The sequence below is a fragment of the Cetorhinus maximus genome, chromosome 19, assembly GCF_964194155.1.
Source record: "Cetorhinus maximus chromosome 19, sCetMax3.hap1.1, whole genome shotgun sequence".
NCBI classification, from domain to species: domain Eukaryota; kingdom Metazoa; phylum Chordata; class Chondrichthyes; order Lamniformes; family Cetorhinidae; genus Cetorhinus; species Cetorhinus maximus.
Window position 1 is genome coordinate 53,768,792 of NC_135897.1, and position 144,179 is coordinate 53,912,970.

A 144,179-nucleotide genomic window follows, 5' to 3' on the forward strand; every position below is an offset into this window, starting at 1 on the left:
TGAGAGTGAATCTCATACGAAAACTGGCAGGTACCACCTGGAACAACAAAGTCAACACGCTCTGCACTGCTTCACTCACCCTGGTCTACCCAACAGCGAAAAATTGCTGCTCAACCTAGCTCAGGAGCAGCCATACAAACATGGTAGATATACACCTCCGGAAAGTTATGAGGCACTCATCTGAAACTCCCTAGTCCCCACTGGAACACACTCCACACCCTACAAACTGATAAAAGCCCCATCTCTTGATGGCATACCTCCTAGTCCTAGCTGACTGCAAACATCACCAACCACAACCTGGTTACTGACTTGAGTGGTGAAGTCCCAGGTTTCCACCTTCCACAGAAAATTTGAACAACCCTCAAAGGCTTGAGCATAGGCCAGGGAAGATGCGGCCACTTGCTTCACAAGTGAAACATGAGAAACAGCTAAAATTGTGACTGTGGCTATCCAAGTCAGACCATCACCCATATACTAAACTTTTGCACTGGGGGGTCCATTCCTGGTGCCATCACAACCATGCACACTGTTGTCAACTGAAGCCATTGAATGGATTGTTAACCTCGATATTAAACTATAACTGCTTCCCCAGCCACATGAATAAAAAAAACATGAAAAAGTAAAATTAGTACACTGTATTTACTTTGAGGTGCTTTTGAGAGCTACAGGCAGTATATTTAGGTTTTAGAGATTTCTATAAATACTTTATACCAACAATAACAAACAGAATAACTTCTTTGTGGGAAAGACATTTTGTTACATCAAAGGATTATATATATCCTTTTGTAAGCAATAGCTATCCCCTACAAGTTTTACTGTATTGATTGTAATTTGAATATTGCTGAGAAAGGAGACATGTTGCCGAAGCTTTTCATCTTGCACTCATCAAGATCATCACGATGTTACTGAATTGTGTGGTAGGCAGAACATCTTTTTGGACTGATGGCAACAACCTATTAGTTGAAAATACTACTGCGTAGCCACTGCATAGTAGCAGTGTCAAACGGCTTGCTTAGCACAGTTGAGCAATGTCATGTATGAGTTCCAGTGCCGGTGCAATGCTAGGTACATTGGCCGTACATCCTAAAGGCGTAGCTAATCGAATCAAACAGCATGCCTCAGCCAATTGGAATTGACTTGCCAACCAATGAACACCCTTTTCTCCTGTTGTATAAATTGTCATGATTGTTTGATGTTTGGCATTCTTGCATTTGTCCTGATGAGTGCAAGATGATAAGCTCCAGCAACATATCTTTTTTTAACCATATTCAAGTTCTGTACTGACAAGTGACTCATTGTACCCTCTTTTAAGGTTTGTTTCTCACAAATGCCATCCACACCCTTATCAAACCTGGAAGTGTTGTTAATCAATGAAACAAAAACAAGAAACAGCAGTCTCACTGGATGACTTACATTCAGAGAATGAAATTGGGTGTGGTCCCACTTTTTCGGTAATAGGGCAAAACATTTAGCTGCAAGAAAAATTCTATTTTCATTCTGAACGATAAACTTGTAATCATGTAACAAAAACATAGCAATGTGGAAAATGGTGTGTGAATTAAAATTGTAATATGGTATTCTTGTTAGTTGGTCATTTTTTCCCTCAATGAAACTGGACTAGAATTTAATTTTATCAAAACTAAATCGATAGGTGATCTTAATTTACATCTCTTTGGTTTGCATGTGGTGCCCAGTAGATCAATTATGACAGGCCTCTTCATTGCAATACTTAATGCTTTCATGGCCAGTTGAGTCAATTGGATTAAATATGTACTCCCTAGCATTATTTAAACTGACTTTGGGTCAACGAATAGCAATCATCCATAGCCAGAGTAAAGGGAGACCCACATCTTCTCCTAAGCAAAAGATGGTTGGCAGTTGAACAGCCATTAGATTTTTTTCTTCAAATGGTTTGACTGACTTCTGTCAATTTCATCATACTTACAGATACATTTAGAAATTGGCCTGCATTGAATCTGTTGAAAATTGTTACTATCAGATTGGTGGAGGAGATATTTGGTGTTTTACAATAAATCCATTGACCTGTGATGCTATGAACTTGTTAAGATCAGACAATTATTAGTTAGTCACTGAAATGTAATAGCTTCAGCAATTGTAGGGTAATAGTAGGCTATATTTTTCTTTCTATGCTGCAGTATTTTCAGGTGGTACTAGGGCAGTGTAAAAACTAGGTGGGTCCAATTAAACAGATCCCTACCCATTTACCATCTGTTCATTTGTCCCATATTACTCCTGCAGGATCCCAAAGCATGTGTCCAAACATGGGCAGCCAGATTTAAATGAGGGGACACCATGTGATATCACATGTCTGCACTTCTGTTACTACCTGCAAATATGCAGGATGTAACTTACACCTGTATAAAACAGGTGTCCAATGTTGCTTTTTGCTACAGAAAAGATTAAAAACTAAATTTAAGGGACTACAAAAGATAAATGTTTTTTACATTACTTATTTTTGAATTAACTTGAATCTTTTTCCACTTCTGACTACTGCTACAATTTCTACCTTTTTGCCTTCTACTGCAGTTCTTCCATTTTTTCCCAACTCCATTGTAGAGTGGGCAGAAAGGGATTTGCTTGGAAATACTACTGCATACTTTGGAAGAAGATGAGGAAAATGAGAGTGGGAGTGACTGCCCTTGACATCTAGGCAGCATTTGACCGAATGTGGCATCAGGGACCCCTAGCAAAACTGGAGTCAATGGGAATCAGGGGGAAAACTCTCTGCTGGTTGAAGTCATACTTGGCACAAAGGAAGATGGTTGTGGTTGTTGGAGGATAATTGTCTCAGTTCCAGGGCATCACTGCAGCAGTTCCTCGGGGTAGTGTCCTTGGCCCAACCATCTTCAGCTGCTTCATCAATGGCCTTCCTTCCATCATAAAGTTAGAAGTGGAGATGTTCGCTGATGATTGCACAATGTTCAGTACCATTCACAACTTCTCAGATACTAAAGCAGTCCATGTCCAAAAGCAGCAAGACCTGGACAATATCCAGACTTGGGTTGACAAATGACAAGTAACATTTACGCCATACACGTGCCAGCAAATGACCATCTCCAACAAGAGAGAATTCAACCATTGCCCCTTGACATTCAATGGAATTGCTATTGCTGAATCCCCCACTATCAACATCCTGGGAGTTACCACTGACCAGAAACTGAACTGGACTAGTCATATAATTACTGTGGCTACAAGAGCAGGTCAGAGGCTAGGAATTCCATGACAAGTCACCTCCTGACTCCCCAAAACCTATGCACCATCTACAAGGTGCAAGTCAGTAGTGTGATGGAATACTCTCCACTTGCCTGGATGAGTGCAGCTCTAACAACACTCAAGAAGTTTGACACCCTCCCGGACACAGCAGCCCGTTTGATTGGCACCCCATCCACAAACATTCTCTCCCCCCATCACCGACTCACAGTGGCACCAGTGTGTACCATCTACAAGTTGCACTGCAGGAACTAACCCTTAGACAGCACCTTCCAAACCCACGACCGCTACCATCTAGAAGGACAAGGGCAGCAGATAGATGGGAACACCACCACCTGTAAGTTCCCCTCCAAGCCACTCACCATTCTGACTTGAAAATATATCGCCATTCCTTCACTGTCGCTAGGTCAAAATTCTGGAACTCACTCCCTAACAGCACTGTGGGTGTATGTATGCCACATGGACTGCAGTGGTTCAAGAAAGCAGCTCACCACCACCTTTTCAATGCAATTAGGGATGGACAATAAATGCTGTCCTAGCCTGCGATGCCCACATCCCATGAATGAATTTAAAAAATGGAGGCAATTCAAGCTCATCAGGTGCTACAAGATATATATGATACTCTCAATTTTGAATCTAGAGATGAAGGTGTTGCTGCCAGCAGTTAACAGAGTATTAGTGTCTATGAAGGCTGAACCTTATAAGGGAAGCAACTATGAATCATACTACATCATGGAACCTGATTTGCAGCTTAGGCTTCACGCTTTGAGTGAGTGTGAAGGTCAGCACCATCCTGATTTTTTATGCTATAAGGTTATTAAAGACCACCTTAAGGGGCTTGAGTAACATTGGTCAATTGGCCATGCACACCTAAGCTAGATAAGCCTGTTCACCATCTATGTTCTGTGACTGAATCCTGTGTGCTACCTCTGTTTCACCATCTAATGTCCTCAGGTGTCTCTGACTTGCTGCTTTGCATGGTGAGGTGAATGACAAGTAGTGACATGGGGTCTGGCAGATCTTTCTCATATTTTTTTCCTCTTCCTATGTGAGATCTAGAGGAGAAAAAGGTTGGAATGGGTTGCTAAGAAGTAGATTTTATGTGCAAAAGGAGAGACATCAAGGTTTCATGGTGTAGTTTAATGGAATGTCATGATGAACCTGCAGCTGGCACTTGTCCTCCTACTTTCACATCTTCAACTCATTCTCCTAGGGCAGAATTTTTCAGTTGGTGGGCGGGCTTGGCAGGAGCGGGCGGGGGCGGTGCCGATTGCCACCCACGATCGGCTCTGCGCCGCCATTTTATGCAGGCAGGCCAATTAAGGCCCACCCAGCGTAAGATGCGACTGGTAGCACAGCGCTACCTGTGTGGGCGGGGGGAGGATAGAGAATCGGGGCCAGCGATTTTTCGTGCATGCACGCGAAAGAGCACTTCAATCTCCCTGAGGCAAGGAGCTGCCCCAGGGAGATTGAAGGACTTCTGAAATTATGAAATAAAAGATTTATAAATTTATTTAAACATGACCCTTCATGCAACTATGTCACATGAGATGGGACATGTTTTTATTTATATGAAAATTTTTTAATTTATTGAATGGAAGCTATAGGAAACCTCATCCCACTCGTGGATGATGTTTCCTAAAAAACGTGAAGGCCGCTCGGTCTTTTTGCCTGCCTGCCAATCTTAAGATTGGATGGGCAGTGATTACAATAACCTTAATTAGATCCTTAATGGCCTTAACAGGCTGTTTACTATTGGCGGGCACGCAGCCAACTCCGGCGCATGTGCGCCGAATGAAACATCGCAACTCAGCGTGATGACATCGGGATGCACGCCCGACGTCATCGCGCGTCATTTTACGCGTCGGCGTGTCAGGCCCGCCCCCGCACACCGACTGAAAAATTCTGCCCCACGTGTTTTTCATTGCCTCACAACCAATTAATTATTCTTTCAAGTATTGATTTGTTGTTATGTTGGCAAATGGAGCAGCAAAATTGCACATTGTAAAGTTACACAAACAAAATGAAATAAAGAGCCAGTTGATTGTCTTGATGAGCTTGATTGAGGGTTAAATGTTAGCCAGGACATCCTTCAGCGCATAGTCATGGATCTTGAAAGGTGCCAGTCTGCAACACTCGGCCGTGGACAACTCTTTGCACTGGAGGACCAACAAGTTTCTGGCAGACCAAAGAGCGTCTTTCACCAAGTTAATGATCCTCCAGCTGCAGTTGATGTTTGCCTCGGTGAACATCCCTGGGAACAGCCCGTAGAGCACAGAGTCCTGTGTCACGGAGCTGCTTGGGATGACCCTCAACAAAATCCACTGCATATCTCTCCAGAGCTTATTTGCAAAGGCACATTCCAGAAAGAGGTAGACAATGGTCTCTTCCTCATCACAGCCAACTTGAGGGAAACGTGCAGAAGGGGTGAGACGCCGGGCGTGTAGAAAGGACCTGACAGGGAGGGCCTTTCTCATCATCCACCAAGCTACATCTTGGTGCTTGTTTGAAAGTTCTGGCGATGAGGCATTCTGTCAAATGACTTTGAAAGTCTGCTCAGGGAACCATCTGACAGGTGTGTGCGTCTGACTGTCAGGTAAAGATGGATCTAAAGCTGACCCTTTGCTAGTTTCTATTTGAACTCCCTGGAAGTATACTGGAGATGCTTTCCATTTAGGTATGGTATCTGCAATTCAATTTTTGGTTTAAAGAGCCAAAATGTTGAATTTTTAAACATTAATCCAACCAGTTATTAAAACTGCAATAAATATTGCAATTGTCTTCTGCCCTGTAAGGTCACACATTGCTTCTGATCCAAAATTGTAGGTTTTGCAATCTACTTTTTATTTACATACAGATTTACATATCCTAGATTTTTAAATTAAGTTCCTCATGGAGCTTTGCCTTTTTGAAGTGTTTTATCAGGTCAAATAATGACAACTGATTGCATGTTTTTTGTGAATCAGAGGTCTAGAATAGAAAAGTTTAATCAGTATATTTTCATCCAAAAAAAATCTGATTTACAGGTGCACTTAAAAACCACACACTTCTTACAGTTGTGATGGCAACAAGAACAAATTAAAGGTAACCAAGTGGAGAAACTATTTTTCTCTGTAAAGAGTAGAGAAAGTGAGCTGTGTAGAAACATAATATGATAAACTAAAAATATTGTGTTAGTTTATACACTAATAAATTTCTAAGGAAACCAAGTATGGAAATGTAACTTACAGAAGGGAATTGATTAAATATTTGAAGGGAAAATGTACAGGCCTATAGGGAAACAGGAGCAAAGTAGAACTAATTGGATAGTTTTGCCAAAAAGCTAACACAGGCCCAATGGGCTGAATGGCCTCTTTCTATGTGTTTCATACAATTAAATTCAGGGCTGGGGGTAAATGGATTACATTTTGTACGGCATATTGGAACATTTTACATTGGGATGTTTTGGTGGCATTTCTAAAGCCTTTGATAACAAGTGAAATGTGCTTCTCCCTGAGGGAAGAAGTGATTGTATTGAGTTTCATAGGTAAAGGAAAACACCATGAAATGGAAATCTATTATGCTTTTAACTATTGATTATACAATCATTGCTAAGGTTTCTGCCCGTGTTTTGAGTCAGTGATAGATTGTTATACACAGCTCAAGCATGTATTATATCAGGGCATTTTATTGAGGACAATTTGTTACATATTAAAACACCTTCACTTTTAATTTCCAAGATGTGTTCTCCAAATCTACTGTCCCAACTTGAATGGAAATCAATAAAATACCTGGCAATGTGGTATAAATGGTTAAAATTGGATTTATGCATTTTCTCCAAGGTTTCTATCAGTCTTTAATCAAAGTTTCAAACTTAAGTGTACATTAAAGTTGTAGGGATTAAACTCTGGGAAAACTGCAATATCAGTGTTGGGGAAAGGGAGGGATAAAACTAACTTAATTTGTCTTGCATCATTTCCCTTTGATTGTATTAAAGTGGCAGAGATTTTGTTTGGGGTTGGGTGAACACTGTTAAGCACTGATGTTGCAGAGAAATATTAGGGGCTGGATTTCCCTTCTGAATAATAGTGCCACTGATGACAACATACGGTAAGGCTTCCATTTCCATCCTGATTTCTGCCATGGGCCTGATCCATTTCCTTAGGTCAGGTCATTAAACATGCAGAGTGGGCTGTTGGCTGTAACTCAACTCTGAGAGGGAGCACACCACTGCACTGTAGGAAAATCCACTGGATCTGCAGTGGAACAATCACTGCAGCATCCAAAAGGATTGGAGGAATATTTAAATGGGGCAGTGTTGTGAAGATCAAACCCAAATATTAGCCTAGTGGGCCAGAATGAACATGTATTGCTACAGCTGGTAGTAGGATGGCTGAAGAGAGAAAGATCTCAAGGAACAGATTCTGTCACCGGGAGGCCAAAACATCATATTTTAAATGGACAGTTGTCAAGAAGCAGGTAGCCGAAATCCCTGCAATGGGGAAGGAGAACGAATATTTCTACAGGCAAATTTAGGGGCAGGACACTGAGGTCAGTCACCTCATTTTAGACAGTTTACCAGAGGGATGTCCAGCTCTAGCTCGCTCCCTAACAACAAAAACAGATTATCAGGGCCATCATACTGCTTTGCCTACTCTATCTTGCAAGAATATTTCTTCCAGAATATTTGACTGTGCCGCTGTTAGGATGATCCAGTTTCTAAGAAAAGGAAAATCGAAAGGATTAGATGACTGAACACGTACAGGAAAATAGAGCCGGGGTACTTTGAGAAAGAAGTCCTGGATTAGGATGAATGTTAAATGTTAAGTTAATATATGGTGCAAGAAGACTTAGTGTATCGTATTCCACCTGATGGGAAACTTACATGATCAGATTGGCTGTCTATTTTATGCACAGCCTGATTTTAGTTTTCGTGACAGATGATCTATTATGTCAGTTTCTGGCCACAGGGGGTTAGGTTAAAATTATCCTGAGTCTAATTTTTGTTTTTACCATGGACAAGTTCTGCTGAGGTTGACATTAACCACGAAGGTTTGAGCCGTATTGCATGCATGGAAGTTTCCAGCTGAACTTTGCATGAACAGTAAGGAAGAAACATTAATATTTCTTTTGGTAAAACAATTTCTGTGTTGAGGTATCTAAGACAGTGTGGCTAAATGTTAAAATGGATGCATTTAACTGAGTTACAGGTGGATGCTAGCTCATTAATATCTTCTGTGCAGTTTTTTCTTGACAGTATATTCTAGAATGGGGTAGAGAAAGGATGATACTATTGATATATAGAATTACATAGAAAGTAAAATATGGAAACAGGTCTTTCATCTAACAATTCTTATTCTGGAGTTTATCTTCCAAAAAAGTACAGGAATCCTAATCTCCTATCACTTCACCCCATTTCTTTAACCATCTTTACAATATATTCTTAAAGGTTGAAATGACCTCTGTTTTAATCACTAAAGTGTGTGTGTACACTAAACTTTCAAAGTCCGAAGACAGTGTCCATAAAATTGGGCTCCATAGCACAGTTGCTGTTGGCATTACAGGAGCCCAGAGCCCTGAAAATGGCAGCTGATCCTTATCTGGTTATTTATGACACAGCCTGCACTGCACTGTGTTTGGAATGGCACTTGTGTGGATGTGCTTTGCATGTGCTGACAGTGTGCAGAGTGGGAAGATCTTGATCTTACTCAGCATCTAATGCTGGTTTGGAATTTGCCCCGCCATTTTGAACCTTGCAGGTCCTGTTAATGCCTTCTCTTAAGCATGCATAAGGGACCCACCTCACCATCCTCCCCACCTCCCACCACTAGCACTATTTATAGGCATCAACTTTTGACTTTCTTTTGCAGCTGCAGAGTTAGTGGAAATACTGCCCACTGTGCGTTAGAGGAGTTATGAAATATTTTTGGTGTCAAAAGGGAGTGGTGCTGGACTTCTTCAAGGAGTTCAGTGGAGTTTGGTTGAGTTTGAAGGCCTATCAGCAGAAAGTCTGCTATCACCCACTGGGGACTATAGTTGCAGCTCTTTTTGCACACCCAGAAGTGTAAAACAGTTCAGACCAGTATTCTTATTTCCCAGTTTTTACTGGTGTTCCATTTTAATGTATACAAGACCAGTTTGGACCAGTATTCTTATTTCCCAGTTTGTACTGTTTTTTCGTTCTGTGTGGGCTGCAGCATGGTGGAGTTGGAGCAGAGGCAGGAAGCTGTTCACAGACAGAGCAGGAGGAGGGCTCACAATAGAAGTCCGTATCCACCTTGGGATTCAGAGAACCCTCCCTCTACCTTCACTTCAGCCAGGAGCAGTGTCTGAGGTGGCAACCATTCAAAGAGGCAGTGGTTACTTAACTGTGCGACCTCCTCCAACCGGATCTGCAGCCACAGAGCAGGCCGAGGATGGTGATGTCAGTGGCTGTCAAGATCATTGTCACCCTCAATTTCTATACCACAGGATCCTTCCCAATTAGAACTGGGATCGTTGCCAAAATTATACAGCTTGTCGTGCACCACTGCATGACAGGAAGATAACAGAGGCCCTGTATGTGAGGAGAGGGGACCTCATTGTCTTCTCCCTAACCGGAGAGAAGTAGGAGGAGTGGGCAGATGAGTTTTCCAGGGTATTGGGATTCCCAATGGTGCAGGGAGCCACTGACTGCATTCACATTGCCCTGTGGGAACCACACATCAAAGGGGAGATGTACCAGCTGCGAGAGATGCGGCTCCTTGAATGTGCGATTGGTGTGTCACCATTGTTACGAAAGTGGGCTACAGCTTCACCAAATACCTACAGGCATATTGAACTTTTTAAGGAAGACCTGTCTTTTTTGTTAAAGAAATACAAGTAAAGACACTGATCAATAGATGGCTGATACTGTAAAGTGACCACTTACTGGAAAATTCCTATGTTGATTATACTGACAGACCTGTTCCAAGAACATGGAATTTCTCACCTGAAGAGGTATGAAGGCCCACTTCAAACAGGGACACTTGAACGAAAGTTATGGAAAATGTAAAAGGTTCAGCTTAATCTCCGGTGTTGTGGAGACAATGGTCTATTTTATACATCTCATCAGGAATTCAAAAACCCATTTCCTGTTGATTTATATCTCAGAATGTATAAAAAAAAGTTCTGAAATGAAAGCAAAACGAACTGTGGATGCAAGCCATGCCTATTTCCCACTCCCAGGAATACATAGAGAAAATGGGTTAAAAATTGGCTAAAGACAGTGAGAGCTGAGGAAGAAAGAAGCAAGAAGGATCTCTCTCTCTCTTGCTGGAGGCAAGCATGTTTTAGCAGAGACAGCCAGCAAGCAGGAAGAAACTAGACAGCCTCTTCAGTTAACCCTGCAGAGACAACTCTGGAATCAAGCCAACAAGCATCTCCAACAGACTGCGAATCTGCCAAAGTCAGCTGTACCGAAATCATCTAACCTAACAGCCACAACGTAGCACCATCTACACCATGGACAAGCCAAGGACTGATTTGTATATTCTTTTTAACTTTTATATGGACTCTTAACTTTCTCATTTCTGACCTGTATGTGTGTGGTGGTGGTATGTGTGTGTGCTTGTGTGTGTGTGTGTGTGTGTGTGGTGTCTTATTTTTCCTCAGGTTTTAGTAACTAAAACTTGCTTTTTCTTTGACTCAAGAAAGCCTAGTTAAATTGGTTACTTATGAAAGGTAAATATATTTGGATTGGGAAAAGGTATCCACGGGAAAATAATTTTAAACAAACCTTCGTTGTGACCAACTGAGGGGGTTGAATAAAAAGGGGAACCAGCTCATTCCTCCTCACCTGGTTGTAACACCATGTACAGAGTATCATGTCAGTGAATAGCCCTGCTATACTAGCAGCTGTCGTGATATTGCTTTGTAGTGCATATTGATTAACATGTATATGAAAATACCTCCTCCATATGCTGAATATGTAAATGATTTGGTATGATCATCACAGAAAACGATGTAGGTTAACATATGCTGCAATAATTGGAGCACTGTTGATCAGCAGGTAACACATGTATGAAGAGTTCTCCTGGAATCCTGCTATTCTTCAGCAAAGCACCTTTCGTTTAGATCATCAATCATTGTCACAGTATATGTGTTAAGAGCTAATAGCACAATATGATGGCAGCAATTTGCATTTAGTTGCAGGTATCACAAAGTGGTGACATTGTCGGGCAATGGGAGAAGCTATAAAGTCTGGGATAATATTGGCTAATGGCTGGAAGAAGCAGCAGCAGCGAAGTTTGGGAGCTAGTCCGAAAATCACCCCTGAGAATCGGTACTCCGAGTGAGTGAGTAATTGAAAGGGGAGGTGTATTGGAATGATAGTCGACCAGAAAGGCAGTGTTCTGGTGGGATTGGGCTGGAAAAGTCATTCTGAATTGGGCTTGCGAGACTGCAGAGCCGTTGAGTGAGTTAAGTGAATTTTTCCTGCCAAAAAGGTGCTGTAGACCTGCTTTTTTTTCCCCATCGAGGGAAAGTCATTTAAGGGGAATGTCTTGGGAAAGACTTGAGAAGCAAGAATTTTTGATGTTATGACAATAAAATATCTAGCTATGAATTGGAAGGCTCTTGTTTCGGACAGGAGAGGAATGAATTTAAACAGCACTAATTTCTCCCTCACCACCTGTCTGTAAACAGAAAGTTGTTTTGATTTGTTCCCCTCTTTATAAGTGGTTTTTGTGCGACCCAAGCCTCACAGCAAACTTGAGATACGATGAACTCCAAGGGTTAGTTTATTTGCACACATTCAAAACACGGGAAGGTGGGTTCACAACATTACCATCACACTTAAACAGTAAAGAGAGGGATAGAGAAAATAAATTTTTGCAATACAGAGCCCATTGGGAAAATAACTATTGGTTCACGTGAGTTCTAGAGCCCAGAGTCAAAGTCCAATGAGATACTCCTTCATGGAGTTTGGTAGGTTGAAATTCAATGTTGTAGCATTCACTTTACTGGTGTTTTTGACTTCACAAGATGAGATAGGCATGCAGAGATAAATCTGTTTTGTAGGTGATGGCACAGAACTTCCAACAGAAGCAGTGTAGACGGGGCTAGGTGTTCAACCCAGGCAGAGCACCTTTCTATGTAGTTACTAGTCAGATGTTAAAGAGCAGGCTGAGCTATACAGTTCAGCAAGGTAATATTACTTGTTCCACAGGCCAGAGGCCTAGATCACATGACCCCCACCTCTCCATCAGGCCTTCAAAAAAGGATCTGTATCATTATCTGGAATTCAGATGGATCTCAAAGACTGCTAAGCGTCCCAGCCATTATGAGTTGAAGGGAATGTTTGTGGGGCCTTTAGTTTTAGCAGACCCTCTGTCTCCTGCTGGCAAGCTTGGGTTATCAAATGTAAATGACCTTTGTATAGCTGTCTTTGAACTTAGGCTGTGCAGTCCCCAGATGATCGTTAGTGGCTCCTCAGAGATAACGTGGTGTGAGTTTTCCCAAAACTGCCAAATGGCTTCTTTTATTCAGACAGCATAGGTTGAGCCATTTTAAGGATCTTGTTCAGCTAATGTCCAGTTTTAAAATTTGGAAATAGCAATATATATAGTAAAAATGTATAGCGTGAGGTCTTAGTCCATCACACTCTGGACCTCTTCAACAAATTCAAATTGTTTGGACAGCATTTGGAGTTGTTCTTCTTAGGTCTTGCAATCGTAGAGCCCAGCAAGCAGGCAATAAGGATAAAGATAGTGTTATGGACAGGATGGGGTTTAATTTCAAACAGTCCTGATTTCTCCTTTCACCACTTATCTGTAAACAGAAAAGTGCTTTTGATTTTTGATTTAATTCTTTATAAGTGCTGGCATATTTTTCCCACTGCACAGTTTTGGAGTGATCCAATCCTCTATTAATAACTGCAAAGCAAACTATAGATAGAGTAAAATCAGAGAGTTATTTTATTTTATACACACTCAAAACATGGGGAGGGGTGTCGCTGCATAACCCCAGTACAATAAAAGAAAGATAAGGGAAAGAAAGATGTACAGGGCCGAGACTAAAGCCAAAATAAGAATTAATGTTTCACGTGAATCCCAGAGTTCAGAATCAAAAGTCCAATGGTGTATTCCTTCAGAGAGGATAGCCGGCTGAAACTGATGCGGGTGATCTGCTCTTCCAGTAGCGCTGACTTTCACAATGGGAGATGGACGTAGAGATGAATCAGTCTTGCAGTAGGCACTGGTACAGAAGTTCAGACATTCCAGTAGAAAACAATGTAGATGAGGGTCGGGCAGTTTAAACCTGGACAGAGCTCTGTTTCTGTTGCTGCTTTGTTGACGGAAAATGGTAGACTGCTTGGATTCAGCTCCACAAGGCAATATTACAGTTTCCAGCAGCTTAGAGGGGGAGGTTGGGCAGGGGTGGGGGGGGGGGGGGTGTAGGTCATGTGGCATAACTTCCACTTCTTCCCCTTGGTTTGGACAAGGATACATATTCCTGGTCTGGAGTCTTGAGATGATTAATGTTTATCTGTTAATAAGTTTAACAGTTTCGGGGTCCCTTTGTCCTCGCAGGCAGATCGTCTCCATTGGTCTTAGAAATGTAAAGGGTCTTTGTGCATTTAAAAAACAAGATAATAATTTTACAAAGTAGCCATGATGATATAGACATATATATTTTCCTTCATGTCTTCTGGGCATGACATTATCACGGTGATGGGAAACGATGATTGCGTGAGATCTACCTATAAAATCACCAGCTAACCAAACACCTATTGAACTGTTTAAAGAGGACCTTTTCTTTAAATATAAGAAAAGACACTGACCAAAGATGGATATCAGCAGTCATCTGATGTCTGGGTATTATAAGTGACCACTTTTCTGGAAAGTTGCTATATGGATTGCACTGAAGCAGAGGCAGATTAATGGAGCTGATAATTGTATTGACCCCAATAGAGGCGTTCCAAAATCATCTTGATGCAAAAAAGGAGCTAGAGATCGAGAGTCTACTTAAGGATGGCAGAAAATACATAGCTATGGTTGTGGACAGGCAATGTCTGTAAGTAAGTGCTTGGAGCAGCGACAACCATAGATGAGATAACCAAATTACTCTGACAGGACAAGGCATGCAGCAAGTGCGGTGTAATGCATCAGCCACGTAACTGTCCAGTATCCAGAGATACCTGCAAAACGTGTGGTTTAAAGGGACACTGGGCAAGATTGTTTAGAAAGTCTGATAGCAAGGAAGCAGCCACTGCAAGACACCGTTCAGCAAATTTCATTGTTACCAGATCAGGTTCAGTCAGCAGAACACCTGAACGTTTCAGAGACATTTGAACAATTAATATGAGAGTCAATACATGTGTAAATACTGTTCACAATTATCCTATTCCATTATGTACATGGCTTTTAACTTGTGTAAGTTTTTTCTATTTAAGGAAAGAAGGATGTTATGATATTGCTTAAAATACTGCTGAATATGTAAATAGTGTGGTATACATCATCACAGAAAGTTTCTTTTTATTCATTCATGTGATATAGTAGTTGGAACAATGTCGATCAGCAGGTAACATGTGTATGAAGTGCTCTCCTGGAATCCTGGAATTCAATAAATAATCTTTTGTTTAAATTACTAATCAATGTCATAGTGTTTAGTACGTTTGTGTTAGACACAACAACGCAGCCATGATTCTTTTATTCTGTGCCACTCTGCTGTTCCTGCCATATTTGAGCCAACCTGATGAACCAGAGCCTTGCTGTTTGATAACCTGGGGTACTCACTCTATGTCTGGCTTATGATTCTCTTCTGCCCCCCAACCACACATGGACAGGTGGCTAAGTTGTCACCTGGAACATCAAGGAGCAAACCATCGGCATTATAAAACAATGGTTCCATGTCCTGAATAGCTCAGGAGTGCTCTCCAGTACTTGCTGGAGTGTGTCTTCAAATTTGTGGTGGTCTACTGCATCCCCCACAACCTGTCTCTAATGAGGGTGCAGACCTTGCCACCAGACCACCAGCATGTACCTTGGGAAGGGTAGGAAGAAGGGGTGGGACGTGGTAAGAGTGGCAGGGGGAGGTGGGGGGGGGGGGGGGGGGGGTGGGTGGGGAGAGAAGGAGGAGGAGGAGGAAGAGGAGGAGAAGGCAGAGGGAGGAGAGAAGAAGGGAGGAGGCAGCCATGACACCATTGCTTTTGACAGCGCTGTTTCAGAGCAGCTAATCAGACTCTGGTTCCCCTAAAATTATTCCGACATCACTGCTCTTCCACAAATCCCCCGCTCTCTAATTCTCTGCTATGGGCCATCACAGGAAAGTTTTGACCAAAAACTGAAATTAAAGACACCCAAATATAACTTCCTATGGCAATTTTATTCAACAGCATTTCCAATAATACATTGAATACTGAACTGTTCAGCCTTGTGCTTTTCCCTTAGTGCCTGTTCTTACCTTTGCCTGTCCTAGTGCCCTTATGCGATGCTACCCCAGTAGCTGAAGCATGGCAGGTGGAAAGTTTCTTACTTTCAATGGAGGTGACTGCAGATGGCCTTGCAGGATGGCCTTGTGCAGGTCCGGGTCTTAGCGACCCAGCTTCGGACTGTACCACCTTGGCATTGGTGGCAGTAATCTGGGCCGGTTAGCTGACCAGGGCTCAACAACCACACTGATGAAGTGGCAGTGCTGCCAGCACGAATGCTGTCATCATGAGAGAGATCAGCACATTCACATTCCATAGAACCACTGCCATTCCTCTGGGGTGGATCACCTCAGGAATCCTAGTAATCTGCTGGAGCACATTGCTGGACTGCTGTGAGAACCTGCAAGTCCCTTTGAGCACTGAGATTTACAGCAATGATGGCAGCAGCCTGAACTTACATGGCAACAATCATGGATCTCATGATCTCTGTCAATGTTCCCACTTCAGCAGTTGAGGCATTGGATGCTTTCTGCCTCTGCTACAAGGGAAACTAAGTTGACCACAACCAGATGGAACAGTACAGCTGCTTCTGCAAGTACTGCAATGGCATTGCCAACTGCTTCCATGGTGTAAAGGATGGACTTCAAACTCTGACGAAGCCCTGTGCCAAGTTGGAACTGGATACCTCCATCCTCCTTGACAATGACAACAGACTCTGTGACAGGTCTGCCAATGTACCATGCATCTCTGTATGGATGCCCAGCAGCCTTATCCTGTATACTGCCTCATTGATGTTCTCATCTGAGTCCTTTGAAGCAGAATCCATCTACCACATTGCTCTCTAGCCTAGCTGCAGCTGACTGGTGCCCAGTGACTCACCACATACTGATCTTGTCTCCATATTACTCTTTAAAGTACACACAGTGCCAGTATCTGAGCTGGTGGCGAGTGTCAGATCAAGTGACGCCGCTTCTTCATCAGACATTTGCTCTTGTTGGCACCTTTCACAGTGAGGCTGCACTGGCTGGCCAGGTGGAAGTTCTTGTGTGTTTATAAGCAGAGGGTTGGGGTGAGGGAAGAGGGTTTGGGAGGAAAGCAAGAGGTCTATGGTCACACCATCTGCAGCTTGTACTTCATGTCAGAGAGCGGCATGAGGGTGAAGTAGAACTGAGAAGCTCAAAAAAGGCAGGAACATACCATCATCATGGATGTTCTCAGTGATGCCTGATGCAGTGACCTCTCTGATTATTGGTCCAATAATTCACAGCACTCCATGCAGGCTCAGGAGGTGCAGGTGTTCCTGTCTCTTATCGGTTCTCTGCTGCTACCTTCTGTTGTATATGACCAAGTCCTGCAAGTGATAGGGAAGAGCGTCAGTGTGTGTGTTGCAAGGTGTTTGAATGATGTATCTGTTATAGCTGAATAGCTGGAAGTATGTGGAAGCTGCAAGATGTGGGTGTGGGACTTGCAACATTGGTTAGCATATGAGGGTGAGGTGAAGCATCTGAATGTTGGGTGTATGTTCTGATTAGCAGAGATTATTGATAGGTGAGTGATGGGGATGTGGTGCATTGAATAGTGTGAGAGGTTGTTGGTGCAGTTGGTAGGCCGAGCCCCTTGAAGATCCATTCATGGTGACCTTGATCACCTATGTGAGGTCAATGAACTTTTTGTGGCACTGCAACCAGCTCCTTGGGGCCTGACTCCTTGCATTAACCTGCACGGCTACCTGCTTCCATTCCCTTCACACAGTATGTCTGGAGGGCCTCCTGTGGAAACATGACCTCTCTCCTCCTGGACTAAGGCCTGCAGCACTGCATCAGAGAACCTGGGAGTCCTCTCTCTCCGGCTTGTTGCTCCATTGGAAATCTTAGCCCTCCTATGAAACACTTTCTTTTATGCAGCTCCATCAGCTGCTGCAGCCTGAATGTACATCCTCTTTAAGAGGTGCATGCTGCCTTTAAGATACGCAGGCTATCTGTATGTTGTGTTAGCCACGCATGTGTCTGGAGTCCCTGCTGAGCACACAGTCATTTAGCAGCCTGTATGACACTTGGCTGTATGCCACAATCATGATGAGCAGCATGCTCATGTTTGCATGCTGCCTGCATCACCTCGACTGGGTGCAGGGTAATTGCACATCGCGATCTCAGTGCCCGAAAACCAGCCCATCAAATTCTCAGTCCTGTTTTTTTTTGCAGCACAAAATGGCACCTAATGAAATGGCCTGGAGCAAAACTAGGGATGGGCATCCCAGGAATTATGAAGCATGAAGATGCCATATAGATATCACTGTATACAAGAACATCAAAGAGTTAAGGAAGGTGAAATCAGAGATCTCCTTATAGCTGAAATAAAAACAGAAAATGCTGGAAAGAGAAGAAGCACCCTTCTCTGAAGAAGAGTCATATGGACTTGAAACATTAACTCTGTTTCTCTCTCCACAGATGCTGACAGACCTGCTGAGTTTTTCCAGAATTTTCTGTTTTTATTTCAGATTTCCAGCATCCGCAGTATTTTGCTTTTATCTCCTTAAAGCTCACAGCTAGTGCCATCTAATTACTTGTTCTACTCCTCAATAACATAAAGGCATACATTCAACTATAAAACCTCACACATACTATATTGCAATTCAAGCACCATTTAAATGTGTTTCTTGGAGTAACGTTTTGACATATGTCTCATTTCTATTTTAACAGTCTGGAGCAATGTTCTTGAGCAAACCAGTAACACAGCATCTACATCACTTTTATCAGATTTGGCAAGCACTGGTATGGCAACACACACCCAGGGGATGTAGTCATCTTCAGCACTGCATGAGTTCCGATGCATGGGTAAGAAGCAAGCGGTGATGGTGGCAGATGAAGAACAGGTACCCGCTATCCACAAGTCCAATGTAGTTCCCTCTTAGCTACAGTACTCAGGGATTGTGACTTCACCGTGCTCGTTTACAAAAGGAGATTGCTAATTCAGCAAGAACATCAACAAGTTAGTTGAGCCCATGCAAATAACCCTACTATGCTCTGGCTAGTAGCCATATCTGTGCAGTCATTAATAAATGATTGTCAGTACTGCATCTTGCCACATGGAACATGTGGCAATTCTCAAGGCTTCTGTCATGAAACTCTCGGTGAAATAGGTCCTAAGTCCATTGTTGTATTTCTCATGATTGGTCTGCCTGCTGCTACAGGTGTTTTGGATTCCAATATGCAAGAAGTTCCCCCATACAGTTTCAACATGCTGAAGGATCAGATTGAGGGAGCTCAGAGTAGCGATTCAAGTTTTCATTGCTGCCCCAGAGTTCTGTTCCCATGCAAATCCTGGACATATTGAAAGATTTATAGCAACTGTGCATGTTTGAATAGTTAAGAATGTGGGATACTATCTCGCCCACCCAGCATCCCGTATGCAAGTAACAGTAGATGTGCCAGAAAATTTTTACATAATGGGTCGAATTGTCTGCTCCCATTTGCATCATAGCAGGCAAGGGCGGAAAATATTGGGAGATTGCCAAAATCATGTTGTTGTAAAACCAGGTTGCGATTGTCCACTCCACCTGTTAATGGTGGGCCGCGATTCCCGCCATTGCACATCAGGAACCTAATTTCAATCCTTTAGCATCTCATTGTGAGTCCTGCACACTGGAATCATCCCCCCACACTGGGTCATCCGGGCACAATCTGATGTGTTTCACAACTGTACGTAAGTACATGCACCTGGCAAGCTGCACTTAGCTTGGGACTTCGGTTCATTTGCCTACCTTGCTTCAGGCAGCACTCACAGTCGTCAGTGCTAGGCTTCTCAGGCAGCACCATATCCCTTTTTGGGGGCTCATGGGCAGGCCTCTACCTACCAGGCCAGTGGTAAGGCTTTTCAACAGCTGCAGGGCTAGGGCTTGCTTGGGGAAGGGGGAGAAGTGGCCTCAGTAAACGGAAGAAGCTGCAGGGCAAGGGCTGTACTGGAAGGGGGGTATCCTAGGGTGTGTATGGGGCATACATTGATCTGTGCAAGTAGCCTCAAGATGGTGAGGGTTGAGGAGGCAGTCTCCAGAGGAGATGAAGCCAGATGGAGATGTGAGGGTGTGTGTGAGAGAGTGAGTGGTGATGCCCCTTGAGCTGGCAGTGAGTGAGACACAGTGAATGTGTGATGGCCTTGTGAATATGTGAGTTTAGAGTGATGAGATGGTTGCCTTACCCTGGCGGCATGGATGAGATCATTCATCCTCTTTCTGCACTGGATGGCCAACTTCTTCTGTGCAGTGTTAGCACTGACCACCACTGCCACTGCCTCCCAAGCTGGAGTGGTGAGATTGCTGGACACCTATGGCCAGAGCGGAGGTGAAGGACATCATGGCGGGCCTCCAAAAGTCATTCCAGTAATTGGTCACTGAACTCTTCTTGGCTTTCAGGGCCATGTCTTCACTGGAGCAGTCCTGGGCTGCAAGCATTGAGAACTGTATGGGTGGATGCAGTTTAGATATGGCACCCAGAGTGAGGTAATGGCATAGCGGATGATTCAGAGGTGCCAGTGAGACAGCGTGTTTCCTGTGGCTGCATAATTAATGAGGCGGAAAGCGGATGATATGGTGCAAATACCCACCATTGCAGATAAAACGTTGTTTTTCACTTCCGCTACCGCACTTGGCACAATCCTGGGACGATTCTGCCCTATGCTCCTTAGTCCTAGACTCCCTAACCAACAGAAATTGATTCTCTCTCTTTACCTTACCTTATTTGTTCCCCTTAATTCATTGAAAACTTTGATTAAATTATCCCTTAACCTTCTAAATTCCAGGGTCCCTAGTTTGTGTAATCCCTATTCAAAAATTAATCCTTGGAGTCTACACTGTATCTCCCTCTGGGCTGAAAATCCTTCCTAAGCTGTGGTGCCCAGAAATGCTCACAATATTTCAGGTGTGGTCTAACTAGGGCTTTGCATAGGGGTATAATATGACTTCTACCCCCTTGTATTCTAGTCCTCTATGTTCCATTAGCCTTTTAAATTATTTTCTGTACCTATCCTTGACATTTTCATGATCTATGTATCTGGATGCCAAGTCTCTTTGGGCTGCCACTACTTCAAGCTTTTCACCATTTGGGAAATACTCAGTTCTGTCCATTTTAGGTACAAAGTGGATGGCCTCACATTTGCTTACATTGAAATCCATTTGCCACAGCTTTGCCCATTTACAGAATCTCTTCAAATCTCTTTATAATTTTATGCTTCCAGCCGCATTGTTTACAATGCCATCTATCTTAGTGTAACCAGAAAGTTTGGATATGTGGCTTTCTATCTCATCATCTTAGTCACCGATAAATATGATGAATGAGGTCCGAATACACATCTTTGCAGGACACCAATAGTAGTCACATCCTGTCAATTAAAGTACCTGACTATTATTCCTACTCTGTCTCATGCCACTCAGCCAATTTGCTAACCAGGTCAATATTTGCCTTCAATGCCATGATCTTCGCCCTTAGCTAACAGTCTCTTATGAGGAACTTTAGCAAATGCCTTAAATATAGACCTTGAAGTCTATATAAATATCCATATGCATTCTCTTGTCCACTACTTTAGTCACCTCCTCAAAAAATTCAATTTATGTATTCTTCTTGACTCTCTTCCTGTACCTAGAGACACGTGAGGCAGACAAAGCAAATGCTTACGTCTGTTTCCATAGCTAGGTTTTCCTGCAACAGGTCACTAGCCTGCCGCTGGGGGCTATAACTCCACATCAAGAATGGTTGAACAGGAGACTCCCCTGCCCTTACTGCCTGCTATAGGCATATTGGAAAGATTGATAATCAACCTGTTAGGCCATGTTATAAACACACCTTCCATGGCCATCAAGTCCTAGAGTGGACTTGAACCCAGAGCTGCTGGCTCAGAGGCAGGGGCACCACCCACTGCACCAAAAGACCTCCCCAATTTATGTATTCATGTACTAATAATTTACTTGAAGAAATCTTGTACCATTATATCCAAGCCTATGCCTATGAAACTGTTGTCAGTCTTACTGTTTTGGTTGTATCTCATGGAACTGTACCATTGATGAGGGATGTTGGAGAAGTATAGTGTGGTTGACTATGTTGAAAGCTGCAAACAAGTCAAGGAGGACATGCAGTGTCAAAGCACTACAACTACAGTCACATGTAATGTTATTTATTATTTTGGTTAGGGTTGTTTCAAATCTATGGGAGGTGTGGAAGACAAAGCAGGAGGACTCAAAAATGATGCGTTTCATTTTCAGCTAGCATACAAAATAAATATAAAAATGTAAATTTTATGGCAGGGTAACACTTTATGAAGGCACAATTAATGCAAATTCAAAACAACCCACTGTATTTTGCACACAGAGCACTCCTCCAGCATCTAGCTCGCGCTGCTAATTAGATGTCACCTAAACAAAGGAAACAAGTTTATAACAAGATATTTTGCAGTTACTTGATAAAGTATTCATTAACTGTGGAGTTTGCTTCCAGCTTTTTCCACTAAATGTTAAAACGCTGAGCTTTTCTTTAAGTCAAGTGCATAATGACATCAATGCCCTTTCCTATTACAGAAACCTTTCACAAACATATTACTCAGGCTCTTAGCGCTGTGGATCCCCATTTACATTGTGGAAAGCTTCCACAGTCGGATGGCAATAGAAACATTGTGTATGCTCAGTCTTATACATGCACAGTTTCAAAATCACAATTGTGCAGTAACAAGAGTCTGTACATGCCATTACTGCCCTATTAACTTGGCTTAAGTGATCAGCTTACCTGTGGCATGAAAAAGTGGTCAACAATAAAGGTAACCATTTACATTTTCTGCCAAAACTATATTCTGAGCTGATTCTTCACATCACATTTATTTATGGGGCTGCTGTTGAAACCAGAGCCACTGCTTATGGTAATCCTACTCCTCCAGTCTCCACAGAAGCAAAATTTACAAATGTCATTGCTTCATGATCAGCCACTAGCAGTCCCTTTAAGGCTACTCAACTGAATAGACAAAGTATACACAGCACACTCTTCATCCATCTGTATCTGAAAATTGCATTTGGAATCTAGTAGTCGCATGAGCCTCCAGTTTTCCTATTTAGGTAGCTGGAAACAGATGGGCAGCAGTTGAAACTATCCTCCAATATTTAGCATAAAAATGAAAGGGTCTTTAACATAGGGCAGGGGTAGTTGCAGAGGTTACGAGAAATGAGGCCATGAAAAGGTATAAAGACAAAGGCTAAGACTTTGAAGTATAGACTTAGTGCTAAATAGAATGTAGTTTGGAAGTGTATTAATTGTAGTTTATGTGGACTAGAGCTTAATAGGCCAATGAGGAGGGTGTTGGAAAAGTTAAATATGGAGGTGAAAGAATTATAAGTGAGGCTTTTAATGACGTTGGGGCTGAGACAAGCAGATGGGCATGTGATGAAAGTAAGCAGTGTAGATGATGGACTTTGTAGGATTTGGGACAGAGCACTCATCAAAGTTGTGTATCATCCCTTCAGTTCAAGCTGGCATTCAAGAATGAGGCTGAGACTGGGACTAAAAAATGGAACAGAAAGGGCTCAAACAGAGAAGGATAGGATAGGTGTGAATGGAGTTCAGTATTAGTGACAAGTTCTAGAACTCAAGAGAAGGGAGGTTGATTATTGGAAGCATTTGCTATTATTAAATTACAAATCATTGTAGTTATTTTATGAATATAATTCATTAATGGACTTTTATCTGCTAATCCAGTTGTTGTGCTGCTAAAAAGATGTACAATTAACATATTTGCTTGAATCGATTGTGCATAATACATATTATTATAAAGTTTACAAAATCCTAAGGACCTTAATGGATTATTTCTGTACTTTATCACCTGAAGAAAACCTGTCATTGTAGGCAAGCTGATAACCTCTACTTAATACTGTTAAGAATCATATGTTGGCCAACCTGCTTTCTTCTACAGTTCATAACAACACATTTTGAATTAACACTTATGGTAGAGTATAAGGAACAGACTTTGTTCATGGACAGCACAAATGATTGACCTAACTCTAGGCACAGGGTAGCTTTCAGTTTCTCTACCTCCGAATAACTGGACTGGATTTTCATCCTCAAGTGGGAGTTGTAAAAATTCCTGGCTTGGCTGGCCCGCCTTGGGAGAAAGTGCCAGGAAAGATGGGACTTTCATTCTGTGGGGATAGGTGTGGGCTACAGTCGGGTCAGCCGACCCAGGCAAAAGTTCAGAAGCAGCCACTGTGGCTGCTAGCTACTGAGGCGAGTTGTTTAAAAGGCCCACCTCAGTGTTGTGGAACATTGATCCAGTTACAATGAAAAAAGTAAGGCCCTCTAGCCCTCACCCCTCACACCTCCTCATCCCCCATGCACTCCCCATGCCCCATCCATGCAACTTCATGCCCCCAATCATCCTCTATAGCCCCTCATGCCCCCTATGCCAAGCCACGGTACTTCCATGCCTACTCACGCACTGTACACTATGGGCAGAACCTTCGGCTTGGCAAGCGGGGGCAGGGCCCATTCGCCGAGGCATAAAATTCACCACGGTGACGTCGGGCATGCATCCTGACGTCACCACGCATCATTTAGATTTTCAGTTTGGGGGGCGCGCAGCCGACTCAAAGGCCTATTAAGGCCATTTAGAAAGCCAATAAAGCAATTAGCTGAGCTGCCCATCCAACCTTAAGGTTGGTGGGCAGGCGAAGAGCCCAGGCGGCCTTCGCATTTTTCGTGGAATCTCATCCAAAGGCGGGAAGAGGTTTCATGAACGTTTTTAAAGTGTTTGGAAAATTTTTAATAAAATGAATGGACATGTCCCAGCTCATGTGACAGTTTCACATGGGGGCACATGTCCTTAAGTTTTTTTTTAACCTTTCTTCAATGTTTTATAAGTGAAAGTAATCTCCCTGAGGCACAGATTTCTGTGCTCTTACACGCGCGTGCGCACGAAAGAGCACACTCCCTGACTCAGACAACCCCTCCCGCCCGCACAGGGAGAGCTCAGCACTTCCAGGCATGCGTCATACTGGGCGGGCTTTAATTGGCCCTCTCATGTAAAATGGCGGTGCCCAGCCAATAGGGGGCGCCGGTGGGCTGTGCGCGCGCCCGCGCCTGCCCCCGCACAACCCCCCTGATGGGAAGAAAATTCTCCTCTATGGAATCAGTGAATCATTTAGTGATGAAAGGATGTGGAAAACAAGCTTTAAAAAAGCTTTTTCACTTTTTAAAAAAAACCTTTTTACTACAGCCCGATAGAAGGGTCAATCATCCAGACCCTTTAAAATATCAATAGGAGAAACTATAAGCACTTGAAACCTCTTTATCTTGTGTAAATAAACATGTGCAACTGACAGAAGAGATCAGAGAGCCAGAGCTGTCAATCAAGCAATATTTTCCTGGGCACAGCTGTTTCAGCATTCTAATGGGTTTCTGGGCTCTCAGCCAAGCCTCATTATGTGCACTTTGCTAAGAACCCAGAATCCATTAGAATCCAGAATCCATTATTGAAACACCTGAGTCCCAGGAAAAACATTGCTTGACTGACAGCTCTGACTCTATATCTCTTCTGTCAATTTCACAATGTTGGAAACAGGGCTTGACAGAAGGGTTTTCTCCTGTTTTCAACATTGTTGAGACTAAGGAGCCAGGTGGAGAGGAGCCAGGTGTGTTGGAGGGATGTAGTGGGGAGTGGAGCTACCAATGTTGGGCTGAGTGGAGCTGGGGGTGTGAAGAGAGCTGAGTGCCGGGGTGTGTGGGCGGAAGCAGCCGGGAGGTGCTGAGGGGTATTGAGGGGTGGGCGCCGGGGCAGCGGAGTTGAGGGGTGCTTGGAGTGTGATGGGAAGTGCTATTTGGATTTCTTAAGCATAATTTACTGTCTGTCACATTTTAAAATAGCTGTAAATGTTGTCAATCTTGAATACTTTCCTGTAAGGCTGGATAACATGGGTGAACATATTGGAGTCATTGCCATCATTGAACAAAGATGAGCAGAATGAGTCCTGAGAAGGCTCAACATCTGCAAGGAGCAGCCCTAAAGAAATGAATGTAAAAACTGGTGTAAGTGCTGGGCAATCAGCCCAAGTTCCCAGTTCCTGCATGACAGATCACGGTAGTACCATCAACATGGGTTCTGATGGAATCCATTCAGGCGCACCACAACTTCTAGATTTGAGTAGAAGTGAGTTCCCTGAAAGTTGTGGTGCTGTTGCAACCCTCAATAATGGTGGACTTCTCAGCATTTGCTGCTTTTTAAAAAATTCTTTGATGGGATGTGGGTGTCACTGGCAAGGCCAGCATTTGTTGTCCATCCTAATTGCCATTGAACTGAATGACTTGCTAGGCCATTTCAGAGGGCAGTTAAGAGCTAACCAAATAGCCGTAGGTCTGGAGTCACATGTAGGCCAGACCAGGTAAGGACGGCAGATTTCCTTCTCTGAACAACATTAGTCACTTGGTAGTACAGAACTCGAGTATTGCTGAAAAAAGAGACATGCTGTCAAAGCTTTTTGTCTTGCACTCATCAGTGTCCTGATGCTGTCCTAATGAGTGCAAGATGAAAAGCTTTGACAGCATGTCTCCTTTTTTCAGCAATACTAAAGAGCATTAATGAACCAGATGGGTTTTTACAACAATCACTGTTAGTTTCATGGCACCATTATTGAGACTAGCTTTTAATTCCAGGTTTTTTAATGATTAATTGAATTTAAATTCCACCAGCTGCTGTGGTGGGATTTGAACCTGTGCCCCCACAGCCGAGGACCAATTACCTGGGCCAATATACCTACGTTTAACAGAGATGGTTCCTGCAGGGGCGGTGTGGTGAGGAGATCATCTATCTTTTATGTTTCTATCGATAATGGATTTTAATTAACTCCTGCACTTGAAGGAAAATCTTTTTAACAAATGGCTGTCTGGTGCTGCCAGCAGAATGTAGTTCACGAGAACCGGAAAATTTACTGAGATTACTTGTGAATATGATCAGGAAGTGTGTTCTAAAAACGAAGAAGAGTTTGATATAACTTTACTTCCTGGAAATCCATTGATGTCTGATCCACAATTTTCTTCTTAAAACAGTACTAAATGAGTTTTATTGTTTTCACAGGTCCCCTCCAGTTAAACAGCAGAAAGGGAGATGTGATGGATTGTACAAGGTACTGCTTAGCTTTCATTTAGAATATTGTGGTCAGTTTTCAATGTTTCACCTTAAGTAGGAGGTACTCACCTTGGAGAAAAGTCCAGCAACAAGTCACTAGGATGATATTTGGGATGAAGGCTCTGAGCCATATAGAGAGATTGGGTAAATGCGGGTTAAATTCCCTGGAAGTTAGAAGGTAATAGGCAATCTGAAAAAGGTGTTTAATGTAATTAAAAGAATTGGTAGTGTAAACAGAGAATGACTTGTCCCTATGTTAGGAGCAGCCAGAACAAGGTGGCATAATCTTTAGAAATCAACCTAAGCCAGAAAGCATGATTGCAGAAATAGCATCTTCATACAAAGAGTTATGAGAATGGAGAATGCATTGCCAGAAGGTCATGGATGCAAAATCAATTGAGGTGTTTAAAATGGCGACATAGGTCTGAATTTTTCGGTCATCGGGCGCACGTGATCGGCGTGCCCGGGAGCAGTTGGGAAACGGATCCCCGACTGTGATTGGCCCCCGACCGCGATTTCATGCTGGCTGGCCAATTAACGGCCAGCCAGCGTGAAAGACGCGCTGAAAAGCTCAGCGCTGGGATGGGGAGTGGGAAGAGGGCAGGCAACAACATCACCGCGAGTGTGCGTGAGCGCTGCAAGAGAGCTCATTGAAGGCAGACAGCTGCCTCTGGGTGCTGCAGATCTGCAAGTAATGAATTAAAGCTGTAAAATGCTTCAAAAAAATGCCCATGCATCACAATCAAGCACCTTAAAACATACCTCATAAAAATGCTGTCCACAGATATTTATTTTTTATTTTATTTCCTAATGGAGATTTCATCCCATCCTTGGATGAGGTTTGATGAAAAATGTAAAGGCCGCTTGCCCGATTCGCCCGTCCGCCAACCGTACGGTTGGACGAGCCATGAAAATTCGCAGACAATTGCACTGTTGGGCTTAATTGCCCACTTAATCGTTGGTGGGCGCGCTTCCGACTTTTGCACACGCCCACCAAGTGAAATATTGCACGAGTGCATGTTGACTTCGGGACACTCACCCGACGTCATCTTGCATAATTTTACACCCGATCGGATCACGCGCATGCCCACTCGTGGACATTAAATTCTGCCCTTATAATATTTCAGATATGAATAAAAGGTGGAGTATCTGAATAAAATAGAGTACTATAAATAGAGCTAATTCAGCTAACAAAATAGAAAAGCAGACTTGATGGGCCTAATGGCCAATTCCTCTTTCTACATTCCTACCCGCAATACCTAAGTTCAAAGATTAAATTCACTTAGGGCAAGATTTTCCATTCGTCAGGCGGGCATGGCGGGCGGGTTTGGGAGCAGCCGGGGAACAGTCCACTGCCCACGCTTGGCCTCTGACTGCAATTTCATGTTGGCTGGCCAATTAAGGGCCAGCAAGCGTGAAAGGTGTGCTGAGGAGCTCAGTGCTGCTGCGGTGGGGACGGGAGGAGGGTGAGCGCTGAGGTCTGCGCATGTGCAGGGGAGCATGCGCTGAAAGCTCCCTGAGGGCACAGAGCTGCCTCAGGGAGCTGAAAAATAGTGCATACAAAAATAAAGATTTTAAGGATGATAGAAACATGTCCCCACATGTGACTCAGTCACATGAAAGGGACATGTAAAAAATGCAAAGGCCGCCTGGCCAATTCACCCGCCCGCCAACTGAATGGTTGAATGGGCAATGAAAAATAGAAATAAATTAATTGATCAAGGGCCTTAACAGGCCTCTTAATTGTTGACATGCGCGCTGCCAACTCTCGTGCGTGCCCGCCAATTGAAATATTGCAAGAGTGCATGATGATGTCAGGACGCTTGCCTGATGTCATGGCGCACGATTTTACGCCCAATTGGGTCTGGCGCATGCCCGCCACAGGACATTAAATCCTGCCCTTAGATTCAGAATTGAACGTCCCAGCAGGTAAGCTTGTAAATCCCATTTTGAGTCATGAAGGATGGGTACAAACTTTTCACATTACACATCTCCTAATGAATTTACTAAGGATAGGTTCGATGGCTAATTCTGACCAAGAAATAAACAATTCTCCACTTCCACTTCAGAACAATACTTTGATGCAAGTTGTGTGAAGAGAATAAAGAAAAACACGATGGAACAATTGCCAAGAAGAGCTGTACTCGTGATCATTTTGGACCTTCCTTTTTCTAGCTCCCACTTATCATGGACATCTCAAATCCAATTTACACCTTTAAGGAGAAACCCTTGAGTGTGATTATTTTCATTTATTATTTTTACCTATTTAAAAAAAAACTAACACATTCAATCTTGATACACCAAATTATCATTAGGAGATTTGTTATTGAATTTTGAATTTTTTTCACCATGGGTGAATTTTATGTGATTAAAGCAAAAATCTCATATTTAGTTGCAGCCACAATTATAATACTTCTTTCATAAAGATGAACCCAAAACAACCCAAGTAATGAGAAGATAGAGCTTGGCCTCCATGCCTAACATAAAGAGGTGGAACCAAACCCAACATTTTATTCATCCTTAAACTTCATGGAGAAAATATTTTGAGAGTAAAGGCAATTTAGTTAGCTTTGCTTCATTAACCAATGGCTGAATGATTAGGCCAAAGATTTAAGTTCGCCAGAGTTTAACTTAATACAATAAGTTAACCGAGAAATCATTCAAATGTTCTGTTCTAACAAATAGAAGCACACCTGTACAAAAGTGATTTGTAATGTTTTGGTGGTAAAATGGAGAATATGGCAACTAAAGAAAAGACATGAAGGAGGAATTATTCGAAGAGAAGAAATAGAATTTCTGCCACACCTCCAGCAAGAGGCACGGCAGCAGAATGAGAGCTGCACTGAGAAAATTCTTGATCTTTGGGATTCACCAAGGATACCGTAGCATTTTGGTACATTACTGCAGTAGTTATCCAGAGAAGATCAGCTTAAATGCCCACACTAAGATAAAAGCAAAATACTGCAGGTGCTGAAAATCTGAAACAAAAACAGAAAATGCTGGAAAAACTCAGCAGGTCCAGCAGCAAAAAGTAATGAGAAGACAGAGCTTGAAGAAGGGCAATTCAGGCTCGAAACGTGAACTCTGTTTCTCTCTCCACAGATGCTGCTAGACCTGCTGAGCTTTTCCAGCATTTTCTGTTTTTGTTTCAAATACCCACACTGCTGTTTGAGAATTTGAAATCCATTTAAATCATGTGGAAATGTGAGAGGAAAGCTGTTACCAGTAACAGGGGGAGTTTTGTATTTTCGTAAATTGTATTATTGTAATTGAAATTATTGTATTTTCATAAAAAAACAACTGGCTCATGAATGTTTTTAAGGAGGTGAACCTGCTGTCCTTACCTGGCGAGGCCCAAATGCAACTCCTGCCCCATACCATACGAACATACATACATATGAATTAGGAGCAGGAGTAGGCCATTTGGCCCCTCAGGCCTGCTCTGCCATTCAATAAGATCATGGTTGATTTGAATGTAACCTCAACTTCACATTCCTGCCTACCCCCAATAACCTTTCACCCTCTTGTTAATCAAGAATCTATCTAGCTCTGCCCTAAAAATATTCAAAGACCCTGCTTCCACTGCTTTATGAGGAAGAGAGTTCCAAAGACCCACAACCCTCTGAGAGAAAAGATTTCTCCTCATCTCTGTCTTAAATGAGTGACCCCTTAGTTCTAGATTCTCCCACAAGAGGAAACAACCTCTCCACATCCACCCTGTCAAGACCCCTTAGGATCTTAAAGGTTTCAATTAAGTCACTTCTTACTTTCCTAAATTCCAGTGGATACAAGCCTAACCTGTCCAGCCTTTTCTCATAAGACAACCGGCCCATTCCAGGTATTAGTCTAGTAAACCTTCTCTGAACTGCTTCTAACGCATTTACATCTTTCTTTAAATAAGGAGACCAGTACTGTACACAATACTCCAGATGTATTCTCACCAATGCCCTGTACAACTGAAGCATAACCTGCCTACTTTTGTAATCAATTCCTCACACAATAAATGATAACATTCTATTAGCTTTCCTAATTACCTGCTGTACCTGTATACTAACCCTTTGTGATTCATGCACTAGGACACCCAAATCCCTCTGAATCCCAGAGCTCTGCAATCTCTCACCCTTTAGATAATAAGCTTCTTTTTTATTCTTCCTGGCAAAATGAATGATTTCATATTTGCCCACATTATACTCCATTTGCCAGATCTTTGCCCACTCACTTAACCTATCTGTCACTTTGTAGTCTCCTTATGTTCTCTTCACAATTTACTTTCCTACCTATCTTTGTGTCATCAGCAAATTTAGCAATCATTCCTTTGGTCTCTTCATCCAAGTCATTTAGATAAATTGTAAAACGATGTAGTTAACTCTTAACTGCCCTCTGATTTAGCTTAGAAAGCCACAGTTATATCAAACCAGGCAATGATTAAAGAATGTCCACCATCACTTTCTCAATGCCAACTATGGTTGGGCAGTAAATACCAACTTTGCAGTGATATCCACATCCTGAGAATGAACACAAAAAATATGGATGCAAGATGAAAAGTATAACTTCGCTGAATTCTCAACAGTTTGGTTTTTAATGTTTTTAATACCGTCTGGAATACATAGGAGAGAACATTCAAAACAAGGAAGATTGAGTCAGGCTCCCATTATATACCCTGGCTGATTGTGCTCTCCATAGATGTGAACAGTTATAAAAGATGGCTGAACCATAGATGCCCATTTTATACTTCTGCCAAAGTTGAAAGTTCAGTCAATGGTATTGCAATACAAAACGTTGAAACCTTAATGTTGAACATGGTTCAGAAGATCACCCTAAATAATTTTTAAAGCTTACAGAAAACAGATGTTGATGTAGTTTCCCAGAAAACTGCTGTGAAAGACATTGCTCAAACATTTTAATATGCTCGTACAGATTTCTGCTTTCACTGTTTAGAGGCAACCAGGCAGTTGTAAAAATAACCATTAACAATTGTTATTGTTAATTCAGACTGTGTGCACTGTGTTAATTTTCTTTTTTCAATTGGCACTAAACAGATTTTTATGTCAAATGTTTGCTTTGATCCTCATTAATATTCTTTGTTTAAGAACTAATGGACTGAATACACACCTAACTCCATCATGGCAATGAATTATCAGGACTCCTCTGAAAAATTGTTTTTATCTCTTACAACTGGACTGCTTATGACAGACATGACTCTGGTCCATCCAACCGATTCCATTTAATGTGTTAACTCATTTTAGCATAAATTATCTACAATTCAGAAATTCAAACCTGTGCCCAGCTATTTTGTAAATAAATATAGTTAACAAAGACACTCATTGGCCAGGACTTTCTGTGCCCACTGGCATATTCGAGCGTATTCGGTGGTGTGAGTGAACAATATGGCGTGATTGGTTTCACGACGGCGCAGCCTGCTGATGGTGGGCCATAGACATCGGGAACCTCATTGTAATACATCAGAATATCATTATTAGGCCTGCCCGCCGGAATCGTTACCCCCACCCCCTGCTGCATGTCAGCGGGAAAACATGCTGGTGTAGAACAAGTCTTGACGTGACATGCAGAAGTTAGGACTTACCCACCAGGGCTTTGCTCACATCGCAGACGTCCGAGGAGCAGAAGATGCTGGAGCCCGACACCAACGGCACACTGGAGGAACATCCATGGCATGCTGGGTAGATTGTCATGGACATGGCTCTACTTTGAAGCAGCTTACAGAAGTTGGAAAGTCACCATTGATGCTCACAACGGATGATGGTCGAGGGGGTGGGAGAGGAAGAACTAGGATTGGCTGGGAGAGGACAAGGTGGCGGGGGTGAGGTTGGAAGGAGGGGAGGAAGGTGTCAGGATGGGGTGAGGTTGGGGGTTGGAGTGCAGGTGTCAGGATGGGGTGAGATTGGGAAGGGGGAATGAAGGTGTCAGGATGGGGTGAAGTTGGGAGTGGGGAGTGAAGATGTCAGGATGGGGTGAGGTTGGGAGGGGGGAATGAAGGTATTGGGGAGACGTTGGGATGGGGAAGGGAGAATGGGGGAGGAGGGGGTAATGGGGGAGAAGATGGCATCTGGGGAGGTAGGTGTAAAGGGGGGGGTGGAAAGTGCAATAGAAGGAGTGTGGAGAGGGGAGGGTGTCCAGGGGGAGGAAAGGGTGCAGAGAGGGGTTGGAGTAAGGGTGGAGGAAGAAGTAAACCCTCCCTCCCAATCCTTCCTCCAGCCTTATCTCTTCTTCCAGCCTCACTTCTTCCTCCAGCCTTACTCCTACCCCCTTCCTGACTCCTTCCTCCAAGGCTGGAGGAAGAAGTGAGGCTGGAAGAAGAGATAAGGCTGGAGGAAGGATTGGGAGGGAGGAGGGAATAAGGGTGGTGGAACAGGTAAGGGTGGAGGAAGGAGTCAGGAAGGCGGAGGGACTAATTGGGGGGGGTGAATCTGGGAAGGGTGGGAGGACTGGGGCGGGGGGGGTGGGAAATGTTTCCGGGGGAAAGGGATGCGAAGCGGAGAAGGGGTGCGGAGAGGGGGATGTGCAGGTGAACGTGCATGGGAGGGGGTCAGATAGGTCCATGTTATCTTCTGGGGAGCGAACTGAGGGTAGGTGTGGTTTGGAGGAAGGGTGAGAATGACCGAGGGCAGAGTGAGGCGGCAGGATGGGAGGGTGAGCGTTTGACGGTAATGATAGAAGGGATGGCGAGGGTGGTTGGTAGGGACCCAGAGGCTGACACGGACCCTGGAAGTGGGAAGGAGGAGGTTGGGGAGGGGTAGGATTTTCACTTGGACATCCCCGAAGGAAAAGGGTTGGGGTTGGTAAGTAACGGTGGGGAGTGTAAGGTGATGCTACGGGGAGGTCAGCTGTGATGGGGGAAAGGGAATGGATGACTGGGGGAGGGTAAATGATGGGGGAGCAAAAGTAAAACCGAATTAGCACCATGCTGTTCAAATCAAAAGTGAAACGAGAGTCGCGCTGGGCGCGATCAGGTGCTGTATGGGTGGGCGGAGATGCAGGTCAGCTCAGTTGGTCAACTGAAAGCGAAACCCAGCAGGCAGCATTCAAAATGCTCAGGACATTGAGATGAGTGTGAAATGTGAAGGATTTGCATGCATGGGAGAATGCTTGCACATGGCTCTGAAAGGCCCTGCTACACACAAACATTTCCCTCCAGAATCATTTGTGCGTTGGCTGCTCCATCTCCGGTGACAGGTCTTCTGGGCTGCTTATTTCCACCTCTTCACTGGAGGAGGTGTCCTCTTGGCTGCAGATGAGGACGTGGATGGAGCTGAAGGACTGGCTGGCTGAGGGTGTTGGTCCCTTGGCAGAGCTCCCTGTGAACCATAGTAGAGATAAGTAGTGCATGGCAGCAGAGTCAAAAACAGCAGAGAGAGCACTCACTGTTGTGTTGAGGGAGGGATGATGTGGTGCAGAATCCTCAGGTGGACGTTCACCACTGACCTCACCATTGCCGCAGGTATGGTTCGCATCCTCACCAGTCAGCATGATGGCACACTCCTCAAAGTGAGTGGGGTGCTTAATGTGGGCCACTCTCTGCTGATGTGAACCAGCTTCTCCTGCATGGGAACAGGTGGAGAGAGAGTGAGCAGGACACATGGCACTGCATACATTGTTTGTGTGGTGAGTGGTGCCATGGACAGGAAGAGGATGTGAGCTCGAGAAGATATGAGTCTGATGGAGGTGTGAGAGTGTGTGTGAGTTGGTGGTGTTGTCCCTTGCAGTGTGAGATCCCTGTGGATGTGTGATGGGTTTGTGAGTGTGTGAGCTGAGAGTGATGAGAAGAGTGAGTTACCCTGGTGGAACGGATGAGACCATTCATCCTGTAGTGGCATTGGGTGGCTGTCCTCTTTTTCAGGGCATTGGCACTGACCACTGCTGCCACCACCTCCCAAGCCTGGTTGGTAATGTCGCTACCCATCCTGCGGCCAGAGCGAGGTAGAGGACATCGTGGCGGGCCTCCATGGCATCCAAACGGCACTCCAATGATGGGTCGCTAAGCCTGGGGGCTGCGGTCTTCTTGCCTTTCATGGACTTCTTCCCTGAAGTAGTTGTGGCCCAGAAGAACTGAGATGTGCGCGCACGGCTGCACTTTAAATATGATGCCCAGCGTGGAAGTGGCGAGGTGATGTCGGGCGGGCGAATGAGAGCCCACCTGGCCGCCATGGAAACAGTGTGTTTCCTGGGAATGCATAAGTAATGTTGCGGGTTCGGGACGTTACGATGTGTAAACCCGCCATCACAGCCGGCAAGTTTTACCCATCCGCTACCGCACTTAGTGCAAATCGGGAACGATTCCGTCCATTGTTCTGGGAAATAATGGAAACTTGGAGTTTAACATCACCACCTAAGTGATGTATTGTGTACAATTTTGCAGTACGCAATGTAATTTTCAAATGTCGAATGCTTTGTTTCTTATGATAAACTGAAACCCTAAGATAATGCAAATTTTTTTTATGAATTTCAAGAAGCTTTAATGTTATGAAAACCAATTGCCACCAAATTATTTGGAAAAATAATACCAATAGTATGGGGTCCTCCATATGTGTCTAAGCTCAATAGTTCTATAAGCTTTGAGTGCCATCCTGTGGAAATAATGTGCAACATTTTTAATGTTTCTTCAACACAGTTATCAAAGATATGAGTCAGTTCATCTCTGAAAATACTGACATTTAATTACATGAACAAACTTATTGAAATTGTGCCTATTTACTGTACTAATAGATGAAATGCTTATTTGACAAAGTCCAGATCTCAGGATTAATTAATAGCAGCATGAAGATGTTGGTATATGAGCATTGATTCTAGGTAGCAGTGAAGGATTTAAAAGTGTCAAATAAATACGTGCCAGTTTGTAACAGGTAGTCCATAGCAGGAGAAGCTTGTTTACACAGTTCCAAGGGTTCTTTATTCACAAACTGCAAGCCAGAGTATCAAATCTGAATGGGTGTCACCTGAATGTGCCAGTCCACTGTGGTGAAATTTGTTCATTCTGGAGCATTGGAGGATTTGACTTCAGGAGGTATTGCATTTCATTCTCTACTACAAGTGAATCTGCTGATCACGCAACGTTGGCAACATTCATGGAAAACTTTACAGTTTCACTAAAGTTGCTGTGTTGGCTGTAGTAGGGTAAGTGAAAGGTTGTGGATGTTTAGAAAAGAATAACAAAAAATGCAAAATCAAAAAAGAAAAAAGTGGAATTATTTTTGTAATTAGCCTGTTTACCAGAAATATTACAGTTATTTATTCAAGAATCCCATAATTCTTGGTATTTCAAACTGAGCGATAAGTGTATTAAATGTGAACTTCAGCCAACTATGGAACAAGGCATAAAACACTTGCCGCTATTATCAAACCATAAGACAAATTTTAAGGAAATAGGTTGTGAGATACCAGGTCAGATTGGATGGAAAATTAACGGCGTGTTAACAGCGCATGCTGTATTAATGTGCCAACTGGCAGCAGATTCAGGAGATACGTTATAATATCCAGAACTTGCTGGATCTACCATTTGCTTAGTACAAGAGGCATCTTATCCTTAGGCCTCCGTGTTATTTTTAAGAATTACTCGATTTGCACATTTATTGTCCAATAAACTCAAAATAGAACATTAAGTCTTCTAATTAATAGTGTAACATTGTGTGAGTTGATGATTGTTGACACAATGGCAATCAACCTCTCTGATTCAGAAATGGAACAATTTAAACCATGGGGCCTCATTTCTTCAGGTGGTAAATTGTTATTAGAGATATAAAAAATGTAAAACTTATATTTCAAAATTATTTTTCTTGTTTTTCCTTTCTGTTTTCTGTCTCTTCATCCAACCTTTATTTGCCTCATTTTATTTATCTTTAAGTAACTGATTTGACTCTAATTCATTCTCCTACTTGTCGTTCCTTCTATTACATTCTCAATCCTTAAATATCATCGGCTAAGGAGATACACTGTTGGTCCTGCCAGACTTTGGTTGCCCTCATCACGCCATGATCAGCTTACACTGTCAGCGAATTACGTAGCAAATATTTTTTAAGCTGAAGGGTGCAGAATGAAATCTAACTATCAGGTCACAGCATGAGATGTCCCACTTCAGCAAGATCCAGCCTATTGACAAAGTTATAGATGTGGAAGAGTTCCAAGTGCTTGTTGTCATAAGTATTGCTTAAAACATGTTGGACTAAATTTTACCAGGGAGGCTGAAATCCTGCCATCAGTGCCAAAAGCCGGAAGTGACCCTGCTTCTGCCAACGGTGGGATAATTAAGTGGGGGCTGCCAGGGCTGTTAACACTATTAAGGATGGTGGCCCATCCCCCCAAGAGCTGCCAGCCCTATCAAAGGGCCATCAGCTCAGCAGCCTCAGTAGCTCCACCACTAGTGTTGGCCATTGCTAAGGCTGCAGTTGGGTCTGGGGATGCAGGGACCAGTCAGGCAGGCCCCAGCGATCAACCAGGAGGGTTGCTGATGGAAGGTGGCGCCGTTACTGTGGGGGCGGCCAATGGGCCTTGGAGTGTCAAAAAAGGAGCTCCCCCCACACCCCAGAGCCTGCTGGGATGCCACCATTGGACAACCTTCCCATGTGGTGGTGGGCCTCACCAGAAGTGGGCAAAATGCCCGATGAGGTGGGAACAGGCCCTTAATTGGCCACTTAACTGATTCAATTGGGCTCCTGACAGGCAGCACATCTGCCAAATTTCCCCCTGCTGGCAAAATGGCATGGCGGCAGGAAGACATTGGATTTCTGCGCCCCCCCCCCACTCCCCCCCAAAAGCATTCCTGTACTATTTTGTCAGCTTTCCAGTCTGTTTGACAATCGTAAGTTAATCAGAAATAGAGGCTTCTATCAAAAGGAACTCGATAAACACGATGTAATAATGCAATAATTGTCATGGATTAATAAAGAAAAAGAAATTCCATTCAAAAGAAACACAGCAACTATAAAACAGAATAAACCAGTTATATTTAGTTGCAATACCGAGTAGCCCCCAGGAGAAGGAAACAGGACAAAATATGTTCTCTAACTAAATTTAGCAAAAAGCAGTTCATGAGTGAAGCAGAATTATCACAGTATAGTCATGGACTGCAGTTGTGGCCCTGAGCAATGAGTCTGATCTCAAAGTTAAAGTAAATATTATGCTGTGTTTGAGTACTAGATGTTAAAATTTGTTTGTATCTTTACAATTTAAAAAAATATTCCGGCTAGGCATATCAATAATCATATATACTAACATAGGGATTTGCTCCATATCCCTCACTAGATAGTGGATGTTCAATTTGTTATACACTATGTTTATGTGTCAGTTTACTCAATAAATTGTAGATCTGCATGTCTCAGCCAGTCCTGTGGCTGTAGTTTAATAGCTCTTGTGAAAGATATGGGAGGAGGGATGTCTCCTCCCCATTCCATTCCTGTGAGAAAAAGAAACTGCAAGGCACTTTTCGAACGTAGAATAGGTAGAATGGGCTATTTTTCGCCTACAGCACTCTTTCAATGCCTGCACAAACCATCATCAATTTAATACTTGGTAGTGCAGTAAAGTATAGCAGGGTGAATTCCTGTGAGAAAAGTGGACGCAGAGCTAATAGTTCTAGATTCTGAGTAAAGGATCTGAGGAGAGATTTGGAAGGGCGGACCAATAATCTTTGCATTCCCAAAATAGCACTTTGTCATTCTACATGTTATTCTGTAGGATAAAAATGTGAGCTGGTGGAGGAGGTTGGCCTTTGTTAACAGATTAAAAAGATGTCTTGATTGCTACATATTTAAAATAGCTAAGGTGGAAGCCTACCTCTTTGCTAGCCTAAAGACTCAATAGTAATTTGTTCTTTAAACTAATTTTTTTTATTAGTTAGTTAATTGCTGTATCTGTTTTAGCCACCCAAGAGTCATAATACATTTGAAATTGGGCTACAGGCTTTAAAGAATGAGCTGTTGATGTCCTTAGGATCAATGCACCCCAAAATTGGGTGCATAATAAACACAACAGTTTCTACCTCAACAGGTTTCACAGGATCTGGCCTTGGTACAATAACAGTTACAATTGTTAGCCTCTTAAGATCTAATATCAACATAAAGCAGGAGGTAGAGACAAGCAATTAAAAAGTTTCATGTATGCTTACCATAGAAGAGAGCAGAAAATAATCAATCATCCTTAATAAACAGCTACTGCTGAAATTTAAAGGAATGTATTGCTTAAAGGCAAAATAATGGCATATGGGGTCAAAGATTGTTATAAGCTGGACAAAGACGGTAAATATTTGTAATTTTAAATATTTGTAAAACCATAGCAGCATGAATTCCTGTGAGAAAAGTAGGCACAGTGCTACTTGTTCTAGAATCAGGTAAAGGATCTGAGGAGATTTGGAAGGGTGGGCGAAGTGGACCAATAGTTCTTGCATTCCCAAAATAGCACTTCTGCTGCATGTTATTCTGTCGAACAAGAATGTAAGTTGCACAACTCTGCGTTCATAAAGGTTGCAAAGGGCAAAAAGTAGGTGTTGCTATTCAGTCGGAAAACAGGTGAAATTGTTGGCTATGTTGATCTATGTATCAATCAGCTGTTTGATACATGTACAGGCAACTCATTGGCTGATACTGCAGATGATTGGAGATAACAAAACTGAGGAAAACAGTGACAATTCCCACTGGCATTGCTTCCACAACAGCCCAGTTGGATACAGCTGGACTCAGCATGAATCTGTAACTGGATCCTTTCAAAGCCACGATCTCTGGAACTCTTCCTTCATGGTAATTGCTAGAAACATGTGCCAGGCATAATTATACAGGTACAATAATGGGCAGGGCAGACTGGCTATAGTGTGAGCTGATCTTCCTGGCGTGCCTTTTTTCATCCTGTACCACTTCAGGCTGCTTTAAAACCAACTTCCATCGTTAATTTTAACTTTACCTGGCAAACAGTGTGGGACTGTGCAGTTTGGGAAGTTTACCTCCAGATCACATATCATCCTGACATGCATATATTAAATTATTCCTTCATCATCAATATCCTGGAATTCTTTACCTAACACCATTGCAGGAGCACCATCATTGCAAGGTGTGAAGTGGTTGAAGGACAAATCATACCACCACCTTCTCAGGACAACTAAGGGTCAACATTACAAGCAGCCATCCAGCCACAATCTGAGAGCAAAAACAAGTTTTGATTTTGTTGTATTGCATCCCACAGAAACTGTTACGAGAAGAAAAAACAAATGAGGAAACATGTCTATTAAAAATGGCAAGAAAAATTATTACCAAAAACCGATACGCGCCACTAAAAAAGACGAGAATAAAAAATAAATAATTTCAAACTTTTTAAAAGCTGCATTGGCCCTTTAACCAACCCAATCCTGTCTTAAATGGATGAAAAATTGCCTAAGGCTTTATTTGAGTTCATTGTAATACTTAAATTAACTTAAGGCTGTTTTATTTTTACCTGACCACCTTAGGCAGGTCTGAAAGACCTGCTAAAAATTGCACTTGACAGCACAGTTGGACATGTCGGCTATTTGGTCCCTGGATCTTTCTTTAATTTCTGCTTCTTCAATCCATATTGTCCATCTCTTTTCAAATCATGTGCTGGCTTTTATCTGCGTTCACATATTTTAGTGCACACAGAACTTGACAGGATCTAAATTTTATTACAGGCTCTAAAAATTCAAAGTGCAGTTGTATATTTACCATTAGCAGTTGGCTACCAGACAACAGGGATGCCGTGATAAATGTCAACTATTAACATGCACTTCTTGCTGAAAGTACTTTATTAATCTTACCCAGGATTATTTCCCTAGCCAGCCTTATTAGAATCATAGGGCTAGATTTTAAGTTTGCTATGCACTGGGAGCGGAGTTGTGGGATGTCCGTAGGATGCAGGAGACTTAGAAGTAAGTGATGTGTGTTTGTCAGTGGCTTTATAACCAAGGTACTGCATTAACAGATGATTTCTAGGTTTCTTGACCAATTAGTGTCAATGTTCCCTCTAAATTATTTTGTTGTGTGTGATCTGTTCATTTGAATGCACAGTATCTTTAAATATTTTGACATGGCCATGCACACTCCATATCTTAAAGGGGACAATCTGTGAGTGGCTTGTCTAGTATCTTAGGGGATGCTGCGTAGCTGCACACACGAGTAACTTACAGGGAACACTGGGGGGGGCGAGAAGATGGTCCAAAACCTGAGATCAACTTCACTATTTAAAGAGGCACTTTAAACATATAGTTTGAAGTAGTTGGAGGTAGGAAAGAGAGAGAAACAAGTCTTTCCATGGAAGGTAGATGGTCAAAGGCTGTGGTCCGCTTCAGTGACACTTTCCAGGATGTACTGCCTAGGGGCTGTGAGGAACTAGAGGGGATATACTGTTCCCTAGCAATGGAAGGAAGAAGCCAATTGGGGAAAATGAGGAGGCGTGATTGGAAATGACACAAAAGGTCAGCAACAGGAGTCTGGTGTCCTGCTCTTATATATAAGCAAGAAGTGATTCAATGATCTAAGCAGGGCAGGAAAGATAAGAGCAATGGCACATTCACCATTATCCCAATGTATGTATCATCTCAAACCCCTCACTCTGCCTTCTCAAACCTACTTCTGCACATCATTCTTCACAACAACCTACCTTGCAGGTGTACAGATCCTTCTCTGTCTATGTACTTCCTTGCATTTCCATCTGTCCATTCACCAGTGACACTCCCCCTCAACTTTACGCAATATAGTGCCTTTCTCTCTCATGGTCACTGTCAACCAATTTTTCCCATCCTTCTGTTCAATACATGCTATTCCTCTCATTCATAGGTCTCTTCTTTCTCTCTTTGCAGAAGGCAGAACAGATCACAAGGGAGTGACAGGCTTGGCACTGGCTCTCACACTGCTAACAAGTCCAGAGGAACAGGCATTGGAAATCAGTGGAGTTCCAGCATACCTGGCCATCAAAAATATGGAGGTCAGGGTCTCCTATTTAGTGGCAGAATTAAATATCGCACAGCCATGTAGCATAAAATGCTTACTTTTGTTGACATGATGACAATAGCAAGTGAAATATGATCATCTGCATAATGATGACTGCAAACATTCTTATCTTGACAACTCTAATTCATGTCTTTAATCTCCCAGAAGGACTTCATGTGTCCATCACCATTGCCGTTCAATCTGAGGTGGCATTGCCTCAGGATTCATAAAGGTCATACGCCAGCACAGATACTCACATTCTGTTGGGAACAGCAAGGAAAAAAGTTGGCTTTTCACCTGGTGACTCATACATGACAGGCTGAATTTTACTCTAAGATGGTAGCCCATCCTACCAGCTGAAAAATTGGAGGCACGCCCATCTTGGCTGGCCCAGGGAGCCACAATGCAATCTTGCTTGGCTCAGACAATTAATTGCCTGAAGCTGTGGCTTCTGTCCCCATAAGGAGGATGTCCCACCCTGAAGAGCTGCTGGCCCATCAGATGACCAGCAGCTCTCCTATCCCAATAGTGCCACCTGAAGCAATGGCCACTGTTGGGACTACAGTCAGGAGTGTCACTGGAGGCTGGGCTTGCTGGCCTCACTGGAGTCAATTAGGCAGGTCTCAGTGTGTGGGGTGTGTGGGTGGAGGGGCAATGATTAGAAAACAAGGATGAGGGAGTGCAGGGCCAGTCCTTTCTGCAGGGAGCCTGCTATTGTTCCACCATTGGAGTCCCCATTGGAGGGTGCAGGATGCTCCAAGCTTTGTTCAGCTGGATATAGAGCATCCCCTTGGGGGCCATTCCCTGTCCTATGCATTTGTGGGACACCGACTATGAGATCCTGCAAATGTCTCCTTATAAAGTCCCGCAAGGATCCAGAGGCAAAAATGTTAAGAAGATGGGTCACTTTGATAGCCACTGGTAAAGAGTGGCACCAGGCCCAGTTGTCAGTAGTCCTGTTCCAGCTAGGCCAGCATTTACTGCCCATCCCTAATTGCCCTTGAGAAAGTGGTGGTGAGCTGCCTTCTTGAACCGCTGCAGTCCCAGGGGTATAGCAACACCCACAGTGCTGTTTGGGAGGGAGTTCCAGAATTTTGACCCAGCAACAGTGAAGGAACGATGACGTTTTTCCAAGTCAGGATGGTGAGTGGCTTGGAGGGGAACTTCCAGGTGGTGGTGTTCCCATGACTCTGCTGTCCTTGTCCTTCTAGATGATAACAGTCGTGGGTTTGGAAGGTGCTATCTAAGAAGGCTTGGTGAGTTCCTACAGTGCATCTTGTAGATGGCACACACTGCTGCCACTCTGTGTTCGTGATGGAGGGAGTGAATGTTTGATGGGGTGTCAATCAAGTGGGCTGCTTTATCTTAGATGGTGTCAAGCTTCTTGAGTGTTCTTGGAACTGCACTCATCCAGGCAAGCGGAGAGTATTCCATCACATTCCTGACTTGTGCCTTGTAGATGGTGGACAGGATTTGTGGAGTCAGGAAGTGAGTTACTCGCCACAGAATTCCTGGCCTCTGACCTGCTCTTGCAGCCACAGTATTTATATAGCTAGTCCAGATCAGTTTCTGGTCAATGGTAACCCCCAGGATGTTGATAGTGGGGGATTCAGTGTTGGTAATGCCATTGAATGTCAAGGGAGATGGTTCAATTCCCTGTTGTTGGAGATAGTGTTATGACGTGGCAGATGATGTGTGCCAGGTGGATCGTATCCACAAGGGAAACCTGATCATAAGGTCACAACGATTTTGTAATTTGTATTTTATTTCGAGATGCGTGCCCTGAATTCAGTAGTAATAAGTCCACCAAGACTTTAGAGATTATGTGCAAAACTAAATTAAATATTTATTACCAAAATAAAAGATTTCAAGCACATACATAAGTCTACAAATTACTACTATAATAACTCCTAAAACCCCTAATTAACCAGGTTTCCAGCTACACCCCCATTAAGGCACAGTAAAAAACAAATAGGTTTTAAACAGATCCAGGTAATTCATCACAATACCCTCGACTGTAGAATTCAAAGTGGCTTTTCCCAGCTTCGGTTTCTATAGACAGCAGCTTAATGCACAAATTCTTTTCACACTTCTGGTTGATCTGGCAATGCCTTCTCTCTCTGACACGTAGCCTCTCCTCCTTTATACATGTTTCGCCCTTTTAATGCAAATTCCATTGTTCCCAATGTCTTTGGAACTTTACCTTTCTCATAATATAAATCATTTCTAATACTATCAGTAACGTTTGGGAAAAATAAACACACTGCATGGCCTAGCTTCTCTGGCTGATTTAGCATAATGGTCATGTCACACAACATGATGGAGGGTAGGACTGTCTAGTGGTTATCTATTTCAGTGGGCATTTAAAAGTCATCCACATTGCTGTTGTTCTAGAGTCACATGTACCAGACCAGAAAGGATGGCAGATTTCCTTACCTAAAGGACATTAGTGAACCAGATGGGTTTTTATGACAACTGATTCATGGTCATCATTAAACTTTAATTCCATTAACAGTGGTGGGATTTGAACCCAGGTCCCCAGGGTGTTACCCTGGAGTCTCTGGATTGCTAGCCCAGTGACAATTCCACTGTGCCACCACCTCCCCCTCAAACTTGCTTACAAGTTGATGTTAATAGGCAAATTTTCACACAAGGCCAAAAGAATGGACGTGTACGAAATGAAAATGTCACACTGATCTAGCTTAGATGCCCTTCATAGGCTTGAATATACTGAGCATTTGGAACAGAAAGCAACTTGTTTTTCAACTCTTACTGCACCTTTGTTTACAATTCAGTTAACGTACATCAAAAATAATTTGTTTTGTGAAACACTTCAAGAGATTTTGACCAAATAAAAGGGTATATAAATGCAAATATTTGTTTCAATTTAGAACAGAAAGGAAACCACTTTCTCTATTGTGCAATGGAATTAAAGCACACTAGGAGCATGGTAGCCATGTATTGCAAATTATTATTCTTTAATTTTTCTTTTCCCTATGATAAAATCAGGAAACAACCTAAGATAAATACCAATCAGCAGAGCTCCGAGGGGAAATCCAGGCATTGATATTTTGGTTGTGCCTGAATAAGTCAAATTCCATTTTTATTATGACATTCTGTGTTTTTACCTTATCATGTGGAATAAAACAGTTCTGGCAGCTGCCAGTATATTTGGCATTCACATTCTGTTGTGTTGGTCACTTATCAGTTGAACATTCAATGAATGGCCAGATTCAGGTTCTGTTCAGGTAGCTGAATGGGTTAATTGATGGTTACATGAGTGCCATCTGTAACTGATTGGGTCCTGGAGAAGCCAACCAATTGGCGCAACTGCACTGCTCTCTCATTCTCTTACTGTTGGGCTATGCCAAAGTCCATGATGAATGTACTGATGCCCAGACAAATGCAAACATGGGCTTAACCCTGAATGGTGATTTTTCCCAAAGGTCAGCGGGGGAGAGCAGGAGGCCGGGGGGATGGTGGAGAGTGGGAGGTCTGGCGGATGGAGGGAGTACTGAATTTTAGGAGTTACTTGCAGTGGGGTGGGGGGGGGGTGGGGGGCGGTAATTCATAGGACTTACTGGGGTTAATTTATAGGAGGCCATGGGCGTAATTTACCCTCAAGTAATGACCTCCTGTAAATTAACCCTGTGACCACCTGTAAATTAACCCCATGATCACATGGGAGCAGGGAGGGAATTAGCCTCTGGGTGACGACAGACAATTGACAGTGGTGTCCACCAACCGCAAGCTGCACTTGAAAAGGTAATTAGACAGCGTCCATTAGTAAACCACCAATCAGCGATGATGAAGATGGCAGGCAAGTTTGGTTGAGCCGTGGCATGTTCAACCAAACTTCTCATTGAAAGATCATGTGCTTTCCTGCTTGTGGCTCTGAGTGCAAACAAAATCTCCCACACTTGAGGTACATTTGCAAGTTTAAAATATAGCTTCTAGCTGAAAATGTCTATTGTTAGAACCCAGTGTGCAAATGGAAATAAACAAGACTTTTAAATGGAGATTGGTCTTACCATTCTGCATTGCACAGTAAAGCTAGAGTGGAATTGAGGATTCTGGCTGGGATCTTGTAACAAACAAAGCCTCATCAGTCTTTTTTTTAAAAAAGTGAGTCAGAAATGTCATTGACTCAAAAGTCTGTGGTTCATAACTGCTGTCTCCAATAATTGGGCCTCTTAATAGGGTTGCCAACTCTGGCTGAACATTTTCTGGGAGATGTCATCACATGACCTCCTACCTTCAACTGTCCCTCCCCCAGATTCCTGCAATTGGTCACCCAACTTGTCAATCATCATGGAGCCCCACCTTCTCATGGTTTCTCAATGTATCCCTGGTTTGACTTTTGAAAATCTTGTCACTCTACTTCAGCCCCCTCAGTTGCTGCTGGCTAGTTGCCTGGTTTCACTGGTGAGTTCTGGAAACCCGTGGGACTAAAGTTAAACTGCATAATCCACATTAATATCATTCTAATTGAATGATCAACACATTGAAATTGACAACTTGTCTCTCCTGAGTGAGTTATGTGCATGCAGTCTAACATACTGGGGTGAAATATGGAAGTTGGTGGATTGGAACCAGCTTCCTGTTCCCTCACATTTTTCCTGGACTTCACTCCACACTTCAACCCAAATGAACATACACACCTATGCTAAAATTGTTCCATATTCATTCACAGCTACTTGTGATTTAAATTATTAATATTTCTCTCATTAATGTTGGGTATAGAATCAACGAGGTACAAAAGTCCCTATATTGGCTAAAGAGATCTGTGCAGAGTGTCTATTGTATAAATAACTCTTGACCTCTTCCATATATAAACAGCTTGACAAGGCAGTCAGACCATTAGACACCACACCTTAAAATTTTACATTTGAAAAGTATGATACGCTTTCAACTGACTAGTTCAAATATTGTTTTCCTAAAATGCCAATTAATCATAGCTGGGTAGGTACAGAACTTCAATATGCTGCAAATAGAATAAAAACACCCAATTACATGGTTCAATTCCTGGGCCTCTTTGAGTCATTCGATGCTTGAGTTCATCAAACATCTGAGTGTTATTACTGCCAACTTAATAAAGAGACTGCATAAAGTAGCAAATTGCATCCCCAATGATGCTTAAAGTTTGCAGTATTTTTAATGATCGACAGCAAAATTGACCACTCACAGAATGTGCCAGGATTTTCTGTTTATAAACCCACCCATTTCTGCCTCCATTGAAAGAAAGGTTTGGAAAAATAAGCCAGTAAATCATTACTTGAAGGTATACATAAATTTGTTTCTGTACATATAAAAATATCAAAGCATTGTAAAGGCTAAAATGTTGAACTTTTACCGAGGTATTTTTTTCTTTTATTTGTTTGTTCACAGGATGTGGGCATCATTGGCTAGACCAGCATTTATTGCCCATCCCTAATTGCTCTTGAGAAAGTGTTGGTGAGCTGCCTTCTTGAACTGCTGCAGTCCATGTGGCATAGATACGCCCATAGTGCTGTTTGGAAAGGAGTTTCAAGATTTTAACCCAGCGACAGTGAAGGAATGGGATGTAGTTTCAAGTTGGGATGGTGTGTGGCTCGGAGGGAATCTTGCAGTGGTGGTGTTCCCATGCACCTACTGCCCTTGTCCTTCTAAATGATAGAGATCACGGGTTTGGAAGGAGCTAGCAAAGTACAGCTGTAAATACTGCTGCCACTGTGCATTGGTAGTGGAGAGAATGAACGTTTAAGGTTGTGGATGGAGTGCCAATCAAACAGGCTGTTTTGTTGTGGATGGTGTCGAGCTTCTTGAGTGTTGTTGGAGATGCACCTATGGAGACAGGATTTTTTGCAGGAACAATTAGGTAAACAATATAAAAACAATGCTTGCTCATGCAATTTATATTCAATCCTCCCCTTGTCCTATCCTCTTCATCTCTCAAGAGTATTGTTCTGGCTTGGTTTTTACTGGAAATGTGCAAGCCAAAGTTTAGATACCTGGGGCTTCTGCACCATCCCACCCGCATTCTTACTAAATCTAACCAACACCTTCCTATTTTTCATCCATCCCTGATGCCACTCCCTGACCAAAAATTGTGTGCCATGTGATCCTGAGATGCTCTTCTCTCCTTTAAACTCTCCCATTTATCATGACATCTACACAAGTCTATTTGTCTACCAATGAAATGGGAGGAAACAGATTTATCTATATATCTACCAGACACTATTGATTTATCTTACAGTCTTTGAACATTACACCTAGAAGCATATTTTCAGAGGCTTTCATTGAAATTTGCACCCTCGCCTGCCCTATCCTTACACTTTGCCTTATAGTAGTAATCTCTGATTCCTGTAAACAACAGCATGGGAGAACTGATAATATTGAAAAATATGGAATACTAAGCAATGCATTGTTCTTTATGTGTTAGCTGTGTTTCAGGTGGAAGCACACCCGTTTGGGGACCCGGGTTCAAATCCCACGATGGCGGATAGTAGAATTTGAATTCAATAAAAATCTGGAATTAGAAGTCTAATGATAACCATGAAACCATTGTCGATTGTCATAAAAACCCATCTGGTTCACTAATGTATTTTAGGGAAGAAAACCTGCTGCTGTTACCTGGTCTGGCCTACATGTGACTCCAGACGCACAGGAATGTGGCTGATTCTTAGATGCCCTCTGAAATGGCCAAACAAGCCACTCAGTTGTATCAAACTACGATGAAATCTATAAAGAATGAAACCGGATGGACCATTCGGCATTGACTTAGGCAACAGAAACAACTCTGGCAAACTCAGTCCTGTCAATCCTGCAAAGTCCTCCTTACTAACATCTGGGGGCTAGTGCCAAAATTGGGAGCGCGGTCTCACAGGCTAGTCAAGCAATTGCCTGACATAGCCATACTCATAGAATCATACCTTACAGATAATGTCCCAGACACCACCATTACAATCCCTGGGTATGTCCTGTCCCACCAGCAGAGATGGTGGCACAGTGGTGTACAGTTGGGAAGGAATTGCCCTGGGAGTCCTCAACATCGAATTTGGACCTCATGAAGTCTCATGGCACCAGGTCAAACATGCGCAAGGAACCTTCCTGCTGATTCTCCCCCCCAACCCAGTCCTCAGCTGATGAATCTGTGATCCTCCGTGTTGAACACTGCTTGGAGGAAGCAGCAGCAGCAGAATTGTACTCAACCACAATCTGTAACCTCGTGGCCCAGCATATCCCCCGCTCTACCATTATCACCAAGCCAGGGAATCAATCCTGGTTCAATGAAGAGTGCAGGAGGGCATGCCAGGAGCAGCACCAGACATACCTAAAAATGAGATGTCAATCTGGTGAAGCTACAACTCAGGACTACTTGCATGCCAAACAGCATAAGCAGCAAGTGATAGACAGAGCTAAGGGATCCCACAACCAAAGGATCAGATATAAACACTGCAATCCTGCCACATCCAGTCATGAATGGTGGTGGATAATTAAACAACTCATTTGAGGAGGAGGCTCCACAAATATCCCTGTCCTCAATGATGAGGAGGCCCAGTACATCAGTGCAAAAGATAAGGCTGAAGCAGTTGCCACAATCTTCAGCCAGAAATGCCGAGTAGATGATCCATCTCGGCCTCCTGCGGAGGTTCCCAGCATCACAGGTGCCAGTCTTCAGCCAATTCGATTCACTCCACGTGATATCAAGAAACAGCTGAAGGCAGTAGATACCGTAAAGTTTATGGGCCCTGACAATATTTTGCCAATAGCACAGACGACTTGTGCTCCAGAACTTGTCACGCCCCTGGCCAAGTTGTTCCGATAAAACTACAACACTGGCATCTACCCAGCAATTTGGAAAATTGCCAAGGTATGTCCTTTGCACATTAAATAGGACAAATCCAGCCTGGTCAATTATCGCACCATCAGTCTACTCTCGATCATCAGTAAAGTGATGGAAGGGGTTATCAACAGTGCTATCAAGCGGCACTCTTTGTTGTTAGGTCTTCTAAAGTATGCCCGTCGCTCAGCTTTTCCATTAGACTAAGGGTACTTTTACAAATCCATGTGTGCTGCGAAGGGTTGGAAACACTTGTTTGCAAATTATGGCCCATTATCAGAGATGACAAAATCTGGAATGCCATGTGTAGAGAACATCCTCTTCAAGAAGATAATAATGGCTTCAGAGGTGAGACCCATGTAGCTTTTGCATCTCTATCCAGCGGGAATAATAGTCTACTATTATTATTAAGAAACTCATGCAATAAATGAAAAATTTAAATGTTAATTAACATTAACAAGCAAATAATTAGCATTAATGGAAACTTGACATAAAAATGGTTAGAAATATGGCTGCTAAATTGAACTGTTGCCAATATGCCTAGTATAAACAAGAAGTCCTTCGAACCTTGTACATTGGGAAGCCGCCAAATTAGTCATCTGCTTTTCTAGACATTTAGGAGATAGTCCGAGGTCACTCTCAGATAAGAACTGTGTTTTTCAGAACTATACAATACACAATAGAAGCCTTTTTGGTCACTTAAAATTTCTATTAAAAAGACACCAGGCTGAGGATACATTTAGTCAACAAGCAGCCATCTTTACAACTATAGATTGAGTCGGACTTATTGTCTGATTCTCTAGATCTGAGACGGAGACACTTCAAAGTCTAATATAATCATATTGGATTGTGAGTATAATATTTTAAAATCAATATTTGATGATCCAAGAATTGCTGACTATGGTGGATTTAAAAACTGCATGTATCTTACAACCTTATTAGTATGTTATGCTTAGCTTTATTTACCATCTATGCTATTCTATAATCTTTTTGTATAAGCTGTAATCTATAATTGGCTTCAATAAAAGACATGTATTATGAAGCATACAAGGGGTTGTAGTTTCAAATCTATAATATCTCAAGAACCCACATAACCACCCAACTTTAGGGGCAGAATCTTCGGCTCGGCGAGGGGGGTGGAGGCGGGGCCCGCTCGCCGAGGTGTAAAATGATGCAGGGTGATGTTGGACATGCGTCCCAATGTCACTGCGCCTCATTTAGATTTTCAGTTCAGCGGGCGCGCAGCCGACTCAGCGGGCACGCAGCCCAACTGTCAAAGACCCATTAAGGCCATTTAAATTGCAATTAAGGCAATCAGCTGAGCTGCCCGTCCAACTTTAAAGTTGGTAGGCAGGCGAAGAGCCCAGGCGGCCTTCGCATTTTCATGGAACCTCATCCACGGGCGGGATGAGATTTCATGAATGATTTAAAATTTTCAGAAAATATTTTATTAAAATTAATGCACATGTCCCAGCTCATGTGACAATTTCACATGAGGAGACATGTCATAAAAATTTTTACAACACTTTATTAGACTGTTTAAGCTTAAAACTAACCTCCCAGAGGCAACCCCCCCACCCTCCCCCCCCACTCTGCCCCCCCGCCACATCGTTGGTCTGTTAAGACATATCTCAATGTATGTCCATCCTAAGAAAACAATCTAAGCCTATATTCCTTTAATACTTGGAAATTTCTTTCAGTTGAGATTCTAATCAAGCAGTAAGTTTGAGGGAATGTACTTACTTTGCCGGGAGCGTAAAGATAGTAGAGCCATTAACACTATGCAAAATATTTTCCCTTTATATTCAAACAAGTCCAGGCCAAGGCATTCCCAAGGCCTGGATGGGAAGAGGGTAGATGTAGTTCTTTCTGCTCCTGTCTGTGAATGGCACAGGTGATGCAGCTGGAGGCCATGTCTTTGATATAGTGTGAAATACCTGACCACCATATGGATTGTTGTATGCTGACTTGACAACTGGTAATACCCAGTTGCCATTGATGAATTTTCTGGAGGACTTCCAGGTACCATCAATCTTTCATTATACACCAGGAAGTCACCCATGATGCTAATGTGGTGATGTTTTTCAAAACATTGCCTCAGCTCACGGTTGCTTAGAATGTACTGTGGCCAACCGTCCAGGCACTACTTACAAATCTTTGTAAATATCTTTGGTCCCCTTACCTAAGGAAAGGTATACTGGCATTGGAGGCAGTCCAGAGAAGGTTCACTAAGTTGATTCCAGGAATGGAGGGATTTTCTTATGAGGAGAGGTTGAGTTGGTTAGGCCTGTACTCATTGGAGTTTAAAAGAATGAGAGGCGACCTTATTGAAACATATAAGACTCTTAGGGGGTTTGACAGGGTAGATGCTGAGAGGTTGTTTCCCCTTGTGGGAGAGTCTAGGACCAGATGGAATAATCTCAGAGTAAGGGGGCACCCATTTAAAACAGAGATGAGGAGGAATTTCTTCTTTCAGAGGGTAGTCAACCTGTGGAATTCTTTACCGCAGAAGGCTGTAGAAGCTGGGTTGTTAAGTATATTCAAGGCGGAGATAGACAGATTTTTAATCAGTAAGGGGATCAAGGGTTATGGGGAAAGGGCAGGAAAGTGGAGTTGATCATTATCAGATCAGCCATGATCTCATTGAATGGCAGAGCAGACTCAATGGGCTGAATGGCCTACTTCTGCACCTACGCCTTATGGTCTTATGGTCTTAAATCTGAATGCACTCTTCATCTTGCCTTTCAGCCCTATGAAGTTGTTGCAATTTCTGGTCTATTGTCAACAAGTATCGAGTAGTCAGGGTTGTGAAGACTTTAACTTTGTCATTGAAGGTTTTAACTTCATGTACTGGGTAATTGATGGGAATCCTTGACAGAGTGTCGCGGTAGTCTGATATTTACCCTGTATGTACTCCGTAGTAGTGTCATATCGTGTGAGTCTTAATCTGAATCACTGGATCCTGGGTGGTATCTTCACAATTTATTTTGCGTTTGACAAGGTTACGAGCGGCTTATGGTCAGTTTCAATATTAAACTGCAGGCCCAGAATGTAATCAGAGAATTTCTCACTCGCCAAAGTTGCTACAAGGGTTTCTTTTTCTACAATAGCATAGTGCTGTTCTATCTCCCCTGTTTTGACTGCCTTGATTAAATGTTGCCCTCTCTATCACAATATTTTTATGCAGACTGAATTGGTGGGCATCTTTGACAGATTGTTGGGGGTCATAATAATAACTTATGAGTTAAAGGCCGTCTCTTCGTTCACCCCTGTCTGGCCCCAGCTAGTCGTCTGCACTGCTCCCAACAGCATATACCAAAGTGCTAACGTGGTCTTTGTTATTTTTACTCGCAAGTCTTGAAGTGTTGTGGTACCAGCTGAAACACCTTCGCCAATTTTGCCATTGCTCAGCCTGTCTAAAGCCTTCTATATTTTAAAATGATGCTGGTAAGGAATGCGTAATAAACAGGTCTTCTTCTACCATTACTTTGGACCTGGAATAGCACTGATCCCAGGCCTATTGCAGAGGCATCCACTGCAACAATCGTGGGAAGTTCAGGATTGTAGGGGGCTAGGACCCCTGAGGATATTAGCATCTGTTTGATTTATTCAAATGGTTGCTGCTGATGCTTAGTCCAGCACCAGTCCTGTCATAAAATATGGCTCAGGGGTCCATTTATCTGGACTTAAGTGAGGTAAGAATTTATCTAATTGGTTGACCATACCTATAAATCTTTGTAGCTCTGTTATATTTCTTGGTGCTGTGCAATTTGGGTGGGCCATTCTTCCAGCCTGTGGACCTTCTTCCTGCCACAGCAGGGACATTGGAAAATGGTGTTTGGCACCTTTTTAGAGCGTTTCTCTGGTTGCTGCTTTGCTATACCTTTGGTTTTACAACCCACAAACTGAACAACTTCATTGGGCTGCTTCTGCAGGGTTTATCTTGCTTTTCTTACAAAGACCTATTTCTGCTTCCACTCTTTGGCTTGTCTGGCCAGTTGTATAGTTTTACTTAAAGTTAAGACTTCCTGAGATTGTAAAAGGTCAGAGATGTTTTCAGCTAAAAGACCAATGATTATTCTATCTCTGATCAGGACATCTTTTAATGTTCCATATTCACAGTGGTCAGCTAGGCAGTACAGCACATTGATGAATGATTTGATCCCTTCACCCTGTTTTTGACTGCGTCAATTAAATTTTGCCCTCTCTATCAGAATATTTTTATGCAGACTGAATTGGTGAGTATCCTTGACAGAGTGTCAGGGGGTCATAATAATAACTTATGAGTTAAAGGCGCCTTCTTAGGAGGCTGTCCCGTCGTTCACCCCCTGTCTGGCCAGCAAGTCATCTGCAATGCTCCCAACATCATATTACAAAGTACTAACTTGGTCTTTGTTATTTTTACTCGCAAGACCTGAAGTATTGCAGTACAGCTGAATCGCCTTCACCAATTTTGCCAATATTCAGCCTGTCTGAAGTCGTCTATATTTTGAAATGATACTGGTAAGGGTAGAGTAGTAGCTATTTCTCACCCTTGGTCGAGGGGTTCTGTTTTCCTGTGCTGCTTGTCTTGCTAGTCTTTGCACTGCCTCATGATTTTTCATCTCGGGTATGATTGCTGGGTTGGTCTCAAAGAGCTTTGCTCACTGCACTGCTCTGCTGGGCTTCTCGTCAGGCTTCTCCTGCCTTGTTTTACTGTTTCTCTGCGGGTGTAGTCACTGCTGCCATCATCTGTTACTGTAGGCTTGTCTCAGGATTCCTTGGCTTCTTAATCTGAAAAAGATTATGTTGGAGGCATTGAGTTTTAATTCAAAATATCTTTATTTACATCACTATTTACAAGGTTATAGAACATTAGGACATAGCTACAGCTACACTCTGAGGTGCTTCTCACGTTTCTCCTCTCAGTGAGTGACATCACTATGACAAAGCTCCTTAGGCACATGCTCAGTAGCTATCATTGTAGTCAACCCTTTACAGAGTGGTGACTTGTTATGACTGCAATCAGTCTAATCAGTCTAAGTAGTTCTGATGAACAGAGGCTATAGAGAGGCTATAGACGTCTGTCTGTATGCACTGCTCACCTGTTTTTCTATATGATGTGTTTGAAAGGAATTGTTAGGAAATGGTTTGACAAAATCTGGGTTATATAGTAACATTAAATGCATTTCCTTTACTTGTTTAACTTCCGCTATTTTAGGAATATACATAAATGCTCCATATTAACTTTACTTGTGAGACTCTGTTGTATTTGGTTGGTGAGTAGCTTGATGATGTCTGGAGTGCACATAAACATGCAGATACACTGCAGATTGAAAATACTCCAAATGTATGCATAGTTTAGGACTGTAGTCTGTCAACTGATTACAGAATGATATAAAGCAAGCCTTTATAAACTTCATTTACCACAGTAAATTTACACCGGCTCAGTGTAAAAAAACAAAGCACCCAATGCTTGCATGTTAATGCAGCAGTTGCCTAATAAGTGTTTCACTTTAGTTTTTAGTTAGAAGCTTCTAAAAAATGCACTCTGCAAAAATACAATATGGCTTATGTTTTTTTTCAGGGCAGCCCTCAGTAGTACTCTCACCCCTGAGTCAGAAGGTGAGGATTCAAGAAGAACTCCAGAGACTTGCATGTAAAACATAGGCTGACACTCCAGTGCAGCACTGAAGGATAAAAGCAAAAAACTGTGGATGCTGGAAATCCAAAACAAAATCAAAAATAAAAATACCTGGAAAAACTCAGCAGGTCTGACAGCATCTGCGGAGAGGAATACAGTTAACGTTTCGAGTCCATATGACTCTTACTGAAGCAGTGCTGCATTGTCAGATGTGCCACCTTTCAGATGGGGTGTTAAACCGAGACCCTCTTGGGTGAAAGTAAAAGATCCTATGCCTATATTTTGAATTTTTAAGAAGAGCTGTGAAGTTCTCCCCTCTGTCCTGGGCGATATCCAACCCTTAACCAACATCACAATACAATTTATCTGGTCATCATCAATGTTATCTGGGGGACCTTGTTAAGTGCAAATTGGCTACCACATTTCCTACATTACAACAGTAATTACACTTCAAAACTTCACTGGTAGTAAATGCTCTGGATGATTCTAGGGTCTTGAAAAACGGTATATACATGCAAGGCCTTTTTTAAATGTCACGGAATGCAGTGCTCTTATTATTTAAGAAATTGCAACCTCCAATTAACTTATATTTTGAACTTATCACTGACTTTGTTGAGGCAATACCAGCATTTTTTCACCTTTATTTTCAAATGTATGACTGGATAGTTATTTAAACACGATCAAGAAGTTTTGCAAACTAGAGAATCATGAGGTGGAATCTCTGAAAGCAACTCCAATGAATATGGAGCTGAGTTGGCAATTTAAATGTTTTAATTAGAACATAAGAACATAAGAAATAGGAGCAGGAGTAGGCCATTCGGCCCCTCAAGCCTGCCCCACCATTCAATAAGATCATGGCTGACCTGCCCCAGGCCTCAGCTCCTCTTTCGTGCCAATTCCTCATAGCCCTCAACTCCCCGATATTTTAAAAATCTATCTACCTCCTCTTTAAATACTTTCAGTGATCTAGCCTTCGCAGGTCTCTGGGATAGAGAATTCCAGACATTCACTACTCTCTGAGAGAAGAAATTCCTTCACATCTCAGTTTTAAATAAGCGTCCCCTTATTCTGTAACTACGTCCCCTAGTTTGAGATTCCCCCACTGGTGGAAACATCCTCTCAACATCTACCCTGTCAAGCTCCCTCAGAATCTTGCACGTTTCAATAAGATCACCCCTCATTCTTCTAAACTCTAATGAATAAAGGCCTATCCTGTTTAGCCTTTCTTGATAAGTCAATCCCTTCATCCCAGGAATTAGCCTAGTGAATCTCCTTTGAACTGCCTCCAATGCCAAAAACTTTGCACAGTATTCCAGGTGCGGCATCACCAACACCCTGTACAGTTGTAATAAGACTTACTTATTTTTAAACTCCAACCCTCTAGCAATACAGGCCAAAATTCCATTTGCCTTCTTAATTACTTGCTGCACCTTTTGTGTTTCATGCACAAGAACACCCAGATCCCTCTGTGCTGCATTTTTTTGGAGTCTCTCTCCACTTAAATAATAGCCTGCCTTTTGTTTCTTCCTACCAAAGTGCATGACCTCACACTTTCATACATTAAACTCCATCTGCCAAGTTTTTGCCCACTCACTCAACCTATTTATGCCCCCTTGCAGATTCCTTATGTCCTCATCACAACATGCCCTCCCACCTATTTTTGTATCGTTAGCAAATTTGGATACATTACGCTCTGCCCCCTCCTCCAAGTCATTAATATAGATAGGCTGGAAACCTCTTCTTTAACCTGATTTTCAGGTTTCCAAAACTTGAAAGCAAAATTAAAGGGAGGTGAGGATGACTCAGAAGACAAGTCTGTTTACAGCACTTCTATGGGTCAGCAGGAGCAAATGTGCCTTTCTCTGCATTCCCCAGGACCCCAAAAGCTCCCTCCACCATCAGACCCCCACACGCCCCTCATACAGAGACTATCCAGAGTCAGAATTGGATCTACCTCATGCTTCCAATAGCAACTACAACTCCAGGACTGGGGCCGTGGCCTGCTACAGAATGCTCCCTTCCTGACTGGGAACCAAGTCTGTCCATTAGGCTGTTCCGGGTGGGGAGTCTACAGCAAAGAACATGCACGCTGTGGAGTCAAACCTCCCGAACATGTGGGGAAACTCGGGTTTTTAGGTTTCAGAACCATGACTCTGTCCCCTCCGCTGAAGCAACCCATCAGTCAAAATCAGGGCCTAAATCATGAATACAATTACTAACTGTCTCTCTTTAACCCCTGTCCAAGAGGTTAATGTCATCTCCAGTGGTCTAAGGAAGCAAACATCACGCACACTTTCCAAATAGCAGTAATCACCTGTTGACATGCTTGGATCCACTTTTTTATTTATTTATTCGTTCATGGGATGTGGGCATCACTGGCTAAGTCAGCGTTTATTGCCCACCCCTAATTGCCCTTGAGAAGGTGGTGGCGAGCCATCTTCTTGGTCCACTGCAGTCCTGGGCTGCTTTCTTTTGTTACTTATCCTATTTATCCCTACAGAGGTACACCTCAGATTTGCTATTTTTTCAATTAACTCCTTCAGATGCTATATGCTATGGCTCGGCAACATTCTAAATCAGAAGGAACCACCTAAAGTGTAAACAGTTCATTCTGGCAAGATTCAGAAATAAAGCATTCTGATTGGTTAACTTCCATCAGGATGTTTTGCAGACACAAGCTTGAGAATTGGGGAGATTTAGCGGTAATATGCAATGAGGGAACAAATGGATTTCTCCCAGTCACCAATTCAAGCAGAAACAGTTGGTTTGAGCATAAAGTAAGTTTTTTGTTTAATTTAAATCCAAATGTGACATTCCTTTTAGAATGTATAACACTCTAGCAAAAACGTAGTTTGGTATAACATCGCTTTTACGTCCGTTGGTTTATGGCATATTGAATGATAGTTTGTGACCATCCAAACAGCCTTGGTCTTTAGTCTAATATTTCTTGAGTGGTTGTGAGTTTGGCCGTTTTGCTGTATTTAGAACAGTAATGTCAATTTGCAGGCTCCTGTTGTGTAGCACTATTTAAGAGAAGGTGACAGACCTCCATGTGCAGATCATGCTTGGGCCGTCCATTTTGCACAAAGATAAAATCAATGGCAGAGGGAGATTATTGGTACTGTGGACTCCTATTGGCCATGTAATCCACTTGGGAGGCTAATTTTTAACAACAGCTTTACTTAGTACGTGATATCAGATTAAATGCTATGTCACAAAACCCTGTGATTCAGAAGGCTGTGCAGAAAATATGTAATGTTACAGCATCCAAAAGATATCCTGAATTAAGGTAAAAAAGGATTATGAACAGGAGAAAAATCCAACATGTTCCTGCAAATTTTTTAAATAACATTTAAAGCTGTTTTAATTTGTATTCAGTTATCATATGAATGATGAATTACACTAATGTAGGCAAATTCTAAATTGATTATTCTAAGAAGTCCGGATTGAAATAAAAAAAACATTTCTAATAGTTATCAAATGGTCATATTTTATCTCAATTAATTTTTGCTTTAATCACTTTTTATTGATACAATTATTGCATCAATTTGGTTTGAGTTTGCTTTATGACTTATTATTAAACACAATTATACGGAAAAATTCAAACTGAACGGTTTATTAAGAGTACTATGATACTGGAGCACACACAGTAGATATAAGTAACCATCTTTCTATCCCAATTAATCGTTAGAAGGTTTAAAGAAAACTTCCTATTTTCAAGTCCTTCACTTTACAGCGCTTTGCTCAGTAATGCTTTAGTTTAACTTTACCGATTGCTTTCCGTTGTAAATGTTTTCCAAATACAAGATCGCAAGTGGCATATACAGGAATGAGTCATGCTGGGTTTTACTTAATCTCAGGAATTAAATCTGAATGTGGACCAAACAACAACGCAGCAATAATCTTTTTTTTCTCTACATTTATTTGATGGATTATGTATTTTAGTAAAATATCCATAGCATTAAAAAAAAATAGCAATTTAAATTTGTGCAATTTACCTTTTGATGACTCACAGGAGAAAAGATGAGAGAAGATCCTGGAGCCACACTCTGCACTTCAGGGACAGATTGGAATCAAATCTCGAGATTTTGTGAAATCCAGGTAAACTAACAAGTCTGCAATGGGAATCAACAAAAGTTGATTTAAGAGTTATTCTAAAATCTAGGAATATAAAGGATATTAGTAAAACTTTAAATTGGGGAACCTTTGCTGCAAGCAAGTGAAGAGTCATACAGACTCGAAACGTTAACGGTATTCCTCTCTGCAGATGCTGTCAGACCTGCTGAGTTTTTCCAGGTATTTCTGTTTTTGTGCTTCAATTAAACCTTTCCCTGTACCATAGAATAGAAAACCATTATATCCTGCCATCTTGTGGCCATAGATTGTATTTACAAGTTACGATATACTCTGGTCCAGAGCACGGCAACCTGAATTAAATTAAAGGCATGTCTAGATCAGTTTCAAGTATTTTGCTTTAAACATTAGCAACATAAACAGCTCAAAAACTGTAAAAATGTAAATTTTAATTATAAAAACATGCATATTGGCATAAGCAATTGCCTGGGACTAATCACGCTCCATAGGCTCCTCAAACTGTGGCGCTGGTGCAGTACTGGCACTATTTATAAACTACAATGTGAATGGGAGAGTGCATTACACTCCATAAAAGTTCACCAATCTTTGGCTGCTAAAAATCAAAAGCTTTAACCCAGCCTGACCGGTGGGAATGGAGTGGGTGAATGATTCAAATCATGAAAATTGATTTCACGTGCATTCCCAATGGAAATCCCCCAACCACCAATTTTGGCTCTGAAGCAGACTCAGGTGACAGGAGTAGGCAGGTAAATAAATTCGAATCAGGATCCTATGACTTTATTAGGATGCTGACACATTTTTAACTAGGAGGGACAGCAGTCCTGATCAGCTAAACATATTGTAATGGATATGCTGCACAAACTGATCGTGACTGGATTAAAGGGGCAGTTAGCTGCAGGCACATAGGCCAATAGGATCCACGTGCCATTGTGAATCGTACATTTTTAAGCCAGTACTGACCTTCCAGTTTGCTTCTTTCTGATTTTTTTCTCCACACCTGTTGTAATATACCTTTAAGGAATAGCAGCATGCCTTCTAGTGATGGCATACTGCTATCTCTTAAAGGCATATTATAACATTGCCTATCCTCATTAAGCACTCATGACATGTGGGTCACTCCTTTGGATGGACAGTTAGAGGAAGAGAAGGAGCAGCCTGAACAACCAGGACAAGCAGCAAGTGGGCCAATTAGAAGGCAGCAGGTGAGCGCGGCTGCACGTAGAAAATTATATCCAACTGTCCTGGTGTATAGGCCCAGATTTAATCCCTTAGATATTTTTTCACGGTGGTCGGGAGGAGGCTGTGTTTCACCAGGTAGGTTGTTTCTCACTATGCGGGACATGCTGATTGCTACATTGGGGGTTATAATTTACTGGTAACTGTATAAGTCACCACTGCCCTTAAAGTTACAGTCATTGAGCTCCATCCAGGTGACTGACTATTGAGGGGACATCTCCTGCATCTCCCAGTCTGCAGTGCACAGCTTCCTCTAACAGGTCACCAGTGCCCTCATTGCCAGAGCAAACCAGATATACTGCCACAACAGATGTAAGTAGCCAGAATAAGTAAGCTCTAGGGTTTGCAGCAATGACCTGCTTCTCTCATGTCCAGGGAATAACAGACTGCACTCATATAGCTATCAGAATGCCAGAAGAAGGGTCAGCAGCTTATTTCAACATAAAGGCCTTCCACTGTATCACTATTCAACTAGTGTGTGATCACCACTGATGGATAATGCTAATCTGTACCAATCCCAGTGCCAGCTGCACAATATTTTCAATATGTGATTTTTTTTCTGTCATTCAGAAGCATTCGAGGATGGCTGCTGTGGGACAAGGGATACCCCCTCCCCTTACATGCATGGCTGATGAAACTCCCTACAAGCCTATAGTATCTGAGCAACTCAAGTTCAAAGAGAGCCAGAGACCATTCGGAGCTTCAAAGGACATACCAGTAGCATATTGAAGAAAAGGTTCAGGTTCTATGACCACTCTGCGAGCTCCCTACACTAATGTTCAGACAAAGCGGGCAGCAAAATTGTAGCTTACTCCACTCTGTACACCTAGGCAATGCAAAGAAGATTGGAGTTGGAGGACGCACAACCACCAGAAGCGATTTCATCAGATCAGAAAGAATTGGATGAAGACAAGGAAGGACCACAAGAAGGAGATGCTGTGCCACATATTGCTGCTATGGTGGCCTGTGAGCTGCAAGAACAAAACTTTCAGTGACCTCCTCAATCACCTGCTGAGTATTTCTGGCATTCCCTCCTTAGGTTTCCAGCACCCACAGTATTTTGCCTTTTGTTGTACATTAAGTGCTTGTTTGTAATGATGATGAGAAGCGGTATACTGTGCCCTTGTGCTGGATGATGAGGGCTGCAGTCAACTGGAGGGAATTGCTCAAAACTCTGAGGGAGTGTGGAAAGGACTGTTACATGTGTTGTCGAGAGAGATGCAAAAAGCGAAGAGGAGTACTCATCCTGCTACACTTGTAATGTCAACATCATTGTAATGCTTCCTGCACTGCATCCAGATCCTGGGTGTGATGTGGCTCCCACAGCTGGCAATTTCAGCACTGTCTTTTCATGCTAGATGTATTGAACCCTCTTCCCACGAGCTGAAGAGAGCTTCCTTTATAGACCTGACCTCTTCCAGGGACCTCCAAGTTAGCTCCAAGAGAGCCTGAGGGCTTGCCAATGACTCATGTTGAATCAGTTTTGATCCATCGCTCCAACAGGGAACTCCATAAGATCACAATCCAACTTTGCTTAAAGAGCTGCATTCCACTTTAAGTAGGTCACTGGCTGACCCGCTAGTAACTGTTCTGGCAATGCGTGTAGATTTTGGGTTTCCCTTCATATCAACGAATTGGGTGGGAAACCTGCCTGCATGATTCTAATGAGGCTCAGAAATTAAAATGCTGTCGTGCCTGTGCAGTTGTGTCCGTGGATATGTGAAAAATGAATGCTTTATTTTTTTTAAAAAACATGGAGAATGCACAACTTGCGTTGTAACATATGGAGTCGAGGGCGTCAGGTGACTTCCCTCCTTGTCTGTCAGTATACATGAAACCGCCCAATGCTGGAAGCTAGCCTGCTTGTCTGTTAAAGACATTAAAGTGTAAACAACTTTTTTTGGGACATTCCATTGAGAAGACATTAAAATACAACAGGTCTTTCCTGTGGAGTTAACAGCTGTTATTGTCCAAATAACTACAGAAATTAGTGCACAATGGCCCCCACAGACTTACTGGCTGTAGAATGGAATGCCACAGAAATGAGTGTCAGGAGGCCCCATTCTATCACAAGGGAGATGCAAGTGGCTGAGATCCAAACTCCATTGTGTGTCAATGCTCAGGTCATCATAGACCATTTGCATGGACAATGAGAAAGCCAATATAATGTTCAACTGACAGGAACCAGTTTGTAATAAGAAACATTTATTAATACACATCTTGAGGGACGCCTCATGTCAGTCAGTCTGGGAGACAGAGACTCAGAGGGAAGAGACCCTGCCCAGCAACTAAAAGACCCTGCCTAGAATCCATTAACAGGCAGAGAAGTGGGAGTAGCCTTTTACCTACAGATTTGAAGAACCAAGTCATATCTTTGCTGCAGGAGCTCAACTGTACCTTCAACTGGAACAAAGCAAAAAATTACTGTTGCAATGAGTGAGCCACTGTAAATTCATTGCCAGAAACTTCCAACCTCCATTTTCTTCAATGAACCAAAAGGGAATCATCAGGCCTGCAACATTTCAAGCTTCCATCTCAAAAGACTCAAGTGTAACAGTGCTTTCTTTTTTAAAAAAACTTAAGTGCATGCTACTTCTTTTGTAACCATCTTTGTGTGTGTGTGTGTGTTGTGTGTGTGTGTTGTGCATGTGTGATTGCACTGTTGTGAATACATTCAGGTGTTGAGAAATAAATATTTATTCTTCCTTTTTTTAAACTTAGGAGAAAACCTATCTTTTTTCTGGTATTAAGAGTCACAGCACTCAAGCAGTTAAAACTCTTTTTCTTTAACACATGTATCTGCAGTCACTCAAGAAGTGGAAAAGGATGAACCATTCTACCATCTCTCCCTGTCCGTAACAATACTCAGGCCTGTTTATTGGGCCAGCAGGTGGTCAAGCTCATCTGCTGCCTGCTTACCCAAAACCTATCCAGAGTTAAAAATGTGGCCCAACTTTTTTAATTTGGAAAAACAGAAAAGCAACCAACTGTACCACCAAAGATTTAAAAACGGGATAGAAGGTGGCTTACAAACCATGGCAGGTGTGAAATAAAACAATGGGCGGAATCAGCCCAGATTTGCACTAAGTACTGTACCAGCTGGGAAAAAGAATGTTTTACCCGCTGGCTGCAATGGCAACTTTTCAGGCCATATCGTCCCAATCCCACCTCATGCATTCCCAGGAAACAGGCTGGTTCACTGGCGGGCAGCCTCCGATTCATCTGCCATGCTGTCATCTCACCGCTTTCTCACGCTGGATGCCAGGTTTAAAGTGTAGCCACGCGCACACGTCTCAATGCTTCCAGCCCAGGACTGCTGCAAAGAAGACATAGCCCCAAAAGGCAAGAAGACTGATTTAGTGCCGCATCCCTGGGATGCCTTCTGGACACCGTTGGAGCTCACTGCAATATCCTTTACCCTCGCCCTGCCCGCAGGAGGCTCATCAGTCTCACCGCTGCAGCTTGGGAGGAGCTGTCTGAGATGGTGTGCAAAATGGCGTCGTTCTCCTAGTTGGGTGGGAACAGTCAGCTGAAAGTGGCGCGAAAAGCTGGGACTCCACTGCGAAGCGGGAAACAGCCCCCTCTAACTGAAATGGTTGGCCATCCATTGCAAGAAGAGGATGAATGATCTCATCCGTGCTGTCAGGGTAAGGCAACCATCTCATCACTCTCAACTCACGCACTCACAAGCCCATCACACATTCACTGGCATCTCGCTCACTGCCAGCTCAAGGGACATCACCACTCACTCTCTCACACACACCCTCACATCTCCATCTGGCTTCATTTCCTCTGGAGACTGCCTCATCAGCCCTCACCATCTTGAGGGCACTTGCACAGATCAACATGTGTCTCCACATACACCCTTGGATATCCCCCTTCTCCATTACTGCCCTAGCCCTGCAGCCTCTTCCCTTGCCTGAGGCCACATCTCCCCCTTCCCCAAGCAAGCCATAGGCCTCCAGCCATTGAAAAACCACCCCCGCCTCATGGCTGGTCTCGTAAGTAGAGACCTGCCCGTGAACCCCCCTAAAAGTGATGTGGTGCTGTCTGCAAAGCCTGGCACAGATGACCGTGAGTGTTGCCTGAAGCAAGGTAGGCAAACAAGTGCTGAAGTCCCAAGTGAAGTGCAGCTCGCCAAGTGCACGTCGCTTATGTCCAGTCTCGAAACACGTCGGCGTGCAATCACGACCTCTGTAGTAATTATAGTTTTGATGAATGTAGGACTGTAGCTTTAAGAATAATCTTGTGTTGTAAAATCGCATGATCTGTGTAAACCAATCAGTTAGCAGCACGGGAAACCTCTAGGCGGGAGTTCTTCTTTAGTTATAGAGTTAGATGCACAAATATAGCTGCTGCTGACTTTTAAATAAAGTTCACTGTTTGCACCAAGAAAAGTTGCCTGGAAAATCAACTGTATAACAAACTGGTGACAAGGATAAATCAGATCCGGTACTGTCCCTTGCCCAGCGATTGTGAGTATTTAAGATAATTAAAAAGAAAGGAAGATATAGTCATCCGAGATGCCACAGCTTGGCAGAATTGATCCCTTCAAGCCAGCTGCAGATGACTGGTCTCAATATATAAAACGTCTTGCATTCTACTTTCAAGTCAGCGAAATCACCGGGGAGCAAAAGAGGAGAGTGATTCTCCTGATTATTTCAGGAGCAAGACCTACAGTTTAATTTGATGCATGACAGCCTCCAGTGCTCCTGAATCAAAGACCTTCAGTGCATTAGTGGACCTGATTAAGGGATATTTCCAACCCAAGCCCTTAGTCACAATGCAGAGGTTCAGGTTCAATTCATGGAATAGAGCCTTAGGGGAGACCGTTGCTACCAACGTGGTGAAATTAAAACAATTAACAGAATATTGTGATTTCAGTGAAACCCTGAATGATATGCTCAGGGATTGTTTGGTCTGTGGTGTGCAAGAGGATGCTATTCCGTAAAGATTGCTGGCTGAAGTGGACCTTGATTTTAAGAAAGCGTTAGAAATAGTGCTTGCGATGGAAAGCGCTGTAAGGGATTCACAAGTGAATCAAGGTGTGCAAAATGGCGTCGTTCTCCTAGTTGGGTGGGAACAATCAGCTGAAAGTGGCGCGAAGAGCTGGGACTACACTGCGAAGCGGGAAACAGCCCCCGCTAACCGAAAATTTAGAGGAAACACCTTAGCAGCAAATTCGAAAACTAATTTTTATCGATGTGAAAACAATCACACTCCTAACGATTGGAAATTTTAAAAAATGGAGTGTTATTTTTGTCACAAAAGAGGCCACATACGGAAACATTGAAAAGCAAGATTAAAACAGGCTTCCAGGCAACAAATGAAGTCCAATGAAGTATATAGTCTGGAAGAACCAGAAACAAACAATTCTGACATTTATTCCTTATTCAACATGAAAGTTGGGAAGACAGAGCCAATTACTGTCACATTGCAAGTGAATGGTAAACCCTTAACAATGGAAGTAGACACTGGTGCTTCTACCACTGTAGTAGGGGAGCACACTTTCAGATATTTAAATAAAGGTCATCAACCGTTAAATTTGGAACAAATATCTGCTAAGTTGAAAACATACACAGGCGAAGAAATCCAGGTAAAAGGTATCACCAGAGTACCTGTTTATTATAGACAGCAAACAGCACAACTACCAGTAATGGTATTAGAAGGCAGAGGACCAAGTCTTCTAGGTCAAAATTGGTTGAGGGAAATTAACCTTGATTGGCCAGTGAGATTTCAAAAGGAAGCAGGAAGAGTTCCTGAGTTGGAAAAGGAACAAGGCAAGGTACTTTAGAAAGAGCCTGGAGAGTCCAAGGACTGCAACAGGATGAAAAAGGAGTGTGTAAACACTCAGCAACCTGAAGAAATGAAGACTGTCTTAAAATGACAGGGAAGAACAGCAGAAGTAACCCAAGGAGACTCTGCTGAATGACAGAATTCAAGATGAAGGGGGGTAAGCTTCATAAAGAAAGGAAAACCTGTTGAAAGACCTTCACACACTACAAGGATCCCTCAGGTCAAAGCTGGCACTTCTGGAAAATTATGCTGAGAAACAGGAAGAATTTAACATCACTCTGAACAAACTGAAAACGAATTGGCAGAGAAGACGCAGCAATATTCAAAGTTTCATGAGGAAGCCAACAGATACAAGAAGGAGGCAGAAGAGCTGAAGAATCAGCTGAATGTAGCTAAAGAGGTTTTGATAGCAAAAGTTGTAGAACTTTCCGAGATGTGAGTAGACAATGAAGTCATGGGTAGCTCAACTACTGAACTAAGACAGGTTGAGATTTCACCTGAGAGAAGTCTGGCTGACAGTGAAGTCAAAAAGAATGCCAAAACTCTGTAGCAGAAAGAAGTCATGTAGGAAAGAATGCAGAGTTACTGATGAGGCGAATAAGATATCGAACATGGTTTTACGACAATTGGCAATGGTTTCATGGTCATCATCAGACTTTTAATTCCAGATTTTTGTTGAATTCAAATTTCCCCAACCACCCTGGGTCTCTGAAATATTAGTCCAGTGACAATGCCACTATGCAACCACCTCCCCCAAAATATTGTAATGTCATGAGATAAATATCTTTGTAAATACAAAATGTACCGAAAAGCTAAAGGGGAAGGAATGGAGTGCTTATAGTTTTGAGCAACGTAGGACTGTAGCTTTAAGAATAATCCTGTGTTGTAAAATCACATGATCTGTGTAAGACAATGAGTTATCAGTGCAGGAAACCTCTAGGGGGGAGTTCTTCTTTAGTTATAGGGTTAGATGCACACATGTAGCTGCTGCTATCTTGTAAATAAAGTTCAATGTTTCCACCAAGAAAAGTTGCCTGGAAAATCAACTTTATAACACCAACATGCCCAGATGATCCAGCATGGGGGATGATTACAGCAAGCTGGGCTTATAATGATATGCAGATGTATTGAAATAAAATTCTCGATGTACGGCAGTGGGAAATGTGGCCCGCCATTGACGGGCACACCGGACGATTGCAAGATGGTTTCATGACATTGTGAAACGGAGTTTTGGCCTTCCCGCCATATTGTCCGCTAACGCCCGCCATGACGCCTGACACCAACCGGCACAGAAAATTTCGCCCAATGGAACAAATTCTTGGAGTTGGAGGTCGTTGCATTCATCAGCAATTTCCCCTCATGCTCTCTCTGAGCTCATCTTGTCCATGAAACAAAATTCCTGCTCCTTCGAACTTATTCCCACTAATTGCTGACCATCCAGCTTCTTTCCTGGCTCCCATGTTAGCTGATATTGTTAAGCTGATATGATTCTCTCCCCTCAGATACTGTCCCTCTCCCCCTCAAATTTGTCATCATCACTGCTGTCCTCAAAAGACTAATCCTTGACCCCTCTATCCTTGCAAACTACTGCCTCATCCCCAAACTCCCTTTCCTCTCAAGTTCTTGAGCGTGCTATCACCTCCCAAATCCCTGGAACTCAATGTTTGAATCCCTCCTATCAGATTGCTGCCCCATTAAAGAACTGAAACAGTTCTTACCAAAATCACAAATGACATCCTATGTGACCATGACAAAGGTAAACTATCCCTCCTTGTCCTTCTTAACCTGCCTACAGCCTTTGACATGGTTGACCACACCATCCTCCTCCAGTGCCTCTCCACTGCTGTCCAACTGGGGGCCCCAGAGCTGCACTCACCTGGTTCCATTCATATCTATCCAGTCATAGGCAGAGAATCACTTGAAATGGCTTCCCTTCCCACTTCCACATCACTACCTCTGGTGTCCCCCAAGGATCTATCCTCAGTTCCTTTTATTTTACATCTATATGCTGCCCCTTAGTGACATCATTCAAAAACACAGAGTTAACTTGCCATATGTACATTGATGGCACCCACCTCTACCTCTCCACCGTCTCTCTCGACTCCTCCATTGTTTCTGATTTGTAACACTGCTTTGGTCATCCAATAATGGATGAGTAGAAATTTGCTCCAACTAAATGTTGGAAAGGCATTGCCTTTGCTGCCCACCACAATCTCCATTCCCTCAGCACCAACTCCATCCCTCTCACTGGCTGTTGCCAGAGGCTGAATCAGACTGTTCATCACCTGGGCGTCACTTTTGACCCCAAGTTGAGCTTCCGCCCATATATCTGTGCCATTACTAAGACTGTCTATTTCTATCTCTGTAAGATCATCAATTCAACCCTAGCCTCAGCTCATCTGTTGCTGAAACCCTCACCTATGTCTTTGTTACCTCTAGTCTTGACAATTCCAACAGATGTCTGGCTGCCCTCCCATGGTCTATCTTCTGTCAAGTTGAGGTCATCCAAAACTTTGCTGCCTGCACCCTAACTCAAGCCCTGTTCACTCATCACCGCTATGCTCGTTGACCTACATTGGTCCCAGTTAAGCAATGCCTTGATTTTGAAATTCTCATCCTTGTTTTCAAATTTATCCTTGGCTTCATGTGCCCCCTCTCTATAATTTCCTTCAGCTTCACAACCCCCTAAGTTGTCTACACATCTAATTCTTGCCTCTTGAGCAACTCGATTTTAATCACTCCACCATTGCTGGCCTTATCTTCAATTGCACAGGTCCTAAACTCTGGAATTCCCTCCCTAAACCTGATTGACTCTCTACCACTCTTTCCTCCTTAAAGATGCTCTTTAAAACCTACCTTTTAGGTCAGATAATAACTTTTGATGTGCCTGTGTTAAATTTTGTTTGATAATGCTTATGTGAAGGGCCTTGGGAAGTTTTACTCTGTTAAAGATGGTGTGTGCATATGGAAGTTGTTGTAACTGATGTGATGACTGAGCTGGCATTGATATTGGCACGATCAAGATCAGAACAAACAATGGACCTAATACTTAAAGTGAAGCAGTGAAGGTGAAGGGAGATTGGAAATGGCCAAAGAATCTGACAAGGTCAGAGATGAGAAGTTCCTGCAGAATTCAAAGGCAGTGCCTCATTTTTGGGCTAAATTTCTGTGGAATGGCAATTGGAGTCAGATTGTCACTCTGCTCCTAGCTACATACATGGAAATGAAGTCGCTTCTTTCTTGCCTGACTTTCTGAACTAGGCCGGGTGAGAACAGTGGGTTCCAGAGGCCTTGTATCGAGGGCAGCTGAGTAGGTGATAAGGAAGGCACACCCACTTTTTTATGGCACTAGCTGCCATGAATCAGCAGTTTAAAAGTTCAATCACTTTGAGAAGCCAGGGACAAGGTAGGTTTGTAAGGTAAATGGGTAGGATGAGGGAGGGAGGGGGGGTGCTGGTGGGGAGGTGGCTGTAGTCAGGGATTGGGGGCTGGTGAGGGGGCAGTGGCGGGGGGAGGGAGTGGGGATGTAGTCAGGAGATGGGGGGCAGTGCGAGTGTGGGTGGCAGTGGTGAGGGCAGTTGGGGGGTGGGTGTGCAGTTGAGGAGTGGGGAGGGCAGTGAGGGGGGTGGGAGTGGAGTTGAGGGTTGGGGGGGATGGTGGGGTGGATGGTGTTTGCGAAGGGCCGTTGGGCATTCTGTGTGGGACTGCATGTGGGGAGGTTAGTCAGGGGTCCCGTGGGGTTTGGGTGGTCGGGGGGGTGGGTGGGGGGTACGTGGAGGGTCGGTGGATGTAGGGGTCAGTACTATAGTTACTCAGAAATTAGAAGTGGTTTTAATTCTTCTAACTTTTTCTGAGTAACTATTACTGTAAAACAGTTGGAACCATCTGAAGTTTGTGATTTAAATCGGAGCATCAGATGGTTCCCAGTTCAGGGCAATTGCCCATTGGAAGTTTGAACTTCCTGGGCAATTGACATGCAATCCTTACCTTGGACTTCCGGGTGGGGGGGGAGGGTGGGGTTCAACGCCCTGGGGAACAGAAGTTGTAGGTTAATGTATTTTTGTTGACTTTCTCACCCAGCAGTCAAAAAAGTTGACAGCCTGGACAACGTCTAGGAGAAAGAACCGACAGAAGAAGATTGGTAATTGGGACTGGTGAGGGAGGAGGAACATTAATCTTTGGAGTTCTCTTCCCCAGCGAGCAGTGGAGGCTGGGTTCTTGAATATACTCAAGGCTGAGTTAGACAGATTTTTGGTTGACAGGGGAGTTGAGGGTTATGGGTGACAGGCAGGAAAGGAAATGTTGGAATGTCTTTCTAGCACAAATATGATCTACGTGCTTACAAATGATTCTATCTTCCACTTGTACTTGGAAAGATAATGGACCAGTCTCTGAAACAATGGTTCCAGGAACCCAACAATGTCCACTTCCGAAATTTTGCATGAATACTGTGTCACCTGCACTGAATATGCGAGCTTTGCTGTGCATATCTTGGTTCAATTTTTGATTCCACTCTATCTTCCTTCAATTACTACATTTCCTCCCCCTTTAGTTTTTTTTTACAATTTCTATTTACTGGGAAACATTTGAATATCCAACAACATATGTACAACTTCCAGCGATTAAAGATCATGTCTTTGAGGTGCTGTCCTTACATGGCTAGAGTGGCGTGGCTACCACCTGAGGTTCCTCAACATGATGACTGAGTGTAAATGTGTAAACCAGGATGGTACATAAAAGGATACTCTTACGCAGATGATATCAGAGCCCAACATTGTATCCTTGCTAATGCTATTGGTGGAATGGCCTTATCCTCACTGAATAAACCTAGTAATGGTTTATGGTCCGACACAATGGTGAAATGTCACCTGTGCAGGGACTGATAGAATTTCTTCTCTCCGAATATCACCGATAAGCCCTCCTTTTCTAGCTGGGAATAACCCTTCTCGGTTGTGGAGAAGGTTCTTGAGACATAGCCAATGGGCCTTTCTGATCCATTTTCTATATTATGTGATAACACGGCTCCTAAGCCATAAGGAGAGGTATCACATGTTAATACCAACTCTTTCAATGGGTCATAGTGTACCAATAAACATGCTGAATGCAACAGTTTCTTCACTTTCACAAAGGCTTCCTGCTGTGAATTCCACATCCAACAGGTGTTACGGTGCCAACACAACGGATACATTTGGCAAGAAGCGGCTTTAGTAGCTGATCATACCCAGGAAGGATTTGAGTTCGGTTACATTGGATGGGGAGGGTGCATCTTTGATTGTCCAAACTTTCTTTTCTACCAGATGCAAACCCATGACATCCCCTCTGTGACCCAGGTAAGTAACTTCTGGCACTAGAAATGTGCATTTTTCCTTCTTTAACCATATGCCGGCTTCCATGAACCTTCTTGGAATCTCCTCCAGATTGGCCAAGTGTTTGGTCTCGGTTGACCCTGTGATCAGAACATCATCTAGATATGCTACCACTCGGGGAGGTCCTTGCAAAAGATTCTCCATTGTTCTTGGGAAGATAATACATGCAGACGATACTCCAAAGGGTCGGCGAGTGTACCAATAAAGACCCTTGTGTGTATTAATAGTCACATATTCTCTCGACATGCTACCCAGTTCTAATCGTGGGTAGGCGTAGTTCCTTTCCAATTTTGTATAGGACTTGCCTCCAGCCAGCTTTGCAAATAAGTCATCTATCCTTGGAATGGGGTACTTGTTAGTTTTGCTGCCTTATTTACAGTCAATTTATAGTCCCTACAAATGCGTATGGTTTGGTCAGGCTTAAACAGTGGAACTATGGGTGCTGCCCATTCCGAGAATTGGACAGTTTGGATGTTGCCCAGCTTTTCTAACTGGCACAGTTCTGCATCCACCTTCTTCTTCAATGCATAAAGCACAGGTCTGGCCTTAAAGAAATGTGGTGTCACCTGAGGATTCACATAAATCTCAGCCTACATGCCTTTTAACTTCCCTAATCCATCCTGAAACACCATGTCGTATTTCCTCAGTAGTTCAGGAACTACTCCTGTTTTCAGGTGAAATATCTCAGACCAGTCAAACTTGATCTTCTGTAACCAGTCTCAGCCTAAAAGGCTGGGTCCTTCTCCTTTCACTGTTATCACAGGTAGCTGGGCTGTCTGTTGCCTACATGACACTGGCACTGTGGTGATGCCCTTTATCTGAATAGATTCTCCAGTGTATGTCCTTAATTTAGTGGCTGTCTGCTCCAGGTTTATTGGCTGCCTACCTTCATTAAGGTATTTGAAAGTGTGCTCTCCCACCACTGTAGTTGAGGCACCCGTATCCACTTCCATTATTAGTGGCTTCTCATTAACTTGGATCGTGACAATGATAGGTTGGGTTTTTACAGTAGTCGCGTTATAAAGGGAATACATGTCGGTGTTGACAGCTTCAGTTTCTGCTGTATTTTCTGCTGTTTTGCAGGCTGTTTCAACTTTGCTCTGCATTGCTTTACTACGTGATCTTTCTTATGGCAGTAATGACACTAAGCCTCCTTGAATTTACAGGGGTCCGGCCCATGGCCACCTCCGCATCTAGAATAACTTAATCTTGGAGTCACTGCTGAAGTGTTTCCACTAGGCCTTTTCATGTTTCTAACAGCGCACATTGCATCTCGCTTTGATGCTGTGGGTCTGGTTTTCATGCTATGCTCGGCGGTAGGTTCCCGCTCCACATGAAGAACGGCACCATGTTGTACGTGTTGCAAAGCCTGCGAGCCTCTTGCAGCACTTTCAATGGTGAGGGAGATTTCTAGGGCGCGCCTAAAGTCAAAGTCGACCTCGGTGAGAAAACGGCGCTGTATGGCATCATCCTTAACTCCACAAACTAATCTGTCCTACAGCATCTCATTTAATGTGTGCCCAAAGTCAACTGCTTAGGGTTCGCTACATAGGTTGAGATTGACTCTCCCAGGGCCCTAACTCTGGAATTAAATTTAAAGCACAGCATTATTATGGATGGCTTCGGCTGGAAGTGTATTTTCACGAGGTCCACTAATTCATCATAGGACTTAGAATTGGGCACGCTCAGGGCCGCCAGGTTGTGAATGAGGTTGTATGTCTCACTGCCACATACACTCAAGAGGGTGGCTTTCTGTATTTCCTCCACGGTAATTTTATTTGCTACAAAATAAAATCCTAGGCGCTCTATATACAGGCTCCAGTCTTCCATAGTCACATCATAAGGATTAATTCTGCCAAAGAGTGGCATGTCTGGTGAGTAGTCTTTTCTTTTTCTTAAGATTCGATGTACTCATAATAACAGGGTGACGTGCAGCATCAGAGCTATCCCATCCTCGTCGCCAAATCTAATGACTTAATAGAATGGACAGGTTTCAACAAGAAATAGATAAACTTTATTACAGAGAGCTTTTCAGGCGCTACATGCTCAATCGTCAGAAATTCCCACCCTCCACAATGCTCACGCTTAGGGCTCATTGGTCAAAGCCTCCCAGAACATCATGTGACTCCTGATAGACAGCAGGAGAGGCTATGCTTTCAGTTACTACAAGCATCCTGGCCTTCCATAGTTGGACATTCAGATTTCTGGAAAAATTGCAGCAGGCGAATGCGTTGTTTGTTGAGGACATGTTCCCCATATTTAACACTTAAACCCCCCCCCCCATCCTTGACCCTGATGTTAGTGGGGAGGGGCTGGAGGGGCAGGTGTGCGTGGGAATGGGGGTGTGAGTGGTGGGGGGTGCAGGTCAATATCAAGCCAAAGTCCGTAAAAGAGAAAATCTGAACTGTCATGAAGAGGTTCATACTGAGGTCTATTTTTCTGTTTCTATTCTTAATTTCCATATGAACAGAAAGTATTGGTGACATAATAAAGGGAATTATCTCTGAGAAATTATTGGGTCTGACAGTATCAAAAAGGTTAAAATGAGGGATCTTTGCCTTACTATGTCTTATATGAAAGTGTTAATCCATATGCAAAATTTTAAGATATTGCTCATATTTTGCAAATGTGGACAAAATTGTCATTGTTGTAAATCTGTGGATGCAAATTATGCACAAATTTTGTACACACTAATAAGAATTGAGATACAAATTATGCTACCACAATAGCAATGATTTGTCAATAAGTAAATAAATATGGATCAAGGCAGCTAGATGAAGTTGAGGCACATGCAGGTATCAGCCATGATCTTATTGAATAGCAGAATAGGCTTGAGTGCTGAAAGGCCTACAAGATAAATCTGTATTGCTGTATTCTTCATAATGATGTGCAAAGGATGTGGCAAATAAAGGTTGAAAGGAACATAACAGGTGCAGGAAGAAATCACTTAAATGATAAGTTTAAATTGTTGGTTGCAAAAACAATAAAATTCACAGGACAGTCTTTGGGACTATGTTAAATCATTGTGATTTCACAGGTCACAACCACTTTATTCATAAAAGCCCATTGACAGCTTTGCAACACAAAGCAGTAAGAGAATCAAAGATTTAATTTCCTAATATTGTTGCATATGCCAATGTGACAAGGGATGACAAAGGAAGATGAACTGCAATAGTAAACAGGAGCAAGTAATGTGCCCACTAGGGATGGCTGTGATGATATCTTTGACCAACACTTCCTGAAAGTGATTGCAAGCATTACCCTTCTGGTGTTAGTCAGCAGCTTTGTAGCTCTTAAGGAGATAAGTGCAATCTGTTAATAAATTTTATATTGGAAAACTAAGGCTGAACAGAACGATAAGTTGATTACATAAGATGATTACCAAGACAGCTTGAAAAAAATATCATACTAATTACTTAAACGTTAGTCATCTAATGTTGACAATAACAATTTTAAAACTCAACTAAATGTAAATGGGTTTTAACATAAATAAATGTTTATATTCCAACTACCCTAAGGTGTAGAATGTGGGCCCAGATCTATTTACTTCATAGAAATGCAGCACATCTTCAGCAGGATTTCCATCCTTCATTTCGATGGGTCCCTGGCTCTGGACTTCATCTCAAGAGGACTGGAATACACGTTACATTACAATTATATAAAGCACTGGTTGGATTCCATTTAGAGTACTGAATTCAGTTCAGGGACCTCAGGAAGGATATCTTGGCCTTTAAGGGTGTGTAGTGCAAATTCATCAGAGTGACACCTGGGCCAGGATTTTACTTATGGTGGGCAGGCTGGGTGGGAGCAGGCACAGGCGGGCGCGGAGCTGACTGCTGCCCGCGATTGGCTCTGCGCTGCTATTTTACAGAGGCAGGCCAATTAAGGCCTGCCGAGTGTGAATCGCGGCTCCCGAGAACAGTGGGAAGGGGCAGGCGGCAGCGGGAGGCCAATGACCGTCGGGTCCAATAGTGACCTGGCGACCTATTCAAAAATGGCGCAGGCAACCTTCCAAAGGCTGCCACTGATGTAGCACAGGAGGATGCCAGACAGCGCTGTCGGAGAGCAGGCCAGGTGGGAGGGCAGGTCAGCGGGGCAGTCTGCCCCGAGATTTTCAGATAAGTGCCTCCTCGAAGAGGTGGCAGCACACCGCGACATCCTTGTGCCAAGGGATGGGAGGAGGAGGCACCCCCAAACATAACAAAATGTGCCTGGGAGGAGGTGGCAGAAAGGGTCAGAGCCCATGATGTGGTGAGACGCACCTGGGTGCAGTGCCGCAAGCAGTTTAATGATCTCTTGTGATCGGGATGGATGAGTACCGTGTTGGCATGGGTCACTTATCACAGCAGTTAGGTTGGCCCCTGTGCCCCCCGCCTCCCCCGCCCCCGGCCCCCTCCAACTCAGAATTTGTTTTTTGTATTCATTCATTCACGGGATGTGGCCGTCGCTGGGTGGGCCAGCATTTATTTATTGCCCATCCCTGGTTGCTCCTGAGAGGGTGGTGCTGAGCTGCCTTCTGTATCCGCTCCATGTGGTGCAGGAACACCCAGAGTAGTGTTTGGGGGTGAGCTTCAGGATTTTGACCGAGCCACAGTGGTGGAGCATCAAAACATTTCAAAGTCAGGATGCTAAGTGACTTGGAGGGGAGCTTCCAGGTGGCAGTATAGCCATCTATCTGCTGCCCTTGTCCTTTTAGGTGGTAGTTCTCATGGGTTTGGAAAGTCTTAGAGTGTGATTGGCAAATGTGATGGAGGCAGCATCTGGGCAAAGAGATTAGCCCTGGCTACTTGGAGTGAGTGTATGGCAGCTCCAGTGTCACAAATCGGATGAACCCTGCAATGTTTCACTCAGGTGGGGGTGGCAAGGCTGCAATGGCGCTGCAGGTACAGGGTTGACTAAGCAATGTTCCTCTCTCCTTTCAGGAGAAGACAACACGCAATAATGCCGAGCAGTTGTAGACTGGCGGAGGGCAGCCCCACCTTCTCATCATCACCAGATATGAGCAGGAGGCACTTGAGCTGGAGAGGCGCCATGCACCCGATCAACCAGCCATGGTGAGGTTGGGGTGCCACTGGGAGGTAAGATGCTGTGCACTGAGGTCACAATGTCTGTGAATACAAACATTCCACTGTTGACTGTATATTGATTTCATCATCCAACATGGGCTGCCCATTGATAATGGAAGGAAGAGTGCATCCTGATCCGGGTGCCAGGCATGTACATTAACAGTGTGACTTCTACTAATCAAATGTCCTTGTTCTTCCTTTCAGCCTCACCGGTGCATGCCCAGACTCAGGAGGCAGAGGGAGTGCCACTGACCCCTGAGGGCCCCGAAGATATAAACACACCAGCGTCGCACCATCTCAGCCAGGCAGGCACCAGCGCAGATACCAGTACCTCGGTGGGGATAAGATCATTGGCTAGTATCTCAGTGCACAGCGGTGAGGGTACTTCACATTTGCTTGAAGTGCAGGCGGAGACAGAGAGTGCCCAGGCAGTTGGAGGACTGCTGGGAACCAGGAACATGCTCAGTCGGTGGCTGATGATGTGCCCCTGGAGCCGTCCCTGAGGCAGCAGATGCTGGAAGTCCGGCAGGGTGTGTGGGAGGATCTGGCGGAGGGAGATACATGAGGGAATGCGTGCCATGGTCTCCATGATGGAGGAGTCCATGTCGAGCATGAGCAATGCAATGACCCTCATGGCTGAGTGCACTGCCTCCTCCATAGAAAGAGTGGCAACTCTCATGGAGAGGGTCCTCCAGGAGAACAACCAGGGCTTCCTGGGAATGTTATTGGACCTGCAAGCCCTTGATCATTGACCTCAGGTGGCCAGTGTCAGTGTGGGAGATGGATTGGGCACCCAGTATCCCAGCTAGCTGCCCATCCATCAATGGTGAGCAGGGAGGTCCAAAGAGACCTCACATTGGTGCACAAGCTGCCTGTCATCCCTGCGGGCTGCTCTCAGGGTGCTCCGGATGATGGCAGCAACTTCTACACCCCTCTGCCAATGACCGTGGCATCTGATGAGGCTGCGGCGATTGGGGAGATGCCAGCCCAATCCCTCCCAGTCAGGGACAGCACAGGCTCCACAGGCCAGAGAATGCCCGCTGAGGTCATCAAGGCCAACAGGACAGCAGTCAAGGGGGAGCACCTAGATGTAGCACCTGCAAATGTAAACCTAAATCACCTTAGGCACAACACGGGCTTATCACTGGTGGTTTTCTTTTGATCCCCCTTTCAGTTGTTTGTGTGTGCTGTTCAACACCTTTTAATGAACTTTGATTTCTGTATGCAAGTTGGCAATCATTGAATGTTTTGGTTCTCAACAAGCCTCCGGGTATTTCATTAGTTCTGCAGGTGAAAGGGAACACATGATGTTATGAGTGATTTGTTTGTCATTGAGCTTTATTGAGAAGGCATATAGCTAATGTTCCTAACCAGGCAAATGTTGCTCTCAGGTATCGAGTGTGGAGCCTGCAGCCCTGGCATGAGTTGGAGGTTCATCCTTGATAGGCTAGCTGAAGGAGCATTGGATTAAAGCCTCCTGGGTGTCCCTGCCTCCCTGGAGGTTGCCCAGGTCAGTGTCTATCCCCTCAGCATTCACCTGAGCATGAACCTCGGACTCACTACAGGACTCATCGTGTGCAGCCAGAGCATCTACGCCTACGGCTTCTTCCTCCACTGTGTCCCCCCCCTTTCCAGTGCCAGATTGTGGAGAGCGCAGCATGCAACCACTATCAGTGACACACGATCTGGGGGGTACTGGAGTGCACCCCCTGAGTGGTCCAGGCATTGGAAGCGCATCTTGAGAAGACCGATGGTTCTCTCCACCACAGCCCTTGTGGAGGCGTGGCTCCTATTGTACCGCTGCTCGGCCTCTGTTCTTAGATGGGGGAGGGGCATCATGAGTCACCTTTTGAGGAGATAGCCCTTGTCACCCAGCAGCCACCCATCTAATCGGCTGGAGCACTGAAGAGCCTTGGCACCTGGGAGTGTTTCAGGATGTAAGCGTCATGGGAGCTGCCTGGGTACTTTGCACAGACTTGCAATCCTGACTGGGACAGGAATTCTGCATCCTGTGATCACACACTATCTGCGTGTTCATGGAGTGGAAGCCCTTCCTGTTGACAAAGGCACCGGGCTCACCTGCTGGTGCCTTGGTGGTGACATATGTGCAGTCGATTGCACCCTGGATGCGGGGAACCCAGCAATCGCTGCAAAGTCTCTGGCTCACTCTGCCTGGCTGGCCTCGTCCGAGCGGTAGTAAATGAAAGTCAATGCACGCCTGAACAGAGCGTCTGTCACCAGCTTGACACAACTGTGGGCAGCTGACTGGGAGACTCCATAAAGATCACCCACCGACCCCTGGAAAGAGCCGGAGGCATAGAAGTTGAGGACAGCCGTGACCTTCAGCGCCACTGGCATAGGGTGTCCACCCCACAGACGGAGCTGATCTCAGGGCTGATCATCTGACAGATGGAGGTCACTGTCTCCCTTGAGAGACGGAGCCTCCTTCTGCATTGCACCTCGGACATATTGAGGTTGCTGCATCGCCGCCTGTAAACCCTGGCAGCAGGATAGTGGCGTCTTCTGCAGCCCCTTCTGCCTTGGTTTTCCTGTTGGTCCTGTGCCCCTTGTGCCTGTGCCTGTCCTCCCAAAGGTGGCTTCCCTGGAGGCTGCATATGGACTCCTGGCCTCCTCCCTCTTCTAGCCCTCTCTTCCTCCTCAGAGGAGGTGCCTTCAAAGGAGAGCACAATCCCCATTCCCAGGGTAAGGGAAGGCTGTCTGATACCCGCAAGGCTCCAAGTGTTACGATTCCTCCAGAGTCCTCAACTGAAGCCTGTTCTTTCTGTCAAAGCAGCTCTGAAGAGAATCAAAGTTGTCCTGTTCACACAAGCAAGTAGCAGTAAGTTTAAAAACTAAAGTACTAACAACTCGCATTAGTGAGCTCACTCATCCCTCTTATCCCGCCCGTGGGTGAGGTTTTTTAAAATGTGGCCTATCCGCCTGCCCGTTGCGCCCGTGCGACGCACTCAAAATCGCATGGGCTGCTAAAGATTGCTGTCAATTACTGCCTCAAGGGCCTTAGGTGGCCGATTAATTTATGGCTGACGCGCCTCGGAACTCATAGCTTGCCCGCCCACCAAAATATCGCGCTGGTGTGTGGTGACGTCGGGACACACGCCCAACATCGCCACACACGCCCAACATCGCCACGTGTCATGTCGGGCCTGCCCCCACATGCAAACGGCAAAATTCTGACTCTGGTCTAAAAAAAGTTAAATTAAGTGCACAGGTTGCATCGACTAGCCTAGTGTACCTTTGCGTATAGAAGATTAAGGGGTAATGTAATTGAGGCATTTAAGATGATTAAAGGTTTTATTCAGGAAAACAGAGAAACTATTTTCTCTGCTGGGAGAGTCTTGAACAAGGGGGCATAAAATCAGAATTAGACTGTTCAGGGGTCATGTCAGGAAACATTTCTTCACACAAAGGGACTGGAAATCTGAAACTCTTTCCCTTGTTGAAGCTAAGTCAATTGGAAATTTCAAAACTGAGTTTGATAGATTTGTTAGACACAGATATTCAGGGCTTATGGAACCAAAGCAGGTAAATGGGGTTAAAATAAATATCAGCCATGGCCTAGTTGAAAGGAGGAACAGACTTGAGGGACTGAGTGGCTTGCTCCTGTCCCTGTGTTCCAGATTTCCAGCTTCAGAGATATTTATATATTTTTGGTAAATTGCCTGATCTCCTTACGAAACCTACCATTAATGTGCAAGCATGTTTGCTGCAGCAGGTTATGGCAAAACTTAAAATTGCACAATCTGTATGGAATTTAACCTGGAAATCCCTCGTCCATCATTGCAGAAACACCTGGTGAGAAATAGCCAGATACTCATGGCATCCAATGACCGAACATATGTCAGATAATATATGTCTGGCATTTTGAATCTCAGTTCCACTCACTTATAAGCATCACCAACTCAAAATCAGGTGAGCCTGAAAAAGGGCAGGGACTTGGCAGAGTACACCCCTGTTCCATTCCCTCTCTCCTGCCTACTCCTGATCTACACAGAAATCAATGGAGAAAATAGAACTAGCTGGATTAAATACAAGGATTGTGTAAGAACTTAAGCCATTTTTTCCAGTTTACCTTAATCTCAGAGTGCTGCAAGTGGACTTATTTCTCTGTGCACCTGTGCACTCTTAGGGCGGATTTATTGGCAACAATTTTTCTGCATTTTGATGTATAATTTAATAACTTGCTCGCATCAGTGATCAGGCCAGTCTTAACATGCTGAATTCCCAAAGTGACCATTAAAGATTAAAAAAGAACAAGATAGATTAGGTGATCAAAGCTAAATTTTAAGTTTTAAAAATAAAAATGGAGCAGAGGGAGAATAGGGCAAAAAGAGATGCCAGTGAAAGTAGAGTTAAATGTCTCAGTTTCATTTTTTTAGTTATTTCCATTTTAGTAGTTTGGAGTTACTTTTACAGTACTGCAAGTATTTCTAGCATTTGAGTAGATTTATTATTAAAATAAAATTTTCAGTGTTGACAATTTACACAATCAATTGGTCTGACAATACAGCTGCTTTCTTGGGCCTGTTGCCAGTCTAGGCACTAACAAAATTGTTATCAAAACCTATCTAATATAGGGTGTATTTCAAACTCAGTTCCCAACAGGCGACTTTGAATCATCATACAGACATTGTTATGACCCTTGGACAGACCCGGGACATGGAGGGCGATTCAGTTAGGGACTAATAACGTTTTGTTTAAAGTAGATAAAGTTCATGAATCAAGATGATTGCTAAGTGAAGAAAGCCAAGATTCCATGTTTTGTTTCGAACAAACAAAAATAAACTTTGCTATACAAGTTCAGAAAGATAAAACAATTTACAATATCTATTTTATACTGTTGTAACTAAACATTCAGGATAAGTATCAGGTACATGTGAATTAACAGATGAATTGTGGTCGGACACACCATACTATACAACAGATGACAGATGCGACCAAAAAAGATTCCATGGATTTCTCAACAACCCACCCAGACGTTTGTCACATTGTGAGCCAACTAATCTCACTGAAACTTCACCTTTCTCACAAGGGTTTCTAACCTCCACATCTGAAGATCTTGCCCAGAAATTCTCTTCAAAAGTTGCTCCCACTTGGATGTCTTCAACAATGACCCACCTCATAGCGTTTCAATCTCACCGTCAGAGTTTCTTTTCTTTTCTTTTTCTTTTCCCCTGGTTCTCTGAGTGTACCCAAGTTTTACTTTCCATGCACAATCTATATCTTAGCAGAACACCACTGCTCCAAAGAGGTATCTTTGCCCCAACGGCCTGCACGGAGTCACCAACCTTTGGCTGCTTTCTCAGATCTTCAGGGTTCCTCTTCCTCCACTTCATTCAAAGTCTGCTCCCTGCAGCTCTTTCCTGAATTTGGAGCCTATTACTCTGCTCCTTTCTTCAACTTCACTTAATGGGACCTATTCCTGACCTCTGTCTTCATCCCTTACCTGGGACTATCTTGGACCTCTCCTTGTACTCCTCCCTGGTTTGGGAGATTCTCCCTATCCCCCTCCCGTATCCTGCTCCCTGGTACACACTCACTAAAATGGCGCTCCGTATCAGATTATCTGACCTTTCTCTTTGTGCGGTTTTCTCTTTTTCCTTCTGCGTAGGCATGCAGGGCTGGTGCCTGGCCTGCAGAATGTAAAAACCTCAAACTGCGCGTGTGCAGCCTATTCCTGGCTGGCACAAGCACGGGAGACCCGAGGTTCATCGGGAAGCGGAGTTTCTGACCTACAAACTAAAGGTAAGTTTTTGAGTTTCATCACAACATGCTTTCATATTCTCCACTGATTGTGATGTTGGCTTTTAGTGTAAAATGGGATGGGGTATAAAAGTAGGCATGTCTTGCTACAGCTGTACAGGGCATTAGTTGGGTTGTACCTGACGTACTGTGTACAGTTTTGGTCTCCTTACTTAAGGAAAGATATACGTGCATTGGAAACAGTTGAGAGAAGGTTCACTGGGATGAAGGGGAGGAAAGTTTGAGCAGGTTGGGCCTATAATCATTGGAGTTTAGAAGAATGGGAGGTGTTCTTATTAAGACAAATCAGATGAGGGTTTTGACAGGGTAGATACTGGGAGGATGGTTTCTCTCATGGGAGAGACTGGAACCAAGCGGAACATAAGGGGTGTCCCCTTTAAGACAGAGATGAGGAGAAATTTCTTCTCTCAGAGGGTTGTTAATCTTTGGAATTCTCAATCCCAGAGTGTAGTGAAGGCTTGGTCATTGAAAATATTCAAGGCTGAGTTAGATTTTTGATCCACAAGGCTATGTGGGGCAGGCAGCAAAGTGTAGTTAAGGCCACAATCAGATCAGCCATCACCTTACCGAATGGCAGAGCAGGCTCGATGGCCGAATGGCCTACTCCTGCTCCTATTTCTTATGATCTTATGATGTCATCCTCATCGGCAGTCCCTCAATTGTAGAATGATGTCTACTCAGGATCGGGAGTTTCTAGATACGAGCATGCAAATTAGGAGCAGGAGTAGGCCACTCAGCCCTTCGAAGCTGCACCGCCATTCAATAAGATCTGATTGTAACCTCCACTCCACATTCCTGTCTACCCCCAATAAGCTTTCATCCTCTTGCTTAACAAGGATTTGTTTAGCTCTGCCTTAAAAACATTCAAAGACTCTGCTTCCAATGCCCTTTGAGGAAGAGAGTTCCAAAGACTCACAATCCTCTGAGAGAGAAACTTTCTCCTCATCTCTGTCTTAAATGAGTGACCCCTTATTTTTAGACCATGACCCCGAGCTCTAGATTCCTCCACAAGAGGAAACAACCTATTCACATCCACCCTGTCAAGACCCCTCAGGAGCTTAAAAGTCTCAATCAAGTTACCTCTTACTCTTCTAAACTCCAGCGGATACAAGGCTAACCTGTCCAACCTTTCCTCGTAAGACAACCTGCCCATTCCTGGTATTAGTCAAGTAGGCCTTCTCTAACCTGCTTCTAACGCATTTATATCCTTCCTTAAATAAGAAGACCAATACTGTACACAGCATTCCAGATGTGGTCTCACCAGTACCCTGTATAACTGAAGCATAACCTCTCTACTTTTGTATTCAATGCCCCTCACAATAAACAATAACATCTGTTAGCTTTCCTAATTACTTGCTTTAATAGCCTTTTGTGATAAATGCACTGGAACACCCAGATCCCTCTGAATCTCAGAGCCCTGCAACCTCTCACCATTTAGATAATAAGCTTCTTTTTTATTCTTCCTGCTAAATGGACAATTTCACATTTTCCCACAATATGGGCAGAATTTTGAGGTTGGTGGGTGGACGCGGTTGGCGGGACCAGGAGCGGCCAGGACACAGCCCGCTGCCTGCGATCAGTCCTCGACCTTGATTTCACACTGGCAGGCCAGTTAAGGCTCGCCCAGCGTGAAACACGGCTCATCACTGGTCAGGAAGGGCCAAGCCGAGGCGGGGGTCTGTCGGCCACCAGGTCCAATGGCGACACAGTGGCCGGTTTAAAATCGGTCCAGGCAGCCCCAGAAAGGCAGCCAATGAAGGACGTCTCTTCTGCGTTGTTTTGATGGAGTTGAGCGTGGCTGGAGATGCCAGGCAGGTTGGGTGTGCAATTGAGCCCCCACTTTTCGGATGAGTGCCTCGTCATCCTCCTGGAGGAGGTGGCTGCCAGGAGGGACACCCTTGTTCCCAGAGATGGGAAGAGGAGGCCACTGCACCTCACAAAGAGGGCATGGGAGAAGGCGGCAGCCATGACGTGGTGCAGTGCACCTGGGTGCAGTGCTGGAAGCACTTCAATGACCTTCTGTGCTCAGAAAGGATGAGTACCTTGTTGGCATGGGTCAGTGCGCAGAAGTGTTAAGGTGTGGCTGTCCTCACCGTGCACCTCAGGGATGCTAGAGTCTGAGTGCCAACTGTCAATGATACTGAAGCTGACCAAGGGGCTGAGCCCTGGCTGCTTGGACTGAACACCTTGCGGCTTGAGGGCCAGGACTCGGATGTGCCTGCGAGGTGTTCCTCAGCTAGGGTTGGCCAGGCTGCAATGGCACGGTAGATAGAGAGTGGATTAATCAATGCTCTTATGTCCTTTCAGGAGAAGATGAGCCATAACCAAGCAGAGAGGGCATGTACAGGCGGAGGCCCACCCAACCTGCTGCTGCTCACCAGATTTGAGCAGGATACCCTGGAGCTCAAGAGTCGGCACGCTTTTCGTGTAACCAGGCGTGGAGAGGTGGGTGTGCCAGATGAAGATAAGAGCGCCATGCACAGAGATCAGAGTTTCAGAATGTGCAACCATTCTAGTGTAGTCTCTTCATTGATGTGATCCTTGAATCTGGAGTCCCGATTGATCATTGAAAGATGATGGCACCATGATGCAGTTCTCCATTGTCTCACCAGGGTGCCTGGCATGCACAGTGACAGTGTGAAGACTTTAGTTAATGACATGTTCTTGTTCTCCCTTTTAGGTTCGCCAGCACGCACTTGGTCTATGGGCTCTGAAGGACCACCCCTGATGCCGGAGGACCACTGGGCTTCATTTGCACCTACGTCACACCCCTTCTCTGATGTAGGCACCAGCGCAGATACCAACGCCTTGGTGGGCATTAGATCGGTGGCTAGACTGCCGGTGCACATTGGGAAGGCACTTCACACTCGCTTGAGGTGCAGGCGGAGGCAGAGAGTGCCCAGGGTGCTGGCAGTCGGAGGACTGCTGGGGATCAGGATGATGCTCAGTTGAAGGCAGATGGTGAGCCTCTGGAGTCGTCCATTAGGTGGCAGATGCTAGATGTCTAGTGAGATGCGCGGGAGTATTTGGCAGGGATCCATGAGGGTATGTGTGCCATGGTCTCTGTTGTGGAGGAGTCCATGCAGAGCATTGACCTTCATGGCTGAGCGCACTGCCTTCTCCATTGACAGAGTGGCGATTCTCATGGAAAGGGAACTCCAGGGACATAATCAGGGGCTCCTGGGGTTGCCAGCCCTCACACAGACAATGACCTCAGGTGGTCAGTGTCCATGTGGGAGATGGATGGGGCACACAGTATCCCAGCTAGGTGCCCGTCCATCAGTGGTGAGCAGGGAGGTCCAGAGTAGCTTCACGTTGGCGCACGAGCTGTTTGTCATCTCTGTGGGCTCTCAGGGCACTCTGGATGACAGCAGCAGCTCCTCCCCCCCTCTGCCAGTGACCATTGCATTGGATGAGGCTGTGATGACTAGGAAGATGCCGTCCATGGAACTGGCAGCTCCATCCCAGGTGAGGCCAGCAGAGGCTCCATTGGCCAGAGGACAACCACCAAGGTCATCAAGGCCAACAAGACACCAGAGTCAGCAGGCTCCCTCCAATGCTGGTGCCAGTAGGGGGGGAGGGGGGTTCCGGGGGGCACCAAGATGTAGCACTTGCAAATCTATATTTAAGGCACCGTGAGCATGTGAGGGACAGTTCACGGGTGATTTTCTGTTCATTTATGTTTGGTTTATATGTCTGCTGGTGTGGACATCCACACCAGTAATCATAATGTCATAATGATTTCAATGTGATGATAACATTAAATTTGCTTTAGTGCTGATGGCCGGAGTATGCATCACACCTTTTCTTTCTGTTGCAGGGTACGCCAGTATTTAAAGCTGGACGTGAGGCTGGATATTTTATTGCACAGGCACTGAGTGTTCTTTGTGTTCAAATGAAAGGATCTTTTCAGACCTCCAGGATAATGGCAGCCGTGATGTGAGGTTGAAGCTGATCTTTGGTAGCCTAGTTGAAGAAACACTGGATCAAGGCGTCCCTGGTGTCCCTGCCTCCCTGGAGGTTACTGAGGTCTGCCTCCACGCCCTTAGTGTTCTCCTCACTGTGCTCCTCTTCTGACTCACTATTGGACTCATCATCTGTGGCCTGTGCAGCTGCGTCAAGATCCTCTTCCTCCAGTGTGTCCCCCCTTGTCAGTGCCAGATTGTGGAGAGCGCAGCATATAACCACTATCAGTGACACCCACTCTGGGGGTATTGTAGTACTCCCCCTGAATGGTCCAGGCATCGGAAGTGCATCATAAGAAGACCTATGGTCCTCACTACCACTGCCCTGTGAAAGCATGACTCGTAACGCTGCTCTGCCTCTGTTCTTGAGTGGCATAGAGGCATCATGAGCCATGTTTTCAATGGACAGCCCTTGCCATCCAGCAGCCATCCATCGAGCCGGGCTGGAGCACTGAATAGCCTCGGCACCTGGGAGTGTCTCAGGATGTAAGCGTCATGGGAGCTGCCAGGGTACCTCGCACAGACTTGCAGAATCTGCATCCTGTGGTCACACACTATCTTCATGTTCATGGAGTGGAATCTCTTCCTGTTGACAAAGGCACCTAGCTGAACCGCTGGCGCCTTGATGGCAACATGTGTGCAGTTGACGAAACCCTGGATGCAGGGGAACCCAGCAATCACTGCGAAGCCTCTGGCTTACTCAGCCTGGCTGGCCTCGTCTGTACGGGAAAGAATAAAGGTCAGTACCCACCTGAACAGAGCTTCTGTCACCAGCTTGATCCAACTGTGGACAGCTGATTGGAAGGCTCCACACAGCTCCCCACTGACACCTGGAAAGAGCCGGAGGCATAGAGGTTGAGGGCCACTGTGACTTCAGAGCCCCTGGCATGGGGTGTCCACCCACACAGTCGGAACTGATCTCAGGCCCAATCATCTGACAAATGGAGGTCACAGTCTCCTTTGAGAGGCGGAGCTTCCTTTGGCATTGCACCTCAGACATATTGAGGCAGCTGCATCACCGCCTGTAAATCCTGGCAGCAGGATAGTGGCATCTTCTGCGGCCTCTTCCACCTTGGACTATTTGCTGGCCCTGTGTCCCTTGTGCCTGCACCTCTCCTCTCACAGGACCCTCCTCTGGAAGATGCATTGGGACACCTGGCCTCCTTTCCCTTCTGCCCCTCTCTTCCTCCTCAGAGGAGGTGCCACCAGCGGAGACCACAATCCTCATTACCAAGGTAGCAGAAGGCTGTCTGATACCTGGCAGGGTCCACTTGGTCTGAATCCTCCGGGGCCTTTGGAGACACCAATGGGTCCTGAAATGAAGCCTGGAAATGCTAACAATGAAGCCGATCTGAACAAAGATGAAGCTGCCAAGTACCAATAAGTCACCAGCAGCAAACTGTGTACCAAACTCCCCACTACTGACACTGGCAATGCTGCTGACCCCTTTTATACCGCCCGTGGATGAGGTTTTTGAAATTGTCGGCTGGACGCCTGCCCGTTTTGTCCATGCGATGAGCTTGAAATCGCACGGGCAATGAAAAATCGCCGTCAATAGCTTTTTAATGGCTTTAAGTAGTGGCTTAATTAATGGCGGATGCGGCTCCAGCACCCGCTTGTGTCCACCAACTGAAATATTTCATGAGTGCACATTGACGTCGGGACGCTCACCCGATGTCATCGTGCACTATTTTACGCCTGATTGGGTCAGGTGCACGCCCGCCCGCAGAACATAAAATTCTGCCCTATACTTCATTTGCCAGATCTTTACCCAATCACCTAACCTATGTATGTCATTTTATAGTCTCCATACGCCCTCTTCACAACTTACTTTCCTATCTATCTTTGTGTCATCAGCAAATTTAGCAACCATACCTTCAGCTGCTTCATCCAAGTCATTTATATAAATTGTAAAAAGTTGAAGCCCCAGCATTGATCCCTGTGGCACACCACTCATTACCTCCTGCCAACCAGAAAAAGACCCATTTATGTCTACCCTCTGTTTCCTGTTAGCTGGCTAATCTTCTATCCATGCCAAAATGCTACCCCCTACTCCCATGGGTCATCATGTGTCTGAATAGGCCAATTCTTGACCTGCAGATTTTTGGGCACATAGGGCAGGATGTCCCACGAGGTAGAGGGATCCAGAGTGCAGGATTTGCTTCCTTTTCTCCCTTTCTCTGTTGTCACTCTACCTTATCGATAAGACTTTGGGACTCAAAGTGTGATGTAAGCTTAACGGACAAATTGTCGCCATCTTGAATGATTGGTAGCGAGCTCCTCCCAGTCATTAATGTCAATGCCACAATGCTTCTTAAAGAGCTTCAGAGTGTCTTTGTAGCATTTTCTTTGGCCTTCCCTGAAAATTTGGCCATTTGAGAGCAGAAAAAACAGGACCTGGTGGGGAGGACGGTTTTCAGCCATCCAGACACAGTGTCCAGTCCATAGAAATTTATTTTACAGGAGTTTTTCCTGAACACTTACAGCTGGCTTCAAGGAGGACACTAGTGCTCTCTCAGCAGTCCTCCCATTGAGTCTGGAGAATGCAGCAGAGGTATTGCTGATGGAGTTTCTCTAGTATTCTTATGTGTCGCTGATACGCAGTTCAGGTCTCACTGCAGTACAGAGTCTGCACTGTACATTCGGACTTTTGTTGATTTGCGGGAGTCTTTTTGTCAAATACTCACTGCCATAGTTTGTAGAAGGTTATACTGGCACAACTAATCTGGTGTTGGATCTCCTTGTCAGTGGTGGCCATTTGAGAGAAGTGGTTGCTAAGGTATGGGAAGTGCTCAATATATTCCAGGATCTTTCCCTCAGTATATATGGGAGGTGGAATATTTGACAGTCTTGATAACTTGATAAGAGTTTTGTTTTAACAGCATTCAAGGACAGGCTGAGTTTCTTGTTGAAGAATTGAAGAGATCAAGAGCAGCTTCTAAAACTTGTGCAGAGAGGGCAATGACTCTGCAGTCATCCACAAACTGTAGATCATGTATATTTATGGTGGTCAGTTTAGTTTTGGCACAGGGGCGACTGAGGTTAATGAGTTTTCCATCTAGACAGGATTTAATGCTGACATCAGAGGGCAGTTGATCTTTGATGAGGTGAATAGCCACTGTCAGGTAGATTGTAAAGAGTAAGGGGGCTATGACAGAGCCTTGTTTGACCCTGGTCTGGATTTTGAAGGCGTCTGTTTCATCACTTCCAATCATGACAGTTGCAGTCGCATCATGATGAGGCAGTTGTAGGATTGTGATGAGGTTTCTTGGACATCCAAATCTTTGAAGCACAATCCACAGAGCCTTGCGATTTATTGAGTCAAATGCTTTGGTCAGGTCGATGGATGCAATGAAGAGTTCCTGGTGTTGTTCTCAACATTTTTCTTGGATTTGTATGGCAACAACGGCCATGTCGGATGTTCCTATGGAAGGTCTGAAGGCACAGCGTGTCTTCCTCAGCCACAGGAAGTAGGCGATTCAGGAAAATGCGTGTTAGCATTTTCCCTCCTATGGACACCTTGATGGATTCTACAGCATGACTTATCTCCCTTCATGAAGATGGTTACAATTATCACATTCTTGAAGTTGGTGGAGGTGGGGGTTGGGGAGTTCCTTTTCCTCCCAAATCCACAGGATGAGTGGGATGGAGTCTTGATGCAAGCAAAAGCCCACCAACTTTGAAGACCTCAGCTGGAATACAATCAGGGCTGTAGGCTTTGCTGTTTCTCATCAGTTTGATTGCTCGGTGCGGCTCTCCCATTGATGGTGGCTGACCCATGGATTCTACCGCTGGGTCCTGGGAGATAGCCTAAAGAGAATCAGCTGCCACTGTGGATTCACAGTTGAGGAGTTGTTCAAAATGTTCTTCCCCTTGTTGATGGATGGCGCTTTCACCCTCGAGAAGAGAAACACCAACCTGTGACATAAGGGATTTTGTCCATTTTTACCTTGATGTATAGATGGCTCTGGTGGCTTCAAAAAGCTTCAGGTCATGATGATCAGTATATTGTTAGACCCCTTGGGCTTTCCCTTTCCACCACATGTCCTTTGGCTTCCAGATTTGCCTTTGAGTGTCAGCCTGGAGCTGTTGGAATGCTGCTTTCTTGCCTTGCGACCTTGGATTGGTCTGCCAGGCAATGAAGGCTGCTCGTTTAGTTCCAGGACATCACATATTTGAGCGTCATTTTTGTCAAACCAGCCATGGCGATGACGATGCTCAAACCCAGGGCCTGGACATAGGAGTCTAGTACAGCTGACTTTATTTGATCCCACTGTTCTTGAATCGAGTTAGGCATGTGAAGATTTTCCACATTTTTCCTGAGCTGCACTTGGGATTCGTCTCTTCAGTTGGACTGGGACAATGATCTTCTTCCTCTTGGACTTTTTGGCCTTGAGATGCCTTGCTGCTAGGTGGATCTTCATCACCAATTGAGCAGGTCAATGATTTGTCCAGCAGACATCACTTAGATCTTTGACCAGAACAATAACATAATCCAGGAGGTGCCAATGCTTTGATCTGAGATACCTCCATTTGGTTTTTTATTTGTCCTTCTGGCAGAAGATGGTGTTTGTTATAATGTTATGCCCCCCAGCTGATGTTACTCCTGGACAAGTCTGATCCCAGAGTGGAACCCAGCTTGATAGATCCTAACTTTTATTTGTTTGTTTAGGTACATGGGGAGGGGCTACTGAACAGTGTCACCGGAGTCAGATAATGAACTTCTAACAAAAGCATAAAACATTTATTAAACAAGAAAAGATGAACTATATTACAATATTCCTTCACCCGCACAATACCTTTACAGATACATACAGATTTGTAAGGGTAACACAAGTAACATAAACTATTTTATACGCTAATGTCCACAGTAAGTGCACAGTCCATGTACCAATAGGCGACCTGTGATAGGACACACCACACTCTGAAATCAAGTGACAGGTGCCACCCCAAACAGATGCTATGAATCTCTCCTCAACTCCCCCCGGAAGCTTGTTACACTGTGAGCCAACCAGTCTCACTGAACTCCGTCTTTCACACGAGGGTTTCCAACATCCACTCTCCCCGCACTTGCTTTGGAATCTTCTCCAAAAACCAACACTTTCTGTCAGACACCTTCCACAAGGTTCCAGATCCTGGGTTTCGAACTCTCCTTCCGATGTTCCTCTCCCCTGGGTCACCACTTGCATTCAAGCTTACTTCCACACACTCTCTGTCACCAACTCAGTTGTCAACAGTACACCACTGCTTTACATGCCCATAGGAAAGAGTTATAGACCTTCAGTTGTCTCTTTGGACCTTCTGGCATCTTGCAAGCTGCTCTCGCTTTAAATCTGCTTTCTGCACTTTTTGTCTCTTTAAACCAACAGTTTGGAGCCTTTCTTGCTGCCCCTCATAGAAACATAGAAAAATCGAAACAGAACAGGTAATTCGGCCCTTTGAGCCTGCTCCGCCATTCATTATGATCATGGCTGATCCTTTATCTCAACGCCATATGCCCGCTCTCTCCCCATACCCCTTGATGCCTTTAGAGTCTAGAAGTCTATCTATTTCCTTCTTAAATGTATTCAGTGACTTGACCTCCACAGCCCTCTGTGGTACAGAATTCCATAGGTTCACAACTCATCTCAGTCCTAAGTGGCCTACCCACTATCCTGAGATTGTGACCCCTTGTTCTAGACACCCCAGCGAGAGGAAACATCATCCAGTCTGCATCCAGTCTGTCCAGCCCAGTCAGAATTTTATATGTTTCAATGAGATCCCCTCTCATTCTTCTAAACTTCAGTGAATACAGGCCTAAGTTGAGTTGGCCCAATCTCTCCTCATACGACAATCTTGCCATCCCATGAATCAGTCTGGTGAACATTCACTGCACTCCCTCTATGGCAAGTGTATCCTTTCTTAGGTAAGGAGACCAAAGCTGCACACAATACTTCAGGTGAGGTCTCATCAAGGTCCTGTATAGCTGCAGTAAGGCATCCTTGTACTCAAGTCCCCTCGCAATGAAGACCAACATGCCATTTGCTTTCTTAATTGCTTGTTGCACCTGCATGCTTGCTTTCAATGATTGGTGTACAAGGACACTCAGGTCCCATTGTACATCAACATTTCCCAATCTATCACCGTTTAAATAAGACTCTGCTATTCTGTTTTTCCTTCCAAAGTGGATAACTTCACACTTCTCCATGTTACACTGCATCTGCCATGTATTTGCACGCTCACTCAACTTGTCTAAATCACCTTGAGGCCTCTTAACACCATAAGACCACAAGACGTAGGAACAGAAGTAGGCCATTCGGCCCATCAAGTCTGTTCTGCCATTCAATGAGATCCTGGCTGATCTTATAATCCTCAACCCCACTTTCCTGCCTTTTCCCATAACCCTTGATTCCCTTACTGATTAAAAATCTGACTATCTCAGCCCAGAATATACTTAATGACCCAACGTCTACAGTCCTCTGCAGTAAAGAATTCCACAGATTGACTACACTCTGAGAGAAGAAATTCCTCCTCATCTCTGTCTTAAATGGGCGACTCCTTACTCTGAGATTATGTCCTCTGGTCCTAGACTCTCCCACAAGGGGAAACAACCTCTCAGCATCTACCCTGTCAAACCCCCTAAGAGTCTTATATGTTTCAATAAGGTCGCCTCTCATTCTTCTAAACTCCAATGAGTACAGGCCCAATCTACTCAACCTCTCCTCATAAGAAAATCCCTCCATACCCGGGATCAACCTAGTGAACCTTCTCTGGACTGCCTTCTCTGGACATCCTCCTCATCACTCACATTCCCACCTAGTTTTGTGTTGTCAGCAAACTTGGAAATATTACATTTAGTTCCCTCATCCAAGTCATTGATATATATTGTGAATAGCTCGGGCCCAAGCACTGATCCCTGTGGTACCCCACTAGCCGCCGCCTACCATTCCAAAAAAGACCTATTTATTCCTACTCTCTGGTTCCTGTCTGCTAACCAATTCTCAATCCATGCCAATATATTACCCCCAATCTCATGTACTTTAATTTTGCACACTAAGCTCTTATGTGGGACTTTATCAAAAGCTTTCTGAAAATCCAAATACACCACATCCACTGGTTCTCCCTTATCTATTCTGCTAGTTACATCCTCAAAAAACTCCAGTAGGTTTGTCAAGCATGATTTCCCTTTCAAAAATCCATGTTGACTTTGTCTAATCCCGTTGATATTTCCTAAGTGTCCTGTTATCACATCCTTTATAATAGACTCTAGTATTTTCTCTACCACATATGTTAGGCTAACCGGTCTGTAATTCACTGGTTTTTCCATCCCTCCTTTTTTAAATAGTGGGGTTACATTTGTTGCCCTCCAATCTGCCAGGAATGTTCCAGAATCTACAGAATTTTGGAAGATGCCAACCAATGCATTCACTATTTTCGTGGCCACCTCCTTTAGTACCCTGAGGTGTAGATCATCAGTCCCTGGCAATTTAGCAACTTTCAATCCCATTAATTTCTCCACCGCCTTTTTTTAGTAATACTAATTTCCTTCAATTCCTCCTTCTTACTAGACCTTTGGTTCCCTAGTATTTCTGGGAAGTTATTTGTGTCTTCCTCCGTGAAGACAGAACTAAAGTAGTTGTTTAATTGCTCTGCCCTCACTCTTAACTTCATTTAACAGGACCTTTTCCAGGTTCCTCTCCCTTTGACTAGAAGGTCTGCTTGGGACTTTCAACTTTTCCACTCCCCTGGATTTTGGGGCCCTTTCTTTGGCTTGGGACTAGCTATCTGTTCACTTTGCTCTAGTCTCTCCTGGCAGCTACTTTCAAAACCAACTGAACTCCAACAGTTTCCAAATCAAACTGCTGTTTCTAGTTGCCTTTGTGTGTCTGTGGGAGGGATCTGCCTTTCTGGACGCCTGTTGCTAGGCCAACAGTCCAATTTCTCTACTCTTGCTTGTTTAACTTAGCTGCAAACGTCATAAAACTCTCATTAGAAACGTGGGCACCTGTTAAATTGAAACTAAAACTCAATTTGACCTTTTCTTAACTCACAGATAGAGAAATGCAAATCAAACCTAAACATTAAAGCTAAAACTCATTCCTAACACCCACAGATACAAATATAACTTGCTTAAACTATCTCTATTTCCTACCAATACTGATACCATGCTGAGCACATGTCAGCAGGAGAACAGCATTTGCACTGACTTTTCCCACTCCTTTTTGCCTAATGGGTCCACTCCAGACATTGGAGTCACGGCAAACTCTGGCATTGATATGAAACACATATATTGTTCTCCAGTTGATATTATAATTTTGAACTTTATTCATGTCAATACACTGACTTTAGGTCATTGGAGTATATAGTATGGAAGGAGGTTTAAACAAATACCAGCAGCTCTGTTGGTTAATTTTTTTTCCACACAAGTCATTGCTTTTTCTTCAATAAATTTAATGTTATAGAAGATTTTTCTCAAAGCATTAATTAAGCTTTTGCTGAGTTAAAAACAGGTTAATTCAATGGGTGGAATTTTCCGTGCTTGTTGGCCTCAGGCGTGTTCGGCGGCCTGAGCAGGCAGCATGGCGAGAAGGCCAAAAACCATCTGCTTTGTCCGTCAATGGCAAGCTGCATTTCCTGCCGTTGGATGTCGGGAACCACATTGTAATACATCTGGATATCATTATATGGCTAGCCCGCTGGAATCATCCCCGAACACGGGATCATCCGCCCATGTGGGAAAACATGCTGGTGGAGAACACATCTTGAGAAGTGTGACGTGCAGAAGCCGGAACTCACTGCCAGGGCCTTGCACACATCATGGACATCAGAGGAACAGAAGATGCTGGAGCCCGACAGCAACGGGACCCTGGGGGAACGTCCATGGCATGCTGGGTGGATTCTCATGGACATGGCTGTGCTACAGAGCAGCTCACAGAAGGTGGAAAGTCGCCATTAAAGGTCAGCTCACAACAATGATCATCAAGGGGGTGAAGAGGGGGGTTCTGCTGCGTTTGAGAGAGGAAGATGAACTGGAGGGTAAGAGAGGAAGGTCTAGGATCGAGTGGGAGAGGAAGAGGTGTCCGGGGGGCAGGGGGGGATGGGGGGTGGCAAGGTTGGGAGAGCGGGGCCGAAGGTGTCGGGAGGGGGTGAAGTTGGGAGCAGGGGAACAAAGGTGTCGGAGTGGGTGAGGTTGGGCGGCGGGGGGGGAAATGAAGGTGTTGGGGGGCGGGGGGAGGGGGGGGGTGGTTGGGGGGCTGGGACAATGTGGGGAGGAGGGAGTAACAAGGGCAAAGGTGGCAGCTGGGGATGTAGGTGGAACTGGGGTGGAAGGTGTAAAGGAAGGAGTTCAGAGGCAAGTTGTAGTTTGGCAGTTTCAATCTTGCAGCAAAGTACCTTGTGCAATACCTTATCAAAAGCTATTTGAAAGCCCAACTAGACAATGCTTCACAGCCTTCCCTCATCCACCATCTTTGTAGGTTTTTCATGAAATACAATTAGATTTGTATGACATAACTTCCTTTTTATGAAGGGAGGTTAGGTGTCTCTCATATGTCTTTCTCTATTCAGGCAACCCCAATGATTTGCTCAAACACCTTTCCTGTTACTAATGTCAAACTAATGGGTCTATGGTTTTACCAGCTTCTTCGACAGTACCTTTCATACCTTCTGCTGCTTAGAAGGACAAAAGCAACAAGTGCATTGGAACACAATCATCTCCACGCTCCCCACCAAATCACATACTATCCTGACTTGGAAAAGAGTTTCCTATAGACTTCCCATGCATCGACTCTGATCCTGGTCAACTTGAGTTCTCGCTTGCAGATGTCCTTGTATCGCAGATGTTGGTCTCATGTTGATAGCAAACTCGCCACAGAGTATGCCTTTGAAGATCCAGCCATCATCCATTCAGCCCACATGAATCAGCTATTGGAGTTGTATCTGACTCAAGAGGACAGACATGCTGGGGACCTTTGCCCGCTGGTGTACTTTCATATTCGGCACTGTACTGCCTCAGATGAATTTGGGCATTTCCTAGCAGAGCAGAAGTGGAAGCTGTTCAGCCACTTTTCATGGCTTGTATAAGTTGTCCATGCTTTGCTATTGTAAAGGGAGGTGCTGAGAACACAAGCCTGGCACATGCAGAGCTTTGTATTTTCAGCTAGTTTGCTATTGGTCCACACTCCCAATACAAGACAACTGCGGCCTTGGCAATCCTGGTGCTGATTTCGGCATCAAGGGACAGATTGCTGGTGATTGTTGAACCAAGATATGTGAAGCTGTTGACGACCTACAGAGAGAGGTTATCGATGTTGATGGAAGGTGGAGTATCTATGACCTGACCCATAACTTTGGTATTCCTGATGCTGATTATCAGTCTAAACTCCTTGCAGGCCCAGGAGAACCAACCTATAAACCTATTGCAAGTAGACTTCAGTATAGGATGCCAGCAGGATGGATCAACAAACAGCAGCTCACAGACTAGGACTTTACACACTTTGGTCTTGGCATGAGTCATGCCAAGTTGAACAATATGCCGCCAGCTCTGATATGCAGGTGAATACCTTATTTGAGTCACAAAAGTGTACAATAGCAGCATGGAGAAAAATATACCAAAGAGAGTTGGTGCCAGGACACAGCCCTGCTTTACCCCACTGCTGATCTTGAAAGTATCTGTTTTTGCTCCATTGTAACAGATGGACCTGTGCATGTCTTTGTGGTAAGAATAAATAATGTCCAAGCGTGCAGGAGGACAGCATATTTTCCACAGCCGTTTGAAAAGTCCGTCTCTGCTAACAAAACAAAGGCCTTGGTAGGGTCTATGACTGTAATATGGAGTGGTCTGCACCTGTAACAGCTGAAGTGAGGAAATCATGTCACCTGTCGATCTGCCATCTCTGAAGTCATGCTGAGACTCAGGGTAGACACATGATGCAAATTTCTACAATCTGGTCAGAGCAATATGAGAAAAGACCTTCCCCATTATACTTAACAAGGAGTTAATTGCCTCAGTAATTGTTGCAGTCACTGCAATCCCCTTTGATTTTGTACAAGGTGACTATGTTTGCAGAACACAAGTCTTAAGGCACTGATCTTTGCTTCGAACAAAGACACAAGAGCTTATGGAGATGCTACAGCAGAGCTGGTTTTCCACTTTCGATGATTTCAGATGGAATGCCATCATTTCCCAGGGCTTTACAACTGGCGAGACGGTCAATGGTCTTGTTGAGTTTTATTGTGGTGGGCTCACTGTCTCGCGCCTCTATGACAGGAAAGTTTGGAAAGGCGCTGAGAGCTTCTTCAGTAACAACATTCTCAGTGGCATAGACTTCGAGGTAATGCTCCACCCACCTCTCCATCTGCTTGCTAGGTTCAGTGATGATCAACCCTGAAAGGTATTGTATACTTAACTAAGAAATCTGTTTAGTCTGCTCTTTCTTGTATTGCTTTCTTTGCTCTCATATATAAGGATATGGTTTGTCCAGTAGGTGGAGACAAAATTATATGTCAGCAATAGAAACTGTGGTATTCCTTCTTTCCATTAGCCGCTCATCATAGATCGGATTTATAAAGAAGAACTTGCATTTATGTAGTACCTTTCACAACCTCAGGGTGTCCCAAAGCTCTTTACAGTCAATGATGTCTAGTCATTGTGGTAATGTAGGAAATGTGACATCCAATTTGCACAAAACAAGGTCCCACAAAAAGCAATGTGATCATCTGTTTTAATGCTGTTGGTTGAGTGATAAATATTGACCAGGACATGGGACTGGATTCTCCCTCCATCTGCTGGTTGGTTAGTTGGGGGTTGGTGGGATTTCTGCTAACCTGCTGTTTTCTTTTCCCCTAGGGTCCTTTATTATGCAGGCAAGATAGATTCAGACTTGTAATACTATTCCTTATTGAGTTACCTTGCAGGAAATACTGTGCTTTCACAGGTAGTTAAATGCGGCATGACTTTTTGAGCAATAGGAGCACAAGTAGAAGAATATCTAAAGGACAGTAGCCTCAGGGGCAACAAATTCTGTGTTACATCAGTGGACATTTTTCTGGTTGAAATACGGGCTGGAAGAAAAGGACCCCTGGAGACTGAGGGCAGGAAGCCCTATGAAAAAAAGTTATGTTCTATCTAGGGTAGTTGTTCAAGCAGCAAGTATATCTTCTACTGTCAAAAAGTGCAGAAAGGAATTAAAACTAGCCAAGGTAAGTCAAGGCGCTATTCTCTGTATGCTCTACCCCAATAACTTCACTCACCTGCTTACTTTTCATGCTCATTTTGTGTCACCATGTGGTGTCAGAGAAACTGGCTTATGTGGAAGGGATATCTTTGGTAATGCTGAAGCCCTGTCTTCAGTCAAAGTTACTCTATGATTACTCTATCCATCAGCTAGTCAAGTGACATTTAATTTAAAGGAGGGATACACCTTAAACTTTGATCATTATGAGATGTATGTCATATGAGAGTTACAAGTGCCTGTACTGCTCATATTCCTGAAACATTGTGTTCTCTCCCTGCAAAGGAAAAGGCCATCCATAAAGAATGATTGAAAACTGCAACTGCGGAGAAATGACACTACTAATGCACACAGAAAATAGCAAACTGAAAGGGCAGTCTGTGCCTAGAATACATAATGAGGATCGGCTGAGAGTCCAGGCATACCTTACTCTGTTGAAACAGCTGTGCCCCATGGAAAACATTGCTTGATTGACAGCTCTTTCTCTCTGATCTATTCTCTTAATTGTGCAATGTTTATTTACACATATGGTACAAAGGTTTCAAGTGCTTGCAGTTTGTGATATTGTTACTTTAAAGGCTCTGGATGATTGACACTTCTATTGGGCTGCAGTAAAAACAGTTTTTTTAAAGAAATTAGAAAGTTATGAATGAATGACCTTTTTAAAAAGCTTTTTCACATATCCTATTGTTACTATATTGTTCATTGGTTCTGTACAGAGTATATAGTTGGTGAAAGAGGCATGTAAATGCCATAGCTTGGCTTGGAGGATATGAGGGGCAAAGGGGATGTGTGGGAGGGGCATACCTTGGAGGGGAGCATGGGTAAAATCTTTTCGACTTACCTTTCAAAAGATACCCTCATCCAGACAACAGTTCACGACACCTCTGATGGGTCATGAACTATGAGTCCTTTGAAAAGCTGTCCCGACTCCATGAAAACTGCGAAGGACTAGGACATGAATATCCCTGCAATGGAACCGGCCAGGTCAGGATAGAAGAGCATGGGCTTGCAGCCTGAACCAGCCAACACCTTTAACCTGCAACAGTAATAATTGGGGGCACTGGGAATGGGGTCAGGAACCCAGGAATTGGGCCCCTGCCGCAAAGTGAATACTCCCACAAAGACTCCCTGACTCCATGAAATCCTATCCCTATGTGAGTGCACTTATGCACACACATCCACTTAATTTCTCATCCCTAGGTAACTAAGGAAAGCTGCATCTATGTTTTCCTTATCATAACAATAATCTTTTCTTCATAAAGACCAGTTTGATTTAAACTACTTGAGATAACATTCTTCAATTTATTTTTATTTATTTTTAAACAGCAGCATGCCATCACTAGAGGGGAAGTATGCCATGACAGTTAACTGAGTAGGACAGTGCTTTAAGAGGACTTGCACCAGGTTAGCTCAGTCGGGACAGATAAGTGACCAGGGTGTGGGCCGGAATGATGGCTAGCGAGGGAGAGTCAAACAAAAAAAACAAAAAACAATCATAAAATCGGGCCAGAGAAGTTTGAGATTATAATGGCTGGCCTCCAGTTTGCTGACTAATAAATTGAATATAACAAGGAGAAGGGAGGTCAAAGGGATACTGTCAAAATGTCCATAAAATTCCCCAGTTTGAATTGGGATGTAGCTGACCTACTATCAGAATTAAGATTGTTTAAACAGTGTACAGAACTATGGTTTCTTCATTCACGTGTGTCAGACCCAATCAAGCAAGCCACAAAAATTCGCCTAACAATTGGGAATGAAAGCCTACACAGGCTGAACATGTCAGATTTAACAGCGGAAGACCTAAAGATATGGACTAAATTAGAAGACCGGTTCAGAGTCAGGTGAAAGTTCCGTATTCATCGACTAGAGTTCATAACATTTACACAATTGCCTGCAGAATCCATAAACCACTTTGTTAGCAGATGCAGAGAAAAGGGTACAAGCTTTTCAAATGCAGAACTAGCAGACAGAATTGTTAAGTTGGTGATCGCATCCCTCCAGTGGAAATGTTGTAGAAAGATCTGCTAGACAAGCCCAAAATGTGTAGCTTTGAAGAACTACTCAAGGGTGGACTTAAGTATGAAACAATCCTCATAGGTCGACGAAGCTTACAGACCCAAAGGATAACTCCAATTGTTGAGGCACTCACTAAAACACCCAAACCTAGCAAGCCATGTGGGAGGTGTGGCCTTCTGCATGCACCAAGGAAATGCTCAGCTGTTAATCAATTCTGCAAGGCACAAGGCAGAATGGGCCATTAGCAGCAGCAGTGCACTACAGCAATGGCTGATGCAGCTACAAAGAGCCGTGCACTGATCCAAACAGACCGTACACAACAGGTACCTTCAAGCAATAAGAATGACCATCCGGTATCCCGTTAGAAATACATAATGAGGTAATTGCCAAATCAGAATATGATGGTGATGTGCATGACGAGATAAGGAACAGTGAACACATATTTCACACTATTAATCTCGTGGAAAATATAAGCACCATCACACCATCCGAGGTGTTTGCTAAATTCCCAAATTATGGGCAGATTGTTTTATGAGGCAAGGTTGGACATGTTAGGATTGTATCCAGTGGAATTTAGAAGAATAAGAGGCGACTTAATTGAAACCTTTAAGATCCTGAGGGTTCTTGACAGGGTGGATGTGGAGAGGATGTTTCCTCTTGTGGGAGAATCTAAAATAGGGGTTCACTGTTTAAAAATAAGGGGCCGCTAATTTAAGGCAGAGATAAAGAGAAATTTTTTTCTCTCAGAGGGTTGTGAGTTTTTGGAACTCTCTTCTGCAAAAGGTGATGGAAGCAGAGTCGTTGAATATTTTTAAGGCAGAGCTAGATAGATTCTTGATTAACAAGGGGATGAAAGGTTATCAGGGGTAGACAGGAATGTGGGGTTGAGGTTACATTCAGATCAGCTATTATCTTATTGAATGGCGGAGCAGGCTCAAGGGGCCAAGTGGCCTACTCGTTCTCCTAATTCGTATGTTCGTATGGTCCATAGTCCTGGAATTTTGTTTTTATATATTCATTTATGGAATGTGGACATTACTGGCTAGGCCAGCATTGGTTGCCCATCCCTAATTGCCCTTGAGAAGGTGGTGATGAGCTGCCTTCTTGAACCATTGCAGTCTTTGTGGAGTGCAAGTGCAATCAATCCTCCTAGGTGTCACAGATGTTGTACATCCTGGAGACTAAAGGCCAGCAATCACAGGTCTACCGGCATGCCGCGACCTCGTACTAGTGACAATCCATGGAATCAGTCAGACCTCACATGGCAGATCAACTTCAGAAACTTCTCCTATTACTTCAGTTCATGAACTAACATTGAAATATCCAGAATGTTTCAACAAAATTGGCAGTTTCAAGGGATCTGCAACATTACGCTGGCAGGAGAATGCAAGCCCATCCATTGATTTGGTATATTTTGCGCAAATGCCAGCAGCTCGAAGAAGAAACTGCGAAAGATTCCACAGTACAGAAACTGTGGAAAACCATCATTGAAAGATGGCCTGTTTCAATTCAGCATGTCCACAAACATGTGAGACCATTTTGGCCTTACCGGGATGAGCTAGGCTTCTCCCATGGAGTGATTTTTAAAGGCAGACAGATCATCATGCCAGTATCTTTGCAACCTGATATTCTTCAACAGCTTCATCACTCACACACGGGCATAGACTGGATGAGAAGACTTGCAAGAGCAACAGATAGACCATTAGCTGGGTATGAACAATGACATTGAAGTCATTGTCAAGAAATGCGAGGCATGCCAAGAGCATATGCCAAGTTAGCACAAAGAACCAATGATTCCATATGAGGTTCCTACCCATCCTTGGTCCAAAATTGCATCTGACCTCTTTCATGTCCATGGTACTACTTCATCATTGACTACTTTACCAAGTACCCCATTATTCGACAATTGCACAACACATCAAGACAACTGTCACGCAAACTCTAAGTGCTAACTTCCGTTTATTTGGTGTACTTAAAGATATCATAATGGATAATGGTTCACAATTTATTGGTAAGCCATTTCAGGATATATGTCAGAAGTGGAATATCTCTCACACTACTTCTTCTCCTCCTCATTACCCTAGATCTACTGGCCTAGCTGAATGAATGACTCTCACAGTGAAATCCCTAATTCTCAAATGTAGGCAGACCAAGCAAGATCTACATATTGCAATGTTACATCTGAGAGTGACACCTTTAAGTGCAACTATTACATCACCAGTAGATCTCATGTTTGGCAGACCAGTGCATACCAATCTACTCTTACCCATTCTACTCTCTCAGAAACGAGAGAGAAACTTTTAAAACTGCAAGAGAAAATGACCGATGTGAATGATAAAAATGCGGGTATAGAATTGCCAAGTTCAGAGTTGGAACAGCAAGTTTACATTCAGGATCTCACAGAAAGTACATGGCAACCAGCCAAAGTGACAAAGATTTGTTAAGAATCAAAGCCCTGTGAAGTCATTACACACAAAGGTGCAAAGGTGAGGTGTAACCAAGGGCAAATCAGATCCATCCCAGCTCCCAAATCAGCATGCAGTCCTATTGCATCGAGGACTAGATCCCAAAAGTATGTCCCCACATCCCCACCCCTTTGCTGATTTCCAGCTTTTACTCAGGTGGGACAGGAGGGCAGGTTAGTATTTTAAATATACTGACCTTGGATTTAACCTAATTTGCAAGTTTAATTGTGACTGGCCAATTTCCCCTGTCTCGGAACACCCAGCAGCTGCAGCAAGGTAAGGGCAGCCTCGGGGAGCAATCCTTGTAAGCTAAGAGGAGCAGGAATGCTTTTTCCCAATGTCCTCAGTTCCCCTCAAAACCCCACCACCATCAGAACTGCCCCAAAAAGAGCTTCACCCATGGGTCGAGGCTCAGTCTTACCTCATCTTTGGCTCCTTGTTTAGTGTTCCCTGCCCAATTGGAAGCTAATCTTGTCATGAACAGGTACAGAAAATAATCAAAAACGCAAATAGGATGGTGGCCTTTATATCTAGAGAATTAGAATACAAGTGTGGAGTCAGGGGTCGGGTAGAAGTCATGCTTCATTTATACAAAGCCCTGTTTGACCACACCTGGAGTATTGTCAGCAGTTCAGGGCACCACATCTTAGCAAGGTTACATTGACCTTGGAGGGAGTCCTGTCTAGATTTACGAGAATGGTATCTGGACTTCAAGGGCTAAATTACCAGGACAGATTAAAACTAGAGTTGTATTCTCTGGAATTTAATAAGTAAAGGGATGGTTTGATTGACGTTTTTAAGGTATTAAGTGGAACAGATAGTGGGCTGAATCATCCCATATTTGCACTAAATGCAATAGCAGGTTGGAGAAACGATGTTTTACCGGCTGGCCACAATGGCGTCTTCTCATGCCATATCATCCCAATCCCATCACATTAATTATGCATTCCCAGGAAACACGCTGTATCGATGATGGGCCACCATCTTGCCGCTTCATCATGCCGGGTGTCATATTTAAAGTGCAGCCACATACACACCTCTCAGAGCTTCCAGTCCACGGCTGCTGCAAAGAAGAAATGGCTCTGAAAGACAAGAAGACTGCAGCCCTCAGGTTTAATGATGCGTCCCTTGACCGCTTTTAGGATGCAGTGGAGGCTCGCTGTGATGTCCTCTACCCCTACCCTGGCCAAAGGATGGGCAGCAAAATCACCAATCTGGCTTGGGAAGCGGTGGCAGCGGTGGTCAGCGCCAATACCATGCAAAAGAGGACAGCCACCTAGTGGCGAAAGAGGATGAATGATCTCCTCCATTCCACCAGGGTAAGTCACTCTTCTCATCACGCTCAACTCACACACTTGTAAACCCATCACACATCCACAGGGACCTCACTCACTGCTAGTTCAAGGGACATCACCATTCACTCTCTCACATACACACCTTCAATGTCTTCATCCCGTCCATGGGACCACTCACCACCCACACATGCCAGTCATACTTATCATCTGGCCTGGTAGGCATCCTGCTTACGCTCTCTCCATCCCTATTCATGCAGGACAAGCTGACACGACAAAAGAGAGAGCTCGCAGGCTGAAGGAGGAATGCCTGAAATCAAGGTCTTCACAAACTTTGAAAACAGAACCATCAAGCTGGCCGGCGAGGATCTGGACCGGTCCTGGGCTGACGGTGAGGTCAGCGGTGCTCTACCAAGTGAGGATACAGCAGTGCAACACCTATCAGATAATCAGGGTGTGAGTGATGTATTCATGCATTAATTATCCCTCGTTGCTTTCGCAGGCACATCTGGGAAACAGCTAATGGAGTCCACGATCCAGGGCTTCTAAACATGCCCTGAAGGAACTTCTGAAGAGGAATGTGAAGACCCGTCATTGCGCTCACCCACACCCTCCACCAGCACAGAGACACACATCTCAGCAGGACCTAGTTTCAGAGTAGCTTCGGGATCACAATTTGGTGAGCACATTGCACCCTCTGATCCACAGCAGGTGACAGCAGGGACTTCCCAGGTTTCTGTCACTCGAAAGACTGCTGGAGGCTAGAAATTTGCTGAGTCTGAGTCAGATGAGGAGCCTCTGGACTTTGTCATACATCAGTTGCTGGAGTTGCAAAGGCAAACTCGGGAACATCAGGAATGGATGTCCGCTGCACTCCTCAGATTGCAAGGCATGATGGAGGAGTCCGTCCACCTTCAAGCTGAGGTGATAGTGCCGGAATGCCAATGCACCGAGGTCAACACTGGTAGGATAGCAGCCGCCATGGAGACCTTGGTCCAGGATGTCGCTCCTGCACTACTGCACAGGCCGAACTCCATCGCTGATGACACAGTTGGCCTTCAACAGTGTCTACACGAGAGGGATGCGGGGCAGTGCATTCTCAGTCCAGTTATCCCTTCTCCTCAAAGATTCAGCCAGGGGCCCTCTGGCACTCATAGGGAGAGGATCAGCAGATGCACACCCTGGGGCCATCCATCCAGGTGACTCCAGGAGATTCCGACCCATCCGAATCCCCTCTTCCTATGACCCCAGCAGCTCCAGCTCCACAGGCCGAGGGGGTGTGCCACTGCCACACAGCGGGACTCCGAAAACAGGTCAGGGCCCCCAGGTCTTGGCCCTTCAGAAGACGCCCACCAAGGTCATCACAGACAGGGCGTAGCAGTCAGCAGGCTGCCTCCACCTCCATTGTGTTGTCCGGGGGGCACCAAGATGTAGTGGCAGGGTTAGGAAGGTTAAGAAGATGTAGCTGCATAGCCTGGGCACGGGTGTTAATCACTTGTACGTAATGTTCACTATTGTAGCTAAACTACCAAGCATGTCTCCCTGACTGTGGCTCCTTGTTCTGAGGAGCAGTGTTTGTATCACTCAGATGTGAAACGTTGTTTCCTGCACAAGATAAAGGCAGGTGTCTCAATCCAGGCCCTCTTCCCTGTGCTTTGTGCCAAAGTGATGGTCCAGCCTCACACTCCCTGGGCACATTACTGATGCCTGCACCTCGATGGTGTTTGTCATTGCTGCCAGAATGTCGTGGGCAGGTACCACAGAGTCTCATCATTCTCTTTGTGTGCTCTCAGCACCTTTAAGGTGGAGCTGGCTCCCATCAGCACCTGCGACCTCTGATGCTGTGCTCCAGTTCCTGAGTCCTCAGGTATTGATGGCTGACAAAGGATCAAGGCTGCGTCTCTATGATATGACCCTGATCACAGTGCGCAAGTGATCTGCCCTCGGCCAGACAGGAGTCAGACATTCTCAGAGGCTATGTTAAGAACTATGTCCTCATGAGTGTCCTCACTGCATGTCATCATCATCCTCCTGCAATCGAGCAGCTATTAGGGCCTCCACTGTATTTCCATGGCGGAAGCATTATCACAGAGGTTATGTGCGCGGTCATAAGCCAGACTGGAGTCAAGCATTCACAGATGCAATATGAGAATCTATGGGGACACCTCACTGCATGTCATCATCATCCTCCACAAACCTAGCAGCTATGAGGGCCTCCTGAGCACGCCTGCCTCGAGTGGCCAGTGCGAGGGCTTCATTGCCATCATCATTGCCTTCGAGGACCTCCTCAGCCTCACCCCGTCGACGTCCTCCTCATCGGAGGAGATGATCAGCTCCTTCATCTCCTCCTCAGCCAGCTCCTCACCCCGTTGCAGCGCCAGGTTGTAAAGGGTGCAGCAGGCAACGACAATGCCTGAATTATATTGCACGGCTCCACCAGACCGGGACAGGCACTGGAACCTCATTTTCATCATCTCGATGGTTTGGGCCGTCAAATTGCGAGTTGCAGCATGAGCCTCGTTATACCTTCGCTGTGCTGCAATTTGAGGCCACTGCACATGTGTCATCAGCCACGTCCTCTGCATGGAGTCCTTGTCCCCAAGGAGCCATCCCTGCAGCCTCTGTGGACCCTGAAAGACGTTAGGGATTTGTGACCGACTGAGAATGTAGGAGTCGTGGACACTCCCTGGAAACCGTGTGCAGACCAGCAAGACGTGGTTGTGGTGGTCGCACATTAGCTGCAAATTTGTGGTTGACGTAGTGGACTGCGTGTTGTGACAGATACCTGAGCGACACATGAATGTAGTCGATCACACCCTGCACCTGTGGGAAACCTGAGATCTGGGAAAATCCAACCACTCTTGAAACCTGGCTTTCCTGGCCCTGGGCAAAATGCACAAAGTTGTGTGCCCTCGCAAAGATGGCATCTGTAACCTCATGGATGGATTTGTGGGTGGAGGCTTAAGAGATCCCACAGAGGTCATCTATGGAGCACTTAAAGGAGCCACTGGCATAAAAAATGAGCACCGCGGTCAGTTTCACGGCCACGGGCAGTGAATGCCCTCCATGTCCCCGTGGCGCCAAATGCAGCAGTAGCTGGCAGATGTGACTGACCAGTTCCTTAGACATGCGTAATCTTCAGTGACACTGGTTCTCGGTCATCTGCAGGAATGAAAGGCAGCATTGGACTCATAATCAATGTTCTTCGAGTCATATGGCCTAAATTTTATTTTTTGTTTAGACATTTCTTCAGTTTAAAGTAACTTGTTCTGGTTCTCTTAATTTTCTGTGGAGCAGAACATATTGTAGTAAATACAAATTTAATTAATAGTCAAATTGTGAGGAAAGAAATGCCAATGATAATTGGTTTTAGGTATCTACAATAGATGGGTTAATTTATCTCTGAGGTCTATCTGGATAGCATGTATAAATAGTGAATCATTCATATTTAGTAGATAAGGTAGCTTGCTTTAAGTGTTCTTGTCACAGACAAGCATTCCAGCAGTTACATAGATAAGTTTCTGTTGTTGATTTACAGCTACCAAGAGCAGCTTGTTTATCTAAATCAAAATGTGTAGCAAGAGAATGGATTTTTCTAAGTTTATTGGACACAGGCTAATAAATCTCAGAGGATTTGGAAAAAACAATTGTAGCTCTCAGAAAAGTGGAAAAGGATGAACTATCAAACTGTAAACTTGAAAGTCTTATATCTATTGTTGGTAAATTGTTTGAAAATATTCTGAGGGATGATATAAGGGAGGACATATCTTGAGGGTCATGATGACACTTGCCACTGTTCCACATAAGGTGCAAGCCTCTCAGATAAATAGAAATGTATTGAAATCAATTTGTAAATGATTGAACACAAGAACCTAATGTCATGCCCAGTATATTATGAACTTTCAGTCAACACATTTATATTATAAAACTGAACACAAAAAGCTGCAAGAGATGGCCGTTTAAGGGCTACCTGACTTATTTTGTGGATTGAAACCACCCCCCTGCCTCACGAGGAACAAAAGAAACATTCCAAACTGGTGTTGAATCAATGCACTTTCCTGAAACTAATCCAAAAGGGTATTATCATTTAAATGGATCATTTAAACACAAAGACACCAACAATTTCAAACTCTGAAGGTGTCAAACAACAACACAGGATGATTGGAATCAACATTCACACTACCTTTTGTTGGAAAAAAGGACTTTGAACTTGTACAAGTCACATGTTGAGGAATCGATTTTTGTTGCCTGTTTTTAAAGCAAGCAGATAGAGTTCCACCAGAAGCCATTGAATTAGCTGCAAGTCATCGAGCAGCTATGGCAAACAGCAGCAATACCTCATAAACAGGGAACCCCAAGAGAAGGGTTCTCCCAGCATGTTCTGCCTTCAAGTTCAGCTGAGAACTGACTTTCCACAAATTCAACTACAAGAAACCTTACAGTATGTTGATAGTCCTTCGCTTTACAAGACCTTCACTTCAACTAAATCATCAACTTCATCTAAAAAACTACAAGCCTGCCACAAAACAGATATAGATAATTATAAGCTCTAACAGAATATTACCTTCATCTGTATCTAATCCTTGTGTATGTGAGCGTGTGTGTGAGATGAGTGAATGAAACATTGCAACAAATTGTGATAATAAATAACCTTCTTTATTTTTAAGCTGCTGGAGCTATTTAATCAGGACACTCACTCTGAAAGTAAGTAAAAACTCACCTCTTACATACAAACATGCTGATCACAGGCAATAAAAGGAAACACAGAAATTCTGTCTGACATCAGGAACATAATTAATGTGAGTAGAAATCGACTACATGGCACCTTGAACCTGCTGCGCCATTTAATATGATCATGGCTGATCTGCCTCAACCCCACTTTCCCGCCCACTCTCCATATCCCTTGATTTCCTGTGAGATCAAAAATCTGTCTATCTCAGTTTTGAATATACTCCACAATGAAGCATCCACAACTCTCAGGGATAGAGAGTTCCACAGATTCACAAACCCCTGAGTGAATAAATTTCTCCTCACCTCAGTCCTAAATGATTGACCCTTTATCCTGAGACTGTGCCCCTGTGTTGTGGATTCCCCAGCCAGGGGAAACAATTTGTCAATATATACCCTGTCAACCCCCCTTCAGAGTCATGTATGTTTCAATCAGATCACCTTTTACTCTTCTGTACAACCCAATTTACTCAGCCTTTCATCATAGGACATCCCTCTCACCCCAGGGAGCGATCTATTGTACCTTTGTTGTATCATCTCCAAGGCAACCATATCCTTCCTTAGATATGGAGACCAAAACTTCTCACAAAACCCCAGATGTAATTCCCAGCAAAGCCTTGTACAATTGTAGCAAGACTTCTTGTTCTTGTTCTCCAATCCCTTGCAAGAAAGGCCATCATGCCATTATCCTTCCCCATTGCTTGCTGAATCTGCATGCCTTTTTGGAATCCAAGTATACTAAATCTACTTTATATAGATTATTAGTTACATTCTTCAACATGTTAAATAGATTTGCTAAACACAATTTACCTTTCCTAAAACCATGTCAGTATGTATGATCATACTATGGTAAAAACATGTTGGCTCTGTCTGATCATAGTTAATAACCAACAATGAGCAGTAGTACTTGGGCAGATATCTGGCTGGCAATAACATACTTGTGGAATGCCAAAAGGTTCATCTTTGGCTCACTGTTATTAGAATGTATACAGAGACAAGTTCCATGGTTGATCCCAAAATCTAAGGGAATGATGCATGAGGAAAGATTTGACTACCCTGGCTCTTTCTCTCCTGAAAAGAGAAGATTGAGAGGGCATACATTGGGAGAGGGGGCAGGGGAACTACTAGAAGGACTGGGACAGATGTAATTTGAAAGTGTTAATATAGTGAGAGGCAGGGGATATGTTTAAAGGTGATATGGTAACAGAGAAGAACTATTTCCAGTAGTTGGTATGTTGTGAATTAAGATTATCATTAAAAGAAGGAAATGTTTGAGTAAAAAAAAAATATATATATTTTACACAGAGGGTTGTTAGTGCATGGAATGTTGTACCGGAAACAGTGATGGAAGTAGAATCCACATTAGATAAAGATCATTTTCAAAATTGTAGTGCAAGCAGTGGAATGGAAGTAAGTGAATATTTCTTTCAGAGAGCTGGAACAAGCATGATGGGCTGAATGGCCTCATTTTGTGCTGCACAATTGTATGTTTGTTCACTGCCAATGACAAGATACCTAGTTCTAAATATTATTTGCTAAAAAGACTGCCATGGCACTGTAAAGAAACTATTACTAGATGTTACTAAGGCCATAGCAATGTTGTAGGTTCCAGCTGTATATTGATGCTGATCTAGTATTCGGATAGTCTGCACAAAAATAAATATTTTTCTGTCCATGTTGCCATTACACATACTGGCTTATGCAAGCAGCTATCATCAAGGATCAAGGTGCTCTGTCTTTCCACTGCCCTCCCATCCTCGTCTTATTTTTTATATTAGGTATTTTTTGCAAATCCACATTTATTACGTGCTCTAATTCTGGTGCTTGTTGGCAGGTTTTACTGCAAATAATATTTCTCCTAAGTCTTCTGGGAAGTAACCAACTTATTTTAATATTTTTATCAATATGTTATTCATCTGACTATTAAATACTGATGTACTAACTCTGGCACTTTTGTTCTCTTTTGTTTTGTATTCTTCAACTTCGGTGGGGCTTATCTATTTTGTGCAAGATTTGAGGTATATGCAATCCACCATATTAATGTCATTATTGGTCATGATAGCTCAGTGTGGTGGTAGGAGGTCCGAGAATGTGCAAAGCTCAACTCCGTTTACATTTCCTCAAATAATGGCGCATTTCATGCCTGTTTGCAGCAAGACCTAAATAACATCCAGACTGGGGTGGATCAGTGACAAGTCACATTTTTGCCACACATGCACCAGGTCTAACAAGAGGCAGCATAAAGAACTCTCCTTCACATTTAATGGCATTACATTCACCGTGCCATCCACCAGAATCCTGGAGGTCATCATGATCAAAAACCTAACTGGACTAACCACGTAAATGCTGTGGCTATGAGAACTGATCAGAGGCTGGGTGTTCTGTGGCAAATGACTCATGTCCAGACTCCCTACAGCCTCTCCATCACCCACAGGGCATAAGTCAGGAATTTGATGGAATACTTACTCGATGGTTGCAGCTGTAACAATACTCAAAAAGCTCAGCATCTTCCAGAATAAAGCAATTCAATGATCAGCACCACACCCCCTAGTCTAAACATTCACCCTCTCCACTATCACAGTGTACTTGTGGGGTCAGGAGGAGCAAGAGTGACTCCTGCTGACAGCCTCTTGCCACCAAACATTTAACTCCCATCTGCTAGCCAGCTGTCACTTGCCACTGGGCAATTGACCAGAGTCATAAAGATATGACTCAGAAATTAAGGTCGCCTGAGACTCACCCTGTCGAGGTCAAGAATTGCTGTTTATATTTTCTATGTTTCTATGTTTACCATTCCAGTTCCTACCCTGAGGTAAAATGGAGGTTGCAGTCTTTATAACAGACAGGATCAGTGCAACCAAATTTGTAATGTTATCACCCATTGGGTCTATATGGCTTGTTTACTCATAATATTATATATCAGTAACACAGTAGATCCACCACATAGCTTTTTTCCCTGTTGCTGAACTTAAAATAATTTTTTTGAGGATTGAAGCTATTTAACTTATGATTTTCTGAAAATTTATCTAATTTTCCTCATTTATTTTGTGTGGAAGATACTTCAGTCATTTCTCACAAAGAATGAGTTGTGTTGTTTTCCAATAGAAGGTGCCTGTGGTAAGGGCTGTACACAATTTACAGTACAATATTTCAACTAGAAGAATAAAGACAGCCTTTAGACAATATGCTGTTCTGCTCCCAGTTATACATACTTCAGATTTATAGTATTGTTTTGCTTTTTATTTAAATGGTTTTTAGAACGTGCTGGACTTCATTAACAGAATAACCACCCAATGAGGGGTAATGTTGACTTTGAGAAATACTGTAAAATGAGCATTATCAATTCCTCCTGAATATATTCCTCCTGAAAATCAAGAGAGATGTATAATGGCTGGCTGAATTGCTATTGTCCGATTTACACAATCACTGAAAGACAGTATTACCCTTAATGGCTTCAATGCTGTCTGGATAGCTTAGGAAATATTTTAGAAATTGTATGAGAATATCAAAGTTTCACAACATTCCAGATATTTGTTCAAAATATAAATCCCTGAATACTTTGGCAAAAAGGGAAGTTAAATTTTCTTTGATCCAAGTGGTTGTACTTAATTTAACTGAAATTTGTGCTAAAATATTTTTCCATTCATACTTTGCCTACAGAAAAATAATTGTGCATATCTCAAGCTGAAAGGATTTGCAGTACAATTGAGATGCTTAATAAGAAACATAAGAAGCTTTTGGAGTTGTTTTTTTCAATTTCTTAAATCATTTGCAACCAGCAGAAATAGGATAAGGAAGCTAAAGGCATTTTGATAACCAGCGAAAATATTATTTAGCAACTTAGGAATGAATTATATTTATATTTTACAATATCTGCCCTGATGGATTCTCATCAAGCGTTTAAAAAAATGATTTGGATGAAACTGCTTTTTAAAAAGTTCATTGATGGGATGTCGGTGTCGCTGGCTGGGCCAGCATTTATTGCCCATTCTTATTGCTCTTGAGAAGGTGGTGCTGAGCTGCCTTCTTGAACCGCTGCAGTCCATGTGGTATAGGTACACCCACAGTGCTGTTAAGGAGGGGGTTCCAGGAATTTGACTCAGCGACAGTGAAAGAATGGCGATATATTTCCAAGTCAGGATGGTGAGTGGCTTGGAGTGGAACTTTGAGGTGGTGGTGTTCCCATTTGTCTGCTGACCTTGTCCTTCTAGAGGGTAGTGGTCGTGGGTTTGGAAGATGCTGTCTAAGGAGCCTTGGTGAGTTCCTGCAGTGCATCTTGGAGATGGTACACACTGCTGCCACTCTGCATTGGTGGTGGAGGGAGTAAACATTTGTTTGCGGATGGGGCGCCAATCGAGCGGGCTGCTTCTTGAGTGTTGTTGGAGCTGCAATCATCCAGGCAAGTGGAGAGTATTCCATTACATTCCTGACTTGTGCCTTGTAGGTGGTGGAGAGGGTTTGGGAAGTCATGAGGTGAGTTATTCACTTCAGGATTACTAGCCTCTGACCTGTTCAGTTTGTAGTCAATGCTAACCCCAGGATATTGATAGTAGGGGATTCAGTGATGGCAATGTCATTGAATGTCAAGGGGTGATGGTTAGATACTCTCTTGTTGGAGAAGGTCTTTGCCTGCCACTTATATGGCACGAATATTACTTGCCACTTGTCAGCCCAAGCATGGATATTGTCCAAGTCTTGCTGCATTTGGACATGGACTGCTTCAGTGTCTGAGGAGTCGCAAATGTTGCTGAACATTGTGCAATCATCAGCGAACATCTCCACTTCTGACCTTTTGATGGAAGGAAGGTCATTGCTGAAGCAGCTAAAAATGGTTGGGCCTAGGACACTATGCTGAGGAACTCCTGCAGTGATGTCCTTGAACTGAGATGATTGACTTCCAACAACTACAACCATCTTCCTTATGTTAGGTATGACTCCAAAGAGTGGAGAGTTTTCCCCAATTCCCATTGACCACTGTTTTGCTGGGGCTCCTTGGTGCAACACTCGGTCAAATGCTTCCTTGATGTCAAGTGCAGTCACTCTCATCTCACCTCTGGAGTTCAGCTCTTTTGTCCATGTTTGAATGAGGTGAAATGAGGTCAGGTGCTGAGTAGCCCTGGCGGAACCCAAACGGAGCATCAGCGAGCAGGTTATTGCTAAGCAAGTGCCACTTGATAGCACTGTTTGTGACTCCTTCTATCACTTTAATGATGATGGAGAGTAGACTGATGGGGCGGTAATTGGCCATGTTGGGGATTTGTCCTGCTTTTTATGTACAGCACATACCTGGGCAATTTTCCACATATCGGGTAGATGGCAGTGTTGTAGCTGTACTGAAACAGCTTGGCTAAGGTTGAGCAAGTTCTGAAGCATAGGTCTTCAGTACTATTGCCGGAATATTGTCAGGGCCCAAAGCCTTTACAGTTTCCAGTGCTTTCAGCTGTTTCTTCATATTATGTGGAGTGAATCAAATTGGCTGAACACTGCCATCTGTGATGCTGGCAGCCTCCGTAGGAGGCTGAGATGGATCATCCATTTGGCACTTCTGGCTGAAGGTTGTTACAAATGCTTCAGCCTCAACTTTTGCACTGATGTGCTGGGCTCCTTCATCATTGAGGACGGGGATATTTGTGAAGCCTCCTCCTCCAGTGAGTTGTTTAATTGTCCAATACCACTCAAGACTGCAGAGCTTAGATCTGATCCGTTGGTTGTGGGAATCGCTTAACTCTGTCTATCACTTCCCACTTATGCTGTTTGGCATGCAAGTAGTCCTGTGTTGTAGCTTCACCAAATTGATACCTCATTTTTAGGTATGCCTGGCGCTGCTCCTGACATGCCTTCCTGCACTCTTCATTGAACCAGAGTTGATCCCGCGGCTTGGTGGTAATGGTAGAGTGGGGGATATACCGCGCCATGAGGTTACAGATTATGGTTGAGTACAATTCTGCTGCAGCTGATGGCCAACAGCACTCAGTCTTGAGTTGCTAGATCACACAACACAATAGAGGGTATCCTCAATGTGAATCCTCAATGTGAAGATGGGGCTTCGCCTCCACAATGACTGTGCGGTGGTCACTCCTACCGATGCTGTCATGGACAGATGCATCTGCGGCAGGCATATTGGTGAGGATGAGGTCAAGTGTATTTTTCCCTCTTGTTGGTTCCCTCACCACCTGCCGCAGATCCAGTCAACAGCTATGTCCTTTATGACTAGGCCAGCTTAGTTAGTAGTGGTACTACCAAGTCACTATTGGTGATGCACATTGAAGTCCCCCACCCAGAGTACATTCTGTGCCCTTGCCACCCTTAGTGCTTCCCCCAAGTGTGTTCAACATGGAGTAGAGCTGATTCATCAGCTGAGGGTGGTGGGTGTGTCAAGGGTGGGTGGTGGTACGGTATGTGGTAATCAGGAGGTTTCCTTACCACGAGCTGATGCCATGAGACTTCATGGGGTCTGGATTCGATGTTGAGGGCTCCCAGGGCAGCTCCCTCGTGACAGTAGGCTGCTGTGCCACCTCCTCTGCTGGGTATGTCCTGCTGGTGGGACAAGACATACCCAGGGATGGTAATGGTTGTGTCTGGGACATTATCTGTAGGGTATGGTTCTGTGAATATGACTATGTCAGGCTGTTGCTTGACTAGTCTGTGAGACAGCTCTCCCAATTTTGGCACAAGCTCCCAGAGGTTGATAAGGAGGACTTTGCAGGGTTAACAGAGCTAGTTTACTGTTGTTGTTTCTGGTGCCTAGGTCCATGCCAGGTGGTCCATCTGGTTCCACTCCTTTTATACTTTTGTGCAGATTGACACAACTGTATGGCTGGCTTGGCCATTTCAGAGGGCATTTAAGAGTCAGCCATGTTGCTGTGCTCTGGATTCACATGTAGGTCAGACCAGGTAAGGACGGCAGATTCCCTTCCCTAAAGGGCATTGATGAACCATATGGGTTCTTACAACAATTGGCTATGATTTCATGGTCATCATTAGACTTATAATTCCAGATTTTTATCGAATTTAAATTCCACCATCTGCCACGGTGGGATTTGAGCCTGGGTCCCTAGCGCATTACTCTGGGTCTCTGGATTAATAGTCCAGTGACAATACCACTACACCACTGCATAACTGAAATGGTAAATAAAGGTGGAATCTTGTGGAGGTGACAGGCATCCATCTTGGCTGCTAGCTGGAGAGTTGGCGAGACCCCTTCTCTTTGAGAAGGCCTGTCGCGTCTTGTGTCACTCAGACAGTTAAGGGGCTAGCGGCAGGCCTTTCCCTAGGATCAAGGTTCCTGGGGGCGGAAGTCCCACCCACCAAGAGCCACCAGCTAGTCAGAGGCAGGCAGCTCTTCTGTACCCAGCAGTGCCAGCGAGGACGTGGTGGCTATTGCTGGTGTTACACTCACACAAGGCCTTGGATCAAGGAGAGATCCAGGCACATGTGAGTGATGGAGGGAGGGGGCTCGAGGGTTTGAGTCGCGGTTTCGGGGAGGGGAATTGGCAGCAAGGACAAGGGGATGGCTTTCAGTGCCCCCTCCACTTCTCATATAGGGTCCCTCAATGAGTACCTTTGAACGAGGGGACCATCCCCCCCGGGAGCCCACATGCAAACATACCAGGATTTGATTGTCATGCTTCCCGCAGGTGTTAATACCAGCAGCGGTGGGATGAGGCCCTTAAGTGGGCATTAATCACCCTCTTAAGGGCCTCAATTGGAGATGGGGCTGGAAGATCATCCACTGGCCTTCACACCAATGACTTAATTGAGGTGGAGACAGGAAGGTGATGGGTCCCCACCCGCCACACTCACAGCCAATTAAATGCCCCCCTGCCAACAAACTCACCACTGGTGGAGGGCACAAGGTTCTGCCCTAAGTGTGGAAGCTTTGATTCTTTCTTAAGACTAGTGACAAGAAAATAAAATGCTACAAAGTTAAGCTTAGTCCTATCAGTTAGCGGTGGACTCATAGCACAGACACATAATTAATTAGAACATTTCAAACCATAAATAGTGAACTTACATATCAGAAGAATTGACATATGAATTAGGAGTAGGAGTAGGCCGCTCGGCCCCTTGAGCCTGCTCCACCATTCAATAAGATCATGGCTGATCTGAGAGTAACCTCAACCCCACATTCCTGCTGATCACTGATAACCTTTCACCTCTTTGCTCTTCAAGATTCTATCTACCTCTGCCTTAAAAATATTGAAAGACTCTGCTTCCACCGTCTTTTGAGGAAGAGAGTTCCAAAGGCTCACAACCCTCTGAGAGAAAAAAAACTATCCTCATCTGTCTTAAATGGACTACACCTTTTTAAAATAGTGTCCCCTAGTTCTAGATTCTCCCATAAGGGGAAACATCTGTCTCAACTTCACCTTGTCAAGACCCCTCAGGAATTTAAATGTTTCAATCAAGTCATCTCTTACTCTTCTAAGCTCCAGTGGATACAAGCCTAACCTGTCCAATTTTTCCTTGTAAGACAACCTGCCCATTCTAGTTATTTGTCTAGTATACCTTCTCTGAACTGCTTCCAATGCATTTATATCCTTTCTTAAATAAGGAGACCAGCACTGTGCACAGTACTCCAGATGTGGTCTCACCAATGCTCTGTATAACTGAAGCATAACCTCCCTACTTTTTTATTCAATTCCCCGCTGAATAAATGATAACATTCTATTAGCTTTGCTAATTACTTGCTCTACCTGCATACTAATGTTTTGCAATTCGTGTACTAGGACACCCAAATACCTCTGCATCTCAGAGCTCTGCAATATCTTACATTTAGGTAATATGCTTCTTTTTCTGTTCTTCTTGCCAAAATAGACAATTTCACATTTTCCCACATTATAATCAATTTGTCAGATCTTTGCCCACTCACTTAACCTATCTATTTCCCTTTGTAGCCTCCTTATGTCCTCTTCACAACATTCTTTCTACCTACCTTTGATCATCAACAAATTTAGCAACCATACCTTTTGTCCCTGCATCCAAGTCATTACATAAATTGGAAAAGATTTAGGCCCTAGCCCCAAAACCCTGTGGTGCACGACTCATTACATCTTGCCAACCAGAAAATGACCCATTTATACCTGCTCTGTTTCCTGTTAGCTCACCAATCTTCTATCCATGCCAGTATGTTACCCCACCACCCCCTGCCCCAACACCATGAGCTTTTCTGCAATAACATTTGATGTGGCACCTTGTCAAATGCCTTCTGGAAATCTAAGTACAGTACATCCACTGGTTCCCCTTTATCCACAGCACATGTTACTTCTCCAAAGATCTCCAAGCCCGTCTGAACGGAATAGCTCTCTCTTTCCCCAGTACTGGTGCCAATGTCCCATGAATTGGAACCCACTTCTCCCACACCAATCTTTGAGCTATGCATTTACCTCTTTAATCTTATTGACCCTGTGCCAATTAGCTCGTGGCTCAGGTAGTGATCCGGAAATTATTACCTTTTTGGTTCTGCTTTTTAATTTAGCCCCTAGCTGCTCGTATTCCCTCAGCAGAACCTATTTCCTTCTTCTACCTATATCGTTGGTACCTACATGGACCACGACAACTGGATCTTTCCCCTCCCACTCCAAGTTCCTTTGCAGCCCAGCTGAAATATCCTTAACCCTGGCACCAGGTAGACAACACAGCCTTTGGGACTCTCAATCCTGGCTACAGAGAACAGTATCTATTCCTCTAACTATACTATCCCCAATTACAACTACATTTCTCTTTTCTCCTCCTACTTCAATGGCTCCCTGTACCATGGTGCTATGGTCAATTTGCTCATCCTCCCTACAGCCCTCACTCTCATCCACACAGGGAGCAAGAATCTAGAATCTGTTGGATAGGGCAAGGCTGAGGCTCCTGCAGTGCTACTTCCTGGATCCCTCTACCTGCCTCACTCATAGTCACACCCTCCTGTCCCTGGCCACTAGCTGAATTTAAGGTAGTTAATCTAAGGGGTGTGACTGTCTCCTGAAACACAGTGTCCAAGTAATTCTTCCCCTCCCTGATGTGTCACAGTGTCCGAAGCTCAGACTCCAGCTCATCAACTCTGAGCTGGAGTTCCTCGAGAAACCAACATTTGCTACAGATGTGGTCACTAGGAACCACAATGGGGTCCACCAGCTCCCACATCATGTAGCTACAACACATTGCCTGGTCCTGCATCTCTATTTTATTTAATTAGTTTTTAAATTTGTTTTTAAATTTCCTACTGGTCTTTAGTTTATCAATCTGTAAAATATTTCTCCTATTTACCTTTAATCTTAAAGCAAGTTAGAATAGAGATTCAAAATACACTTTGTAAAATCAGCTGTAACTTGTTCTCTCTGCTGAGTTGAAGCTGAAGTGTTAGGCCTCCGATTCTGGGCCCCAGTAGTCACCCTTAATCTGAAATCAACTTAGAATAGGTAATTCAAACCAGTAGTTACTTACCAACCAATTAACTTATGGTTTTCCTGTGATGTCACTCTTTTTTTTCACTCAGCGACGGTGACTGCAGAGGACACTCCTCTCGCTTTCTCCTCTAGGTGCTGCTGACTGCCTGTCCCAGGGTCCTTCTCTCACACTCTCCTCTAGGTGCTGCTGACTGCCTGTTCCAGGGTCCTCTTCTCGTACTCTCCTCTAAGTGCTGCTGGCTGTCTGTCCCAGGGTCCTCCTCTCACACTCTCCTCTCTTTGTCCTTTTATTATTTCAGTTACCTCTAGCCTTATCTGCTGATTTACTTAGATTTGTACTCTCTATTCCTTCCTGTCACATTTCACATTCTGTTTATCATTTCCCATATTTATACCTTTCTGTCTTGCCTTGTCTCTACTCTATGATTTACCACATCTTCCCAAATTTGATTCCTTGTCCCCAAAATTTAGTTTAAAACTCTCTCTACCTCCCTAGTTATGCAGCTTGCTAGAACACCAGCCCCAACACGTTTTAGGTGTAGACTGTCCCAATGGTACAGCTCCCACCCTCCCCAGTACTGGTGCCAGTGCCCCACAAAATGGAACCTACTTCTCCCACACCAGTCTTTGAGCCACATCATTCACACACATCCATTTCTCTATTCCTATTTGCCCTATGTCAATTTGCACATGGCTCAGGTAAAAATGCAGAGATTATTACCTTTGAGGTTCTGCTTCTTAATTCGGTACCTAGATACTCATACTGACTATGCAGAACCTCCTCCCTCATCCTGCCTATGTCATTGGTACCTACAAGGACCACAACAACTGGATCCTCCCCCTCCCACTTTAGGTTCCTCTCCAACCCTGTGCAGCTGTCCTGAACCCTGGCACCGGACAGCCTTCTGGACTCCTGCTCTTTGCTGCGGAGAACAGTATCAATTCTCCTCACAATACTATCCCCTGCTACCACTATATTCCTTTTGCTGCCCCCATGTGAATGGCTTCCTGTACCACAGTGCCATGATCAGTTAGCTCATTCACCTTGCAGCCCCACTCTCATCCAAATAAGCTGACAGAACCTCAAACCTGTTGGACAATGCAGAGCCTGAGGCTCCTGCACTTCTGTGCCTCTGGGTTCCCTTACCTGCCTCAGTTGCGGTCACACCCTCCTGTCCCTGAGCACTTTACAAATCAGAAGACCCTATACTAAGGGGTTTGACTGCCTCCTGGTACAAAGCATACAGGTAATTTCCCCCCTCCCTGATGTGTTGCAGTGTCTGCAGCTCAACCTCCAGCTCAATGTCTCTGAGCCGAAGCTCTTCGAGCTGCATGCACTTACTGCAGACATGTTTTCCCTGGATCACAATGGCATCCAGGAGTTCTCACATGCTGCAGCTGAGACTTATCACTTATTTGCCATCCTTAAAGTGTTTAATTATCTACTTAATTATTTTATTCAATTACTTATTTTCCTTTTATGTATTTTATTAACCTTACCACAAGTTCCTGTACTATTTTAAAACTTATGAATAGAATAAACCTTAACAACTTACCAAATACTCACCAAATAGCTAACTTCTTCCCTTGCTGTAGAGAATGAACCAATTCCTACAGGGTGAAAAAGTTAGAAAAAGCAAACAAGCACCTCCTTCCCTGCTTTACCTAACTCCCTCAACTCACCAAACTCCCAATACTCTATTCAGGCTGAAGTCCGGTTCTAGGTCTCACAGAGATTCCTATATTTATATGTTCTGAAACTAAAGAGGGAATTTGTTACCCAGAGCACAGTTGCTTCATCAGGCATTAGAGGTACATACAGGCACTATGAAATAAAGGAAGAAAATTCTGGAAACACTCAGCAGGTCAGTCAGCATTTGTGGTGGAAAACAGAAAAATTTGCATTTCAAGTGTGAATTCTTCATCAGAACTTCACGATATTACTGATGAACAGCACTTTCAAAAGGAGCGAAGGTTAAGGGAGGAAACATGCATTTTGTCATGACTTACTGGGGATAATGTGCTGTAATCTCAAGCCCCACTGTTCCCCGAGCCACGACAAATGTAAAAATGTTTGATCAAACTACCAGATTGCCCCGATTCTACCTAACTGTTTAATTTAGGTTAACAGAATACAAGCACCAGGTTTGTTAACTTAATAAGTAAATAACTGTTTATTGAACAAACTGTCATTAACCAGTGGCAAAATAAAGAAATATGAACTGCTAACTTCTAACACTATAACTTAAACTCTATCCCTTCTTAAATCCCTATACACACACACAAGACACATAAGACACACAAAATGTGGATTTTTAGGGTGGGATAAAGCAGTTAAATTTCACCAATCCGGAGTACAGGATTCGATGGGTTAATTTTGATTGATGTATTCCAAATCCATATCAGTCCTTGTTGATGACACGAGGTGGTCTTCCAGCACTTTCAGTATTTAGTTCACTGGTTGAGAACTTGCTTTTCAATGTCTCTAACAGCGGTTTTCCCCTTTTCCTTTTTATTAAGGTTTATTCAGAGAGGGAGCAGGTTATAGAGATACGAGGAAAAGAGATTTTAGATGTTTTCTCTTTGCAGGTCAGGAGCTTTCTGCTGCAGTGCTTTCACATAAAACCTGGTCACCTGGTCAGGAGCCAATTAAAATGCTGTTGTCAGGCAGCTCCCTTGGTCCAGGACTCCTTTCTGGCACCAACCTGTCTTTCATGGCACACCCTGTTCCAGGACTGCAACATTGTATGTATCTCATATCCTGTTCCAGTGGACATGTCTTTTAAACTGCAGCCATTGTAATTTTAATCCACAATCCAACAGAAAATAAAAAGATATGTTCTTTACAACAGTCCAACAGAAATAAAAAGAAATGTTCCTTACGGTATACACACAAATACGCACTTATACAAAGATACTTACGTGAAAAGCTCAAAATGGGTAAAGAGATTAAAATAATAGGAGACAGAATGAGACAGAAGGATTCTCTCTAAACACTGAATTCTGTGTGTTGTCATTATTTCCTGGACTTATGTTTCCGTGTCACTGTGTGATCTTTCTCTCTTTCTCCTTTCCTGCTCCATACCTGAAAAATTGCAATGATTGATAATCAACCAAACACAGGTGAAAATTAGAGCTATCAAAGTTAATTTTTTTAATTTAAAAAAAAATTGGAATCTGTGACTGACAACTATTAGTTACCAGCAAAACTCACAGATAAAAGACGGCATTAAATGGTTGTTTTCATTGTTCACTCAGCACAGAAAATGCAAGGAGAAGTAGAAGCAGCTTGCTTCAAAATTCAAACCATAGGTGGTACAAGCCAGGAGGTGAAACATTTCCAATGGTTTCTCAGCTGTTCTGTTGTAAAATGTTGTAACATTTTGAGAAACATTTTGCCTGTGCTTTGTGGTTTGCCTTGTTAGATCATTGATTTCAAACTGCTTTTAATGTCTGTAGAATGTTCCAAATTCTTGAGTGACTTCAGAGGGTCACCAGGAGAGAGGAGAGCGTCACAAAAAGATTGTAGGAACCCTACTTGTGCTAGGTCCAGACATTGAGGGTAAACCTCGTGGAAGCAGTTCATCCTGAGAGAACAAATTGAATTGGAAAGACAGAATTCCCAGATCCCGTTTCCCTCAGGCAGGCAGAGACTATGAATAGTATGGGTAGCACTGGCTGCATGCCTGGCTGATTATAATGAGCTGGCCATAGGCTCATGCAGCATGTCACCCATCCCCATTGCGAGCATTTTCAGGCCCAATTCAATGTCCAGACTGAAATATCCACATAGTTCTCTGGCATACACATATACATCGTTGTTTCATTGTTAACCTCCCTGCAACATAAACATGGTTTGAACTGGAAAATAGACCAAGAAACCGTAAAGACGGCAATAGGAACATTCTCCATTCCTCAAAGACTGAGGAAGGGCTGGAGAAGTTGGACATATAAAACAATGTCTTGCCTCTTCCTCTCTGGAATCACAACATGAACACTTCTTTTCCATGTTGATACAATCACAAGCCAACAACCACAGCAGGTCCCAAAGAAGGAAATGGAGTGAAGTGGACACATTAAGAAAACCTGATAGGGCCTTTCTCATTACAGGCCCTCTCTTGCAGTAATGGCAATGGGCTTACCCAGAATATGGACTTAATTATCATGTTAATGCTGGTTAGTTTGTTATAATGTATACAGTGTGTAAACCATTCAGCTTGCTAATGTTTTTACATTTACTTAGATTATGAGGATGTTTTCTTAAATTGTGTTGAAGAGTAAAGACATCAATGCTGATTAAGCATTCTCAGCATTTGCAGTTAACTGCCATCTAATACACCCCATTCTATACAGCCTTCTATTGAAAGAAAAATTACATTCAAATAGATACTATCACATCTTCGAGATATGCCAAAGTGCTTCACAAATGGTTAATTATATGAAATGTAGCGACATATTGGGCTGGATTTTTGTCTCCTCAGTGAGTCGGGAATCAGCTCACAAAATGCAGAACATAGTGCGTTTTTGTGCAGGAGCAACAGTTTTCCTGTGCCTTCCCAACCCCACACTATTTTTTGTGTGGCTTTTTGTGAGTTGGGTTGATTATGCTGCAATGCAAGGTGAGATGTCAGCCATCAGATGTTGCTGCAAGGTTGGGTTGATAAGTCTGCTGATGGAGTTAGTCACTACTTCACTGCTGGAAAGGATGGGCTTTGAGCTCTGCACAGACCCCTGGGTCAAGTTGGTGTAGAACTCCTCCATTCTCCTCAACATTGACTGTAGAGTTTCAGCCAGGCTTCCCAATGCACCAAGCATTTTGTGGTACTGCCCCATCTGATTCTTTTGTAGGCTGCCCCATCAAAATGCTCATCTCAGTATTCTGCAGTGGAACTTGTGTGTGATCTTGTCCTCCAGGGAGCAGCAGTTGCAATACCCTTACCTACTGCCCTGGCTCCAGGCTGCATGCCTGGTGTGTCACCATGTGCAGAGTACACCTCTATGCTACCCTCTAAAAGTGTCAGTATCTAAGCTGGTGGCTGCAAATGTGTAATCAAGTGACAGTGCATCTTCATCACCACTGTCTTCTTGTTGTTCCTATGCTGCCTGACCAAGTTGCACTTCTACAGTATGTGAAATGAGAAAGGCGCAAAGGATGTGGTGCTGGGAGTGGGGTGGGGGGGGGCGGGGTGAAATAAGAGGTGCCTGTTTACAACATATGCAGCTTGTACATCAGAAGAGATTGTGGGATGAGGGGATATAAGAAGGAGGATTAGGTATAAAGGTACAACTGTCTTTGATGGTTTCAGGCTCCCTGCTGGCCACAGCCTCAGCAATGGCTGCCCCACTAATGGTCAGAAGAATCCCCTCCATCGGAGTGAGGGCATTGCCATCACACCTGTCCCCCTTCGAATAACACCTGCTGCTTCTGTTTGCATGCCACCTTGTCCTGCAAGAGGGAGGGAAGTGTGTTACTAAATGTTGTGCATCTGATTGAGTGCTGTGACTTGCATGGTTGAATAGCTGGCAGTGAGATGTGGGTGTGATGCTTGTAGCAGTGCTAAATGTATGAGGGTGCTGTGGAGCATATGAATGTTAGGTATGAGTCCATTGATAGAGATTGTTGGCAGGTGTGTGATGGGGGTATGGTGATTTGAGCTGCGGCTGAGATTAGTGCTGCAGTTGGCAGGATAAAGCATTTGTAAATGTGTCCACTGACCTTGGCCATTCATGCGAGGTCATTGAACTTCTTGCAGCATTGCATCCAGACCTTTGAGGCTTGGCTCCTGACATTGGCCACCATGGCTATCTGCTCCCACCGTCTTCTGAACATATGCCTGGAGGGTCCCCTGACTCCTGAACATACAGGACATCTCTCTTAATTTCCACCTCCTGCGCCAAGGCCTCCATGTGTACCATCTGAAAACATTGAAGCCCACTGTCTTCCATGTTGTACCATTCTTTAATGTTTCACAGGTCAGATTGACTTTCTGCCAGTATCTGCCCCAGCCACACTGCACCTCCCCTTTAAGAGGCTGGTTTTAAGCAAGGCAGGCTAATGCAGTGTAGTGCTCACCATTCACAAAGTCATCCACTGCTTGATGAGTTCAGACAATCAACAGCACGATTAGTGCTGGATGGCTGACGAAATCATTTAAAACAGCCGGCAGCATCAAAGCTGGCGTGTTTCTTGCATTGCAGTCAACAGATGCAAGTTAATCATACATCGCAGTTCCACACCCGTTTTCAGGTGCTAGCTAATTTCGTTCCTAAGTATTTCAAATTGCTCACGTTTCTATGGCCTCAGCTTTCTGGAATATTTATCCGAGTGAGACTGTCCTGTCTTCAATTTTAAAACATGTTACTTCAGGTTATAATTATTTTTTGTCCATGAAGATCAATTGCTCTATGAAAAAGATGTGCACATTAAAATGACAGAATGTCACTTGCAGAGGATTAAAGTTATAGCATAAAATTGACCAATAGCATTGTAGATTTAAATTATCCTAATTTACTGAGAGGTCCCTCAAGGGGAAAAATGTGTAAATCATAAAATATGATTAACTCTCATATCACTGGAAATTGTTTAAATGAAAGCCATTTATTCAATTCAGACCACTGATTAAAGTTATATTCAACTAGATTTTATTTGTGAAATGAAGTTTAATCTTTAGGGATTTTGTGTTCACATTTAAGCAATAAATTATCTGCTTAAATATAAGGGCCAAATTCCCTGTGTAGCTAAGGAAGGTTCCTTTGCACATGGTTATAAATCATTTTCAAATGACCAAGTATCAACCATATATTATTAATATGTTTCCAAGAACTCAGTTTAATTTGAGCTAGGAAGGAAATTGGAGTTCAGATTAATTTCCTGTTTCAATAAAATGGTCACGAAAGACTGAAGAAAAATTCTCAAAAGCCTGAAACCATTCAACTTAGGCCCAACATACAAAAATAAGATATAGAACATGCAAATTTCAGCATGAACAGCAGATATTTTTTCTTAATTCCAAGGGAAAATTGATAAGGGAATCATTCACAGGGGTTTATGAGATGGATGTCCTCTATGGTTCAAAATGCTTCGTCTGTAGTGTGCAAATGTGTTAACAAATAGATTTTAAGATACTTTTACACAGCTACAGATGAAGCATTTTTCTGTTCTGCTAGGCTTGCACATATATAACTTGTAATAGTTGTGGTAAGTCAGTCCGAAGATGAATTAATTCACCTTGTTGAAAACTAAAATAATTCTTTACAGACTATTTAAATTTCTGCCATAGCCTCAGTGGAAGATGTGTGGAAACCCTGGAAAACTGGCAGAAATGGTGTTCGCTCCATTTCTTTGGACTGTTTGCAGATTGTTATGGGAAGGTGACAGTGGATTGGAAGAACCTTGACATAAATTAGTGGCGTATTGTCTTACTTACAGCCACTGAGATTTTTGATCAAGAATTGATAAAGACTCTCTAAACTGTGTGAGTTTGCAGCCACTGGTTGGAGGACAGTACATTGATGGATAGGTATAATGAAGTACAATTTCTTGAATGTGCACCATGGTTTTAGTGAAAAGTTGAGGCAAAACCATAGGAAATGGCATAAATGAGTGTTTATGCCACTTATCCAATCTTTGTTCAAATAAGGTGAATTCAAAATAGTGCGGTTGCTGGAAATCTGAAACAAGAACAGAAAATGCTGGAAAAACTCTGCAGGTCTGACAGCATCTGTGGAGAAAAAAACAGAATTGACGTTTCGTGTTCTTATGACCTGAAGAAGGGTCATACGGACTCGAAACGTCAACCCTGTTCCTCTCTTTACAGATGCTGTCAGACCTGCTGAGTTTTTGCAGCATTTTCTGTTTTTGTTTCAATCTTCTGTTCAAGCTGGGGTGAGAAATCAGGAGAACTCTTGCAGAAACTGTAGCTTAACTTCTCAATGGTCAAGTTACACTGAATGCAGATGTTAAATATTTGACTTTTTCTGAAATTTGGATCCATTTGGCACAAGTCTCCATGTGACACATTAAGCTGCATGTAAATACCTCCTCATTGGTATGAATTAAGCAAATTTGTTCAGTCACTTGTGCCATAACTTGGGCCAGCAAGTCAAATACACCAAGGCATTACCTTGCAAGGTACAAATATAAACCTTCATGGCACTTAGGTGCCTCCAGCAAGTAAGCCTACAATGTCTACAATCACTTTGCCCAATCTATTTACTTAGTATATGAGAAATACGACAAATTGGAAATGCTGGTTCAACAATTTCCTTGACTATTTCACTAATTATTAATGTAGCATGGGCTTGTGAAATTTGGGCTGTATCAAACACAACTTTGAGAACAAAACTCTTAAAAATTCCAACATAGAAATCACTTGGGCCTAACAGTTGGTGCTGAATTTTTGGGGTTGCCCAAAGTTGAGAATGGAGGTGGTGGCGGTGGGAGGAGGAGGAGTTGTGGGGGGGTGGGGGCTGGTGGGCGTGTGGGCTCCAAAAATACCAATGCCGGCCGTGTGTAAAGTTCAAGGCGCCGATCCTGGCACCAGCAATGTTCACCAGGGTGGTGGGAGGGATGGGACAGGAAACCAGCTCTCCTCCCAATTAAGTTCAACTAAACTTGTTAAAAAGCTTGTTTGGAATTGTCAGGGCCCGAAGTTAATATTTAAATTTACCCATGCTATCAGAAACTGACCAGGAGGTGGGCAAAGAGTTTGGAGCCAGTCATAGCTGCCCCTGAGCATTACCCTAGCCCCATAAGAGTGTCAACAGGGCAAAGTTGGGCTAGGCAGTTGGTGAGGGCCTTGACACTGCGTAGGTGTCAGGGAGAATGGGCACTCAGTGCTTGGCTTTGAATGGGGGTTGGCAACCCCCCCCCCACCCACACCCCCAACAGCATTGCAGGGACAGAAGAGCAAAGGGCAAGACTGTCAAGGACAATTGGGGACCACCTGCTCAGGTAGAAAGCTCCAGCTGGCAATGGGGACAAGACTGTCAAATTTTGAGCTCTGTGGCAAATGAGGGGAGAACACCTTTTGCAGGAAGGGCAGAACCCTTAGCAACAGGAGAGCATGAGAGAGGAAAGAGGGGCAGGAAGGACGAGATGGCCAAACACTCAACATGGGATCTACTGCTGAAGACAAAGCTACTTGGATGTCACTGAGGCCCAGTGCTGCAGGAGGCTGCAACTCTCCAGGGATATGGTCACAGACATCTGTGTCCTCATCGCTGAAGAACATGCACCTTGCAACACTAGTCATTATGCCCTGTCAGTAGCTATGAAAGTGATGGGGGCTTTGAACTTCTTTGCTACTGGCTCCTTGCAAAGGTCATCTGCAAATCTTAGTGCCATCACAAAAATGGCTGCGCACCACTGCATCACATTGGTCCCTGACACCCTCTTTGCCAGAGCTGGACATCACATTCATTTAATGACAGACATGGCCTCACAGAGACAGGGGGAAGTGGGGTTTGCCTCCATTGCTGGATTCCACCAAGCCCAGGGCATTGTTGATTGCACTCAAATGGCAATCAAGGCACCAAGTGACCAGTGAGATCTATCAACAGGAAAGGCTTCTACTTAACATTCAGCTGATCAGAGACCACAACAAGTGCTTCCCCCATGACTAAACTCGCTTTCCTGGCATCTGCCATGATGGATTCATCCTCTGCCAGTTCAGGCTACCTCAGATCAACTTCCCAAGTATGTGAATGGATCCTAGGAGATAAAGTAAATTGCTTGACAGGATGGCTACTGACTCCTCTAGGGGAGCCTCAGAGGTGACATAGCGCCATCTACTCAGCAGGATAAACGTTGGGCAGGCTGTCGGGTTTCTCCAGAAATTGGCCTTCCAGAGTGGATGAACATTTTTACTTCCTTTTTTTATTTTTTATTCTTTTCACAGGATATGAGTATCATTGGCTAGGCCAGCATTTATTGCCCATGTCTAATTGCCCTTGAGAAGGTGGTGGTGTGCTGCCTTCTTGAACCGTTGAAGTCCATGTGTTGTAGCACCCACAGTACTGTTAGAGAGGGAGTTCCAAAATTTTGACCCAGTGACAATGAAAGAACGATGATATAGTTTCAAGTCAGGATAGTGTGTGGCCTATAGGGGAACTTGCAGGTGGTGTTGTTCCCATGCATCTGCTGCCCTTGTTCTTCCAGGTAGTAGAGGTCATGGGTTTGGAGATGCTGTCGAAGGAGCCTTGGTGAGTTGCTATCCTTGAGGACAGTGAGGCTCTGGTAGGAGACAGCTAATAAGGGGAGGAAAAACACAGTCATTAATAATGCAAAACCATGAGTTGCTTTTGTAACTTCTTGATTATGGGTCTTCATTACTGAGAACTAATTCTTTAATGTTAATATCAACATGCATTATGCAAATTCGTTGCTTTATTTCAACTTTCTGGAAATCAGTAATGATGATATCAAAGTGCTGCAAAACCCCCTTCCCTCCAACAAAACAGCACACAAAAGCAATAATATGATACACAAAATTCTGATATTTCAAAGGTTTCCAGAGACCTATTAGATAACTCATATCGTGGTAGCTCCCAACGTGGATTACTGGTATTGCATGGTATTATTACCAAAAAAAAAGCCTACCTTATGGTAAGACAAATCCAATCATGTAGATTAGCCAACATTAGCAGGAGGGGATAGAAATTGGGAAGCATTTTACTCATTTTTTTGGGCATAAAGTAGGCACATAGCATACCATATTAGCAGTGGGATGACCTGTGCCCAGTCTGTTTGGGCATTAGTATCACTACCAAATTTGTGGGGTTCATATTTTAGACATTCCAGGGAATGCCTCAAACACACATTAGGCTGACACAATAGAAATCTGAACTGAAAAAAAAAAGTCAGATAGGATGCTTCTGGCTTGACTGACAGGGCGCACACATGGGTATAATATCATTTTTGGAAAATTGTTGATTACTGCCAAAATAAGCAAAAAAGCGACTACCACTGCAACATTTTGTAAAGTTTGTAAAAGTTACGTCTTCATCAATGAAGAAATATTTTGTTTATTAAGAAATGAATAATAACTGATTACTGTGGAATGGCAATACATGAGGCTCAGACTTACCAGGAAGGCTGTGACTAAGATGTATCAACTGGTATGAGGACTTGCAGGGAGTAGTACCATCTGCAGTACACCAGTAGGAGTGATGGTCACTACTACTTTCAACTTGACATTGCGATGACTTTCCAGACATATGCTGAAAGATACATTCCGTTTGAACTCAAAATAGTTCTTAAAAATTATCCAGCACAGTAAACTCTAATTCTAACAGGATTTTTGGAATCTAGTACAAAACTGTTTGTTGGGAAATGTTGTTATGAGTCAATTAACCCTTTATCCCCTTTTCCCAAATTCTGAAATGAGTCAAAGACATAATGCTAATATCTATTGAACAGCAATATCAAAGAGCAGCAGTATTACCATTGCACTCTGAATATAAGTGTGATCTCCATCTAATTACTCTCTGGTCACACCAGTCAATGCGGCATGTACACAGGCCTTTCTCCTGTGAGGAGCCTGTCTGTGGGATGGTCCCAAACATCCCCTGGACAAATATCTGTGTTTCTCCCTGCCCAGGGAATCCCTTTTTATATTTTCTTTTCACAGCAAAGTCTATGGAGACCAATTTAACCCAGTCACTACCTTCTTATTGTTTGAATAGTTCAATTACAAAAAATGTCTTTGAATCATTTCTGCCTGCTCAGGCCAGCTCAATCTCTTAGGATCACTGGTTTATCACATTCTGACACCCAATCAGCTCATAAACAGCCCAATTGTAGTGCATGGCCAATTTTTCTTTTGCAAAAATATACTTTATTCATAAAATATCTGAAAGAACATTACAAAAGGTTTCAAAATGGCCATCACAAAAAGTGCAATAATATTCAAGTTTTCCACATAGATCATGTCATACCCTGAGGTGCTTCAATACAATCAAGGAACATTACAGACATTTCAAAATGGTCATAACAGAGAGTCAGACAGCGAAATTGTATTTAAGTTGTCTACATAGATCATGTTGCACTCTGAGGTGCTTCAATGCAATTGTGATACATGTAATATTCACGGCATACATTTGATGAGACATAGGGCGGAATTTTATGAGTCGGCAAGCGGGGGCGGGGCCCGCTCACCGACGTGTAAAATGACGTGCGGTGACGTCGGTGGGAGCTCCCAATGTCACAGTGCCTGATTTAAATTTTCAGGAAGGCGGGAACGCAGCAAAATTGGCTGCGCGCCCGCCAACCTATCAATGACCAATTGAGGCCATTGGCAGGGTCAGTTAAGCAATTAAGGGACCTGCCCGTCCAAACTTAAGGTTGGTGGGCAGGCCAGGAGCCCTGGCGGGAAGTAGAAAAAACATGAAACCTCATCCACGGGCGGGATGAGGTTTCATGTAGGTTTTTAAAAATTTTAGTAAAGATTTTTAAAAAATTATGGATATGTCCCAACTCATGTGACTTTGTCACATGAGGGGACATGTAAGGGAAATTTTTTAATTCTATTTTTAATATTTTTGAAAGTTGAGGTGATCTCCCTGAGGCAGCACTTAGCCTCAGGGAGATGACTGCGCTCTTTCGTGTGAATGCTTGAAAGAGCGCACTCTCGATTTTAGGATTCCCCCCCCCACCCGGACAGGGAGCGCATAGCACTTCCATGTGGATGTCATGCTGGGTGGGCCTTAATTGGCCCGCCCACGTAAAATGGCGCCACATCTCCAATCGGGGGCGCCGATCGGAAGCGCACCTGTACGTGCCCGCCCATCAACTTACCACCTGACGGGGGGAAAATTCAGCCCATACAGTCCGTGGGGTCTCTACAATTTCCAGCCCCTTGGTGCACCATGGCTGAAAGGTCTTAGAAAGCCACCCTTTCGCCATTGTGCTTTTAAGGCTGCTGCCCCAAGCTTTAGTGCATCCCTCAGCATGTAATCTTGGACCTTGGAATGTGCCAGCTGCAATATTCGGTCGGGGACAATTCTTTGCACTCGAAGACCAACAGGTTTTGGGCAGACCAAAGAGTGTCTTTCACCGAGTTGATGATCCTCCAGCTGCTGTTGACGTTTGTCTCAGTGTGTGTCTCTGGGAACAGCCAATAGAGCATGAAGTCCTGTGTCACAGAACTGCTCGGGATGAACTTCGACAAAACTCACTGCATCTCTCTCCAGACCTTCTTTATAAAGGCACATTTCACAAGGAGATGGGTAATGGTCACTTCCCCACCACAGCCACCTCAAAGGCAACGTGCTTAGGGGGTGAGACTCATGGCATGTATGAAGGATCTGATGGGGAGGGCCTTTCTCACTACCAGTCAAGCTACGTCTTGGTGCTTGTTGGAAAGTTCTGGCAATGAGGCATTCTGCCAATTGACTTTGACAGTCAGCTCGGGGAACCATCCGACAGGATCCACTCTCTTCTTTTCCCTCTGGCCCTCTAGGATGTTACGTGCTGACCACTGCCTGATGGGCTTGTGGTCAAAAGTGTTTCTCTGCATAAATCTTTCCATGAAGGACAGGTGGTATGGCACGGTCCAATTATTTGGAGCATTCTGCAGCCAGACCCTTCCTTCACAAAACTGGGGACAGGTAGAACCTCAGCACATAGGGACACTTGGTATTTGCGTACCGAGGGTCTACGCACAGCTTGATGCAGCCACACACAAAGGTGGCCATCAGGATGAGGGTGATGTTGGGCATGTTTTTTCCCCCTTTATCTAAAGGTTTGTACATCGTGTCCCTGAGAACATGGTCCATTTTCAACCTCCAGATAAAATGGAAGATGGCTCAGGTGATCTCCATAGTGCAAGAGTGAGAAATGATAAAGACTTGCGCCATGTATAGCAACACCAAGAGTGCCTCACACCTGATGACCAGGTTCTTACCCGCAATGGAGAGGGAGCGTCACTCCCACATGCTCAGTTTTTTTTTTACCATGGCTACACACTCCTTTCAGTTTCTAACACATGCTCTGGTATATCTGAACCATATCCCCAGCACCTTCAGGCCATCTGACCTGACAATGAAGGCATCAAAGGACCTGTCAGTCCAGTTCCCAAAGAACATGGCCTAACTCTTGCCATGATTTACCTTGGCACCCGACGCCAGTTTGAACTGGTCACAGATGTTGATCAGCCTGTGCACCAGCAGCGGATTCAAACAGAAGACGGTGACATCATCGATGTACAGGGAGGCTTTGACCTGAGTGCCTCCATTCTAGCCCATGGCCAAATAGAATTAAAAAACCCTCAAGCCTATTGAATAGGAAGTTACTGTCCAATGGGGTTTAACTTTCACAGGTACAGCACTGCTTGCACCTTTAAGTAAAATTGTCTTGTCTTACTTTAATGCTTTCATTAATGAATGGATTAACTACTTGATGAAAATAATGTACAAAGCAGTGTAAACACATTAAGCAGTGTAGTACCAGGGAAAATTAAACCCCACGGAGTCACAGTAACCAAATTATGGCACCATCTGTTTTAAATAGGAATTCAGCACCCACAGTGATTTGATAGTGTCATAATATTCGCATTGTTTAATATAAGAATCACTCAGCTTTTGAGTTTCATATTCCAGAATCATTAGGGGCATGTCAAAATGGAAACCATTGTCTATTAAGCGTAGAACTGTAAATTTTCTCTGTAATATATTTAGGAAAGCTTCTCATGTGTGAGAAGTCTGTTGCCCTGCTGCTTAGAATTCCATTTCACACTTTTATTTTCTTTATTTTTTTGCTATTCTTTGTAAAAAAACATCCAATACATATGGCAAATTGTGCATCAAACACAACAGAGCTGGTAATAGCCATTAATAATGAAAGAAGCTAGCAGAACTTTGTAAATAATATATTGGGCATGAGGTTATATCTTTGGAGAATGATTAACAAATTAATTATTTCTTAATACCTACTGCATAGAGAAATCATTAGTTGCAGATGTCTAGTGCATCCTTGGATTAAGTCATCAAGACCTTGGAGAATTGAATTTTTTCTCAACCATTTAAGTTTTTGGAAATGCTTTTATTACAACATTTTCCAAATTATATTTTCTAGAACATAATAAATAATACTGCCCACACCGTTAACAAGTGTGGAACATGTAGCGTGTGTTTCAATTTGTACTGCTCCCCAAAGTACATGGAACATTCACTTCATATTTTTGAGAATGCTGAAAAAAGATGTTTAGGAAATCGCAGTTGGTTCATTTGATGCCATATGCTTGGTTCCTAATGTTTGACAGGAGACTAGATGTAAGTAAAAGACGTTATGGAGCAAGGAAAAAGACAAACAGAAACAAAATACTACAAACATTTGAAATCTGAAATAAAAACTGAAAAAGCTGGAAACACACTGCAAGCTAACCAATATCTGTAAAGAAACAAGCACTTGACATTTAGAATTGAGTACCTACCTGACACATTGGCAGAAATTTTAGGCTCCTCAGAATAGGTGGATTTGGGTTGGTGGCATCTGAAAATGTTAAAAGTCTCAAACCTGACCACAACATGACGTCAACCTGCCCACTTCCAGGTTTAATTGAGGTGGGATGAGGGTGCATGACCAATCTGCTCCCAGGAGGTAGTTTGGTCCTTTAAATATTAACTATTTCCCACCCGTAACAGAGACAATATAGGTCAATCAGGGTCCTGCCTTTAAATTCGGCAGGACTTGAGGTAAACACATTCTTCCAAGTTTCCCAAACCAAAACACCTCCCCCAATCCCTCCTCACTTCTAAGCTAATATCAAGGTCATTGACTGTTTTCTCTGCAGACGCTGATCGAGCTTCTGTGTTTCCAGTTTTCTCTGTTGATGATTTGTCTATGTTTATGCTGATCTTAAATCCATTTAAAAAAGACTAAAAAAAAGCTAGAGAGAAGTGATAAAGAAGTCCAATTTTAACATGAAAATCCTTCTTTAAGGTCATTTATGCTAAACCTATGCAGCATTCTGCAACTGCAGAGCCAAATTAATGTCATTCTTTTATTGAGATCTAACTTTGAAATAGTGAATAAAATAAAAGAGAAATTCCATCCACACAGAGAGAAATGCAGAGGAGTTTCTTTTTGACAGCATGGGAGTAGCAGCCATCAATAACTAAGTCGAAGCAGAGAAGGAAGAAACAGTGGTTGTCCAAGATCACAAGGTGTATAAAGGCACATCTTTGCAGCAGGTTCTGTAGAGTAAAGGACATCAGAAGCACATGATGTTGATGTAATGATAGAGAGCTGGAGGGAGAAGTTCCAACCTCATGCAGTTTCCAATGTGTGCATAATAGCTGTAAATAAAAAGTAATGGTTTCAACAAACTACAGTCTCGAGTGGCTTATTTTGGGAGAATGGCCTAAAAAACCCTGCATACACAATGAAACAGGTACTATTCTAGAAATCAAATGTACCACCGCAGATTTTATTGTCCATTTATGGCAGCAGAGGACAGTGTATGAAGGCTTAGTCCAAATCATTGCGATGCCTCCCAGCCACCGCCTTCAACTCTCCAAGAGCCGTAACTGCTGAGCCTATAACCAAAGGTACACAGTGCAGGTAGTTGAGCAGGCTGAAGCCTGTCTGACCCTGTTGGAAATTTGAGAGTCAAGTCCAAGTATGTCTGCAGATAGAATGGCAAACTATTGCTGCAAAAGATGTGCCCCAGCTGCATAAATCACAAATGAAACTCTGCAGACATTTATATCTCAGGAACTCCCACATTAATGATTTGCACTTTGGAATCAAATTAAAAAATTTGTGGATGACACCAAATTAAGGGGACGATAGTCAATACCAAGGAGGGCTGCAACAAATTACAGGAGGGCATTCATAAACATGCAGACTTGGCAAATAATTGGCAAATGAAGATCAACACAGATCAATGTGAGGTAGTACATTTAGGTAGGAAGATTAGGAGGTCACCTATTACTTAGAAGGTGAATTCTAGGTGAGGTAGAGAAACAAAGAGATCTCAGGGTACAAATACATCAACCACAAAAAGTTGTGTCAACGGTTAGCAAGGCCTAAAATAAAGCATACAAAACTTCTAGAGGGATAGAATTGAAAAGCAGAGAACTTATGCCAATTCTGTATCGGACCTTGGTTAGATCACCCTTAAGAATACTGCTTGCAGTTCTGGTCACCATATTATAAAAAGTATTTAGAGGCACTGGAGAGGATGACACTAGAAATGCATGGTTATACATATCAGGAAATGATTGATAGGCTGGGTCACTTGAAAAAAGAAGGCTGAGGGGGGACTTAATAGAGGCATTGAAAATTATTTTGATAGAGTGGATACAGATAGAATATTTCCTTTTTTGGGGTGGAGCAGAACTAGGGTCCATCAATATAAGATAGCCGCCAAGAAATCCAATAGGGAATTCAGAAAAGCTTTTTCACCCAAACAGTGGCATGAATATGGAACTCACTACCACAGGGAGTGGTTGAAGCATTTTAGGGGAAACCAGACAAGTATATGCAGGAGAAGGGAATAGATGGTTACCAGGATAGTTTTAGATAAGGAAAGACTGGAAGAGGCTTGAGTGGAGAATAAACGCCAGCATGGACTGATTGGGTTGAATTGCCTGTTTCTAAGCCACATATCCTATGTAATCCAATGTAAATTGCTGAGAGCATTACCAGGAAAGTGAGGCCACAGCATCATTGGACCTCATTACAGTGGCTCAGTGGGTAAATAATGGAAAGGGTCAAAAACTGCCAAAACCTGGGGAGCAACTTAAAGACAAAAAATAGGCAGGAGATACTTCTGCCTGATTTCCAATATAGAAAATATTTCTTGTTCCATTTTACAGCACTGGTATGCTGAAAACAACATCTATATTATTTTAATCTCAACTAAGTAAACTTGGGTCCATTTCAGTTTTAACCTGTAACTCTTCAGATCATTTTTATACTTATGTAATTGGAACTGTAGAGTCAGGACTCTACAAGCAGCGTTGAAGCGCCAAAGGATAATTGCACCTAGTCAGGAAGCAGGAGGTACAGTGGATGGCAAGTGAGGACAGGGGGGAAGAATGGGGAAGAGGAGATGACAGAAAGAGAAGGGAGGGAACTTTTATGTTAAAGATACTTTTTGGGCCCTTTGCATGTGTCAGAAGTCATGTATTTTTTATTTAATTTAACTAGTGCCAGTCCCTTTAAATCCAGTCATTGTATAAGCAGTTTTTTTACAACAGGAGACCACAGTTCAGACCCCCATACCAAGTTCATTTTGATACATACTTTGCAAGGTCAAATGCAACATTCAAATTATTGTTATAAAAACAAAAAGCTAAAAGCTACTGCGGATGCTGGAAATCCAAAACAAAAACAGAATTACCTGGAAAAACTCAGCAGGTCTGGCAGCATCGGTGGAGAAGAAATCAGTTAACGTTTCGAGCCTTCATGGCCCTTCGGCAGAACTGAAGCATAGTTAGGAGAAGGGAGAAATATAAACTGGTTTAAGGTGGGGGGGGCGGGGGGCGGGGGGGGAAGAGAGACGTTGAGGGTGTGGTGATTGTGGAGATAAGCAGTGATAGGAGCAGATAATCAAAAGATGTCACAGACAAAAGGGTCAAAGAGGTGTTGAAGGTGGTGATATTTGTCTAAGAAAAGTGCTAATTAAGAATGGAAGACAGGATACTCAAAGTACAGTTCTAGTGGGGGTGGGGTGGACAGACTAACAAGGTTTTAGTTTTAGATTTAAAAATAATGGAAATAGGTGGGGAAAGAAGAATCTATATAAATTATTGAAAAAAAGGCTGGGGGGGGGGGGGAGGAGAAACGGGGTGGGGATGGGGGGAGGGGGAGTTTCAGATCTAAAGTTGTTGAATTCAATATTCAGCCCGGAAGGCTGTAAAGTGCCTAGTCGGAAGATGAGGTGCTGTTCCTCCAGTTTGTGTTGGGCTTCACTGGAACAATGTAGCAAGCCAAGGACAGACATGTGGGCAAGAGAACAGGGTGGAGTGTTAAAATGGCAAGCGACAGGGAGGTTTGGGTCTTCCTTGCGGACAGACCGCAGGTGTTCCGCAAAACGGTCGCCCAGTTTGCGTTTGGTCTCTCCAATGTAGAGGAGACCGCATTGGGAGCAACGAATGCAGTAGACTAAGTTAGGGGAAATGCAAGTGAAATGCTGCTTCACATGAAAGGAGTGTTTGGGCCCTTGGACGGTGAGGAGAGAGGAAGTGAAGGGGCAGGTGTTGCATCTTCTGCGTGGGCATGGGGAGGTGCCATAAGTGGGGGTTGAGGAGTAGGGGGTGATGGAGGAACGTTGACAGGGCCCTCAACCGTGTCTGGCCCATATCCTGTGCATCCTCCCTCACGCCTTCTCCTCCTTCCCAGAAACATGATAGGGTCCCCCTTGTCCTCACTTATCACCCCACCAGCCTCCGCATTCAAAGGATCATCCTCCGCCATTTCCGCCAACTCCAGCATGATGCCACCACCAAACACATCTTCCCTTCACCCCCACTGACGGCATTCCGTAGGGATCATTCCCTCCGGGACACCCTGGTCCACTCCTCCATCACCCCCTACTCCTCAACCCCGGGGGCGCATCGCCATTTTATGTGGGCAGGCCAATTAAGGCCCACCCAGCATGATGTCTGCCAGGAAGCGCTATGCGCTCCCTGTGTGGGTGGGGGTGGAATCCCCCAGCTGAGAGTGCGCTCTTTCATGCATGAGCACGAAAGAGCGCACTCATCTCCCTGAGGCTAAATACTGCCTTATTTAGGTCAAATTTAAAAGCGGTGAAGGTGCAAAAATAAAATTTCCCTGACATGTCCCCTCATGTCACACTGTCACATGAGTTGGGACATGTCCATCACTTTAAAGCATACATTTATTAAAATTTTTAAAGCCCTCATGAAACCTCATCCCGCCGGTGGATGAGGTTTCATGCTTTTTCTGAAGTCCTCCAGGGCTCCCGGCCTGCCCGCCAACCTTAAGGTTGGATGGGCAGGTCCATTAATTGTCTCAATTGCTCTTTAAATGGCCTCAATAGGCCGTTGACAGGTTGGCAGGCGCACAGCTGATTCGGCTGCGCCCCCGCCGACCTGAAAATTGAAATGACGCGGGGTGACGTCGACAGTTTCACCCAACATCATCCTGCGTCATTTTATGCGACGGCAAGCGGGCCCCGCCCACGCTCACCGACCTAACGATCCTGGCCCATAAGTTTGAAGGAATGATTTCCACTATCCTTGGGTTAGATCACCCTTAAGAATACCGCTTGCAGTTCTGGTTGCTATGTTATAAAAAGTGTTCAGAGGAGTGAAAATATCTCACTCCTGAGTGGCCCACTCCTGCCCAATTCAGCAATGGTACCAGCAGTAGTAGCACTGCCTACTGTCCTGATTCAGATCAGATAACTTGGCACCTATGACGTTATTGTATCTGTTTGATTTGTTCTTTTAAGCACAACATACATGAACTGTTATATCAATACCATGAAAATAAATGGCACTACTAGGGCCTAGGAAAAATAGCATAGATTTTCTGATTTGGCATTATGTTAATGCAACTGGCAACTCACTTAATTAATTAATCAGTTATAAAGTTATTATACTAAGTGTTGAAATAATGCTGATCAAAAAATCCAGGCTATTATTTTTCATCTCGGCATACATTCTTAACTGCTGAAATATTGAACATTGTTTCTTCCAACTATATCAAAAATAGAACACAGTCAAATGCTGCAAATGTGGCAGGCATATGTAGTCACTTCAATGTGCCAAGAGTAATCTCTATGGAAACAGGCAGCCAAACAAGACAAATTTAATCAATGATTCAAACACGAAGAATCTTCCTGGCTCACATATGACTAAATAAAAGTATTATCTAAAGTTATATGATGAAACATCAGTTTAGATTATATTCAAGAGTGAAAATCAGTAATTTGAAATTATAATACTTTGTAATATAATCACAACTATTTTTAACATTGTGGAATACTGTGTTTGAAACCAAAACATTTTGTGCATATAGGATGTGTGATGGAACCATCTAATGATTCTCTACCATGGAGCCTGACTAATTTAACGCACTAATGAAATTTTGCAGAAGTATGGGTCTGTATGTCCGGAAGAAATGTACCTTCATATGTAAGAACAACATTTTGATCAATAACTGGAAACCTTGTAAGGGATGTTATTTAAAGGACACCATGTGATTACTTAACCACTTAACTCCTTGTCCTGGCTAATGATTTTCTAACCGTACTTCCACAGAAAGAACCTAAGTAAGAGGATTTTAAGATGTGCTTTTAGTTAGGATTCGGTTTAAAAGTAAAAGCAAAATATTGTGGATGCTGGAGACCTAAAATAAAAACAAAAAGTGCTGGAAGCAGGCCGGGCAGCATCTGCAGAGAGAGAAACAGAGTTAATGTTTCAGGTACAATCTGAAGAGTCATAATGGAGTTGAAACATTAACTTCCGTTTCTCTGGAAAAGCGTTTTACAGCCAATTAATTAATTTTTGAAATGTAGTCACTGTTGTAATGTAAGAATGTAACAAGAGTAACTAGATCAAAGAAATGAAGGTAAATCACTCAGCAGAAACTCACTGTCTTAAAATACTTCTCCATCGCGGGCAAATTCAGGTCTGTGAGTCCTGCACACCTACGAGATCTTCCTCGAGGTGGCCAATTCTGAGGATGCCTCCAGAAACCTCGTCTGTGGGAGGTGGACACTGCTTAGGCAGCAAGGGGAATGTGAGGCGTTTCAAAATGGAGACACTTTCCGAAACATACATAAAATATAACACCTGATGAGGGCCGAAGCTGGTGGGCCCCCTGGAGGGAAAACCACTCTGGAGGAATTGTTTGGGCCAAGGACAAGGCCTTTCCTGCCCGCGACTTGTCATTGGGACATGGAGTCTCTGGCTCTGATAGACCCCCCACCCCACCCCACCCCACCCACCACTCTGCTGCCAGGAGAGCGCCTGTATGAAGTTACCAAGCTCAGCCCTCAGCGGGAGGCCACTCCGACACTGGAAAGATTTCAACAGAGTCCTCCCTAATCCTCTCATTGGTAATTATTGGCTACTTGCTACTGCTGGGCAGGTAGCTAGTGTTGCTGGTGATCCACCTCTGGCAAGATCACCCAGATATGGGAACAAGTCGACTTGCCGAACCATCACCCCTATTTCCATTTTTTCTCCCAGTATTGTCTTGAAGCTCGCCTCTGTGGGGCCAGTAAGATTTAGCCCTGTGCAACCAACCCAAGAAAACATAATTTGAGGAGCTGATTAGCCTATCTTTGAAATCTATCAGTGAAGTCTGCTCACTTTCTCCATGGATTTGCGTAGAAGAAAAATTCATCATCGATTAAACTATTCATTGAATTAGGTGCAAATGGATAGAAGTTCATTTTGTTTTGAAATCTTGTATAGGACAACATCAAATTACATAAACTGCTTGTAAGTACTTAATAAAGAAATTTACTTCTTCGCAAACAGTGCATTTAATTAAAATGAATGGTAATGATGGGATTAAAATTCATCTTCATTACCCATTAGCATATTGACTATGGCCTCTTAAACTATTTGGATTAATGTGGTCCTCAAGAACACTGCCTGACTCTAAATGATGCCAACCATGCTTCCAGAGAGAACCTTTATGGAGCCTTTGGACCTTTAATTAGTTTTGTGCTGGAAATACAATTGTTGACGGTAACCTTCCAGTGCATTAATTTAAACAATTTATAATTTAAATGATCAAAGTACTTTGCAGACTTATTGCTGATTGTCTACAAAGCTCTCTGACCCCTTTATCTTTTTCCGATGGCATAGAGAGCAGCAAACTTGAAAAATGCATCTTCTAAACCGCAAAAGAGCTATCAAATCACTATATACTATTTATATATATTAAGCTCACAAAGACTTAGGCCAAAATTTTTCATTTGGCGGGCAGGCAGGGCAGGTGCTGATGCGGGCGGCCGTGGACCTGATCGCTGCCTGTAATCGGGGCTGCGCTGCCATTTTGCGCAGACGGGCCAATTAAGGCCTGCCCGGTGCATTTCCGACTCCCGTGGAGAGCGGCAGTATGAAGTTTGCGGTGGGCGTGTACAGACTGCCGGGTCCAATGGCGACCCGGCAGTCTGTTTAAAAAAAGGCCTGACGGCCTCCCTTAGGCTGTTCACTATGGCCACCTGCAGGTGGCACTACAGGGGGTCTGCACAGCAGGCCAATGTTGAGGGAAGGCCAGAGGAGCAGGGCAGGTGGCAGGGTATGCCAGTGGGGGGGCCAATGTGCCCCTCGCTTTCCTGATGACTGCCTTGCTGCCCTTGTGGAGGAAGTGGCAGCACAGCAGGAGATGCTGTTTCCCCAGGATGGGAGGAGGAGGCTCCCCCACATGACGAAGCGTGCCTGGGAGGAGGTGGCGGAGCTGGTGAGCTCCCATGACATGGTGTGGCACACCTGGATCCACTACCGTAAGCGCTTCAATGATTTGTTGTGCTCTGAAAGGGTAGGTACCATGATGGTGTTGGGCATTTAACCCACCAGGTAGCCTTAGCCTTTAAGGGCACCCCCACCAAGTCTTACTGTTGTGACTGCATTGACTCATGTTGGACATTTGTCGCACGCTGGGTGGGCAAGCAGATAGTGACCATGCTTACATCAGCCTTAGTGGTTCATGAGGAGATGGGTTCTCCCTGCACCATGTGTAGGTCTTAGTTGCTCATGACTAGTCTGGGGGCAACCTGCAGGAGATGCAGCTAGGTACGTACTCATAACTCCAACACATTTCCTATTCATGGTGATGAGATGGTGGAAGGGGAGCCTCAAGGTCTTGTGGCCAAGAGCCATCTGCTGCCCTCGGTGCCGCACCTAGTTGCGCCTCTTTGCCATGGGAGGTAAGACCGTGTGTTTCTGAAAGTGATGGACGCAGAATGTGTCCAAGGTGGCCGTTAGGGAGCCGGGGGGTGGGTTGGGAGCAGCCGTACCATATTTTTGTGGCCGAACAGCAGTAGCGTGGACAGGAGGCACTGGAGGCCTCAGATGGGCCACTGTGGTTGGGGTGCGGCGTGCACGTGCAGAGTACATGTGCGATTAGCCCCAATGAATGGCCTTCTCCGATTTGCAGGAGAAAAATGCACACAATGCTTATGAGCATTTGCACACTGGAAGGCGGCCAGGCCCAGTTGGTGATATTGAGCCATTTTGAGCAGGAGGCCCTGGAGCTTGAAAGGCGCCATGCGCCCAGGTCCACAGGTGTTGGTGAGGCTGGGGTGCAGCGGCCAGGTATTTGAGGCCCACAGTCCCATCCGCTCTGTCTTCCCACCATCCAAAGCACTGATGATTGTTGGAATCGTTAATGTAGCAACACTGCTCATTCACAGACTGTTAGAGTCAGACGTGTGGGTCATAGACAAAGGTCCCTCGGCCCTTCGAAGATGCGTGTGTCTTATCCCATTTCTGACCACTATCCCCATGGCCTTGTATGCCATGGTATCACAACTACACATCCAAATACATAATACATGTTAGGAGGGTTTCTGCCTTCACCACCCTTTCAGCCAGTGCATCCCACATTACTCTGTGCAAAAGTTCATCACCTCACCTGTCAACCTCATGCCCCTTACCTTAAATAAATGCCACCAGGTTAGTCATCCCTCTGCCAAGGGGT

The 144,179-nt window shown here is 43.9% G+C and overlaps 2 long non-coding RNA genes across 2 annotated transcripts; both read left to right on the forward strand.

Moving 5' to 3' along the window:
- The first annotated feature begins 35,822 nt into the window (after window positions 1-35,822).
- On the forward strand, window positions 35,823-67,296 carry LOC144693813 (uncharacterized). The gene is made up of 4 exons (XR_013579602.1): window positions 35,823-35,878; window positions 41,559-41,683; window positions 59,149-59,234; window positions 61,035-67,296. It is a non-coding gene; the product is annotated as an uncharacterized LOC144693813 (long non-coding RNA).
- A 29,040-nt stretch (window positions 67,297-96,336) lies between these two features.
- Window positions 96,337-99,329, forward strand: LOC144694197 (uncharacterized). Its single transcript, XR_013579673.1, has 3 exons — window positions 96,337-97,810; window positions 98,266-98,618; window positions 98,936-99,329. It is a non-coding gene; the product is annotated as an uncharacterized LOC144694197 (long non-coding RNA).
- The last annotated feature ends 44,850 nt before the right edge of the window (window positions 99,330-144,179 follow it).